The sequence below is a fragment of the Hirundo rustica genome, chromosome 15 (genome assembly GCF_015227805.2).
Source record: "Hirundo rustica isolate bHirRus1 chromosome 15, bHirRus1.pri.v3, whole genome shotgun sequence".
NCBI lineage: Eukaryota > Metazoa > Chordata > Aves > Passeriformes > Hirundinidae > Hirundo > Hirundo rustica.
The window spans coordinates 6,551,116-6,659,530 of NC_053464.1; the positions used below are offsets into that span (position 1 = coordinate 6,551,116).

The 108,415-nt window shown below is 38.5% G+C and overlaps 3 protein-coding genes across 7 annotated transcripts; 2 read left to right on the plus strand and 1 right to left on the minus strand.

The window, feature by feature from the left end:
• Positions 1-19,602: 19,602 nt before the first annotated feature.
• On the plus strand, positions 19,603-29,112 carry PLA2G10 (phospholipase A2 group X). Its single transcript, XM_040079153.2, has 4 exons — positions 19,603-19,674; positions 24,661-24,826; positions 26,254-26,360; positions 28,813-29,112. The coding sequence occupies exons 1-4, from the start codon at positions 19,626-19,628 to the stop codon at positions 28,956-28,958; spliced, it is 468 nt and encodes a 155-aa protein (XP_039935087.1). The 5' UTR covers positions 19,603-19,625; the 3' UTR covers positions 28,959-29,112.
• A 913-nt stretch (positions 29,113-30,025) lies between these two features.
• On the minus strand, positions 30,026-39,387 carry BFAR (bifunctional apoptosis regulator). 2 transcript variants are annotated; one of them, XM_040079152.2, is made up of 8 exons: positions 38,954-39,387; positions 35,303-35,669; positions 34,288-34,486; positions 33,766-33,935; positions 33,030-33,174; positions 32,603-32,773; positions 32,077-32,279; positions 30,026-31,205 (listed from the first exon to the last, which is right to left on the minus strand). In XM_040079152.2, exons 2-8 carry the CDS (start codon positions 35,602-35,604, stop codon positions 31,013-31,015), a joined length of 1,383 nt encoding a protein of 460 aa, XP_039935086.1. In that variant the 5' UTR covers positions 35,605-35,669; positions 38,954-39,387; the 3' UTR covers positions 30,026-31,012. The 2 variants fall into 2 exon arrangements, with proteins under 2 accessions (XP_039935086.1, XP_039935085.1); XM_040079151.2 differs by lacking the exon at positions 38,954-39,387 and adding an exon at positions 36,743-36,988.
• Positions 39,388-39,508: 121 nt separating this feature from the next.
• Positions 39,509-87,528, plus strand: PARN (poly(A)-specific ribonuclease). 4 transcript variants are annotated; one of them, XM_040079391.2, is made up of 25 exons: positions 39,511-39,558; positions 39,851-39,928; positions 40,804-40,864; positions 41,237-41,304; positions 41,392-41,473; positions 42,102-42,162; positions 42,821-42,986; positions 43,193-43,258; positions 43,992-44,030; positions 45,800-45,842; positions 46,484-46,564; positions 48,351-48,407; positions 49,246-49,323; positions 50,384-50,427; positions 50,919-50,961; positions 52,632-52,707; positions 53,824-53,934; positions 54,021-54,090; positions 59,948-60,003; positions 63,562-63,648; positions 68,462-68,536; positions 78,813-79,002; positions 83,165-83,230; positions 84,871-85,064; positions 86,626-87,528. In XM_040079391.2, exons 4-25 carry the CDS (start codon positions 41,243-41,245, stop codon positions 86,676-86,678), a joined length of 1,800 nt encoding a protein of 599 aa, XP_039935325.1. In that variant the 5' UTR covers positions 39,511-39,558; positions 39,851-39,928; positions 40,804-40,864; positions 41,237-41,242; the 3' UTR covers positions 86,679-87,528. The 4 variants fall into 4 exon arrangements, with proteins under 4 accessions (XP_039935323.1, XP_039935325.1, XP_039935324.1 ...); XM_040079390.2 differs by having other exon boundaries at positions 39,512-39,558; positions 40,804-40,883; XM_040079388.1 differs by having other exon boundaries at positions 39,525-39,571; positions 40,804-40,883.
• The last annotated feature ends 20,887 nt before the right edge of the window (positions 87,529-108,415 follow it).

Consider the following 108,415-nt stretch of genomic DNA (forward strand, 5'->3'; position numbering starts at 1 on the left):
CGTCACCCCTGGCGGGGCGGGGGCGCTGTGCGCGCGCCCCGCTGCCCTGAGGGTGGTGAGGCGGCGGCGCCGCGCTCAGCCCAGTGGGACCCCGGACCAGGTGTGACCTGGGGTTTCTCATGTCGGAACGCACAAAATGAAAATGCCCTTGCCCGATAAAAACCTCTGAGAGAACACGAGGCTCGAGGGGCCCTGTCCTGTCGTTTCTTTAAGCCATGGCAGTCTGGCCAGCGGCAGGTGCGGGCGGGGACACCTCCCCTGGGCCAGGCAGGTGGCACATAAGGACCGGATTTGAGCTGTCTTCAGTGCTCTCTTAACTGAAAGGAGTTGGGTTTTCACCTCTCTGACTCTGGAAATAACTGTGTTCTGATAGTATCATGACAAACATGGTGAAGGATCTGGAGGGGAAGCCATTTGAGAAGTACCTGAGGTCACTTGGCTTGTTCAGCCTGGAGGAGACAAGTCAGACATCATTGTGGTCTTGCAGCTTCCTCATGACGGCCAGTGGAGGGACAGACGCTGGTCTCTGCTCTGGTGACCAGGGACGGGCCTCAAGGGAATGGCCGAGGTTGTGTCAGGGGAAGTTTTAGGTTGGATGTAAGGAAAACGTTCTTCCCTAGAGGGTGGTTGGGCGCTGAAGAGGTTCCCCAAAGGAAGTGATCACAGCACCAAGCCTGACAGAGCTCAAGGAATGTTTGGACAGGGCTCTCAGGCACATGGTGGGATTCTCAGGGCTGTCCTGTGTAGGACCAGGACTCAGTGATTTTTGTGGGTCCTTTATACTTAAGGATTTTCTGATTCTGTTTCATTTTTTTCAGCAGCATTAGTGGTGGCAATGTCAGTCGTGCAGTTGACCAGTCTTGTACAGGTGTCCCTACAAATACTGTGGTAACTGATGTGACCTGTGTAGTAGGACTGCATAAAGAAATCTTTAGAAATTCTAAGGAGTATAGTATGAAGATTAAACTACCACTAATTCAGATGGGAAGGAATGAAGCCAATTAATAGTTAATTGGGTGAAGTTATGCTGATGGAAAGTTCATTGACCTGGTGAGGCCTAAGACATTAATTATTAATATATTAATGTATTAAACATTGTTCCAGTCTAATTGCCCTGGAGAGACTGTGTCTAAATTGTTGAAGTTTTACCTTGAGGCTTTTCCCAGCTCCAAAGGGTGGATTACCTCCTGCTGATCTCAGCCCTGTTATTCTTGAGACTAAGTGTGACAATTCAATCACAGAAATTAAATAGTTAGTGCTTAAGTGTACAGTGTGACATTTAATGGATCCCAAAGAGTGGTGGTGAAATTGGGCCTTTGCTTACTGCAGAATCTAAAGGGACAGGAGAGAAACAGAAAAGAAGATCACGCATAGAACAACAGTTATATCCATGGATCATAAACCATGAAATAGACCATAAAATTATAAGAAGGCTTATCCAATTCCAAATTACAATTGTTTGAACACTAAGTAGCTTAAGCAAGTAAGCAGTATGATCATTCTCATCCAGAACAACAAACCACTGCTGAGGTAAAACCTTTTGGCTGGTAGCAACACAATGAAAATATTAATCTTAGCTGTAATTCTTTTGATTTATAGGTACTATATAAATCATGCTGCTGATTTTTTCCAAGCCTGCTGTTATTATTTACTTCATACTGTTCATTTGGAGAGAATGGCGTGTTGGGGAATCCTTTGGGAATTCTTCATATGTAATAACAGACTGCAAATGTGAGCTTGAAAATTGCATCAGGTAAAGTTAAATTACTAAAATGTCTGTATAAATACACTGCCTTTCAAATTGTTAGAAAACAAAATAAATTTTGTGTTACAATTAGGAAGTTATTGAACAAGTTCCTGACTTCCAAGTTACATTCCTATAAAATCTGGAATAAATTTATGAAACAAAGCAAGCAAAGGGACTTTTCTTGAGCTCTAAACAAACTTTTGGGGAGGAGACAAAACCAGTCTGACTTTTTATAATTCAAGTATTATAAAGTAAATTGTTTTGGAACCCGTATTTATTATGTGCTTACTGATCAAGAGGATTACATGGGTGTGAATGATAGTTCCAGATGAATGGAAGACAAGTAAGTTTTTCCAATGTATTCCTTTAACTGCAGCATCTGAAGTCCTTGTCATGCAACACTTTCTGACATGAGGATTGCAGTTCACTGGAATTTCTCATGTGAGTAAGTTATTTATGTGTGGAGATAATTCAAGGAATGTACTCCCTTCAAAGCACTTTTGATTTTGCTGTTTAATTTATTTATTTATTTATTTATTTATTTATTTTAATTTTTTTTTTTTAATTTGAATTGAGCTCTTGACCTTTCCCAGGCTTAGAATTACAAAATAACTATATGGATAATGACATTGCTCTCTTTCCTCAAATAGTGGTTATGGAATATATGGTTATTCCAGCTCTACCTGTGTCATGGGAAGGGAAAAAAAAAATCTCCTTGAATAATTAAACCAGCAAATTTCCATTTTTTTTCCTTTAACATCTGTAAAAAAGGTCAATTGTGATCAGACATGAATTTATGTTTTAACTACTACCCAAGGAAATATTCCACAACAAAGAATCTTTACAATCTATAAACTTTCACTCAGACAGAGCTTTATCCAAAACAAGAGTATGAAAAGGAGAACCCCTTTGGTGAACTCATACTTGGAGGGATTGACCTGATTTAACCAAACTGAAATATTTCAACCATATTAGAATTTTATGAGAAGAGAAACCTGCAGGATTAAACTGAACTAAATTAGAGTATGAACAATTCCCTTCCAAGGGTGCCTTAACCAAAATACTGCTGTTTAGTTAAAGTAACCACGTGTAAATTAAATATAGTCTAGTGTGATCCATTCTAAAAGTCAGTTTGCAGTTAGTAGCTGTTGTTCAATTTGCTGCCACCACTTGACACAGCTCTCTTGCTTAGGAAGCCCAGAAGTGAGTGAGTATTTCTCTGTCCAGAACAGGAAGATCCAGGGCACATTCCTGTAGCTGGCCAGCGTATGGAGGAGGACTCGCTAAAGGTACTGCCAATATTAGGCTTTGTTTCTGCTTTTTTGTTGGTTGTGATGGATTCTTAATATCTCTGTGACAAAAAAATTGATGATTGCATACAAGTTATGTTCTTTATGGTATTTGATTTGTTCTCTCATGTGCATATCATGCTTTTGAAAACCCTGACCCACTGTGTCACTGAAACAGCAGCAGCTTTTCCTTTTTAAATGCTAATGAAAGTATACATTTTAATTGCCATCAGTTACCAGTCAAATTATGAGTCTGAGCCATAAAAATAGGATGACTTTTACATTAGCAGAAACTACATCAGTCTGTATGTGTTTTTTTAATCGATGCAAGAAAAAATATCCTATATATCCATCCTAAGACAACACTTACCTGTGTATGAATGCAGAGGTTATGGTGAGTTTTTAAACTTTTTTGCTTATTCGTTCTTAAGCGTCTATATATTATAACTTGGTTACCCTCAGACTTGAGCTAAACAGTGCATCAGTATCTTCCAGCTACACAAACGGGATGTTGCAGAGCTGTGTTTGTGACCTGTCAGTCTATCAATCACTGAAGTTCAGTTGCTTTTTGCATACCAGAGACATGATTTCTGCTATCGCTGGGAGATTGACCCTGGTGGAGGGGGAGCAGAGTATTTGACAACAGCCACAGGGCAAGTTAAACTGTAACTTTTGTGGTATGAGCCCGAGGTTGCCGATGAACCTTTGGTTTCCTTGGGAAACTATTTTGCGTTTTTAAAATTAATTAAAGATTTCTCGCGTGGAAAAATTTTGTTGCAATTGGTGGAAGGCAGCGAAACACCTCAAAGTTTTTTACAACAGATAATATCTTGGATTGATTTCAATGTCTCAGTCGTAATCCGCGGCAGAAATGAAGCCCCGTAAAAAGCCGCTCCGTACAGTAGCCTTGCCGTGGATTCTCGCTCGGTCCAAGGGGAATTTCGCTGCCAGGCGCCGGCAGAGGGAGCGAGTCCTGCCCGGGGTGTCCGACCCGGCCCGCGACACAACGTGGGAGGAACAGCCGTTCCCCTGTGTGGGAAGGGGCAACGTTCAAAACGGTCCCTTGAATTAAAAAAAAAACAAACCAAAAAAAGTGGAGCCGTTTCAGTGCAGTGTTTGAGCACACAGAAAGTAGACAAGCAGACGTACTAAGTAGGGTTAAGCTGGAATGTGAATGCCAGCCACTAACAGGAGATTAGCTTCAGGCCTCAGGATAGCCTCAGAGGAGAGTCATGAGTAAAATATGTTGCATTATGACAAAGTCATGGATGACTGCTTTAATGAGGATGTGAGCAGAAAAAAACAAAAACCATTTTTCAAATGGGTGACTGGTTAGAGATCTTCTGTTAGCCAGAAATAAAACAAAAAGGGTGTGGGATACTGCCAGTCTCTGTGTTTAACCTTCTCTAAAGGGTGGTAACAGTTATAATGGGCAGGTAGGAGATGGATCCAGGCTTTTTTTTTTTCCCAGCTAGCTTTACTCCCTGAGGTATCAAAGTTACTCAAACCTCTCAGTATGTTTGGCAACAAATCAAACTGCACCATCTCACTTTGGCAGGGGGGAGGATGAGAGACAGAATCGTTTGGCTGTGGGTGGTGTTAAATCTTAAACCGTCTCCTGATGGTGACACACACACTTGGACAGGAAGAGTGGCAAAACTGAAGCCATTCCTGAAAATGTCTCTACAGCAAATACCAATCCCTCTCTTCCAGCACACTGTTCTAAAAATGCAGTAGTTAATATTTGAATCATTACAATCAACGTACCTAGCTAAGATAGCCTTCCTAAGCTTTAGTAGTCCAAAGTATGTAAAAAATTGCAAATAAAGCTTTTTGCTGGACTACGAAATTCAAGATTCGTTTGCAGAGTCACACACAAACGCACACAGAACTTTGAAAATGTGATTTAAAAATGAAATGGAAGATTCTGCATTAATTCAAACAAGGAATACTAAAGAGTAAATAAATTTGAGAGGATGATACAAATAAAAGTTCTGTTCTGCAGGCTCTTAGTAGATTAAATTCAGTTTTCCACCTTATTGAGCCTTGACACTCTATACTCTTAAGATCTGTACATCTTTTAAGGTGCTTTACTATTTGCCTAAGAGAATCATACATTTGCAAAATTTCTTACAATTGGAGAAATGTATCTGTGTGGACAAAAAGGCTGTGTTTCAATAGGAATCATATATACTTTGCTTCAATTCTTGATTTAACAATAACTTGTTTATCCTACCTCATTATAGGTAGTGAGCAGTCAGCAGTTCAGATAGTTCTGTGAGCAGTTCTCACTTCGTGTCCAGTGAGATAAGACCCTTTCTGAAAGTGCAGGTTAAGCACACAGTGCAGTTTTTAGCTGTCAACTCTTCTTTCAGATACACTTCTCATTTTGTTAATATTATGTTAGTCTTTCAGTTTCTCTAAAAAAAAAAATACTAGAACTTTTCCTACCCTTCAAAAAGAATCCTTTCCCCTCTTGTTATTTATTTTAGTTAGGAATGATTAAATGTAGTAATCTATGTCCTATGCTATTTGATTATTTTATTCTATTCCATTTTCTCAGAAGTGCTGTGTTAGTTGTATGTAATAAACAGGCTTTGGAGATTAAGGTGAGGAAAATTACACCTATTTTCTGACCTGTTTGCTAATATAATATTTACCTCACTGCTGTAACTAGCTAACCCATTATCATGAGCTTCAGCTGTTTACATCACATCTCAATTTTATCATTTGCTTTTCTGTAACTGTGCTGCACTGACTAATTTAGCAATACAAGGTGTGTCTGATTACTTCCTTTGGAAGACAGAGACTTCCACTGCTACCAAGAAACTCAGGAAGTGTTTAATTCGATGCATAATGCTCGCTGTAGTACTTTAGAGCTATGTTTTAGTTAACTTTAGTATCTTTTCACCTGACCTTGTCTATATTTGCTTTGCTTTCTAGAATTTAACTACAACAGGTCTTCAATGCTAGAGAATTCTGCTGTAACTGGAAAGATGGAATAGGGGTATAGTGAATTGATCTCTTTTGTATCACAGGTTATACATGAGGTTTAAATCTGCCCATAAAGAAGATGGGGGAGGGGGAAACAGGGGTTTGTTGTCTAATTCAGGTAAAGAATGGTGCTTTGCCTAGTAACACAGCAGAACTGAGGAATACCTCTCTCCACAGGGAGTTTCCTGCCAGAAGAAACCTTTCTTTGTTTTTCAGCTTTGCCAAGATCTAGAAGATCTCAATCTCTTGGTAATGTCAAAGGCGAATTAGTGTGCCTTTTAGGAGTGTATATTTAATACAAGCTGTCCAAGAGAGACCAGAGAGGAAGGTGTGTGCTGGTGCTGCTGGCTTTGCACATGCTCATGCCTCTGTGCAAGCATGCTCATCCAAGGAAAGCCCTTTCATAAAGCAAATATTGTGTAGCTGTTGAATGCTCAGCCTCAATGCACATTTCAGGTTAACTTTAGAATATTGAATGTCATGGTTGGAGCATACCTTCCTGTCTTATTCCCCCAAGGAGTCCCATGCTCTGAGACAGCTCTATCAAATGAACCAAAGCACAGTGCATGGGGGCCATCAGTTTGGCTCAGTTTGGAGCCCCAATGAAGTGCTAAATCACACACTTGGTGAGTTAGATTGCTCTGAGCAAGAATGATCTCTCTGAAGCAAGTTTTGCAGGAGACTGCTAAGGGTTGCATACAATCCTCTTGAAGCTGGCAATCAGATTATCCTTTTCGTAGGTGAGCTAAGTAGGTTAAACATCTTCAAAGCCTCTAAACTGTTTCTCTCATATCCTGAAAGCTATTAGCACATCAGCACTGAGTCTGCTTCCCTGCAATCTTAGGTCAAAGGGGCTAAATGTTACACCTCTCTGCCTTGCTTAACCATATCCACATGGCTAAAACAGAGATTCTCCAATGATCATATGGGCTCTTATGAATTCTCAACTTTCTCCATGTACTGTGGAGGCCCTCTTTAGAGAAAGCCACCATGATGCTCAGTTATAGACCAATACCCTAATTCCTGCAAACAGGATAAGCATTTATTCATCAGCTTAACTGTCATACTTATTCCAAGAGGTCAAGGAGTCATCCAAAACTCAGGTTTACAAGCACTAGTAAAAATGGCAAAGTATCTTCAAGCTGTCTGAGTATAAAAACATACTTAAGGAATTCTTCAGCTTCATCTCTGACACTTTGCAAACAATTGAAGTTTCTAGTCCCTAACAGTAATGTTTGCTTTTTGTTTTCTATCATTCCGCTTCATGTTGCAGAAAATACTGAAAAAAATTACTAATGTCTCCTGAAATGCAGTGAAACAAAACTAACAATTTTATATAAACACTGATTAATTCTGAATTTAAATAAAACTTTAAATAAGGAGTGGCCAGATTTAACTAGGGTCTTTCAAAGAAAATACCTCTGCAGAAACACAAGGAGAATGAAGTTAGCTGATGAATTCAATGTACTTACTTCTGGTTTTATGTTGCTGAGCATCAAACTGAGAAGAGCTTTTTTGTTTTCTTTACAATCATTACCAAAACACAGGATTCAAAATACATCTTCTTTAGAGGGAAGGGAAGAGAAGAATCTTCCCATTCTCCTAAAACACTTACACTTTTCCAGATAAAATTTCTTTGTTGAATTCACCCTTCATCCCTTCCTGGCAATCTTCATTTCAATTCTTGACTTTTCTTGGGCAAGTAAGTGTTTTAAAATACAAAAAGGGTAAAGAGTATTTTAATTGTTGTTTGTCAAACTAGAAGGATTAGTATTTTACGGAAATCATACAAGTAGAGCAAGAAAGCATGAGAGTTCTTTGAATGCATCCCTAAAGCCACCTGTGCTAGTGGAGTGTGTGACAGAGGGGGTTGGAACAAGATAATCTTTAAGGTTCCTTCCAACCTAAACCATTCCATGACCCTATGAATGCTGCCATAGATACCCTAGGAAGGTATTTCCTGTAAAGAATTGTGCATTGAACCCCTCTGTCCTGCATTCAAACCAATATGACCCTAAAATAATAAAATCTGGGGCTAAAATTAATTTGCCATATAAGCAACATAATGCTTGGAAATTAGTGATTCCTCAGAGAATTATTCTGAAGAAATTAATACATCTAAAAATAAGATTAGCACATTTTCTTCTTCATTGAAAGAGTTGGTATTCCCTAGTAAGCACACTGCTCAAGACTTTTGGGAAGCAAGTATGAACTACTGTTTTAGCACTGCCTAATTTCATAGTGCTGACATAACTGCAGCTGTCAAACTGGATTGGAAGCATCCCAGTATATACAGATTACTGCTACAAACAGGCAATATCAGAAGTGATAAGAGTTCCATGACAGTGGACTAACACACTAACTATCCTTGGCTTCACCGAGTTCTCATTCTGAAGTATGGAAGAGAATCCAGGAGAACAGGCAGTTTGCAGCAGCCATTACAAATAATGGTGCTGATGGAGCAGCGAGACCTTGCACACAGTCTTAGTCCACACAGCTATTTATTGCAAGGTGGGACATAGATACATGGAGTAATGTTTTTAGGAAACAATTGCAGTTGCAACAGAGTTGCACTGCTGTTAATATTGAAGTTGCTGCAACAGGCAGAGTCCTGCTGTTTCTCATACTTCACTCTAATCAACTTTTCACTTTCTACATGCTTTTGAAATCTGTTTTATAAATTCGTTTTTGTCTGTGTGTTTCTAACAACAAAGGCTTTCACAAAACTTGAAGTTTGAGTTTGTGTGCTCAGTTTGTAAGACTCAGACCTTGCATGGTTGAGGTTTTAACTTGAATGCTGCACTCTCAAATGTGGCACCCCACCCATTGGCGGCATACAAAAGGAGGTTTTTAATTGACAGGAGAGTTAACATTCTTCCAGACCTCAGTCTGGAGCATGTATAATTATACTAAAGCATTGTTAGAAACTATTTTAAAAGGAAATGTTGCCTGCCTTCTGAGGTTTTTCTACATCCATGTAGCCTGGGAATGTCAGCCTTTCTTTAAAACCACAACATTGTTCTTCTTGATCAATAAGCAGCACAGGCACACTTTAGCTCAGAGAATGACAAGCAGCTCTTCAGATTTGCAGCTTGCCACTGACTTTGTAGGGAGCTTCAGTTATCCTGAGTCTCACTACTTAAATTTGTAAAATGGGACTTATGCAGCTGTGATTATTTATTTACTTAAAAAATGTATTTTCTTCTGTAAACTACTGACTCTCGGGCATTAGATAATTTTATACATTTTTGTTACCTTTTAGGTATGTACTGTTTTAAATAAATCCTTCCCTAATTAGGTTGTCCTGTCTCTACCTCTGGTGCCTACTCCATTCAGCCTTTTTCCAGACACAGACACAGGCCCCTTACAAGATGCTCTTCTGATAACAGAACAGGAAGTTCTTTATCATCTTCTAATGTTGTGTGACTCCAAATTTAATTATATGCCTTAAACAGGTAGAAAATATTCCTTGCTCAAAGAGAAATTACTTGGGCTGGTACAAGAAATTTCAGGGCCTATGGCATACAAGTCAGATCAGATGATCTGAACTTTAGCTCCTTGAACAAATGACAAGTGACATAAGAAGCCAAAGATAAAAAGATGGTGGGCAGAGGCAAGAACAAAGTGATGAAAAATAAAATTCAAAGACCAAAAACTTGAAAGCAGCAGCACAGCAGTAAGCAGTGACAGTTGTTTCGAGGTCAGCCCTTCTCCAAGGGATTGTGCTGCTCGGTGTTCTCACATAGGTTTCTAAGTCCAGTATTTCAAGTAAAATTAGGACTGCTGCAGCTCCTCCTCTTCCTTCAACTTGCTATCATAATGATCATAAAAGGAACCACCTCATTCCAGTCCTTCCAGTTGTGCAGTAATCAGCCAACTATGCAGATTACAGAAAACTGAAGGGGGGGATGCAATATGTGTGCTATGGTAGAAAATGTTTCTCTACTTACATGAAAGAAGTGATCATTTAGTGCTTGTATTATTTAGATCGTAGGGTGCATTCCCTCCTCTAGGAACAGGAATGAAGTCATTACAGAGAATTAACTACTTTACATTGCTTTACACTTGAATTCTACTTTATTGCATGAACATGCAAAACATGTTTACACATATCTATAGACAAACTGTGTGCTGCTTCAACAAAAATAAGTAAATGAAAAAGCCCAGTTGATGGGAAGAAAATGGATGTTTGGCAGCATCTCTGCACAATTATCCATGAATGCCCATGCATTTGGAAGAGTGACGTGCAGTGTTGGCCATTGGGTTTTTTGATAAAACCATACCAGTATTTTTTTTGTGGCTGTCAAGAAGAACCAATCTAAACAAAAAAATGAATCTAGTATTTTACAGAATAAAAATTAGGGCTGCTTATGTAATTAAGTTGACCCTCCATTCTAAATAAGACTTCAACACAAGTAAAGATTATCTGTCCCAGGCAAATCCTTCCTAGGGATTACATGGTGCATAAACTAATAAGGGTTTATTGTTTCTTCTTTCTGAGAGGGGAGATAACTAGAGGAACATTAAAACATTAATGTGGCATTAAAGAATTGTAAACAGAATTAGGAAATTAGATGGTTGTGAGTCTCAAAACAGCATCAAATCACCATTAATTTTCCTATGTGCAGACACAGAAAATTGGGAATACTCCGTGTACGCAGAACTGTTTTGCTCTGTGAAGTAAAAATGTCAGGTATGCATAAGCTGTTTATTTTAAAAGATAATCTGAATATGTTCAGCATAAAATTTTGTAGACACCATATTACTCCTATTTTTTGGGGTATCCTAGTCACAAAAAGAAGCTAAACAAAAATTTTATAATTCAGCATAATTTAGGTGAAGATACTTTTGGTAAAGTAACTGAGACACAATTAAAATGTGCTGGTTTACACCCTAAAAAGGTAAAAATAAATTTAGTACCTACCATCTGAAAGACTTTGATGAAGACTGTTATATGGCTATTTGGGAAAATGTCTGTTTATTTAAAAAGATCATCAGTGAAAACTATAACCTAGACTTGAAACTAGAAAGCTACCAAAGAAGTAGTCAGAGAAATGAACTACTTTACTTTGTTCCCAGTCACTTTTTGATTGCTGGTTTGAGATCACCTTTGACTGGATGCCACATATATGTATTCTGACATAAGTACTCATAAGAATTTAAATCCATTTAGTAAGATTCACACCTCTAACAGCTGAAGATGAAATTATTCATTTTAAAGCTTTACTGGGACTGGTTCCTCACTCCCTTTTTTCTTTTCTGTCTTGCACATCCTGATGCCAATTAACAAGGCCTGGTACACACAGTACAGCAAATTCCCTTGTTCTATATAGTAAATGCAAAGAGAATGCTGGTTCCACCACTGATGGTCCAAATGGGGTAGTTCATGGCATTTGGTCTCTTCATTTTATGATGACATTTCATACGCAATTAAAACCTTTTCTCCTTTATACGTAGGAACAATAGTCTTCATACATGTTATTTTAAAGAACACAGCTCTACTTGTTTAGGATGGTATGAACTTTATTAGTCACAGCATCTGTAGGTAAGAGTTTTCCTAGATGGCTTGTGATGAAATTCTGTAAATATAGTATCACCATGAGGAAATCATTTTATATTAAACCAAGGAAGTAATTTAAGTATTTGGATCAGGTCAGGCTGGAGGGGACTGTAGGGGGCCATCCAGTCTAACTCACCTGCTCAAGCAGGGTCATCCTAAAGCACATGGCACAGGGTTGCATCCAGCTGGTTCTGGAATATCTCCAGTGGGGGAAACTCTACAACCACTCTGGGCAATCTGTTCCCTTGCTTGGCCACCCAATGATCATCCTCCTTGTATTAAAATAAAATCAAAAAGGATGACAAAGTCTGAAGACTGCCAGACCCATTGGTGTGCTAGTTTGCAATCTGCACTATGGAAATTATGCAACAGCTGTATTTATCTTTGAAGATTCATTGAACTCTGTAAGAGTTAAATATCATCTTCCCTGATGAGCACTGTCACATGTACAAGGTACTGGGACTTCAATTCAGCAGCTTCCTTCACACCCTACTGTTTCCTTAGCTCTTTGTGACAATGAGTCTTCAAGTCTTCTGCTCATAAGTGTCCTGGATGTGTCTTCTTTTGTCCATAACTGTTCAATTTAAAGGAAATATAAAGTCAATAGAACTATAAAATCTTTCTTAGTTTTAGAAAAATGTTTTCTTAAGACAGTAATTGATACTCCAAAAAGCATAAGCTTAACTCTTTATAATTACAGGTTATATAAATTGTTCTAATTTGTTTCTATTGTATAGTAGCCATGGCATTTGTTGCCTTCCAATGCAGTGAAAAATAGGTCTACATAGAAAATGTAATATTTGTCATGTTGGCCCAGATTTGAGAATGCATTTAAATTCTTACCTTCTACTGAGTCCCCACTTCTCACTGAAAATCAATCAGCTGCTGGTGCCTAAACAACATTTTATTGAACATCAGCCCTCCTGTTGTGCACTGGCACTCCGCATGCTCTCAGAAAAGATGCTCTTGCATCTTTTGGCTGATTTGAACTATCTGGTTTATCTCAGGCATAGTAAATCATGATGTTAGCGCTGAAGGTTCTCTGGTTCAATTACTCCTCATCCCAACCACTCTGCAAAAGCAAAGAATACAAGTAGGAGACCATCCCACAGAGACTTGGAGACAAGAGATTCAGAACCTGCTTGACAAGTGACACATACTCAGTTCTTCAGCACTATTTAGCACCTTTTTGATCTTACATGTCATAAGATGCAAGTTTTCCTATGCTCACTTTTTTCCTACCCTTAAATTCTCTGGCTAATCCCCGTGTTCCCTACCCCTCAGTACTTTTGGGGGTTTTTTGACCCTCAATAATAAATTCAGTAACTTCCCAGTTCCCAAAGCAGTCTGGATGGTGTTTAAAGACAGAGGGCTTTTGTGCAGTGTAATGTGGAACAATCAAGGGCCACATTCTACTCACCTTTCCTTTGATGGACACATTACTTAGGGATTTTATCCTGATGGGTTCAGTTGCCATAAAACTGCACAGCTGGGGGAGCACGAGAAAGACAGGTGCTGAAAGAAAGCTGCAAGACAAGCAGACCAGACCAATAGGGTGTTCACTGTTCCCTGCTTGGTGAAGAACAAAACAACTAAGAGGTGAACAAATAAACAGGTAACAAAAGAATCTTCATTTTATTTTCAAGCAATTTAAAACATTTAGAGATAATGAAAAGCCAGTAGACATGGTAAAAGTTACACAAAACTGTGAATTGCTTTTTCTTCTCTCTTAAATGAAATACAGTCTGCAGTCTCTATAAATCCGTGTTCTGTCTCCACCCTGGATACTGCATTCAATTCTGCATCCTCCCCCTAGTCTCAGTAAAAATAGAACTGGAGGAAAATTCAGAAATGGTCGACAAGGACTAAGGCATAGAAATGGGATTTCATAACACTGGGTTAAAATGGTAGGAAAGTATGAAAAGGGCACTGCTTCTCTTTGTGACAAAGCTGTCTAGAAAATAGAAGCAAACAAAATCTCAAGTCTCTTTGAATTTAGTACAGATGATTTCCCCTGTGCATTTGCATCTTTTACTTGGTGATATATGAAAAAAAATAATTTTCAATGAATTTGTTATTGCAGAACAGGCTTACTGCCTTCCCTGCCTACAGGCCATGGTTTTATAAAAACCTTTAGGCAAAAGGAAGTGATATTGGAGTCTTCTTCCCTGGCAGGGTGGAACTGCTAATTTGAAGGTATCTGCTATCACATCACAATATCAGAATCGTGTAGGTGGCAAGGGACTTCTGAGAGTTTTGTAGTCCAACTTTCTCCTCCCGGAGAAAGCAGGTTGCTTTTAGCCATGTTCAACTGAGTTATGTATATCTCAAAGGTTGGAGTTGCCATAGCCTTTCAGGGCAAATTGTTTCAGTATTTGATCCTTAAAAAAAAAAAATAAAATAATTGCTTCCTATATTGAATTGCTGTAGGCTGTGCTCATTGCTTTTTGAGCACCTCTGGGACAAATGTGGCTGCAGCTCTTCTACACCCATCCTTTACGAAATGCTTCACAGCACAGTGATCTCCACTCACCATCTTCTTTAAACCTGGGCAAATCCAGCTGTCATCTTCTTGTATGTCATTAACTGCAGCCGCCTGAGCAGTTTGGTAGCCCTGCTTTAGTGTGTCAATGGCTTTCTTAAAATGAGACACAGAGCTCCAGGTGTGGTGTCACAAGTGTCACATGGGGGAGAAGAATCAGTTCCCTCCAAACCTACCAGTTGTACTCAGCCCAGTTTGCAGCTGGGCACATGAGCTCTAAGAGCTCATGGTTGGCTCACATTCAGCTTGTCCATCACAACCCTCAGCTCCTTTTCTACAAAGCTGTTCTCTATCCAGTCAGTTCCCAGCCTGTCCCACTTGGGGGGTTATGCCAACCCAATTGCAGGGCTTTGCATTTGCCTTTGCTGAACTTCATGAGGTCCCCAAGAGCTCATTTTTCCAGTCTGACTAGGTCTGTGTGAGTAGCAGCCCTGCCTTCCAGTGTATCAGCCACTCCCCCCAATTTGGTATCACCCACAAATGTGCTGAGAGGTCACTCTATCCCATCATCCTGCTCATTACATCAGCCATTTCAAGAATCCATGTTGATATAACCTATATAAAGAAAGCAATTCAAATATCCTTCCAGATAATATGCTGGAGACTTGAAATTTTGTTTTAGAAACATGCACACATTGCATTGCCAAGTCTTTTTTTCTCAAGATATAAAAATAAGAAGTAGCCCCAGGTTCCAAGAGAAGCAGGCTTTGAGTCTTTTTCTGGATGCAAATGCCAAATGTAGAACTTGACTTAGTGCAAATCTACTGGAAGGCAGAGATGACTGTCAGAATCTAAGAGCTAAGCAAGCTGGAAGTTATTTATAAATGAGTCCTTCCCCTGTATCTCCAGTGTGTGCCTTTGCTCAAAGACAGGCAATATATTTCCATGCCATAAAAACAGAACTGCATCTGTAAATACGCGGTGCTCTGAGGACATTCTTGCAATCTTGTTACTTGCCTGGGTGGTTGTATGGACAGAATGGACTCTGTGCTAGAAGCTGTTGTACTACTGGAGCAGAGGGGAGAATGGGGATCAGGAAAAAAACAAAACTAGAAGGAAAACAGAAGAAAACTGTAGGAGTAATTCAGATCCTCTGAAGACATTATAGCAATTTCAAGAACATTTCTGTAATAACGTTTCCAGCACAAAACTGTCTGTCATGGGCATGGACAGAGTAACATTGCTGCCAATGGGCATGGAAAGGACAATGCTACAGACATGATCCCCAAAATTCTCTTTGAACATATTGTGCTACTCAGAGATTACTATTACCAGAGACATTACAAGTTATGCTATAGGCTGGTATAGTTTTAAAGTTGGATTTTGTTGTGTATGCTAGAACTGGATTTGGGATAATACACGTACATTGCAAAATACTATAAAATGGCTTAGCAGAATGTTTTCTATCTTCCACGTGGAACTTGTCTCTCCAAACTTGGCTTTATAACTCTTGTACACTTTGGGACAACAACTCCAACAACATGAGCTGAAGAAAACATTGGTAAACAGGAAGCATTTGTTGTGAAAAGGAACTAAGAGAAGATGGAAGGACATGAAAGTGAGGAAACCCTCCAAACCCAAACCTCCAGAAATGGGAACAAAGGCACTGAATGTTTCCAAACAAATACTCAGATAAGTAAGGCTGCTTGGTTTGCTTGTATTTTTGTGAAGACCACAATGATAAAGAAGCTATGTTCTACGTGGACATTCAGGAACATACACTTGTAAAGGATGTATTCCAGGCAGAACCTGTGTCCCAAGCCAATGTTTAAGAAGATGTGGGATAACTCAGAGACATTTACCAAGTATAGCAACAAGTAAACACAGTCATTTGACTTAACTGCAGGGAAGCAACTCTTCAGTTCTACTTATTCTAATACCCTCACAGTAAGGCACATGCTTCTTTCCTTTTTTTTTTTCTCCAGGCACTTTTTCTCCAGTGCCACAAAAGAACCCAATCTGGGACTTAACCTGGGATGCAAAGCATCAAATTGCTGTTTCCCAGTTCTGCTACAGCCATCATAAAACACCTTAAGCAAATCATCCTGCCTCCATACCCGTCTCTAACAATGGGAAAATCATTTCTCTCACCATTCTTTATTAGTTCATTAATTCAGTGAGGCAACAAGTATGTCCTGTTGCTTAAATGCCATGTGCTTAATGCTATGTGCATTTTTTAGGACTTTGCTTAGACACCTACAGACCCTACTACTTCTGTACTCATCAGCAGCAACATTACATTTGTTCACAGCAGCTAAATGCAGAGTATATATAAATATCACCATGATAGATGACATGCTTTTTCATTTCTCAGAAAAATAACTGTTCTTACTAAATAAAAAAAATAATGGAACTATTATTACTACAAAAATACAGTTTTTCAGCTATTAAGTCAGCAGTACATCTACTGCTATACTTCTCTTAAGATTACTACCGTCACCTGATCATAGGGTAGTGGATAACTTGCACTTGTATTACCTATATTTTAGAACATTCTAGCACTTTCTATAAACATTTTAACATTTTGAGTTATTCTACTCTGTCATTTTCCTGCATGTACATAATCCTGAACCCTGAGAAATGAGACTTTTAGAACTCATTTAATAAGTTTGTCAATAACAGTGTTATGCTGTGAGAATGTTCCTAAGTACAGCCATGTCTCAATTATATTAATCTGTTTCTCAGATTTAAAAACAATTAAAGCAATCATAAGGCACATGCAGCCTTGTTTGAGAAAGTATATTTGAAAAGCAAATGCTTCTCCCCACCCCTGCACAGCTCCAGTTGACAGACAGAAAGAATTCATCAGTGAGAGGGAAAATGCCATTTGTCAGATATGACTGAGGCCAGTTTCCAAGTACTTCAGTTAGAAGAAAAGAAACGCTACAAAAAGAAATATGACAGGTCTACACTGCAACATAAGCTTTTAATTAAGAAATCTAAAGGGAACCAAATCTAAGTTTAAAAAATATAACTCTATCATTGTAATCTATATGAACTTCCAGTCTGTTACTGGTATATTTTCTTAGCTATATCCCTGGCAATTAACTGGACAATCTAGCTTGGCCTCAATAAAAGTATTTCCTTCTATCAGATTTCCTCCCCTCTCACCAATTTCACTGGATGTTCTCCTTTGAACTTTTACTATGCTCATAGGAATCAGAACTCATGACTTGCATTCCTTACTTCATCACTATATACAATTTCTGTCCTTACACATCTTTGTGTACTTTCTGATAGAAGCAGCTCTAGTCTGAGCGTCTCAGTCTCATTTGATTTTTCAGTGGTTATAAGGTTACTTTCCTTTCTTCAGAGAAAAACGTATCAGCTGCACTAAGACATTGCATCAGTGCCCCGAAGAACAACGTGAAAGGTAATGCATCTTGCTCCCCTGGGTACTGTTTTCATTGTCATATGCAATGGTATGCTGGATGGGATAGTGTTCAACTGGAAGTTCCATTAAGCAGCTCTCGGACACCATTAAAGTGTTCTAATAGGTGTGACTTATTGACCGGAAGAGTCGGTAAACAAATGAAGTATAAGTGACAGTACGAGACCAGAGTAACAGTAATTAGCGATGTGACTCCATGAGTAATAGCAAAATTACCCTGACCCAGTTGATGGTAGTAGCAACAAAATCTTCAAAAAATTAAAAAAAAAAAAAAAAAAAAAAAAAAAAAAAAAAAAAATCCCCAATAGGTGGGTTTTCTACCAACACTTATAAGGGTTGTGAGCAAGCTTCCAGGTTCCCATACAACCCACTTCATTCGTGTTGCACTCCAGCCATGTTGGGACACACAGCAGCAGTTGTGCTCCCCATGTTGGCCAGAGCCAGGCACAGGGGTGGAAGGAGAAGGACGGGCTGGCAGCACAGGCCCAGCACACTGCACCCGCAGCTGCTTGCTACAGATGTGCCAGGCTGTGGGGCTTCACAGGAAACCTCCAGCAACCTTCTCCTCTCTGCAGAGCACCAGCACTGCGGTGGGAACCCTGCTTATTTCTGCTCTGTGGAGTTCACACCGGCACCCTCTGCCTTGCCAGGTGCCATGCACAGTCCTGGCTGAGCCGCCACACCTCTCCTGGTGTTCTGCACGTGGTTGCACAAAGGCCTAGCAGGTGTACAATGGCCTATCAATATCCTGCCTCCAATCCGTGTTCCAGGTTTATCCCACGCTACCCTCACCTCAGTGCCAACACAAACACTTCAGAGAGCCTGCATTAATGAGAGCATGACAAAAACAAATCTGATCTGTCTGTGCATGCTTTTTGTCTCCTGGAATCACATCACATACGGTTTTCTGCCTCTCCTGAATAAAGAGAAATGTTATACACAGAAATCAGAGCATTTTAGTGCAAAAATAGAATTTTTCCTCAGAATGTGCATGAAGAAACTATTTTATTTCTTTGATGAAAATACTATTCACGAAACCCCCCCACCAAACTACCAGCTGCTCTCCAGTAGTAAGATGACATGACCAAGAAAATGTTCTTGCTAAGTTCCATAAATAAAACCGGTTTTATTTCTCTTTCCATATCTTAGCAGGCTTAAATGGGATCCCATGGGGGTAATATCCTGGAATATATTAATGCCAAAAAGAAAAACCTATGAATACCACAAGACAAAATACATGCACACAAAATCAATACTCTCAATTTCAGGGTTCCTGATTGCTTAGAGAACTGACAGGAAATGCACTGGTTTCAGTGCAATAATAAAAGGTCTGAAGAAATACCTAGAAAGAATGAACAGAGACAAAATCATATAAAAGCAAGTGGTATTGTCTGTGTATTGAGAGAGGTAATGAAACTGATTGTAATAAGACACCCAGTTGTATGCTTTCCAAAATAATACAAGAGTTGGAAAGGAAATGGAAAAATATGAAAATGTAATACAATGTACAAAAAAATACTCACTTTGAGAGTCTATTTTGTTTGAGGTACAATTAAAAGTTTTTTATCAAGCTACAAATATCCGTAACTGGTTTAGGAGTTGGTTGTCCTTTAGTCATCCAAGGAAAGGAGCAATCAGTAGATGAAGTCTGGCTGATGCAGACTCCAGATAGAGCACGTCTTCAGCACTGGTTATAATTAACCACTAGACCAACTTACAACACAGTTCCTGCTTTCCTCTTCGGATCTAGATTAAATTACCTAGGAACTGCTGTAATTCAAAAAGAAAATGCAGCTACCAGAGCAGGAAGCTGTGGAGGAGCTGAGGCGGCCCCGTCACCCACCTGCGGGGTGTGACCCCCTGTGCCTGCTCCGCTGCCCGAGTGACAGCTCCCAGCTCTCGCCGGCTCTTCCAGCGGCAGCTCCTCCCTTCTGCCAGATGGACAGCACAGCTCGGACTTGGGCTCCGGCTGCGGGGGACCCGGCTCGGGGCAGAAAGCGGCCTTTTATAGCCGGCACGCCGGGCGCTGCGGCTCACACCTCCAGGCTCCGCTGCGAGCACAGCGCCGCTGCCGGGACCCGCACCCCCGCCCGCCGCTGCCCATGGCCCCGCTGCCCCCGCTGCTGCTGCTGCTGTTGCTGCCGGCGGCCGGTGAGTAGAGCAGCGCCCCGGGCACGGCCCTTCCCCGTCCAGCCGCTCCTCCGCGGGCTCTGCTGGACTCGCTCCCTTGCCCGGGTGGGTTTTGGCAGCGTCGGGGGCAGGTGGGAGAGGAGTGGGGAGAGGAGTGTTAGGAGGAACGCTCACGGGAAGTGCCTGTCTTCCCACGCCGGAGAGCAGTCCCCGTGACGGGTGGCCAGCGCTCGGGCACAGCTCGGGGGGACTCGCCACGGGAACCCCCGATGTGCCGCTGCCGGCGGCGGCTGGAGCTGCCCCGACATCCCGCCGTCAGACCGCACCTGCAGGCGGGAGCGGGGCTGGAGGGGCGCACGCTGCCTCTGTAAAGCTCATCGGTAATGTACAACTCTGCCAACGAAGTTCCGTGTTTCGAATCGGTTTGCAGCTTGCACGTGCTGTAATAATCTTTCTATAAAGCCAGTAGCTTTACCCCCGCTCTTCTCTGGGTATTGGAGTGAGCTGTCGCGGAGCACTTGAGTTACTAAGCAGTTCAGAAGCAGGAATTGCTAGAACTGACATTGCCTACAAAACCCTAACTGGGTTATTCTGCGAAATGAATCAGTCTTCATGAATGAGTTATGATGTGAGGATGTAATTAAAGGACCCCTGCCTCACACCTTCACACAGCCAATTACTCACTTTGCAAATATTTAATTATTTTTTTTGTCTCCTACATCCTATTTATTAATCAGTGTTAAAGACCTGTTGTAACAATTGACCGTCCATTTCCTCCTAGCTTTTCTGAGGTATTCATCAGTACAGTATCTGATTGTACTCATTTCTACAAAACTCTGTTATCGTCCCTCTTTTTCAGATAGGTAGGTGGGCTAACACGAAAAAGCATGCTCTAATTTTAGGTTTCCGTGGTGACATGGTAGAACCCAATTTTACCTACAACTGCGTAAAATTATGTGGAACTTCAGCTGCTCAAAGCCTGAGTGCTGGGGCAGCTTGGTACTCCAACCCCAGGATGTTCAGCAGGCTGGGAGCCTACTATTTGTAAACATTAATAGGCATTGTTTTAAAGTGATTCAATTAACTTCATACTGAACGTTTTTGACAGCTGTAAGGATAAAATCCTATCTTCCAGAATAGCAATCAGCTGTCTTAAGCAAAAGATTCTCTTGCGCATTTTTTTATACATTCCTACGCAGCTTACAAATTCACCACACCAAATCTTGCAAATAGCAGGATCCTAAAGAAAAGAGCCTCAATTCATTCCTAGAACAGATTCTGGGCACAGAATGGAGCAGGGTCTGGGGGAAGGCAGACGTCTCATTAAAGCCCATAAGGTAAGGTGCTTGCATAATGGGGCCAACCTAGGGCCCCACCAAGCTCCCTGCCCCAATTCTACTTCCTGACCTCAGATTGCCCCTGTGATTCCTTCTGCATTTTGATCATCCTCCAGACATCATCCTTTACATGGCACAAACCTCAGCAAGAACAATAAGGAAAGCAATGAAATCACTGCTTCTGCCAGCTTGGAGTGCTCATTACAGAGAGCCTGGCTGCGCTCCGATAGCTCTGAGTCAGGCACCTCAGTCACCCACTCCGTGGGCAGTGAGGAGCACGGGAAATGCAATTTACCTGTTTCCCAATTGGTCCAAAGTATCAAAACAGACAAATTTAACCTTTCAAAAAGTTTCCATGTGACCAGAGGTGGTGGAGATAGCATGTGAGTTGTCTGGGCAATAAAATGAGGTGGAAAAGGCCGTTCCTGATGGCTTATGAAACAAAAGGTAAAAATCTAAGCAAAAACTAAGATTTCTATAAGGCATACAGTTCTTTTTTGCAAGATCTTGGAAATGCATCAGAAAGTCTGCTTATTCCCAAGTTTCAAGTTCTGAACTACTGGAGCACTATGACTGCATAGAGATACCCCTATAGGAAATTTTACACATATTTAACATTAAAAAATGTTTCTGTACCCTCAGTCTTTGAAAGCATGGCTTGAAAATTCTTTTTAAACCCACAAAACAGCATATACTGTATTATATGCTAATAATGTAGTCAGGTATCATAATTATGCAAAGTTGTAATCTCAATAAAAATATGAGTACGTATCTGGAAAAATAATCATTATCTTTGCACTGAGCCCATTGAAAAGAGTAAAACATTATAGGAAATAGGACCTTTCACAAAAAAAAAGAAGTGTTTCTAGTTTTTTCCCCCTCTTTGCTATGGAAATTTAAGGGAGTGGATTTTTAAAATACCTTATAAAGCAATGAAACGAAAACAAATCCAATCTGGCTCACTCCCTTTTTCTCGATCTTCAAGGTTGTGTTTGACACAGCTGCACACAATCTGCATGACAAAACCCAAAAAACAGACTAGACATTGAGGGACAATACTGCTCTCTCAGGAATGCATAATCAAACCTCTCATTCACAAAGTCTTCATAAAAACAAACAAAACCACAGAGAACATTTCAAAAACTTAATCATAAAATATTTGGAAATACACAGAACATCAATCCACTCTCTGTGTTCCACAACATTTCTGATAAAACACTTTGGAGATTTTGTTATATTGCAAACACACCACTGCTATCATCATCATCAACAACATTGATACTGTGATTGCTTCCATAGTTCTGGGCATTCTCAGGGGGTATTTCATTGCTTTTATTAACTCAGCTCATAAAGCTGTTGTGACAGACTATCATGTTCACAGTATCTATGCCATGCTGCTTTACAGCTGCATGTCCTGATGGATGTAATGTATGTGAGGTGCTGTAAGACAAATATATTACAAAAGTTTATGTCCTTTTCTTTAACACACATGGCATATTACACTTGAGCTCCTTAGGTACTAGACAGTTCATCACTTCTACTTGTCATGGATTTAAATCAAGGGACTGGGAATTGTCCCAAGTTAGCAAACAATTCTCTGGTGAAACCAGGAATATGACTTGGAAATCCCTATTTTTTTTCTTTCTGACTTGTATCTTTCCTACACCATCCTTACCCAGTTGCCAGGAACTGAGACACAATGTAAAAAATCTTCACTTTTTTCAGTCCCCAAGGTCTTGCAGAGCATACCCAGCTTTGCTGTTAACCGTGGTTCCTCCAGACATTGCTGGCTGTTTACAAGAGTAATCATTACTAAACATGGAAGAGCATAACCAGTTGTCACTTGTAAAGCTGCAGCCTTATTGCAGGGTTTTCAGCTCAGAATTTACTGAACTGGTACTGGCAATGAAGATAATATTTTCAGTGCTATCATAAAACAAATCTGTTTATAACCAAATGGATGCTTCTGTTACCCAGAACCAAAATCTCACACTAAACATACAGGTAATGTTCTGGAACAGGAGCCATGCACAACAAATACTGTTCGCTGTCTTAGCAAGGAAGTTTAGTGTCAACTCAGCAGTTTTGAAATGAAACTGCTATTGACTACATAACAAGGAAGCTTTTCTTAACTCCTCAGGATATGATTGCTTTTAATCAATGGCTAAAGCTGCATGTGCGAGTTTAAACACTGTTGTTTCAACACTTCTGCCTCTAGATCACATGCCCAAAAAGCAGGAGGGACAAGATCTGGAAGTGGTCACCAGTCATGAAAGTACTAAATGCTGCCTCAGGATCCTTCCTAAAGGGTTTTTCTACCATTCTCACACACAAACCAATTGAATTTCTTACTGAGGTGATTTCATGAGGTGTTTAAATTCCATTCTTTCATGACATTACAAGTGCCAGAGGTCACCAGCATCCCACACATTTCAAGTTACTCAACTGTGCTGGGACCGGTATTTTTTCTGTCAGATTTTCCATTAACTGATTACAGTTAATCATATAATCTATTATGATATAATCTATTACAAAAGATTAGTCTATTATGCTATTATAATAGGTTATGTGATTATGCAGATTATATAAAAACTGCATAATCATATCGTTATTTTGTAGGAAAGTAACTATCAAAGACTTCAACAATGAAGTCTAACTATTTTTTTTCTGCTGTTCGTCTCCCTCACAGGTATTATCAGTTATTAAATCTTAATGTCTTTTGGAATCTGTAACCAGTACAGGAGTTTATGTTTATAAACTGTTCTCCTCATACCAAAATAAGTAATTAGTTTATTTAATAAGAAACTCTAATCAGAAGCCTACTAAAACTAATTTTTTTGTAGTCATTCAGCTTCGTAAAATTTGCTGTGAATAGCTTGGAGCCTGCACTTCAAGGAGAGGCTGCCCATTACCATCGGGGTCTTCAGTGTTTAGTTCAACCTCTCAGGATGACATGAACCCCTAAAAATGCCACCCAGAGTCTCAACAATTTTCTGCTGCTTGGGACCTCTTGCTTTAGTACTGGCATGAGATGGTTAAAATATAGTTCCTAAATTAAGTTTTGTTCTGGAGAAATAATAGTGAGAACCACTTTAACAGCAACAACCCCAAACAAAAGTAAACAGGAAAATAACCAAACCCCACCTTTCTAATTTCCCTGGAAAAGACTCCAAGCAGCCACCCATTTCCCTGCCTTACATCCACCACACCATCCCTACCAGTTATTTGACTGCTTTGTCTAAAAATGGGGAAAACCAAAACCCTATCATAAAGGACCTATTTGTTCCAGAGTAAAGCACTATGTTCTACAAAATAACATAAGCAAAATTGCACATTATGTTAAAGAGAAAACACTGCAACCCTGGGGCAGCTAATCTTAGCAACTGGGTGGGTCTGGCCCTCACCAGCTTGAAGACTGGAAATGATGGCTCTGCCATTGTACACTGCCTCCACGGGGGGAAACCACTGCAGCCATTCTGTGTTCAGTATTCTGCTCACTGTGGACTGGGGACAGAGGGTCTGGGTCAAGCAGCGTGGCCCCAAAGTGTCAAAAATAAACCTGGATTATTTTCTAGTACTGTCATTTATTATCAACGCTTTAAAAAAACCCACACAACCCCAACTATTTAATATTTGCACGCTGGATTCAATAATAGTTTTTCTTGCACAGTTTATAAAGGTGCTTTTGGGGAAGGCCGTTTGAGAAATCGAAGAGGAATTCTGGAATTAGCCGGAGCCATCAGATGCACCACAGGGCGCTCTCCTTTTGCCTACCTACGCTATGGATGCTACTGCGGCCTGGGAGGAAAAGGATGGCCCAAGGACAGAGTAGACTGGTGAGAGTAACTAGTTATCTGACTAATTAAGTGCTGAATGCAGATGACAAATAAAAGGACTAAAATATAAATTAGACCTATTTGGAAGAGGGAGCAGTTTAAACACACCTCAGATTGCTAAGAAACTCTGAAGCATTGAAACTGTGTTTCTGTAGATTTACATGATCTTGGCTTTAGTTCAAATTCTCATTGCACAGGATTCACAGTACAGCTGAGAGTCTTTGCTGTTCGACAAAGAGCTAAACAACTAAAGTCTTGTTGAAGAAGCTTTAAAGTTCAAACATTGAAGCCATCTAAAGGAAAAATTAAGAAACAAAGGCAATAAAAAATCTTTTGATTTTACTATCTTCCATATTACTAGTATTCAAAATAATACATAAGAATTACACAAAATTCAACCTGCTGAAAAATAATTCAAAAAACCAAACCTTCCTACTTAGGGCTAAATCTCAGCATACTGACTACCATCAAAGCAATTTATAATTGAATGTTAATTGACAAGAAGATGGTTGTCTGGGTTTTGTTCTGGTTTTGTTTTGTTATTGTTGTGTGGTTTGGTTTATTTTTTAAAATTTCTATGCATGAAATGGAGTTCCTGAGCCGTGTTGTTCAACTGTTATGTACCACAGGATCTTTACATGGCGATTTGTGGGGAATGACCAAGTAATTACTTAATAAGCACAGGAAAAACAGTAATTGCAAAGTGAGAGCTCACGGCATTAACTTTTCCTATTGCAGACACCAATTCCTCAGGCAACCTAAACACCATCTACCTACTGTAATCTGATGGTTTTAGTCTACCAGGAGTATGAATGAATGAATACTTTGTGGATACACCCAGTTCTTCCAGCAAGTCAAAAAGAAAGGGTGTAATTAGTTTGCAGCAAAAACTTACAAGCTGCCTAATTTCAGGTCCTTGTTACCTCCTCTACTTGCTTTTCTGGGCTTGCAATGACTCCACACCAGAGACACTACAGCAGAATATTTTAATGCCTTTCTTAAGCATTAAAATGTCATTAATTCTTACTGTTCAGTTTCACAATGTCATAGAAAGCCTATAAATTCGTTGTGCCAATTATGCCAAGAACAATTCTGAACCAATGATTTTGAGCAACTTTCCGAATTTTCTAATGATAATGAGCTAACAGTTAATTTTGTGGAAGGGGCTAGGAAAAAAACACACTCACATATAACTGAGAATGCTGTGAAGATTCAGTTAGCTCAATGTGTAGCAAACATTTTTCTCATCACTTATTGCATGAAAAAACAGTAATTTTTTCCAGGTGATCTATGAAACAATTACCCTGGTTTCGTTCCTGAGCAGGTAATGCTTGTACACTCACTGAGGTTGACTGCTTCATTATTTCACCTCTGATAAACCCCACCTAGACTGTGTGACCATAACTCCCCATTTCTGTTCCTCTCAGGTGCTGCTTTCACCACGACTGCTGCTATGGGAGGGCAGAACAAGCAGGCTGTCAGCCCAAGACTGAAAGCTACCACTGGGAATGCAAAGACAATTCTGCTGTGTGTGGTGAGTGAGCACTTGGCAGTTTTTTGGGGTTGGGTTGTTTTGTTATTTTCATTTGGTTGTTTCTTACTTCTAATAATTATCTCATTAGAAAGTTATTTTCTTAATTAACTGTAAAACTCAGTTTACCATTCTTCCTTTAGTGACTTTTTTGCCAGGATACACTGTGCCTCCAGAAAGCCCAGCTAAACCAATCAACTGAATGCAGTTTCTTCTTAATCCTCCCCTACTGCCTGACATAAGCAAAGCTGTGATCTAGAAGCATCTATTACCTTTTGAGAAAACACAAGCACAGCCATCCTCCTTGCACTCAGCACTTACATCTGCTGAGGAACCCACGTTATGCTACACTCTGCAAGTCTCCAGCTGGAGAGCAACCACAAACAGGAGACAAGAAAATTCTAACAGTTTAAAAAGGAACTTTTCCCTACTTAGCAGAAAATACTTCCCGCTATTTATAGGTTTATAATAGACATTGTTTGGGCATATTTGTCCCTGATCAGTTACTGATGGCTGCAATTTATGAATGAACTAATAATTACAGTTTACAGTTTCAGACAATGAGGTAACAAAATATTTGATGAGTATGTTTATTTCTGGAAGCTAAATTAACAAATATTAATTTGAAAATATTTACATAACACAAGTGTAGAAATTGCAACAGATTTCTGACCACATCCTGATAAATTTTGTTTGACTGTTCCAAAATATACTTGCCATGCTAAGGTAAGGGAAGGACAAAGAGATAACCAAGAAAGAAAAACTTCAAAAAATGGTTAAAGGGAAAAATCAGCTTTTCTTTCACATGATTTGTTCACAACCCCAAAGTTTTAGCAAATGCTTTCCAATATACTCAAAGACTCATTGAAGCTGTAGTTTCTCACAGGCCCCCAATATTTACAGGGTTTTTTTCTTCTTGTTGTCACATTTTTGTATTTTTTTAAAATTTATTTTTATTTTTTTATTTTGCTTGTTTTGTTTTTAAAATCAGATGCTCAGCCAGTTACTTTGCATATAATTTTATGCTTCTACCTAGAATGCAAGTGAGCTTTAGAATTGGTTATTATTTGCACTACAGAAATGCTAAACCCCTTACATAAACTTGCTTCAAACAAGTCTGAGTTTATGACTACCATGGTTTCAAAGGCAACAGTTGGCCATTCACAGAGAACAAAAAACCCTCTCATTTCATAACTCAATTTAGAATTTGCCTGACCTGAAAACAGAAGAAAGTTTGGACATTACTTCCTTTCCTCCTTCACATTCAACGTTTACTTTACCCAAGTGTCTACCTCATTCATAATCTCTCCTTACTCATTTCTTCTCCTGCCCCAGATGTACAAAGCACCTTCTCTCTCAATTAATTAATTAATGTCACATTACAGTCCAGCCTTATTTGGCTGTAAAGATTCTGCTCCTGACAATATTCAAAATACTGACCAAGACAGCAGGCATGGTGTCAGGAAGCCAAGTCCCTGGTGTAGCATGGGGAAGACAAAGTCTGGAGCAATGCCAGAACAGAAGAAGGGATAGTTCTAGTTCACATGTTTTGATTTTTTATCCTATCATGTTGTTCATGCTACTTGTGCTGTTGAGTAACTCTTAGGGCAGCTAGTTGCACCATAAACACACATACATAGAGAACACTTCCATTTCATGGCAGAATTTGAGTTCATTCACAAAACTGAACACTTGTTCTGCTCCTGGACAAATCTCAAGCAGAGATTTGGCTAAGCTTTTAAAACGGTAAACACTCAGACAAAATGTAATCAAGGCTTCTTCAGTTTACAGACAGTTACAGAGAGAATAAAAACCACACACTTCTGGGTTGGCACACTGAACCCAAAATACATTGCTGTAGAAGAAAATGTTCATGCCAAGAAGAAAAACTCATGCCAAGAAATCTGTTAAGTTACAACATTACAATTATAAAACAAACATGACAAGACATGGATTTTATCACACAAACACACCTTACCTAACTTCTTACTGAATGCCTCAATAAAAAAAGGTGGGCAGCTCAGGCTGGACATGGAACACCTTTGCATGCAATGTATATACCCCATGTATCATTTTTAATGCTACATCCTGTAGTAGATTATAGAGGCCATGTGAATGGATTATATTCCCAAAGTCAAGTTTCACTAGAGCAAGAGAAAAGGCAGGGAGGGTCCCATACCACTTTCCAAAGAGGGATCAGTTATCAGAGTTCCTTTATTAAAAACCTGGAAGAAGAGTACTTAAATCTTTATCTATCTGTTGTGTTTTCACCTGCCATGATCAGTGATTACTGACAGGTTCTCAGTCTCACCAAAGCTCAGTACAGTTCCTATTGCACTTAAAGTGTAAGGCATTTATATGGCAAATATGGAACGTGAGGGAGCAATTCTTGGTACTCCCTTTGGGATTTTTAAATTCTTCAGACTAATATCAAACTTACTGTGTTTTCTTCCAGATTCACTAGAAGATCAATGTCAAAAAATGGCATGTGAATGTGACCGAGAAGCTGCCAAATGTTTTTCTAAAGCTCCCTACCACAGAAAATACCTTTTGTGGCCAGACTTTCTGTGTGGTGAGATTCAGCCTTTGTGTAGGGATTAGATACATGACTCTTGTATATATTTAAAATCTAAAATGACTTTTTTTTGGCCACAATAATGACAACAAATGATTTTCCCCTTTCTTGATACTCCTTCATTCCACCTCAGCCTCTCTACCCCAAAACGGCCAAAGTAAACATTTTTCCTCTCATTTACCTTCTCCCATACACTTTTATTGACTAAATAGAAATCTGAATTTATCACCTTAAGGAGTAACTGACAATGTTAATTTTTGTTTATATGCAGATTCACAGATTTTTCAGATTGATAATAGCATTCACTGTGAACTTTTTATCCCCCCTCCACTGGCTGTAAGATACAAATCAAACTTCTCCACTAACAAATCTCAGCACTTTGAACTCACTGGAAAAAATGCATGAAGCTACAGTGTCAGCACAAAGCGCCCTCTCATCTACATTAAACACTTATCACAAAGACTACTTAAAGTGTTGAATTTCATTCACCTGGAGTAATCCTACCTGCATTGAAGAAGGCCTAATATAATAATTTTTTTCCTTGCACTTACTTTTTAAATAGAGTTTTCTAAACAGCTGCTTATTTGATATGGCTCAAACTCCTTACTCTATGTACACCCTGAATTTCCTATAAGCACAGGGAGGAATTCTACCCTTAGAACTTTAGAGCCAGATTTAAAAATGCAAATGCAAACCATCACCAAAAGAGAAACATGAAAAAATGTAGAAGTTGTTGGCACCAACTGCCTTTCCCACAAGTGTTTGATCCTGCACACCAAGAGTTTATGAAGCTCAGAAGTGTATACACCTCATCAGGATATAAAGCTGGTTTTACCTGGGGTCACTGCATAGATATTTTTAACCCTATGGGAAGAGAAACCAGTACCCTGAACTGCTGAATAATACACGTTTTTTCCAACTGCTGATTTTAACAGGAGTGTTTTATGTCTTTCACCCACCTCAACTTACTGAAAGATGCAGGGCTAAAGAACAGGTTTGCACAAGTCAAAGCCAATAATGTGTACTTCAATATACAAAAGGAAAAAAAAAATCAAAACCCAAACAAAATAACCCATCTCTATAGGAATAGTGAAGATTTCAAGAGAGATCTTTAATTATGAAAAATATTCATAGGCATATTTAGTCCACATTACTGACACAAATGAAATAAAGCAAACAAATGCTGAATGCAAGGGGACAAAGTTCTTGAAAAAAATCTTACCTTTTGATTCAGTCAAAGGAACGTACATTAACAAATACCAATCCTGCTTTTACACAAAATAACTTTCCAGTCAATATTTGCTCACAGACATAGATACACACATAATATTGCCATAAGTAATTACAGTGTCAGGTCACTTTTCCGAAATAATCCTTTTTAAGAGATAACCCTGAATTTAAGAATTAGCAACAGAACTCAAGAAGAGAGAAAAAAAGGAGCTATTGATGAAGTCTAACTGATCTGAATAAAAAACTGTCCATGGTAATTACCACATTTTCCAAGACACAAGAAAATTCAAGTCTTTGCCTTCAACTGCAGAAATTTTGGAAAAAGCTCTACTGTGAGGCTGTGTATAGGGCAGTCACAACGCTACATGTAAAGAAGACTGAAATAAATTAAGTTCTTTCAACATCAAGGCTATCCAGGAAGGGCATTCCTTTGGCAAACTGAAGGAGGAACACACTGCTGGTATGAAATGCTAAGTTTAAAAGGGAAAAGAAAGAAATCACTGTAGCAGTGTAGAAGATATTGATTTTAAGGCAGGCTTGAAAATACACAGAATGCTCAGGACAGAATACAGAAATTGATCTGATACAAACAGGGTGAGATGACTGCATGAGTTTTACATGGCTATGCAGGAATGTGCCTTTTTTTTTTTTTCCCAACAAAAAATTCCTTTTTCCTTCATCTTCCAATTTGGAATCAGCTGGTTTAAGACAAACTTACCTTAAAGCTTTTTCGAATGTTTAAATTAACGTAATCCACCATTTTCACTGCCACATACATAAAGAAGAAAAGTAAAGTTTATTCAAAATGTCCATTTTTAGAAGGTAAACAGCTCAAGAGTTCCAATGCCAATCACTGCACGTGTGTCTCCAAACGCCTGATCTCTGTAACCACAAGATCAATGTTTATAACTGGGTTAAAATACAAGGCCCAGTAAAACAAACAATTGCAAACAAACTGAGGAATAAAAGGCCAAAAAATGGCAACAAAAAGTCCCTGGGTTGAGACTTTCCAGAAATGGCTCCACATTCTGTGAGGAATAGTCCTGTGAAAAAGGAAAGGGAAAAACTTAGAGGAAATTTCTGGTTTGTTTTTACCCAGCTCTAAGAAAAGCTAATAGGTGCTACAGCTTTAAATCACTTAGCTCTTACTCGGGTACCTGTAAAAAAACACCATTTGGCACTGCAGGAAAAACTTTCCTAAGCCCAGTAGTAGGAGATTTGCAGAGGAAGCACTAAGTCAGTGCACTCAGAGCCCGAAGCGCAGCAGGTTCCAGTGCCACATCCCAGCTCTGCCTCCTGCTGTCCCGCGTTCCCCGCGCTGCTCTGGGCACCTTCTGCCCTCTGTCGGCTGGCAAAGGGAAAACCCAGTACTCACCTAAACCAACTGCCCCCATACAATTTCCAAAGATCACACCAACAATGAATGTTAATACGCTTGAACTAAGACTGAGGTAGTAACAGAAAACAGATTCTGATAAATTATCAGGACTACTATCAGTATAACTAAACTTATTTATGGTTCTGAGGACTCGTGCTGTAATAACTCCACTGTATCATGACTACATTCTGATGTATTTAGTTCTCAGCTGACAGCTAATACCAGGCACAGTAAGAGGCAGTTCTCAAGGCAAGGTTTAGTATCTCCCAGTGAACATGCTGGTTACTGTTTTCACATTTGCTACATCTGACAAGTAAAACCAACTCTAAGAAACCCTTGGAAGCATGCACAGAAATCAAGGTGTTCAAGAGCAAGCAGTAGCATATGTGGGAATGCAGATTCACATGTTGTTATTAACTTCAGAGTTTGGGTTAGACACTCATTCCAGTGAGCAACTGTGAAATTGTAAGGCTGTCACTTTCTCTTTATAAGGCTATGTACTTCCTACCCTCTTCCACAAGCTTAGTAAGACTTACTTCAATTCTCTTCTTGACCAGAGCCTCCAAAAGGAGAGTATTTCCAGAACAGAGAGCAACATGGCATTTACAATTATAAATCTTGATGTCCAATAGTGCACATCTAGCCAATCCCAAGCAAATTCAGCTATCAGCTGGTATGGCAAAAATAAATACTTTACAGTGAATTCTCTCCATTGCCTCCAAGAAGGATCTTTAAGGTCCTGTAAATTAGGATAAAAAAACTTAATCAATTTTCTATTAAACTGATGTAATACTGGCTTATTTCCACTAGTGTTTTGTTGAAAAGCTGGGGGTTTTATACACTGAAAGCAGTAATTTATCTGTATTATACTTACTAGTAGGTAATACCATAATGCAGTAATTTCTATTAGATTAGAACATCACTTTCTGTAGTCACATGAATGTCAGAAGAATCAGTTTCATGCATTTAAAGTCTTAAAAGCCTAAAATCAATCCTATTAAAGGTAATGGTTGCAAGCTTATAACTAAAGCAAGTAGCATATTTAATGTTTTGAATACTTACAAGCAGTTTTGTGACAGTATCTTCATACTTGTCTTCTTGCATAGGACAAATTGTGTGGATGAAAGGTAGGAAAGCTTCTGCGTAATCAAACAAATATAGGTATAACATACTGAGTCTTGGAGAACTCTTCAGTGCATACAGCAGAAAGAGTGATTTTCCTGGGTTTACAGCCTAAAAGGTATCAAATTATCAAGTTTCAGTCAGTGAAAAAATAAAATGAAACTGGGACATGCCAACTCTTAGATTTTCTGACAATCACTTTTCAAAAGGTTGTTTTTCAAATACAACAGTTCATTAAACTGAGCAGTTTTTACACAGCTAATTCCACTACTTTAACACTCCTCCTGGCTTTAAGAGAATCTTCTTTTAAAGGTATTACTTTAAAAATAATTAATATGCATGACATGACACTTTATATAAAGTTTACCTTATATTCCCAAAGATTCTGTGGTGGTTTAACACCTAAAGTTTTCACACATTCCAGTTCTGCCATAATAGCTCTCCTATGGTTACTGTTCTCTACACTGTAAGGCTCTTTGGTGAAATCCTCTTCTGTCAGTGTTAGGAGGAGTCTACAAAAGCAGAAGAATTAACAAGGTAAACAGTGCCTCTTCACCAAAAAAGATAACTAACAAATATACAACTGCACACTGAAACAATAAGCTACTGACAGGGTAGCACCTTTTGGGTAAAAGAATTACAGAATACTTTGGGTTGGAAGGGACTTTAAAAGATCATCATTACATTGCATATCAAGTGTTCTATGCCAACTGCATCTCAGAGCCTGGGTTTTAAATTTCCTTCTTTTCCAGTTTCCTCTTGCCTGCTTCCAGCATGGTTCTTGGGTGGAATAAATATGCATATAGCACATGCACATTGCCACAAGAAAGGAAAGGTGGAAGGAGTGGATAATACATCAGTAGAACTTTACTCTTGGTATCATTTCAGTCTGCATTATCAGCATTTTAAAAAGTTCTTAGAAAATTTCCAGGTACCTTGCTAAGTATGTACTACTAAAAGTTTTCAAAAGCAGTAGTTAAAACTTCTTCTGATACATCAACAGAATATTCCCACAATCTATGTAACACACTACAGTCATTTCACAGTAAGCCACCCCTAATGAATTTATCACATAATAGTTGTCCTTGACCCTTGGGTCTCACCTTCCATTTACTTTCTCCAGTAAAAATCTTTCTTTGTAATGTGAAGCCCATGGGCCCAGCTGCTCCAGCCAGAGTATCACTTCCTCAGGAGTCCACTTAGCAACAGGCTTGTGGACAAGAAGATCATCTTCAAATTCTCTGCTGCTCCAGTGATAGCCAAGTAGAACTACCTGCAGGTAGATTACAAAGATAAATAAACAAAGATCCTTTACTTGCAAAGCAAGTACATGAATGATATAAATAAACACACAATAAGAGGCTTGACACGTAGAGTCTTCCATTTCATGGAGACTAAAATATTCAGGTTATAAGAAAGTATTTTGAAGTTTTACCCACTAACTTCCATTTGCTGTACTCTGCAGTTGTAGCTCCTGACTGACAGCTCTGAAGGCCACTTTACATACTCTACTCAGCTGGAGTCTCTTCTGTGCTGACAATCTTTTTTCTGTGCATGTAATTTAAGAATATTTGATTGCATGCTTAAGGAAGCCAAATAGGGAAAACCAACCAGATAAAACTTACTGCTACACAAGTTAAAGCTGTCAGAACGCCTGAGAAAAACCCTCCTCGAGGATTAATCCTTCCTGTGTTCCGAACTGTAGGCATCTGGTCATTCCCATATTTTTGGAAAGTTGCTAAGCTGCGTGCTACATCACTGTTTTGTTGAATATCTTCTTTTCTTTGTTCAATGGCATCAGAAAATAGCTTTTCAATAACATCCCTAATAGGAAAAATATTTGTCATTATACTGTAACCATTGAGGCTTAATATTCAGAAAAGGGACTAATTTTTGGATTTTTGTTTTCCAGCCTTTACTGAAAACTATCATCTTTGAAAGCAAGAAAAAAATTAGTTATTAAAGCTTAGTAAACTTAATAATTATATCAATCACTGCCAAACAACATTTTCCTTAGCTTCTCAAGCTAAAATATCATGTATCTCCCAAGTTATTTCTTATATAAAATTAGAATTCTTTGTGCCACTGGCAAGCCTCAATTATTAAAAAGTGCTAAGCAAAAGACAACATAACAGCCTACCATCTATTTATTTAAATATTATTAACCCCATATAAAGTATTACTAACAAAACAACTTGTGTGTAATTCAAGACAGCAAATAGATGTTTTTAGCTTTGTTCTGCAATATGATTACATTTCTTCCAATAAGTAATTCCTATAACAGAAGCTACTACACAATTATCCAAGATCAATCTAACTTAGAATTATTAGAAAAAAAGCAGCTGTATTAGAAGATTGAGGCCTCTCCAATCTCCCAAAAAATTTAGAAGGGGAGGAAAGTCCTCTCCCCAAACAAATCTCCCCCCTCAAAACAAACCCAACTAACCCGCTCCTTAATTCCATGTGCTTGAACAGTTCATTACAAGTGCACAAGCTGAAAATCTTTGGGATTTAAATTTCTTTGTGAGAGTTCCGATTACCAATTACCTAAGAGTATCTGCAGCAAACTCAAGAAACCAGACAGCTAATTTCTGTGGTTTCATTTATGTAAAAAAGACATTCACAAAATAGTTCACTCACCTGAGGAGGATGTTGACTTTGGGGAATCCTTCCCATTTTTCTCTGCATTCAGGGCATTCATTTTTCTTGGACGATACCCACCACAAGGCCAAGCAATGCCTACAGAAGCTGTGCCCACAGTTCAGGGTGGTGGGATTGATCAGAATGTCGTAGCAGCAGTGGCACAGGAACTCACTGACTGATATCTGCCGGCCCAGGCCAGGAGTAGCACACGGTTCAACTTCTGCCCTCTCTGCTTCCCCTGCACACGGTTCAACTTCTGCCTTCTCTGTTTCCCCTCGTAAAGTCTCCTCTTCTTCCATTTTCCTTTATGCCTTACTTGAACAGAAAGCTCTCTTAGATCTTCAAACCAGATAAGGCATTACTTCTGCAAAGCAACGTGAAAACAGCTATTAGAGAAGTCTAGAATCATAAGCAATGTGATTTATCATTGCACCGCTTTTGTCACTCGGATGGTTTTAAATATTTTAAGTAACTCAGCCCTCCCCAAAATGAAACATGATCTACTTTATCAACAATATATTCATTGCCAACTACAATCAAAACCAGATGCTAGATGTAAACAACTGGGCTCAATCTCCCTATGCTTTCTTCTCCGGTGTTACAAAATAAATGAAAGTGAAACAAAATAGCTCACGATGATTCACATGACTTTTGACAGTAGCTTTAGTCAAGGTTTTAGTAAAAGAAACCAGTTAAAGAAATTATCATTAAAAAGTACCATCACAGGATACAAAAATAAAATACCAGTATAACATAATGATCTAATTTACTTGATCCCTCCTCCTTCTAAGCAAATGGACTAAAACATTACTAACAGAGGTCAATGCTAGACATTGCTGGGCGATGTAAAATAAAAACTTTGATCTACCAAGTCATATACCTCAGAATCATGAGGGATTGATCTGCACACCTTCTCAGCAAAACCCTGACCTCCACATTAACTTTACTTGCAGTTACTTTGTTAGTATTACAGAAAATTCACAGATGAATTTAAGGCAGTTCCAAGCTCGCAAAAAATATAAACCTATTTGTTTGATTTTCTTACTCCATTCTCTTAGATAGCAGTATATAGTTCCTTAAGAAAAGCACTGATCCAGATAATTCACTCATCACTCATGATACGTCAGAAGATACCAAGAACTAGACAATTTTCTCCTCGGGCACTACCAAACCACAATATGATTACACTCTCCACCATGTGGCTCCTGCTAACTACTAACTTACCAACTTGCCTTCTAGATCAAGCACGAAGAGGTAAGCACGCAAGCAGGTAGAGAACAGAAATTACGAAAATCCAAAGTACAGAAACCAATAGTGAAATTAGAATCCTCAGACTTCCTGCCTGTATTTCCCGGGCAAAGCACAATCTGTTGGCTTTCTAAAACAAACCGGAAACAGCACTTACAAGAGGAGAAAAAAAACCCCAGGATTTTTTACCTAGAAACATTCTTCTAGTTTTCCTTAAAGACAGACGCAACAGGATTTCTGTGGAAAATGCAGGAAAAATATTTCACCGCGCAGTCTGCGCCAAGCAAGAGCCAGCAGCAGAATGATTCCTGGCTCCTCTCCTGTCTCTCGCCAGCTCCAGCCTCCTGCCCTCCGCGCTGTCTTGTCAGGCGCAGCACGGCCGGGGTTCCCGGGCAGGGCCGGCCGCAGCCCGACACCCTGCAGCAGGCTCGGGCCCCGCGGCGCCCCGGCCGCAGCCCCGGGCCGAGGAGGGGCCGCGCCCGCCCCGCCGCTTCCGCCCCGCGGCTCCTCCCTCACCACAGCCGCTGGAGAGCACCGCAGCCCCTCGCCTTTTTATTTCAAGCGTTTAAAATCACCGGACATGAGCGCCGCTACACCCCCATTTCTGGGAATACACGCACTTCCATATTCATGAGAACTGAGGTACGCCTGCTTACTACGGAGCCAGGTGGCCTCCCTTCGCAGAAACTGAACAAGGTTGATTTTACAATAAGATTCGAGGTGTAATCTTAGAAGTAAATAAGACATTCAGGTTTGATTGCAATGCTAATGCATCCTGCACAGAGACTATTCTTACCACGTAAGAGTCTATATCTCCACACATTCACAATTACTTCTAAGTCTATCTCTCCACACATTCACAATTACTTCTATCAGTCTCTGCTCCCTTACTGAAATTCTTTTTTACTAGCCCCAAAAAAATTGATGCACTCTCTACAACACCCTGACAGGAGACCGTAGCCGGGTGGGGAAGGACCTCTTCAAGGAACAAGTGACAGGACACAGCTTTACTCTGCAGCAGGAGAGTAGGAAAGATTAGACATTGGAATGGGCTGCACAGGGAATCACCGTCCCTGGAGGCATTTAAGGACTGGACATAGCATCGAGTGCCACGGTCTGAGTGAGAGAGTGTTTGACCACAGGTGGGACTCAATCATCCCAGAGGTTTTTCCCAATCTAATTGATTCTGTGAATTTTTAAAGTGCCTCTGAGATGTATTTTTTCAACTATTTAACACAGTGACATTTTCTTTTAAGATTTTGTTCCGGTTTGATACAAAACTACAAGTCCAGTTCAAATGACATTTCAGTTAATTATTCCAGCCCATTTCAAGAAAGAAAATAGATTCTCATTGTTTTCCCTCTCATATTATCCAATGTTTTCCAGAGAACCAATCAGCAGATCTTTAAACTACACTAGCATGAAAGAATTCAACCTCTTCTAGATCTGAGGAAGTGCATCTAGATCTACCTTGGCATGCAAGGTAGAAATGCGGCCCAGAATACTTGTTCTAGAATAGTTTTTTTACTACTTTTTTGTGCCTTTTCACTTAGCTTCACATTCAATGTTCAGTAAAGTAAAAGAGCACACAAGTGTTTGATAGTCTGAGCAGCAGACTTGAATGATGTGAAAACTTTCTTTCTGTTTCAGTTTATAAAACTTTTGACATATAAAAAGCTATGGAATCTCAAACTAACTGCTTGTATTGCCCTCTCCCACTTTTCAGGTGTTCCTTCTGCTTATGTAATAATACATACATGGTGACGTAAAAAATGTCTAATCTGTAAGACATAGCAGTTCAATTCCTTTTTAAGTACTTTATTATAGTACCTTACTGTTTGACTTGCAGTTTATTTTGTGGGTGAGGGAAGCAAAGAGTTCCTAGATTTGTCAGCTACTTGGGAGGAAAATGTCAGGCTTCTAAAACAGCCATCAACAACTTTAAAGTGCCATGAGCACTTTAACCAGGACCTGCAGAAATGCATCTTTAAAAACTGAGGAGTAACATGAAAATTTTATGCTTCAGCCCACTTACTGTAAAATAAAAACATCTCCGTCATTTTAACAAACATCTTACTGGGAGCCCATTTAATCATACTAGATGATTTGCTGGGAATGTCTGTTGAATAAATTGCTTATACTAAAAAGGCAAAGCTTAATAGTGAAGAATCTTTAAAAGCTCTCACCACTAAATCCTGCATAATTATTTATCTTTTTCTGTAGGCAGAAAGGTAACCCTTCAATTTATAGAGAATTTTTCATTTGCTTTCATTCTGCTGGAATTCTGGAAAAGATGCTTTATGAGCCCTGTGAACTCCAGCCCTGCAGCACAAACTCTGAACTCTTGTGCCGCCCGTGCCCACAACTCCTGCCCTGTGCCCCTGTGCCCCTGTGCAGCACCTTCTCTCTGGGGCAGGCCTGTCTTCCACGGCGCTGCTGCGGGCCCATCCTGCTGGGCGCTGCTCTTCTACAGCGAGGTATCAAAGTCCGCTTGTAACAGGGAGACGCTCCTTCTGTAATACGCCAAGACCTTCGGTTCCCCTGGAATTATCATCATTAAGGCATCGTCGCTAGCAGTTCTCCACCATCCTGGTGTCTCCTAGGCAGAGTCCCATCCCTTCTTCCTCGCTGGTGCTAGTAGCGCTTTTCTGGCTTTCAGGGCGAGGCCCACACCCATGGCATTTCACCATACCCCACAGAACTGAGGCTGGCGTTGGACTTCCTTCCCCCCGGCAGCCCTGCTGCAGCCAGCGCGGTCCTGCGGCCCCCGAGAGCACACGGCAGGCTGCCGAAGGCACCGTTCAGAGCCGGCGGCGCCGAGCCCGCGGGCGGACGGGGCGGCGCGGCCCTGAGGGCTCCGCCCCGGTAGGAAATGGCGGCGGCCCGGGCTCCCGTGCGCGCTCCCGGGCGGCGCGCGGGGCGGCCCCGGAAGCGCTCGGCGGCGGCGGCGGGCGGTGCTGGGCGGCGCCGGGCCGAGCTCCGGCGGGCGGGGGCGCGGGATGGAGGTGATCAGGAGCAGTGAGTGACCACTCGGCCCCGCGTCCTGAGCTCTGCGCCGCTGGCGCTAAGCTGTCCCGGCGTCCCTAGCCGGGGCTGGCGGCCGCTCCGGCCTCAGCCTCTCCTTCATGGCGAAGGGGTCCCTATTGCCCCGCTCACCCATGAGGCGCAGCCCTGAGCGGGGAGGCGCGGCCCCGAGGCTGAGGGGGCGGCGGGCAGGCCCCGGCCCGCCCGAGGGGCGCCGGGCTGCTGGAGGATGTCGTTCGTAGTCTCAAGTGTGTTTTCACCCTTTACCCGCAGATTTTAAGGATAACCTAAATAAAGTATATGAAGCCATTGAAGAGTCGGACTTCCTGGCCATCGATGGAGAGTTTTCAGGTACAGTTACACCTGTTTTGTGACTGTGAACTGCTGACAGTGTCTGAGGGGGGTGGTTTGACCTCGGTGCCCGAGTTTGCTCCTGTGATGTGTTTCAGAGTTGGCTTGAAAAAACTAAAGCTGAGGCTACCACAAAGCGATTAAACCACTTGTTACATGTGTGATAGCAAGACTTTAGTTTAAGATATGTGTCATTCATGCTCATGCTGCTTGTGCTCCCGCAGTAATCTTTCAACATGACAACTGATAGTTGTTGCAGCTCTGGATAAAACAAGCAGCAGGTGTTATATGTGCTATGAAAGCAATGGATTGGGATAAGTGAGGGATATCCCGCAAGTGTGGACAGGGAGAAGCAGTACTAAGAACATATCTGTTTGTGAATTTCAGAGGGTATGTGCAGCAGAGAGATGCTCTGGTAGGTACTTGGATTTTGGGATGCAGTGTTCAGTTCACACATGGGACATAAATGTGAGCAAGACTAGGTTTTGTATGTGTGGTGTTTGTGTAAGTACAGTTGTTGCATATTGCTTAGGTGATTAAATTATTCAATGGCAACATTTCCCATTTGTAGTTTGGCTTTGATCCTGCATTGTGCTGTGAAGCCCACGTACATTAGGGTACTGGTAGGTCTTGGCCTGTTACTGACATGTTGAATAGGAGCCACAATGACAGAGCTTTTGCAAAAGAGCCTTGCTTCTAGAACACCACCGTTAAAATGAGTGGCTTATTGCAGTAATATTTTTCTCAAATGAAATTGTTGTAACATGTGCTTCAAGTGAAAGCATTTTTCTTCTTAAGTTGCCAGTTGTTGCATTTCTTTGCTGTGGTTAATTTTGAAAAGCTTACTTAAAGCAAAATATGTTCTGCTTTTTCAGGAATCAGTGATGGGCCTTCAGTTAGTGCATTAACAAATGGCTTTGACACTCCAGAGGAAAGGTATCAGAAACTTAAAAAGGTAAAGTGTTTACATGGGCTAAAATGAAAACAAGCTACTTTGATGCAGCATCTTGTGTGTGTGACCAACAGGAGGAAAGAGAGATGGAGCTTCCCTCAGTTCTTGTCTCTTTGTGGAATGAAAGTGCATACTAAAGTAATCTTGGGCCAATAGTAAGTTGATTAAATGGGGATGAAAACTAGCGGAAAAACTCTGGTGTATTTACTTTAAAATTACCAGCAAAACAAACTTTGGTTAAGAAGATTCACTTTACATGATTTTGAAATGGAGAGAAATTGTATGTGGATGCACGCTGGTAATCTTTAAATATGTATGTGTTTTATTCTCATGCAAAGTTTTCCTTTTCTTTCCAGCATTCCATGGATTTTTTGCTCTTTCAGTTTGGCCTTTGCACTTTTAAATATGATGACACAGAAGAAAGGTATGTTATTCTCTTATTTCTTGTTTTCTTAATTGAAGAGTTGAATACTGATAAGCAGTATTGACATGTTACTCTTTTTTTCTGCAGGTATATAATGAAGTCGTTTAACTTCTATATTTTTCCAAAACCCTTTAACAGAAATTCACCAGATGTCAAGTTTGTCTGTCAGGTTAGTAGAAATACAATTTAATTTTATTTGGTTAAGGTGTACCTGAAAGAAAGTTCAGCTTAAAGTTAGAAAAATGTAAGTTTCTGGGTTGGGGTTTTCTTTCTTCTAAAATAAATAAGCATCAGTTAGCAATCCCAAAAACGAGCGGTAAGGGAATATCCTTGACTTCAGTTTTTAAATCTTGTTACATATTACCTTGTGTGGTTTCTGGAATTTGAGATAACATTCCGAACTTGGCAAGATGATTCTATTCCCCCCCCCCCTCTCACTGAACTTCCAGTTTCCTTACTTTTTAAATCCTTTCTCTTGCTTTCACTGCTTACCAGGCTATTGCCAACATTTTCCTAATCTCAGATTTGTTCTCCTGACCCACATTTTGCTTTCTTTAGTTTCCTCTCTCCACATAGTTTGTTCTTTCATCTTTATCCCTTACCATGTTCATTGTTCTTGTACCTTATGGAAGTTGAAAATCAGTTGAAAATCTCTCCACTTCTTTTTAGGGTCACAAACTTGGTTGTTCTTGGCTTTGGACTTTGTATATTTTTTTTAAAAGTGTGAAAATAACTTAACTGATCTTTTATGCCACAGCCACTTTTGCCAATTGTAAAGCCTTTTTCTCTTGTTGCAGAGTTCAAGTATAGATTTTTTAGCAAACCAAGGATTTGATTTTAATAAAGTTTTTCGCAATGGTGAGTTGTTTTGGGTTTTTTTTCAACTGCTTTCAATGTCTGCAAAATGTATGATGACACCTTTCATTGTTTTCTGCAAAAAGAAAAAAGCTTGCCATCCATGGTACTGTCTTAACATGTAATGAGGTTCTTGAATAATTCTCATTCAGTCTACTGTTGTGGATGGTAATGTGCTGATTGTAACTCCCTTTCAAAGAATTCACTGCATAGTTCAGCAGAACAGAGTTCCCACTAATATGAGAGCTTGGTTGGTCTTTTTTTGTATGGAGACAAACATGAATAGAGAGAGAGAAACAAGGTGTGGAGCTGTGTAATACATCAGTAGCAAGGTGCAGGGAAGGGATCCCAGTGCCCTGTGATTTGGGCTGCTGCAGTCTGTTATTTGTGATGCCCAGAGCAAGGAGAGGAGTGCTCAGTGCTTTGTGGCCGTGCTGTGCAGCTCTGCAGTGCTGGGGCTCGTGCAGAGCAGGCTCTGTAGTGCAGCGGTGCCAGCTGAGCTGGCACTGCTGGGAGGCTGGACAGACACACATCTACAGCAGGTCACTGAAAGGGAGCTGTTTGCTTTCAGCCTGCAGGGTGGGAACAGAGGCAAAGGCTTGAATCCCTGTGCACCCCTCATTTGTCTCTAATTATGATGAGCTTTTACTTTTTTTGTTAGGAATTCCGTATTTAAATCAGGAAGAAGAGAGACAGCTAAGGGAACAGTATGATGAAAGACGTTCTCAAGCCAACGGTGCAGGATCTCTGTCATACACTTCTCCTAATTCCACGAAGTGCCCTGTAACAATTCCTGAGGATCAGAAAAAATTTGTTGAGAAAGTAGTGTAAGTACCACTGTTTAATATCCTCTGATGTTGTTAAAACGTGACCAGTGGGGATATTTTCATGTGTTGAAGCCATTTCTATTAATTCACTGTTTGTAAAATGCTGCTCTTTTTGTTAGGAAGCATTTTCTTGTCTTTTGGAGAGAGCTGTAAATTTCCAAAAAGTAAAATAGTATCTATAGAAGCAAATAATCTGTTTCTTCCAGGGAACAGATAGAAGACCTATTAAAGAATGAAGAAAATGAAAGTTTGGAACTGGAGCCATGTACAGGGTCAGTTTCTGAGATTGCATCTCTTCTAAAATTTTTTTTTATTTTGGTCATACAGAATTGGGGGGAGAGTGACAGGGAAGAATATGTTTACTTGGGTTAAATGTAGAAAAATCTACATTTGACTGATTTTTGAATGTGAGAAAATGTGGTGATGTATATGGGTGTTGTAATTTATTTTGAGCTATAACTTCTGCATGTAGTGGCAAAATACATGAGAAATGTCTTGTCTGTGTGAGCTGCCTTTTGTTACTGCTGAAGTGATCCCTAAGCCTTGGAGATGCATTTTATAAAGAAACTTTTCAAATCTGTTGAGCTATTGGTTGTTCACAGTTGGCAATGTGTCACTGTTTTTAGTAGCTCTCCTTCCCAAAAATCTGTTTAGCTTCAGAAACTAGATATTTGGAGAGCATGATTATTAAAAAAAAAAATAAATTAGAAATAGTAGCATGGTGAAGCTGGGGATAAAGTACCATCACTGTATCTATATTGTGATCATGACTATAGAATAGTCTCTCATGAGAAGAGTAAAACATGGTGTAAATGCCTTTACAGTTTGGCAGCTGAACATCAGAATTCAGTAAATCTCTCCCTAGCCTATAGTTCTGCCAGCAGTGACTCTTGCTTTTAAAATCTTTCTACAAAGGGACACTTGGAGTCATCTTAAACTGGAAATCATTACTAGGAGACACTCTGTAGAAGGATTATTAATAATATGCTTGTCTTTTGGTTTTAGATTTCAAAGGAAATTAATTTATCAGACCTTGAGCTGGAAGTAAGTTACTGGTAATACTGCCTTACTGTATATTTTTAATATTTTTGATAAGAAATCTGGGTAAGATCTGATCTACTTAACCTTGGGGTGTGTGATTTAGACTTTTTTTTTCCCTTTAAAAGAAGACTTTTGTAATGTTCTGAAGATGAATTACATTAAACTCATTTGTGATGATTAATTTAGATAGTAAAACTTAGTATTTGTTTTATCATTCCTGTGTAAAATCTCTGAATAGAACAGCACAGCCTAGAATTATGTAAGAAATGCAGCCTGCTAGGTTTTTAGTGAACAGGAAGTGCATGTGCTTATACAGGTTGTGGGCTTTATATGAAAAAATAGTAGTTCTATAGTAGGTATATGGTTATAGTTTTCTGTTGGATGCCAGGCATAAGCATTTCTGATAACTTAGTATGTTGCCTATTAGGAGAAACTCTAAGGCTGTAGAGTAAGATTTTCACCGTTCTGACTGCAGTAGTAAGATGTGGAAAATATGCAAGTCTTTTTTTGTACGTTTAGTTAATTCAGTGTTGCAGCACTGAATCTGGCACTCTCACACTGGAAGCAGATAAAATAAAGCTACTCTATAGAAAATGGAATCTGAAGCAGTGAGCTCGAGAACTAATCTGAAAAAAAGCAGATGTGTTTTCAACAATTTTTCAGTGTAATTTTTTAACATATCTGTAGAATATCTATAGCTTCCTGTAGTTTTATGTTTGTCTGACACTTATCCTTGCATCCTCTCTGAGTGGATGGAAGAACATGTTCTTCAGTTGTGTTTTTTTAACATTCAGCAGTGTTGTTTTACATAATACTGCTGTGTACACTGTGTGTGTGTACTGGAGAGAGGAAGCCAAGCTGTGAAGGTAGCTGGGAGCTAATTAAAGCAGAATAGTGAAGTTATTGACTGCCCTCGTTTCCTGACCTCTTCACAGGTCATTTTCTCCATTGAAGTATTCTCTTGTGCATCAGTGTTTTGGTGCATCCAAGGGTTGTGGCATGAGGCAGCTCGTGAGTGAGATGGAGGCTCAAAACTGTCTGAGGAGTCAGGGTGGGAAGGGCACAGCAGTGTTCGGAGTGTGCTATCCAGTGCTAATTTCAGGAGTAGCCAGAGGACAAGGAAACTTGCTGGTTCTGTAGTGGTTGCACAGTTGTGGTTAGTTTATTATAATGAGATGATGAGAGAATTGCTACTGGTTAAGTAGGAAAAGGCAATATTCTCTTACTTTTGCTATCAGTTGGATGCTCTATGTGTTGTGTATTGTGTTGTTTTGGAAATTAAATGTGATTGTGGTGGTTTGATGCAACCTTGTATTAAAATCTACTGCTAGCAGAAAGTTCAGGGTTGTTAAATCTTCAAGTAAGTGATGTATTAAAGAGATGCTGTCTTGGGGCTGCAAGTAAATGAGAGCATTCTCACCAGCATTTATGTTTTGGATTTCTTGAAAGCAAAGATTCTGCATTGTGATGAAATATCTAGACGATTTTTGCTTAATATCACCAAAATAAGAAGTTACAGGTTCCACAACAATAGCATGGGAAATTGTGTAAGTGCTGGATACTGTTAGATAATGTAAGGAGGCCAGTTAAACTAACCTACTGCTTCAAATTTTCCATTGCTAAAATTAAAAAGAAACTTGTAATAGTCCTTTTACACCTAAGACTTACAGAAATAATGAAACATGAACTTTCTGAATTACTGTTGTGGTTTCAATATGCTAAATGCCATGTGAATAGCTATTAATACTTACTTTTCATTTGTTTTGCTGTAGGTATCCAAAAGGTATCCATGTGGAAACTCTGGAGTCAGATAAGGTACCTGGGCCTGTTACTGCCTCTAACATTTGATCTGTTGATAGCAAATTGTACTTCTCAATTTCACCATCTCTCCTGATTTTTAGATCACACTTGAGCTTTGTTATGCAAATGCAAAGCATTTTAAATGGAATATAGTGAACTAATTTCTAAGCATTATATTTGACCAACATATGGAGTGTGGGCATGTATTTGTGTGGCTTAATACTACTTTTTAAACAGATACTAAAAGGTGTTTTAAAATAAAGTGGATCTGATGTTCTGTGTTAGTGAAAAGCAGGTTGTGATCTTAGAGGGAAAACAGCAGCATCAAATGCTGTGTCCTCACTTCCCATCACAGATCTCTTCTTCAAAAGGTATTTGAAACAGTTTACAAGGAAATGCTGATAACCGTTTTTGAGAAGTAAAATGTGGGTTTAGGAAAAATTAGTTTTGGTGGATGAATCAAATACATCTTTCTAAAGTAGGCTTCTGGGAGTTGGTGATAATGTGGTGCCTACAATAGAAACAGTTGTGTTGCCAAGTAACCGCTGCTGAGGTATGACAGTTTTCTTTACAATGTAAATCTACAGAAACTTGCAGCAACCTTCAATTTGAGCTCCTCAGAGTCATTCCTCAAACTATACCTTTTTTTGTTTTAGAAGGAGAGATATATTGTTATTAGTAAGGTAGATGAAGAGGAACGAAAAAGAAGAGAGCAGCAGAAACAAGCAAAAGAACAGGTAAAAAAATTCAATTCCGTGTGTTTATGTGAGAGAGGAAGGGTGAGAATCTCTGACTTCACTCAGCAATGCAGAAATGCAGGATAGGGTTTGGTGTCATTTCCCTTTGGTTGGCTGTGGCTGGCTGAATTTGATTTTCTAAATTCTACCAGGTAACTTCGGCTTTGCACCAGAGCAAAAACAGTTGCAAGACACTCTAAATTTTTTTTAAAAATCAGAATTTGTGGAATACTGAGTAAGTATTCTGGAGTAATAAAATAACCACCTCCTTTTGCGAATCTCCGCTCTCACAGAAGAGTGGCCTAGTAAGAGAAAGCATCAGTTTCTTGCAGAAATTCTTGAGCAAGTTGTTACATAGTTTGGATTCGGTCTCCCCTTCTCTTACAAAGCTTGCTTGCTCTTCGTTGTCTGAGTTGGTGTCTTGTACACTGAATGTGTCATTTCTCGATAGAAACACCCTGTACACGGCTGCTGTGGTGACAAGCTGACCAGGAGGTCACACCTGATGTATTCAGGCACTCTCTCTGGGGGTGATTGAGTGATTCAAATTTCAAGAGGTTGTAAGACTTGAATTGTGGGAATTCCTGGTCAGACTCTGTGATTTGTGCTTTCATATATCAAAATAAAGTCAGTTTGGGTGGAGCAAATGATACTTGTATGTAGGAAGCCTTTTGGGAGGGAAAGAGATATTAACTAATGTCTCTAAAGAGACATTAACTAATGTGACATCTCTTCTTCCTGAAGGCAAGCCAGGAACAATTTACTTCTACAGTAGATTTTTCTGAAGCATTTTTAGTGGGGATATTGCTTGGACTAGTGGCATTCAGAGCTGAACTAAAGCTACCAGTGAGTGTTTTTATTGAATTTCAGTTCTGGTTGAATAAAGACAGATAACACAAGGCAGAAATTACTTCCCTAGACCTGAAAAAGAAAAATCTGTTGCAGAACAGATCTGCTGTAGTCAGATCCCCCCAAACCAATCAGGAGTCAGTTTATATAACTACGGTATTGTATAATGTGTCACACATGTTAATGTTTCTTCTTGGGTTTGTTTATGTAATTAATGAAGAATGTTTCTTCCCCAGTCTGTGTTAGCCTGAAAGTATGGTCTGATTTAATAGGGGTAACAATCAGGATTCAACCTGTTGCATATATAACAATTTATGTAAAAAGTACAGCTGAAGATATGTAGGTTAATTTGAATACCTTCTGAGCTGTTTGCAGTGTCACAGCTGCTGAGCACTATTGGAGATCGTGTGCTGGCAGTGAACTGACTGCAGCTGTTACTGCTCTGCTTGGGCTGAAGTTACCCTGCTTTGTAGCAGCCTGTATTTTGCTGTGCTTTGTTTTGTGGCTGAAACACCAGTGATACCATCCCTGTGTTTTGTCTACTGCTGAACAGCACTTGCAGTGTCAAGGCTTTCTCTCCCAGCCTCCCCCAAAAGCAAGGAGGCTGGAGGGGATGGGCTCTCATTTTCCTTATCCACAAATCTGAATTTTGGGTGAGGGGATTGAGCAAAGGGCAGAGTGGCTGTTTGGCTTCTGGCCAGGGGCAACCCAGGACAGCAGCTTGTGACTTGTCCTACTTGACACTGAACTAGAGCTACATACAAAATGGGAATTCTGTGAGCAGCATCCTGCTTTGACATCTTGTGTCTTCCAAATACTGACATTTCCTTTGTGTTCTGTTCTGTTCGAGGCAAACTGGGGGCATCTGGCAGTTTGAGGTACAGTTTTGGCAATATTGCTCTTTATGTTTCACTAACGTCAGAATCTTTGCTTACAGGAAGAATTGAATGATGCTGTAGGGTTTTCCAGAGTTGTTCATGCCATTGCTAATTCTGTAAGTTAATGTGATTTTTTTAACCTGCCTTTGTTCTTAAGAAAAAATAAATGATTCAAAGAAGATTTTTTTGCTGTTACATTTTGGAAGAGAAGTTGAAATGCAAGTTAAAGAGACATTTTGAGTTTATGTTGCTTCATGTTTTACAGTGGTTGAGTGTAGTAGGTTAAGTAAGCTCAAACTAAAGAATGACATGAAGAATCTTATTATCTGTAGGTGTCAAGAATAGCAATTTCTTAGGGCTCTTATGTAAATAAGCTTTGGTGGCTTTTTTTTCTCTATTCTGAAAAGGTTGTGGTTTTCTTTTTCCTTTTTTTTCCGGGCAGTTAAAGGCTATCAAAGAAGGGCTGTTGTCATGTCAAATGAATCAAAGTTAACGTTTAAAAAATGCTTGAGCTTTTTCAAGGATCTTGCTTGTACAACATATGGCATGAAAGGTTCTGCACTGTGAAGAGCCAGACCATGCCCTTAATAACTGTTGTACGTTATTACCATGAGGAATATATTGTGTGTTGTTGTGTAAGTAAATTAAAATGAGAAATGCCTTGACTTCAATCTTAAATACATTACATTTGGAAACCAAGTTGTAAGTAGCTGTTCTAGTGCATCTTGTGAAGCTGCTGTGGAAGCCTGTGATAAATTGGTGGGAGCAGAGGAAGGAGTGGCTGCTTTGAGAGAATGGAGGAGTGAGTGGGGCAGGCAGAGAGCAAATGGGGAGGTTTGGTGGGTATTTGTTCCCACGCGCCCTTGGTTGGCATCTGGGGTAGGGCTTTTCACAGATTCCCTTTGCCAGGGCCAGGACTGGAAGTGTAACAGACATTTAATGTTATTTTCACAGGGCAAGCTTGTTATTGGGCACAACATGCTGCTGGATGTTATGCACACCATACATCAGTTCTACTGTCCCCTGCCTGATGTAAGTAATCTTTTGAATGTTCAGATGATGAAATAAATGCCTTAATGTATTTGTCTTTTAGTCTTATCTCCACACTTTCTTCTGAATGGAAGAATTCATCAGTCTATAAAGAATTATAGGAAAATATTTTAAAAAAATCCATTCTGGATTGTCATGAATATTTATGTAGAAAGTTTAGTTGGATTCTTCTCCTTTGCATTTTTAAAATGTTCAAATGAGACAGTAGAATTGTGGGTTTTGCTTATATCAAGTATATTTAACGGACTGATGTGCTGTAAGAAACTGGTGTGGAGCTTCAGCACAATTACCTGGTGTTTTCCCCTTTGTAGTTTGCAAAATGGGAATGTGTGGTGTTAAATAATATAATACACTTAATAAAATGCTAAGCTTCTTGCAGCAGGATGATGTTCACTGGGGTGAAGAGGTGTAATGTGAGAATTGGAAGGAGCACACTTGGACTGCAGCAGGGCAGTCTAACAGTTCATGACTGGACAATGCAGTTAAACTAAGCAGTTTATTAGCCCCAAGAACATTGTCTGGGGAAGGGAAAGGTGTCATTGGAAGGATGGCTCACATGGCATGGTTACTTGCAGTCTTAAAGGGCTTGTGGGTGTTTGGGGAAAGACTTGATCATAAGATGAGAAAAAGAAGTTTGGGCCTGGTTTGGATGGTGTTGGAAGATCAGTAGTTCCTGTGTTTTTGACCCGTGGCACATCTGTAGGCACTCACTACATACCTAGAGTGACTACTTATATTCCATTGAAATACTAAATTCTGGGAGCACTTAAGAACTGTTAACTAGGCTGAAATCAGAAGTAACCTAGGGTATAAAATAGGATAAGGCATTGGCAGTGACAGAACATTTTATTGCTCATGATAGGCAAATCAGAAATACATAGTGTGTAGTTGTGTGTAATTGCAGGTGGTATCTATGGTAGTGCTGACAAATACATCCCTTACAGTAAGAATTCAGTTACTGTAGCTCACTTTTAGAGGCTGTTTGGATAATTGTAGCACTTCACTGACTTGGATTTTATCTCCTGGTTTATTGTTAAATTAGGACCTGAGTGAGTTCAAGGAAGTAACCTCATGTGTCTTTCCCCGGTAAGTTCTTAGTTCGAACTTTCAACCATTTCCGTATAGTTTTAGCAAGCTGGTATTTTTTGTCCTAGCCCTGTACCCTAGAAATGTCACTGGGAAAGAAATTGGGATCAAGTTAGAGAAATACAGTTTCTAAAGTAGTTTTGAGCAGCTTTTTTTCAGAAAAGCAGTATTGCTGGTTCACTTCTTGGCAAAAAATGCGCCCTTGCTACTCCCCCTGGGTTTGGCATGATGTTTGGTGCTTTGAATCTACACTTGATTTGGAACAAGATTTATTTGCTACTAGTTGTTAGCATCTCTTGCTCTTCCTTGGTTGCTGTCTTTTTTTCATGCTGAACAAAGCCAAGGAATGTTTTGGCAGTTCCAAATCCAACAGTAATTTTCAGTAGGGTGTGTCTGCTGTTTCCCAGCTAATACACTAAAACATTTTTTGAGGATTTGGCAAGATGGGCATTCTTCTGTTTCAACCTATTGAGCTCTTATTTTGTTTCTAGGTTACTGGATACTAAACTGATGGCAAGTACACAGCCTTTTAAGGTAAATTAATACTGTGGAATGATTTGAAGATACAAAATTACATTAATACAGGTGTATTAAAACAAATTATACTTCTTTGTATAGAAAGATGTCTAATAATATTTTCTGTGATGCTCCTTTTATTGTAGAAGAATGATTTTTTTCTTTACCCCTTATCCCAACTTAAAGAATTTATAGAATGCAGATTTTTACTTTTCTATTAGTGGCTTTTGTGTTTGAAGTTTTATAGTAACTTGGCAGCTTTGGATTCCAAAATACGTAGTTTTTGCTTGGTAAAACGTGATTAGTAGATTATTTTCTTCCTAAGTTGCGTGTCCCCTCAGGAGATTAAAAAAGTGCTGTTGATGAACAAATAGGATCTGGAAGCTGCTTGTATATTCAAAGCCTTAGAGTACTGTGAATGCTGACTTAGATTTGTCTGGAAAAATGCTTTATCATCATTAGGTTCTCTTGTAGTCTTTGCTCAGTGGGTAGTCAGCTGGAAGAAAAAAAAAATGCAGGTTTCTCTGAAAATCTCTTACTGCATGAGTTTTATTCCTCTAAAGAAGTATTGAGATAAGTGTTCATAAGCTCTTGTTTTCCCATGAGCCTTTGAATTAATTAAAAAACCTTCTGAGGAAGCAGCACCTCTCTTTGTGCATAGCTCTGTGACTCCAGAGCACCGCATAAAGAAATGCTATTAAATCTACTTGTGGGTATTGTCAGGGTTGTGTTGCACACTGCTGTGGTAAGAATAGAGGCTTTGGCTTTCTAAAACACAAGTTTTATGTCGGTACAGCTATGTTGATACTTGTAATTCTACAGCAGATGCTTGGGGTTTTAGGCTGTTATGAAATCCTGCTTTGGGATGCCAGATTAATGCATCATTTGAGCTTGTTCATTGTACTCAGTTCTTGATAACTTTTCAGTCTGCAGACTTGATGAGTGTAAACAGCTAAGCTTGACTGAGAACCAAAGGAAATCTGGTCCTCATAGGTCTCAGACAACTTTAAGAAAGATTGTGTGAGATGTTTTGCTTTCTCTGGCTGTTGATTCTGCATGCTACCATTGTACTGATTGACCACATATATTTGATTAAGAACTTCAGTGAGGAATTAATCTCTAATACATCTTTGTGGCTTTTTATTTGATGCATCATCAGTAGATGCACTGATTCTACTCAACTAAGTTGAAGTGTAGGAGCAACTTTCTGGTTGTCAGGCTTCTTTCACTGCCTCTGTATTATTTTAAATCAGAAGTATTTACACTTGTAAAACTATTCAGGAATGTCCAATCAGCAAGCACATTTCAGGACTCACCTTGAATGCCTTCAACCATTATGATCAATATTTAGAATATTTGCCCTGCTGTTTGTGCTGCCTTTTCCCTTGCCACACGTATCGTGCATGAAACCAGACTCAAACAGAAATATTACTTTGGCATAATCCCTCAGTAATTCTGAGCAGCATTAATAGATGCTTATGACTCATTGTGACTTGCTGCCTTGCAAATGAGGCAAGGTAACTGGAATTTGTCTTGACACTCCTCTGGTGCATTAGTTTAAAATAGGGCTGTGTGTAAATCCTTAGAGGACACAAGGTGGCAGCAGTAAATACTCATTTGATCCTATTTGATTTGTTTCCAGGGAAAATGTGCTTGGTATTGGCAACTAAAGATGGCTTTTCTTGCAGGAGCTCATTAATAATACATCACTTGCAGAACTGGAAAAGCGTTTAAAAGAGGTTCCATTCAGCCCTCCTAAAGTTGGTAAGGATATATCAAAATATTGTTATTTCTGTAATGTTTTCCTCTTCCAGAGGAAACAAAATGGTTTGGCTATTTTTGTTCTTGATCTGAAATATAAATTCCCCTGCTAATACTTAGTGTTTTGATGAAGGGAGGGCACTGTACCTACAGTGCAATTATACTTTAAAGTATACGTGGTACTTAATAGGAATCCAGACAGTAAAAGAATGGATGTGTTCAGTGAACAGCAGTTTCATCATCTTCTACTGATGGAATTTTTTCTTTTAGGTTGACTTTTGGGGATTAATTTGAAGTTTGTATACAACTTTTCATTTGGTGGTTGTCCTTCAGATCAAAGCCAGAGCACTCGAAGAGGCACTTGGACAAACAAAACCAAGAAAACTTACACAGTAGTGACCAGTCGTGTGTGTTCTAGAAATTACTAAAGTTCTTTTAGTAGGAAAAAGGGTTTTTTGCTTTGAGGTGAAAACAAAGATATTTAATCAAAGGGCAAGCTTAGCTCAAAGTTCTGGAAGTTTTCTTAAGCTGCTGATTCAGAAAAGGGAGGGCAATACTGTATAGTGGAGTGTGTTGAAAGGGAAAGTTTAAACGCTTGATCAAAATCAAGATGAGTAGTACTTCCTTATATTGCTGAATGTGCAGAGCATAAACACCAAGTGCATTTGTCAATAAAGTCATCTTTAAATCATTTAGTTTAGTCTTCATTTAAATATCTTGAAAAATCTGACCATGGGTCAATCAGATGGTTGGCAAACAGGTTAATAGTAAAGTTTTCAATTAGACTGACTGTCTTCTTAAATGCAAGTCAGAAAAAAAGATACTCTTTGTGGGGAATTCCACTGTCATTGTCTTAAAATTGATACTCCATTTTGGCTGAGTAAGTCTGGGGATTAAGGGCTTTTTAATAGGAAAGACTTTCCATCTTATGAACCTATTCTTATTTTAAAATGCCAAGCAAAACTTCTTTTTTAAGAACTTCAGAAAATTCAAGAATTCTGAAAGTTGCGTAAACGTCTCCAGATGATGTTGTGTTGTGACAAAATAAACCTGTGGGTAAGCATACAGAACTACCTTTATCTTTTCTAATAATGTGTTTATAAATGTCTTTTCCCTCAGAAAGTGCAGAAGGATTTCCAAGTTATGATACAGCATCTGAACAACTGCATGAAGCAGGATATGATGCCTACATTACTGGACTGTGCTTCATTTCCATGGCTAATTTCCTAGGTACCTGTGAAGTCTTTTTCCAAACCTTCTCCCTGGTGCTGTCTGTAGCTGCTTATTACATACTGAATTTATTCTTCGTTCATCAGGTTCATTCCTCAGTCCTCCGAAAAACCATGTGTCTGCTAGATCAAAACTCATTGAACCTTTTTTTAACAAGTAAGTAGTTGTATTAAAAAACCTGCTAGAACATGGAAGTACAACAGCAGCTTTAGCAGATCTACCTCTAGTCTTGGAATCAATAGCTAACTGCATTTTTCTTTAAACTAAAGGTTTTTTTGCTTTCTGAATCATGCTGTGATGCTGGAGAGGCTATGAAGTAAATACCTTTTCTTTACTTTCTGCTGACCTGTGAAAGGACACTTAGAAGAGTCCCTGGACTGCTTTAATGGCCTTGCCCATGCCACACAGAGGATATATTTACAATTTAGAAAATAATTTCTGGAGCAAGCTTTGTGGGTAGGGGAACTGAAGAAAAACCAGTGAGGTGGTCTTTATGTTGTAGGACCCTCAGTAACTGGTGATAGTTAAAACTGAGTGTGCTCAGCAGTCTGGAAAAATTAAAATGTCCCTATGGTAATGTCAGTCCAGATAACACAAAGCATTGGTATTAACATTGTCGGGTAACCCATTTTTAAGATGGCATAAGAAGTATACATGTGTGATTTATGGGATGATGCTATGAGCAGTATTTTGCTTTTGAACTGGATCTTCATGCAAACTCTTCGAACAAACTGAAGTAAGACTTGGGGAATCTAGAAATTTTTATGCACCTTTACATAATTAATCTGTAGATTTTACCTTGGGAAACTTCTAAAGATGCTGCAATCCATCACATAAAAGGGTTGAAATTAAAAGATTTTAGTGCTTTGTTTAAATTCGGGAGAAATTCCATCCTTTTAAATCCATAATACAGGAGTTGACAAAATTAATTACTTTAACTTCAGATGACCCACACAAATGAGGGAATGATTGTGATCAGTGGCTTTCACCTTGCATTGTTCTGAAAATCATATTCTAGTGACAGCAGTTACCTGATTCTCTTGACACTGAGGCTTGTGAGGCTGTAACTCTATATCTTCATATATTTTAGCAGATGTTACATATATTCCCTAGATGAAACATGGACCCACAGTGACTGCTTGATTTGAATGTGAAGGTGAAGATAGAATTGATCAGCACAATTTCATTTTAAGATGGGATTTGTCCTTAGCTTGTTTTCACACGCACATGCCAAGTAGTAGGTGCCAACTGAGCAGGTTAATTTTTCAAACATTAACCAGAATTCTTTCTAGAAATGCATATTTGCAACAAGTACAAACAGCAACTTCTAGAGCTGTCACAATAGTACATTAAATTTAAGTTTTTTAAATTAATTGTATACTCAAAACGTGGCATTCCTCTAGGAGTGACGTTTCGAAGTTGCGAGAGTGAGAGGAAGCCTGCTATGTCTGCTCTGGCTTCAGAGTTAACACTGCCTGACTGTAATGAAAGGAGGAATTAATGAACTGTAGGGAGAACGGCTGCCTTTTTTTTTTTTTTTTTTTTTTTTTTTTTTTTAAGCAATAACTGAAAATTACTGTTTGCAAGAAAAGAATGTTTATCCATTCTGTCATTATTCAGAACTTGTAACTTCTTGTTTCAGAAAAGCTATATATTATTTTTAAATCATGGAAACTTGGAGGACTTGCCATGTCTTTGACATGATTTTAGAAGCTTTGCCATATTCTAACTACCATATGCCACATCACCTAAGTCAGAGCCTAGAGATGAGACTGTCTCACCTTTTCCTTACAGTGAGCAGACCAAGGCTTGTATTTTTCAAGCTAATTTACTTTCTTCTATAGCGCAAACTAACAAACCAGAATAAGACAACTTTTTTTTTTTTTTTTTTTTAAATAAAGAAGATTTAGCAACATGTCAGAAGTCAGAGGTGTGAGGTGTTTAAATGACCAAGTCTTTTGCTTCCTTCATTCAGTATTTGCAGATCTCTGTCTGCAGCAGGTGGTGTTTTTAGCACCTGTAGTAGCATCCAGGGCTCTGCAGTTCAGAGTTCCCTAAAGGTCCCTTAGTGAGTGTGTTGCTTCTGGGGCTTTTTTGGCAGGTATGCTCTGGGCTGCCAGCCAGCCTCCTGCTACACCTACTTGTCTTTAGTTTGTGGTTTAGAATCTTTCCCTAGCTGAGCATCCTCTCTTCCTGCTGGGGAGAAAAAAACTGTGTTCCTCCTTCCTCCAGAAGTTCTTCCTGATCCCGTGGGCAGCAGTCAGAACAAGGAAACCTTTTCCTTTGTGCTGTAGTCATGTTCTTCAAGCAAAACACAAACTGCAACATGCAAACAGTAAGCTAAACAAATGAAAGTTATACCTTGTGTCACAAGTTTTTCCTGAAAGATGCTGAGCAGAGGAGTTCAGTGTAAGGCAGCTGTTTAGAAGCAAAGTTCTCAGTTTGAACTATTACCTAGATAGTCTTGGAAATGTTCTTTAAAACACACCGTGATTCTTTGGGTTGCTTATAAAGTCTTAATTTCAAGACCTCTGTATGTTAGATGTTAATATTTAAATAGAGTTTAGTGATTAAACTTTCATGTCATTGCTTTCATGTCATTGCTAGGATTTTGGAAATGTTTCCTGTTTGAATGGGCTTGTCACTAATGTGATTTAAATAAGTAAATTTTATATTAAAAAATAAAGCTTTGATTTTTTTTGAACTCAGCTTTCAAATGAAGGTAATACTTTTTTCAAGAGTAATTTTGATGTCTTTCATTATGTCAGCAAAATTGTGGAACTTCTTGGCTGGCTGTTCAGGAGGGATGGCCAGGATATAGGTTAATGTCCATGTAGATTAATGATGAGCATAGGTAAAATCTTTAGTTTCAGGGCTTTTGTGTGAGTGGAACTGATTAAAAACAGACTTTCCCTTAGGGTTGTTTGGCTCTTTCAGGCATAGTGCAGTAAGTTATATGATAAACAACTCAATAGGCCAGGAATTCCAGAGATGCATTTCTGTAATCTTTATGCTTTATTGTATATACAACATCTTTGAAAAATCCTGTTTGTCTGCTGTGAGTAATCCCCGATGAACATTTATGAGTTGAGATGATGGGACTCTTTATTGCAGTATCTAAACTCTTGTGTGTATAATTTGGATACTGTTATTGTCTCATATACTTTGGAGTTGGTTTGAAATTGTTTTTACTGGTTTAAGACAACAGCTCTTCCATATCTTCCTGCCCCTACCCACAAGTCTCTCACAAACTTTTAATGACAATGTTCTTTTGAATCTCCTTGGGTTGTTTGAATGCTGTTTATTCTTTTGATGTAGCTGGAGGCAGAGGATGGAAGAGGTTTAGAGAAATGAGAACATCATGTTTTATTGAGCTGAATAGCATCGTGGTCTGTAGAAGTAGATTTTAGCTTAGAAATGCTTTTTTAATACAGTTGATATCAGAAACCAAAATCCATGCAAATCACTTGGGTTTGGGCTATATTTGTAGAAAGTTTCTCATAGGGAGCTACGTTCTCTGGCATGTATTGGAAATCCCTCAGCTTTTCTATATTAATTTACTTTTCTTTGCAAAATTACTGCAAAAGGAGATTGGTGTGCTTTGTGCAGTTTGACCAATAACTTCCCGCTCGCAGTGTAGGAGTAAACCGTTGCTGTTCTTGTGCTTGCAGCCACGTGTGGCTGAAGTAGTCACTGACCTGGACTGGTAAACTCAGCTGGGTTAAAAAAATGCCTTTTCTTTTTTCAGCTGGGTCAGTTTCTCTGCACAGTTCACCACACAGCTGTGAAAGCTTTCATCCTAGCTCAGTGCAGAGGAACAATGTTGATGCCTTGCGACTATTTATGCTATGCTGTGACTGGCACAATGGTAGCCTTCCTCTCATTTTATTTGACTTGCCATAGAAACAATTATCTTCCAAATAGCTGTCTCAAAATACCTCATAGTTCTTATTGAGAAGTGGAGCTCTGTCCTCTGACTGTGTGATCTGGCTGTAGTCCCTAAATAGTGTAGGAATTGTTTCTAGCTTGGTCTGCTTAGCTTTTAAAGAAATGTAGCTGTGACACTGATTTTCACAACATTAACTCAAAACTTCACAAATCAAGCTAATTTAATATAGAGTTCATGCTGTCATACAGAAAAGCCATATTAATTTAAATGTCCTGCGGATAGATGAGGAATTTTAGAACCATAGTTATGGATACTTAATTATGGATTATGTTGGAACTTGGTGTTCATAATCCATGCAAGTGGTGTAAGTTAGTGCTGCAAGATGCAGTTACTTCTGTAACCCACCTGAAGTGCACTTAAAACTAAAATCAGTGTTTAGGCTTCAGGGAGTATGTGTGTGTATGTGCTGTTTAGTGACATAACTGTTTGGCCAAACAAATAAGTGTAGGATTTGTCTCAGGGAATAAAAACCTGATCCTAATTAATTTCAGGTATATGTATTTTTTTTGGCATAAGTCTGTTATTGTGGTTGGCCACTGTATTGCTTTCCTCAATACGATAAAACCCGGGGGAGGGAAGCTTAACTAGTGTACTAGTGTTTCTTCCCAGAAGTATTTGTCGTGTTTTTAGTAGGCTTCATCTTATTTTTATGAAAACCTAAAAAACTTACTATTTGAGTGCTTTAAAAAGTAGTAGGTAAGTAGTAGGTTCCAGGAGGCGGCAAAAGTTTGTTCAAATACCTCAGCTTAAAACACACCTGGCTTTTTTTTTTTTTTTTTTAAATCACCACTTTTGCTGTCCTGCATGGATGGTGGACATCCTCTATCCAGCAAAGACTAAACTGCTTTTACTGACCAGCAGAAAAACTGTATTTAGCCTGTTTAGGCTGTTCTTATCCCCTGCACTGGGATCTGAAGAGGGAGGGCTGTATCTCTTGCTAACAGTGACACTGACATTTCAGATGAAGATGTGAGCACGAATCATAGGTAATAAATCAAACTGAGCCTTTGGGCAGTCTGCAGAGCAGCTTACTGGGAGAGCAAAAACCCCAGTTCTTTTCTGCCCAGCTGGGTGCCTGTTACGGTACTATGATCCTGCCTAATGTCTTCCACCAGAGATGGAATGTAGTCACATCCCTTCTCTTGCTCCTTGGAGGATGTGTCCCGTGCTCCTTCTTTCTTTTCCCCTTCCTTTAATTGCATACAAGATACCCTTGTGGTGGGACCCGGGTGCCTCCTTGTTTTCTGGGTGGAGCCACTCCTGTTTAGACAGTTTAGACAGACAGCTGTGTTGAGCCAAGCCCACAGGAGTGTGGCGCTTAAGGCTAATCATAAGGAACTCTGGCTTCCTTGTAGAATGTCTTCATAACTCAGTGCTGTGCTGGAATGGGTGAAGTTTCTGAAGTTAACTGATGCTATGCACAGCAAATGTTTTGTAACATCAGTGTGGTATCCGTACCTCTGACAGGTTTTTGAGCTGTTCATCTTACTTTGGAAGGAAATAGTTTTCAGAGCTGAGTAACAGCTTTTATTGAAAGCCTTTCTTGAATATTTTGAGAAACTCTTCAGTTACATGTTAACTGGAATGCATCTTTTCCTCTTTATCTCCAAAGAAGTCATGATGGCTTTTGCAGTTTTAGGGTTTTAAGATCCATTTTGTCTAAAGCATTTTGAAGTGCTCAGGTAATAGGGAGATTTATACGTATTTAGAATGATGGAAGTGTTTGCACTGCCCCCTGTGCAAGGGGCTCTTACTGCACAGAGCTGCCACTTGTTAAATGCCCCTTCTCCACTTGTCTTTATTGTTTCCAGCAGTAACAGTTTGAGCCTTTTTGGCCCTTGCTTTCTTGAATCAGTAAAATTCCTGGTGTGATGCCAAGTAACTTTTAAATCTAGGTGTTAGATAAGAGATGAGGCTTAGAGGGTCTGTTTGTTTTAACATACCTTAAGATAAGTTTGGGATGGTTAATTCTACTTCTTCAGAAGAAACATCTAAAAAAGGTATAAAAAGCAAAAAGTCTTCAGGCAGAAATTTGCTCATGGTTCTTTTCAATTTTGCTTCTAGGCTATTTCTTATGAGAGTGATGGACATACCATATCTCAATTTGGAAGGACCAGACTGTAAGTAGCTGCTTTCATTGTAATCTTAGCATCATTCTGACAAACTTCCTGGAGGAGGAAGTGTAAAGATTAATTATGTATATCTAAAACAAGGATATCAGCATATCTATCAGCTGTGTTTATGTTATTAGCTGCTTATGAAATGATTTAAATGTGTCTGCTCCCTTGTCTTCCTTTAACAAAATAGTAAACCCACGAATTCTTCAACTTTGACCAGGGAATTTGCATTATAAAGGGGACTGACGAGAAAGAAATTAAGTTAATGTTACTAAATCAGAGTGTTTGAAATGAACAGCTTTATTGGTTTTTTGGGTTACTCTACTTGTGTACCGTATCACAGAAAAAGTGGGATCTTAACACTGTCCCCTCACCCCAGCAGTAAATACAGAATGCAAACTAGTGAATAGCAAATGGTTCTGAAAATCTTGCGGTCACTTTGTTTCTCAACTGACGTGCAGAGGTACCTCTCCTTAACTTCAGCCTGAACATCAGGATTGTTTTTCTACATGGGATTGTGATAATGGCAAAATATTACTTAGAACATTTTTACCTTTCTGGTTGTTTCAGTTTGCACACCTGGAGCTGTAATTAGTTGATAATATATTTAAATGAAAATAGATTCCGCTAATGTAAATGTCCCTACTGTTATGGGATGTTTCATTATGAGGGGGAAAATTTTGGATGAGGATTCCCACTGATGCCGTGACTTAGGAAAATGTGAAGCCCTGGAGGTCAGTCTGGTTCTTGAATAGATACAAGCTTAATTTTATGTTGAGGAGTCAGATACACAATGTTTTGAAAATTACACCTATTTGGAAGCAGTACTGATGTGGACACATTTTCCACTCCTTGCATCGGAAAGCTCAGACTGGAGTGTGACTCTGTTAGATGCCAGTGTAATGGTAACAGAATGCAGTTCTAGAGAGATGGAAGTAACTGTTGGAGAGGAAAATACATGCTGTAAGGGCATATATTTAATTTTAAATTCAGTTAGGTGGTCAGATCACTGAGCTCTTGCTCTGCTGGAATGGTAATCTAATTACGTTGTGTCTTCCTTCCCCAACTGTTTGATACTGAGTGGAAGAATGGGTAAATACTTTGGGTCATTGAGAGGGTGCCAAAGCTACTAATTTGTAAAGATGCTACTTCCACTTGCTGGCCGGCTTACAGGATTGTTTTGATACTTTGCCAAGAAGGGTTGCCAAGAAAGAGTCTGCCTCTGAAAGTCTGACTCTTTTTATCTGAAAGCCACTCCTGTAGAACAGACTGATGCAGATGTTCCAGGAGAACCTGAGCCAAGGAGGCTTTCTAAGCCTCAAAACAGAAAGCATTGCAGGGGTGGCATGTTGGGCTGGCTGTTTTAGTCACTTCTGCTGCTGTTCTGAGATAGAAACACCGCTGTAGGTTGAGGAAGCTGTCTAGTGGTTGTCTGGGGGACTGTTTTGCAGAGAAGCAAAGCCACCCAAAGAGTACAGCCAGGTTTCTGTGAGAGGTGCATGTGGAGTCTGTATTTTTAAAAAAGAGATGAGGCACAGCTGACTGGGTGACTGTTGCAAGTTGTATGTTTCTGTTTGTCAATAGCAAGTTTGTGCATTTTTTCTGAAATAATAGATTTCAGTAAATGTGCTAAGTTAAATAGTATTGAATATGTATATTCAATATATATTCAGATTTAATATTGAATATTGTATATGAATGTGACTTTCATCATCTTCTGTTACTGTATGTTAGAAGCTCATTTAAAAGAATGGCATTGCTGCACAAAATGACTGCAAAGCAAAAAAATAATTAATTTGTCACCTGAGTAGGGAGAAGTTAGAGATTTTAACAGCAGATTCACTGTGAATTTGAGAGTAAACAGATACAGGATGGTTAGGAATAGTTTCTTTTCTCTAATATAAAAAGGCTGTAATATCTGAAACTGAAGTTGTTCATGCTATGGTTTTCTATTACTGGATTACAGATAATTAAACTTTGAGTTGCTCTCTGTTCAGTAAGCTGTACAGCAGTGAATTGATCTTCTGTTGCTTGTGGAGTTTTGGTGTTTGACTTGTATAGTGCAAAAAAATTGAATTTTAGTCCTTAAAAAATGTTGTGTCCTTTCTATTTAAGTAGCAGATTTAGGGGACAGGATTTCACCTGAGCTCATGATGGGATTGCTTTCCTTAGCTACTTGTGTCTCTGCCCAGCCTGACTGAGCTCATGTACACCTGTACATGTAATGTGCTAATGTGTACCTGTAATTTATTACTAGGGGGTTTCTGGTCAACTCAGGCTAACCCAACCCACTTGTTTAGGTGAAAGAGATTAAAACACTTAGCAATAACAAGTGGCTGGTGGTCTGATTTTGGACACCTGCTCTATGAATGAGATACACCTTGGGAAGCTCTCCAGTTTTAATGCTGAAAGCTGGGGAGATCAGAGGCTAGAAAAGTTTGTATTACGAAAGAATTCAGGAGGGTAAGTCACTAATCATTCACTAAAATGAAAAACAGTCCCTATGTCTCTATACCAAAAGAAGAGAGAATATTTTCCTGAGAGTGTTACCAGGTGGTCAGATTAAAATCTGATCACATCAAGCTGTGTGTAGTTAACCCTTGAGTTATCCTGAACAAACTGCAGCACTACACTGGAGCACTCGATTTAATGGTTCAGCCTCTGTCATCAAACGTAAAATGACACGTAAAATATAGCAATGTGTCATACATAACAAAATAAATCCCTACAGATACCTGTGGAAAGGCATAATTAATGATATTTCAAATAGTTTTGTAGGAAAACGTGAAATATTTCAGTATCTTTGCCCCTGAAAATACAGTGCTCCACTTGTTTCTTTTTTAAATATGATAGGAATTCACAGGTTATAAAAGGTCATATCTCTAGTAAGGAACTTCAGGTAGGAAAAGTGTGTAAAAGTTAGATGTATAGTAATAATTTCTGCTGTATTCTTACCTCTTCCACCAGTTTGATTTGGATTCTCTCTCAAATTCACAAACTTTAAAATTAATTTCAATATACACTAAGACTTCTGTACTTCTTTAGATGTTGGCCTTGATGAGCTGTCTTTTTTCTTGGTGTAATTTTTAGTAATAATAAAACATCAATGTATATATTCTTGCTTGTATCTAATAGATGAAAACTGAATTGAACATTGTTTCACGGGAAGTTTTTTATTATCAGAAAAATGGCAAATACTCAACCATTGCTAAGAACTTTTTAAAGGTGGAGCATGGAGGGGCTTTTGATTTTTTTTTTTTTTTTTTCCTTCTGTCCTTGAACTTAATTTGGTGCAAGGGGAAGGACTACATTTGTGGGCATTTCCCGCTGCAGGAAATGCTGTTTCAACTTCTTAAACAGATGAGCTAGTAGGATTTAGTATATCTTTCATGCCTAAGTGCAGGCACATTCTCACTGTACCTGATGTAATTTCATAATCTTGGTCTGTTTTCTTATGGAAAAAGGAAAGAAGCTACATGACCACATGAGGTGACTGTTCTAGGTTATTCTAAAGATACTAGCAGTGACTCTTATTTTAACAAAAGTATTTTTATTTTATAGTGCAGCCCAAACGAGATCATGTTCTTCATGTTACTTTTCCCAAAGAGTGGAAGACTAGTGATCTGTACCAGCTTTTCAGTGCCTTTGGTGAGTGATATAGTCTGTCTTCCTTTTTTGTTGTTAATACTAACAAACTTATGCTTTGTTTTGTTATTTTTAGTCTGTGGGTGTAACTTATTCCTAGTGTAGATAATGATGAATCTCTTTTTATGATTTTTGAATGGTGTCCTCTGGACTTTGTAATGTTGTGTTGAAAATTACCATTCTTATTAAGTGCTCTTTAGAAATCTTTATTTGGTGCTGGTTGAATACTATGGACCTTTTATCCTTTTATTTACAGCCTCTCCTGAAAGAAGGTAAGAGTTTATATAGGTGGATAAAGGGAATGGGGATTGGTGTGAGGCAGATCAAGGCTTTAGGAACAAGGTTCATCCTGCAGTCAGTGTGAAGCCAAACTCTGTGAAACTCTCTCTGTGACTCTAGGCGAGCAAGCAAGCTTGAAAAGAACCAATTTGATTTCCAGATTGTGAACACCTTCCGAGTGAGAAGAAACAGCAAAAAGGGTAGTTGTTGTGTTGTTGCTCTACTAAGTAGCAGTATAAAATGTAGGTACTTGGTCAGCTGAACTAATTGATGGTGGTGTCCCACTCCTTCTCTCTTGTAGCTTGGTACTCTGTCTGTGCAGGGTGTTATCGAACTCCCTGAGTTCCTTGTGAGCATTCGGTCTTCACTGCAGCAGGCTCAGTGTAGTGGAGAGGATGCGATGGCCCCGCCCGGGCAGTGCAGAGCTGGCAGGGTTCTGGCGGAGCTCTGTCCGGGCTGAGGGACGAGGAGCCCGGCTCTGTCAGGGCTGAGGGCTGAGGAACACGGCTCTGTCCGGGCTGAGGGATAGAGGAGCACGGCTCTGTCCGGGCTGAGGGATGGAGGAGCCCGGCTCTGGCCGGGGCTGAGGGCTGAGGAGCACGGCTCTGTCCGGGCTGAGGGATGGAGGAGCACGGCTCGGAGCACGGCTCTGGCCGGGGCTGAGGGCTGAGGAGCACGGCTCTGGCCGGGGCTGAGGGCTGAGGAGCACGGCTCTGGCCGGGGCTGAGGGCTGAGGAACACGGCTCTGTCCGGGCTGAGGGATGGAGGAGCACGGCTCGGAGCACGGCTCTGGCCGGGGCTGAGGGCTGAGGAGCACGGCTCTGGCCGGGGCTGAGGGCTGAGGAGCACGGCTCTGGCCGGGGCTGAGGGCTGAGGAACACGGCTCTGTCCGGGCTGAGGGATGGAGGAGCACGGCTCGGAGCACGGCTCTGGCCGGGGCTGAGGGCTGAGGAGCACGGCTCTGTCAGGGCTGAGGGATGGAGGAGCCCGGCTCTGGCCGGGGCTGAGGGCTGAGGAGCACGGCTCTGGCCGGGCTGAGGGATGGAGGAGCACGGCTCGGAGCACGGCTCTGGCCGGGGCTGAGGGCTGAGGAGCCCGGCTCTGTCCCCGCGGATTTGAGCCCTCAGCTCCGCCGCTTCCCTCTGTGGGGCGCGGGCACCGCCGCCAGGGGGCGCGCCCACACACCGCTGGCTGCTCGCTGTGGGAATTGCCGGTTCCCTCACTCCAGATTTTAGAGCTGAGTATTTTCATATTTCGATGTACAAACTCCAGGTTCGATTGTTAATCTATTTTTTTTTTTAAGTCTTTTTGCCGTGGTATCTCAAAACAAACTGCAGATTAATCCTTCCAAAATTCTGGCGTACAGAAGTACCCGTGTTTTTCAAGGTCTAGGTGGATAGGGGCAGAGTGGTGCAGCGTGAGGTTGAGTGATTTGCCAAAAGCTTAAAAAAAACCCAAAAAAATCAAAAAACCCCACAACAACCTAATTTATTACATCAATTAAAGCAAAGTGTCTTGAAATCAAGCAGAATTAGTCACATTTTACAGAAAAAATATTTTAGAATTAATTGAAGCAGTTATAATCTTCCATGAAGTTTCTAACGAAGTATGGTGAAACAGCTGAAAGGGCTGCAGTGTCACACTTGGAACTGGTTTACATTTGCTACTCTAGAAGGGGTGTTCATGATTCTGAAATCCTTCAGGACTGCCTGCATACCAAGTGGACACCTGTTCATGCAAGATGTTTTTATAGTCTCAGGGGTGAATGTAGTTTCGCTATACAAGTACTTGCAGCACTATGCAGTCTCTTAGAACACTTTAGATTCTTAAATTTGCATTGTTTATTTGGTCGTGCTGATGTGAAATATGAAGTCATTAAAGTAGGATTTGCTAGAATACAGCTTTAGTTTTAGCCTTAAGTTCTATTTAAATTAATGTCTTTGCGCTTTTGATTAAACCTCATACTATCAAAGTATTATAAAAACTACTGCTTAATTACCAGTAAAAGTAATGTAGGAAATGTATAAGAACAGAGTATAAAAAGGAAAATGTTTCAATGATGTAATCCATCAATTTCATTTTATTCTATGGATTTAATCTTGTTTGCATGTTTGAGCTGATATATGGAGAATTTTCAAACTTCTTTGCAGAAGAAATACACGTTACTTGCACCTTCATGTTGTAGTCCATCAGTGACATTCTTCAAAGTATTGAAGACTTGATGTATTCTAGAAGTGCAGAGAGAGACATTTCCTGGCTTATTTCTCTGCAGTTGGTGTTCCATGACATTGCTGTCCATGGCTTATCTGCACTGGCCTTGCAGTGAGCTGGCACGGGGCTCTGGTGATTGCTAAACATTGTACTGCAGCTGCATTTGCTTTCCAGATCTTTATTTGCATTTCACCAGACTTTTGAAATGCACAGTATTTACTGAGTGCTTAGCAGTATTGCTGAATGATTTAATTTATTAATCTAATCTCCTAAATTCTTACTTCTTAATGCTGATGAAATGTGGCATAGTCTTTAAGAGAGCATCTCTTAAGCATGGAGAGTTGCATAAGAGCATTTGTTGTGCTTTGCTTCAGATTGGAACTCAGTGTCTGCTATTTAATGTTTGACTTTCCTTAAATTCTGTATTTAAAATGTGTAAGTCTGAGTATAAAAGCAACATATGTTGGCAAGTACTGAAACCCTTTATTACCTAAAAATGCAAAGTCAGAAGTTTATATAGAGTGCAGCAGCCTTTCTGCAACAATAAATAAGGATCTCGTACTGAAATGATGTGCCACTAATAGGTTGGATTTTTATAAATTTATTTTTATTTGGCACTTAGTGAAAATATGGACATTGAAGTCCACTTGAATAGCAGCTGAATTCCTTTAGAAGTTTTTCTTTGGTTCTTTTTTTTTTTGGGGGGGGGGGGTTTGTTGGTTTTTGTTTGTTTGTTTGGTGGGGTTTTTTTTGTTTGTTTGATTGGTTTTTTTGTTGTTGTGGGTTTTTTGTTTGTGGGGTTTTTTTGTTTTTGTTTTTTTGGGTTTTTTTGTCTATTACTGATCCTCTTTCTTATTTTATACTGAGGGAACAATTGTAAAGTATTCAGGAGAATTTTTCTTTCTGATCTATGTTTCAGTCTGCCCATTTCTGTCCTTTAAAGGAAACTCAATGTTGGGGTCCTACCAAATGCACTAGAGTTCCGAGCTGCAATCATGAGTGAGCTCTGGCTTTTCTTGTGTTGTGAAATGTTAGGGTGCTGCCAAAAGAATGTTCTCCCTACACCAAAGAGCCTTACCCACAGGCAGCAAAGTTCTGTGTTCTTCAAAGACAGAATTATTAGAAGTTGAATTTATATGCCCTAAAAATGTTTAAAGAAATTCTAACTTTGTGGTGTAGGCTCATCCTAATAGCAGCCTTAGCCCTTCAGTACAGGGAGATGCGAGAAACCATACTGAATTAATTATGGTTTTGGCAATGATCAAAATGATTATAACTTAAACTCCTAAATAGCTGGCTACTTCAATATATAACATGTGAACAAAATCTATCTAGGCTTTTATTTTTTTATAATTAGAAAATCTGTTTATAATCTGGCTGGATTTCAGAAGAGACTTCTATAACCTTGTAACCCGTAGACTAAATTAGATTTCAATAGATTAAACAACTGAGAATAAATGTGTTTTAAGCCGTTTTGCATCACTGTTTTTAACCTTGTAATGTCCGAAGGTTAAATGGTGGTGTAACATTATCTATAACTTGATTTTCTTGTCTATGTGAAAAAAATGGCACCAATTTTCAGTATCTGAATTGTACTAACAGTAAAGCACTTAGATAAGGACAGGAGATATAAATGGATTTCAGACTATAATAAGACCTTGTGTCTGGAATGGGAATCCTTTCCTCTGCTTTTGCTTGATTATGAGCTCTTTTAGTGCTAATGTGACATTTTAAGCCATTCACATAGAAAATGCACAAACTGCTGGATGAATAGAGGGGCTTACTTCCAGTCACTGTTCCATTGTAGCAGTTTTCAAATGAGGTCCATGATTTTGTGCATTTGTCCTCATATTGACTCAAATTAAGTTTTTATTTCACATCCAGGAAATGATGTATGGTGGGATTCAGACAAACCAGAGTTTGGAAACTTAGTGTCCCAAAGTGGACACTAAGTGGAGTTTTCTATTGATGTGATCAATCTTCTACCTAGCCCTTTTGACTGGAATTTATCATCACTCAGAACTGTTACTTATTTGAGTAAAGGGCTGAAATTCCCAGGAAATAACTTCCATTCAACTCATATAGTTACCATGAAGGGAGGATGTGAGGCTCTGAGGGTGTACAGGATGCACATGCAGCCCTGACTTCCTGAACAGTTCCAGGCCCTTGTGCAACTGGGTACGAAATACATACCTTTATAATGGACAAAAGCCTTCTCAGGTGCAGTTACTCTTAGTTGGCTTTTTGTGTCATGGCATATCAGATAAAAATCTGTGACTGAGTCTAAAATAAAAAGAGTCATAATATTTTCTTCTGCTTTTTCTAGGTAACATTCAGGTTTCGTGGATTGATGATACATCAGCATTTGTATCATTGAGCCAGCCAGAGCAAGTACAAATAGGTATGTGTTGCTGGATTTACTTCATCCTTAAGACTTTAACTGGTTCCTGCAAAATGCTCTGAGCCAGCAGGGTCTGTGATTCCAATGGCAAAAGCACTGACTAGCTCAGAGGAACTGGACTTCCATAGCAGCAGCACATGTGTGGCAGTAGAGACAGGCCCAGACTGGACTTGGTTGGGAGTTTTGTGTTTCATTCCATGATCCTTCAAGTACCTAAACCTGTAGGTAGAGTAGTGCTGGTTTCTTCACTTGGTACAGTATTTATTGAGGCTATTTATTGTTTGTTACTTTGCACGGAGTAAAACTATCAAAGACTTTTGTGGTCTTTGCTTTCAAATACCATTTGAACTGATACATTTGGTGTGGTTTATGTTTGCAAGGAACAAATGCAGAGAAGTCTTTTGGTGCATTGCAGAACACCTGCAAAATAATAGTGTCAGAAAAGCCTGGACTGATAATGTGTCTATTGCATTGCATGAACATGTGCAGTCTCTCCTGACTTACGTTTTTAAAGTTTTATTTGAACAATTGAAAATATTGCTGTTAGTTATGTAGGAAAGCAATCTTTTTGGTGTGTGGGGGTTTTAGGTTGGGTTTGTCTGTGGTTTGGGGATTTTATGTAGTTTTAGAGGTGGATTTATTTGTGTTTGGGGTTTTTGAAAGATTTTTGGTTGAATGTAGTTGAATCCGCAAGCTCTTAGTGGTCTCTGTAGTTCTTTTTGGGTATATATTTGAGGACTCACCCATACCCTTACTTCAGGGAACAATGGCTGGAAATAAACCATTACAGATGATCATTTGGGATTTGTTCTGGTAGTGTTATCCCCCTTTACTGAAATGCTTGCATCGAATGCTGTGGAACCAGTGAGAGCAGCAGTATATATAGTATTTCTGATTAACTGGCTAAAATCTCATTGCACTTAAGAGCTATCCAGGCAGAATTCCCACAGTTAAGTTCTAAAAAGAAATAAAACCGATTAGAAAACCCCACTGAGTTCACCATCATCTATCCTTACTAAGCTCAAATAAAGCAGCTTTCAGGGTCTGGATGTACAGTCAGTACATTTCTCTAATTCGTTATTTACATCCTGAGAGTGTTTGTCATACTTCCTCACACATTCATAGCTCCACAGAGTATTTGGAGGGCTCACCAGCAGCCTCCTTACAGCAATTGCTCCTTAGCAGCAAGAGCCATTGTTTCTTCATCTATATATGGATATAAGAATGAAATAACTTCTAATGAGAAGTTCCAGTAAAGAATTACGTCAAATAAGCCTTCCTAGATGCTGCTACAGTAAATTTCCCACTGCTGTCACCTCAGTTCCTTACCCATTGTCTAAATTCTTGGCATATACATTATCACCACTACTTTTTGTTGTTGTCGTTCAGTTTGGGTTTGGTGGTTTTTTTGTTTTTTTAATAACAACTACATATTTTGAAAAGAGCTGAATGTCTGCAGAATATTGAAACTGAATCTTTCTGGCACTGCTCTGTGTCTTTTTTTGTGCTTTGACAAACAGGGCGGCTTGTTCTGTGGCCTACATGCTGGGTAACATGTTATTTGTCTGAAAGCTCAGGTGTCATAGATTTTTGTGAAATCAGGTTAGTAGAAATTCATATACTGAAAGCAGTGAGCCAACTAAGCTGATAAACTAAAGCAACCTCAATTACCAAAAATTGTGTGATTTTTAAACTGTAAAATTGCTTAGAAACCTTGGTGTGTTGTTAGTTTGTGGGGGTTGATGTTGTTGTGTTTTGTTGGTGGGGTTTTTTTTGTTTGTTTGTTTGTTTTTCGTTTTGTTTTGTTTTTTCCCCCTGTAATAAATACATTGTAATATCAGTTCAGTTATTCTATTCCCTGATAGTAAATTCTTCAATGAATTGGTTTGGTAATAAAAGTCACTGTTTGTACTTGTGATTTAATGAAATATGCTTAAGTGAAGAACCTAGGAAAACCTGATAATGTGGCCTGGTTTTTAACCTGTTTCTATAAATGTCTGCATCTTCTGGACTTTATAAAAAGCCTTGGAGAACTGTGAAACAATATGAATACAAGGATGTTGCTACGGTTGTACTTCAATGCTTGCCTCGTAGAGAGGTTTCTGACTTTGAGCTGGTATTAATACATTATAGTTAAGAAAGCATAAGTGCAACAAGAACATCTGTGGGACATAAATGGATCAAGGACATGAAAAGTGTATGGAAGTTTCCCCTAAAGTGTTCAGATTTCAATTACAGAGGAGTCTAAGTACTGTAAAAACATCCTGATCTGCTTTGTATTTTTTTAATAAGGAAATTGTGTATGTGAAAAAGCGATGAAAATGGGACTGGTTTTGTAATTATCTGCATGGAATGTTAACTGATTTGGATCTATCAGATTTTGAAACCCCATTCATATCTGGGAGGTGTCTTTATTTTTCTGTTGCAGCAGTGGTTCGAATACTGAACATTTGGCTGAACTAAGATGAAGTTAAGAGACTTGAATAGCAGATCATTTAAAGACTGATCTGCCATCCTCCCTCGATGTACATGCTCGACATCACCAGCTGATGAATCTGCCTGGTTGCTTAACAATTTAGCTCCAATGCCTTTTAGTTTTGTTCAGCTTCATAGGTGTTACCAGATAACTTGAAATATGATTTGTCTGTATGACTAGTTTTGTGTAATTGTATCTAAGGGTAGTATTGAAGTTGTTAATTATCATGCTTAATTATTAATTATCATGCTTAATCTTTACAAATGACAGACCTCTCAAAATGTGGCACTTTGCATAAGCTGTTGCTGCTATGCTGCGCTGTTTTTGTTGTTACTAGCTTTCCTGGCTTCAGCATTTGAAATGGGCTAAAAACTTGTTCATCAGCATCCTGGGAATATGTTGGATTTCTCATGGATTCAAAAATCCATTTTGAACATGTAGGGAATAAAATATATGTCTTCATTCCCCAGTGCTCTTTAAAACAATGTGCCTGAGTTATATAATATCATAGATGGTAACCATTAAAACCTAGGCCAAAACTGATTGATAAAACATTGGCCCATAAGATTTGCTGTTTATAAAGTATACATTTGATTAGCTGAATTTAGTTAATTAGCAGCTCTTCAAGTTTCACGTGGTAATCAGTAGTGTTTATGTTGCTAGAGAGAATGTGCATTCCAGTGTTCTAATTGTTTAAGTGTTATTCTGAAGGACCTTTGAATCTTTGCCTGATATAAAAAGGCTTGTTTCCTCTTCCACTTTATTTCCTCTGAAAAACTAAGTAGGGAAAAGGGCAGTATTTTTATAGGCAATTTTGGAGCTGCTCCTAACTTTCCAACTGAATATGGCATGCTTTAAAACACACAAACCAGAAACCTTGGGAAACAAGAGTCAAATGCCTTTAACTTCTCGTTTTGCTGCTTATGGTAATATCCAGGAATCTTCACTTTATGATTATTCATGTGGCTTGCACATTTGCAGCACTCTGATTTATTATGAGTAGGAAAGGTTAGTTCTTGTATAAAATCATGTTGCCCTCTATAGCTTGAAGCAGAAGCTGCAGCAGGACAGATGCTAGGGAACAGTTCACAGTCACCCTGCCATGCCTGTCTGTGCAAGCTGGACCTGAGCCCTGCCAGGGCAGGGTTCTTGGCTTCCAGTGGGCTCTGTGTCACTCCTGCTGCTGAGCTGCCACAATGTCATCTTAAAGCCAATTACAGCTTTATGAAAGTGGTGGTTTAGGTGGCTCTGATTTGTCTTAACTTTTTGCATTATGCTGTGCTGTAAACTGATTTCCAGGTTACAAGCACCTGAAAACTATAATGGACAAAAAACATAGTCTATGTTCTGTTGGGATTTGCTGTTCAAAGTACATAATTAATAAGAATTGGTTAAATGGTTGATATTCTTTCAGTTGGACATCTGGGAGACAAAACTTCTGTTGCCTAGTTGCACTGCAACAGGCATCAGCATTTCTGTCAAACATGAAGCACATATTTGTTAAGTGTGTGGCAGGGATAAACACTGTGCACAGTTAGAGCTGATTAACACAAGAAACTTCAGAACTAACTTTTGGCATACAACTTCTGGCTCTTAAGATTTTTGTCTGGCTAGATAAGTTTGCCTTTGGATGCTGTTCAGCTTTGTGTATTTATAAAGCTGGCTTTTCATTTGGAGAGGTTAGTATGGAATAAGTGTTGTTTCAATGATCCTATGACTTACAAGGGCCTAGACTTCATCCAGATAGACTGGAAATAGGGGCGAAAATGGGAGAGACTTCAGCTTGTCTTAACTGTCAAGTAAACCCAGTATTTTGTTTCGATAATAAATTGGTGTAACCTGAAGTATTTGTGTTCCAACCACTTCAGCTCCTCAAAGTTCTGCGCAGTTAACTTTGTGAGTCCTCAGTTAATGCTTTGGATCAGTGTTAAGCTCTTGTTTTTCATGGTTTCCTTGAATGTTGTCATGTAACTTTGACTGTTCAGGTTGCAGGTCTAAAAAGAACCTTGATACTTAAAGGGGAGGTTCCTGTAGGTGTCTTTGCCCTTTTGGAGTCATTATAGCCCATCTAAAATGTACTCTTAAAAAACACTGCTACTTGGAATAGGTTAATTTTTAAAACATGGGAAAGTGTTATAAATATGTTTTAAGTTTTAAAGTACTTGAAAATAAAATTGGGCTTCTGAGATATTTTACGTTATTATATGTTAATGAAGATAATGGACAAATTTATCAGTGTTACCTCAAAAATGCACCTCATTTATTTTCCCTTAGCAAACAACTTGCACTTAATTCCTTTTACCTAAGGCTTAGGTGCGGTTTAGTAACATCTATGTTCTGACTGTGAGTAACTTCTGCAATGTTTTAAGACCACTGGTTCAACTTTAGGGGATTTTTTACCTGAGAATCTTCCTGAGAATGTGTTTCTTGCTGTTTTAAAATGCAATAAATATTCTTAACTTGAAATTTTAAATGCATGTAGAAGGCAACTGTTTGTCATAAATGGCAAGCACTGAAATAATGTTAAGTTATTCCATGTGTTGGTGCCCTGATACATGAGCTCATACAGAATTTAGTGAATTTAGTGTGTGCAAGATATCTTCTTCCTCTCAGCTTTGAGAATCCCAATGCTTTTAGACAGCAGGGGAGCAATGGACTAAAGCAGGTGCAGCAGCTGAAATTGTGACGGCCTTTCAATGATTTGTGTTCAAGTCATTAATCTTTCTCAACTTGTGAATTTCTCAGACGGGGCTGGACTTTATGGTTTATTAGTGTTCTGTAGGTTTACTAGAGAGCCTACTACTTAGCATGAGTGCTTACCACCAAATATTTAAGAAGTATCCTGAGATTATCAATCCCTCCTCACTGAATTTGGGGAAGGGACACATCGTAGATTCTGTATTACCCACAGTCTGAAAAATTACATTTCACATGATTGTGTTGTCAGCAATAAGTTAATGTGAAATTTATGCCAGATACATTCTGAAAGGAGGTTATAGCCAGGCGAGTGTTGGCGTCTTCTCCCAGGACGAGGGGAAATGGCCTCCAGATGCACCAGGAGAGGTTCAGGTTGGGTGTTAGGGGAAATTTCACTGAAAGGGTTGTCAAGCGTTGGAACAGGCTGCCCACGGAAGCAATGGAGTTACTCTCCCTGGAGGTATTTAAGAGAGAGGGACCAGGTGGTTTGGAGCAGGGGCTGAGGAGCAGAGCACGTGTGCTCCCATTTGGTACCAAGGTGAAATCAGCTGTGGGGCCAGACTGTGTCCATTTCTGTCTGAAAGTCCTGCAGGTCTGAGCTCTCTGTGCTTTGAGCAATAATAGACATGGAGACCTTCTGACTAGAATGGAAATGTTCTGAACATGTTATGCTTTTAATGTGTAGGTTCACAGATCTGGACCCTTTACTAGCAGTCCTGGGAGTTAAAATTCTCCGGTGTTTATTTAAAATCTGTAGTAAATGCAGGGATTGAGATGTGGTGAATTTCAGCTTGTGTTGCTCAGGAATCACAAGAGCAGCAGGAAAATGAATTACTGGTTTTATAGTGGAACCTGTGGTATAAATCATATTAGATAGCTGTTTTATAACTTCCAGCATTACTGATGTGGAATTAAGAGAACAGATGATAGACTTGCCTTCAAGGTGCCTGCAGCCATATTTTTTTCTCATCAGCTAATAAATAAACAAAACAAACAAAAATCCACCCCAAACCCAAAATGCCATTTGTACCCCATAAGTTTGAATAGGGGTTTTTCTTAATGTTGGAAGTCTTGTGACTACCTTTTCATTTGATTTGGGTTTTTTGAAATGAGATGAAACAAAAGCTGTGAAATGTATTAATTAGTGAGGTAATTACCTCAGGTAATTAAACTTTGCAGGGTGCAAAGTTTAAGTAGCTTGAATTCTTTTGGTAATTAAATAACTTCATCTGTAAGGGAGTTAAAGTCCTTTATAACAATCTACATACATGTGCATAGCACGAAATGTCTCACTGGGCTTACACTATCATCTCTTGTTCTTTGTTGAGGAAAATATTTTAAGTTTTGCATAAAGATCCTTCCTCTTTTCTTTGGCATGCTTTGTACTTAGCACTTTATCTTCCTTCTGTAAAACCATTTTCTTTCAGATCACCTGTCCGTTTTCCCTGTTCTCCAGCATGGAGGTTCAAATCCTCATTTTGCTTTGCTCTCTAACTTGCCATCCTCCTTTACAAGGTGAAGAGCTGCTTTCTCCCTGCATTGATACTGCTCCTTGCTCTGCATTCAGATACCAAGAGAGAGGACAACCTTTGCACAATGCTCTTTTATTTAGAATCTGTATAGGCACCCTCTATCTTCAGCTGATACAGGAGAGGAAAACAAAGGGCTGGGCAGCACAGTGTACAGATGGGTGTTAGCAGTTTGGGTACAGCCTGCAGATAGTTGCTGTTATCAAATATACTTAAGAGAGTCTGGTCCTGCTAGTTAGTCATGTGTGTTAACATTTTGGTGCCTTGCAGTAGAAATTGTCCAGATATGCTTGAAAGACTGAAAACTCTATATAGACTAACAAAAGGGTCCATTAATGTTGCATTGACAATTTCACTAATATTTAACAAAATATAATTGAATCCTGCTTACTACGCCTTGATAATGTCTGTGGTTACATCATCATGTACTGCTTCTTTAGGATATATGGCTTCTCTGAGAATATGTTTGTACATTTGCTGTGGAGGAACTCAGCCCTGAATGTTCTGTAGGGGACAATTTAATTCCATTTAGGTTAATTTAAAAGATTCCCTCTAATTTGGGATGTTGAGTCTTCTGCTTTCTGTTGATAAAATAGGCACACAGCGCTGCTGCTCCCACTCCTGAGTTTTACTTTGAAATACTGGATTATGCATGTGCACTTTTGTCATCCTGGCAAACTTCTGCATTGTCCCATGTAGCATGAATAGCCCTAGTAGTCAATAAATAAGGCTGTGGAACCATCCGGTGAGTATTGAGAGTAAGAAAATACTGACTTAGCTACCCATTAATTGCACACTGTTGCTCTGGCTGAGGCAGTGATCCCGTGTTTTAAGTAGAACATGATCAGATATGATTAAAGCAGCACTGATACAGAGGTCACTTAAAGGCTTCACAGGTGAACTTTTACTTCAGTATTTCATAAGCTTAAGTGTTTAGTATTGCAGCCTTACTCTGTATAGCTCTGTGGTTTTTGTATTTATATATTGTGGCTTTTCTTTTACCTACATAGTTCACTAACATATTTGTCTGTTTATTAAGAGGCTTAATATTGTCAGTGGCCATCTGTCAGGATGTTGCTCTGCATAAAAGCAAAGACTTGGCAAGAGGATATCTTTGTACACATTCCTCTGAACCGCTCAATGACAGTCAGCCTGTTCGATGTCCTCCCTAATAACGAGGGAAGGTGGTGTCCTCTAGAAATGCTTTTCCTAAAATAATTTGCAGTTACTATTATTCTGCTATGAGACAGAAACTTAAGGGCTGTAATTAATGTGAAAGGCAGCCATGTGGTGTTGGTTACTAGGTCAGGCTTTTCACAGAAGGATTTGTCTCATCTCTTACAATTTAAAGAAATAAGTAAATAGCCCCCCTGAGTTCTCTTCAGGTTTTTTAGAATTCACAGGGCATTCTGGCAGTGCATTTCTTCTGTTGGGAGTGCAGAACGACCTAACTGTATTTGCTTTGTTCGGCAGTATGGGCAGCATTCATCAAAAAAGCATCAGAGGAAATGTATTAAACTCGTACAGGGAGCTGCTCTTCAAGACCATGCAAGATTGATTTATCTGTGTGGCTCCTTAGACTTCTCCATATGCCTTCATTTCAGTTTTTCAATGATGAAGCAATTTATTCAGCATGTAACATTTTATATTAAATATATATGCTATATATGTATATACATATATTTATGTGTGTATGTGCCATATGAATGGATTGCTGTAAAATGCCTTATTTCAAGAAAGCAGAGTTGTCTTTGTACAAAAATACTGACTCTTGCACAGATTTATTTTAGAATTATCTTTAGGCTCAAGTGATTTGTTTTTCTTCCTTAAAAAAGGGCTGAGTTTGTTAGGGAATTAAATGGCAGGCTCATAACTTTGGTTCATAGCTTGTAGCAAAACAAATAATTTTATTGTGTTTTAACAAATGAGCATGTATCAGATGATCCATGGTAACTTTGTGCTTGATTTTAGCAAGTAAAAACAGGCTTGAGTTTAACTAAACAAATTTTACCCCGAGGAATGTTGGCCGGCATGCAGTAGACTCCAGTGAGCCTTATTAATTCATTCATGATGCCTGTCCCATAACTTCATGGGCAGTAAATATTGTCCTAATTCTTACAAACAGACCCTGTAACTTCGCAGTTCAAAGCAAATATAAGAGGGGTGAAAGGAGGTATGTCTGACACTTGTTGGTTAGTGCAAGAGTCTCATGGGGCTGTTAATCATAACTACTGCTGTCTATACTTGGGACTAAAATTAGTCAACACTCTTGCCTGGTTTTATGTGCGTTGCAACAGCAGCATCTATATATCGTGGCAGCCACTATAGGTATCTCATTTCAGTGTTACACAGCAAATACACACAATGGACAATCCATCCTGAAAGAGGAGAAAAAACCACATCCACCCATCTTCCTCACCTTTTCTGAAATTTGATGTTGGAGCTTGCCATCTCTAGTGCTTGCACCAGAGGTAGCACAGTGAAACAGCTCAGCTAGAATCCAGAAGTGGGATATGCATCTGAAATTGCTCTAAAAAATTCTACAAAATAAAATCAGAATTTTGTCTCACCTACAATTATGGTATTTTAAAATGTGCAAATGTGCAGAAAAACGATCTTAGGTTTGGGGGGAGGTGGTGTTGGTTTTTTTTTTTTTTTTTTTTTTAGTTTTTTTTTTTTTTTTTTTTAGTTTTGTTTGCATTTGAAGTGGTTTACTGGTTGGTTTACAATGCTTTCTTTCAGGGAGCAAGGCTGAAAGCAGCAGAAGACACCAGTTGACAGTCAGTTTAATTTGCTGATTCATCTGTTACAGGGATGGCGTCAGGCCAGAGCTTGGCTCACAGACTAAAGGCTGAGAGCTGTGAAGATGCTGGGACTTGAAGGAATGTTGTTAAATTGTTACTGAGTGGAGGCAGTGAAAGTTTTTTTTTCTTTAAACTGCTTCTAATTTTGCACTGACAGAAATCTTTCTACCTTGAACTTGAAGTCTTATTTGGTTAAAGGGAGATCAGACATTAGAAAGATACGAGGATGGAACAGCTGGCTATTAGTTAAGTGCTTCTTCCATGGATATCTTGTGCAACCAAAAATGCAGCTCAAATAAGCTTATGTTTCACAGCAATCAAACAGAGTTTTGGCACAGGCTTTGCAAATGTCGTCTTTTCCTGGCAGACTTGCAAAATAAACCTGCTGGGTTAAGTAATGAGACTAAAAGGGAAAAAATCCAGGAAATCTTTTCTTGCCAACAAGCAATCTGGAAGAGGGTTACGACTGAAGAATTGATCGTTTCTAATTTAAAAGAAATGTCTTAAGTAGAGATTTAACTCTTTTTGCACAAAGCCTGACTTTGAGAACAGCTTTGAGCATCTACTTCAGACATTGTGACTTCTAGAGAATATGGCATTTTGGATTTGTTTTGGATTTGTTTTTTAATTGCTAACAATGGAACTAAAAATTATTTTATGAACAGAACAAATAGCTTGCAGCCTTCTGCTTTTCAAAATAAGCTATTTCAGTAGAGGGCACGCTGTCATTTTAAGTGTTTTGTATATAATATCATTCTCCTTCTCCATAGCTGTAAACACCAGCCGGTATGCTGAAAGTTATAGGATCCAGACATATGCAGAATATGTGGAGAAAAAACATGAAGAAAAACAGGCCAAGAGAAAATGTACAGAAGATAGTTGGAAGGAGATGGAGAGGAAGAGGTTAAAAACCCAGTGCACACCTTACGTTTCCCAGAGTCGGTACTACTGTGTTAACAGGTGAGACTGCACTGCCAGCTCGTGTTCTTACTGCATTTCTATCCAAAATCTAGCTATTTTCAGGTAGTTCTCAGCTAATACGGGACGTTTTTCTGTATGTATTTCTTTGCATATAAATCAGTAGTGGTACATCAGCTGTTACAAGATGATAGGTAAAGGAACAGAGGGAATTTCACCACGAAAGTGATCAGACAGATTTTTAAATGCTGGGATCTTGGACAGGTCACATCACAGCTTCTGAGCTGATGTAGCAGCACCATTTCTTATAACCAAAATTGATAAATCATTTTCTTTATTCATACAGCACTTGTGAATGGCTTGTGTCATGTGGGCACTTAGTTGTCATCATATATCCTTGTAAAGACCATGTTGGTTTTGGGCTGACTTTCCATGGTGATAATAGTGGTGTATGTATTTCTTGTTCCATATTTACCCACTGATATTAATGACAAGTTTTGGGTATGATGGTAACAGGCAGCATCTTTCTCAGTCATCTGTGTAGCTGAGCATGTGGAGAATATTTTAGTGTTAATATAATTGTATAAATAACCTATCAAGTTATTGCTGTTCTTCCCCCTCCCTTCTCCTGCACTATCCTCCCAATTCTATCAATTCTATGCGAAAATGAGTTTGAGTGGAGTGTATAAGTTACATTTCTCTAAGCATATGTTTTGGTTTGGTTTTGGGGGGTTTTCTCTCCTTTTCCTCCCTGCCCCGTGGTTACACAAACGAAATTTGGTAGTCATAAAACCAGTACTGATGTATTTCTGCTTTATCTTTCTTGGAAATGCTCCATTAAGTTCCAGTTCTCATTATACCTTCCTGTTTGTTAATCTGTCATGTAACAAATTCGCTAAACTTGTTCTGTTCTTCTCATGACCTTACGATTTTGCAGGTGTGTATTTTGGCAAGCTGACAGATGTTCATGCCTTTTGTCATGGTTGGAATTCTAAATGTGTTATAGACATGTTTGATTCAAAAACACATATGGAGGAAGCTGTTGATACAATCTGTATCAAATGAAGTTAGTTTAATTGAACTGTTGTACTCAGGAATCCTGGGGAGTCCATGCTGTGAGGAGATGAGGAGCTTTAAGGATTGTCACGGCACCAGCATGCACGTGGCTAAGCTCTATGACTAAGGTGGTAGACTATTAAATAGACTGGGAATACTTACTGCACCTTGAGTTTGCTGCAAAGAAATGCAAAGTGCTAGTTTTGTTCCTGCCAGAGAAGGTGTCTCCTCTCGATGGATGCTGGAGTTTGGGTAGGTCACAGGTTCCAGGCAGATGGTAACGGTGCGGCTCGTGAAGAACAGGAAATGCAGAAAGCTGACTTGCTGTTATCTTACAAGGAAGTTTAACATCCGGCACAAATGTGTAATTTGGAAAATTGCTGAACAAAATTTACAGTAAATTCTTTCCCTAAAAGTTTGACATACCCCAATGAATTGTTTCTCTAACTCTCCTTGAAAATTTTGAATATATTTTTTCATCTAGTGCTGTAAAATTCTATGAGAAGTAGCTTTTTGTTTTCAGATGATCAACATTTTGATAGCCTTGGATAGCAGCCTTTATTCTGTTGACAGATCTCTAGTAATTGATGTTACATAATTTTTTGTTCTCTTATTATTCCATTAATAAAGTGATTTGGTTCTGTCCCAAATTCCCTCTCATTCAGGTCTTTTGACATGTGTGTGGGGGTGTGTTTTTTGTTTTGTTTTGGTTTTTTAATTTATTTTTATTTGTTACTAGTTATATTTAATTCTTTTGTTAATGTATATTTTTAAATGCTTCCTCTGAAGTGTAATCTGATTAGATAGAACATGGAACTGCAAACCATGGTCTCAAAATGAACTCTTTTTTTTTTTCCCAGACAAAGGTATATAAAAATACTTGCATCTAAAGGTATATGAAGTATTTATCTTTTTATCTATTATATACAATAATTTCAATATTGATATAAACAATCAGGACAAATATGTATGTGTGCGTGTATATTTGCCCAGATTAGTTGAAGTCCTGTCTTGCTGAGCTCTCAGCACTGTGATGTATCCAGCAGCTGATCCCTTATAATAGCTTCATGTTACTACATCCTTTATTTATTTATTATTTAATAAGCTTGCTGCAGCTCCTGCCAAGGAGCACAGCTGCAGGATAGCTGTTTGTCTCCATGATGACAATGTGTCCTGGCTACTTTTTCATTCAGTAAGGAAGCTGTTGAGTATTTCTTGTAAGGAACTTTTGTCTTAAATTGATGGATTAATAAATAATGTAACAGAGGTTCTTTAATTCTTGTCTTGTTGATAAAACTATAGTTCTGTATTGTAGAGGATACGGGACTATCTGTAGCATTAAATAAAGTTTAATAGTATTAATAGAAGTCACAAGATAAAATTATTTATAGTTACTATAATATCCCTTGGGTACAACTTAATACTACTGTTAAATATAAAAATTTGTTTCAATTGAAATATGCCTAATTATTAATGTAAGATGGGGAAGTAGAGGAAAAACTGCTGCATTTGACAAAACTTCAAGTAGTACATAAGATCCTCTTGTCCAAATCTGTTGCTATTCAGAACACACTTAGGAAACAGATGGAACTGGCTATGTTGTGCTTAGCAAATTACTGCCTGCCAGCTCTGCCATGACTGTTAAATGCATGGCTTTAAGAGCTTTTCCTTAGCAAAATAGTGTTAGACCATAGCAGGAAAAGTCAAATAGGGTGTGCTCTATGGAAAATTAGGTACCTTGCTCTATTTGGACTTACTTCTTCTTCTGATCATCATCTGGAAATAGTAAAATAGAATAAGGGCAATGGCAAAAGACTCATATGAAGTACAAGAAAGGGCTGCATCACTTTGCCTTACAGATACTCTGAGTGCTGAGTCTTATGTCAAGTCAGGGTGCTGTTAGTAGCACCACTTCCTTCAATATCTTCATTCTGCCAAAGATTATCTAATTTTTGAAATGTGCAAGCGTTTCTACTGATGATTCTTTTGGTTTATTACAGAAATGGTTGTTTATAGTGGTTTATTGCCCACGATAGATTTGGCAAAAGCCAAGGTATTAAGAGCATAGATAACAAATGTTGCAAGTAAATTATTATAGTGTTCCTGCATTGTAATGTTATTTCAGGTGATTCCACCTGCTCTTCAGCTGAAATCACTGGTTTTTATGATGGATCAGTATCTACTCCCACCCTTTAATATTGTTTCAAGTGTCAAGAGAACTTATGTTTTTGTGTAAATGAAATTCATTTGAAGTTGTAGGCCCTCATAATATCCAGGCCAGTTCCAAATCTCTTGCTGTGGTGAAGTGTTTCTTTTAAATCTCAGACATGCTTTTCTAAAATGGAAAATGTTAAATGCTTTATCATCATAGTTGTTTTCCTGCCTTTTTCTCTCTACTTGGCGATTCTTTCAACTTAATTACCGTAGTACCAGTTGGATTGCTGTTATTTAGTGCCTCTTGAAATATATTCTATAGAAAATATGTAGAGTTATTGCCTGGATAGCTGTTGTATAGGTGTGTTTTGAAACCTAAGTGTTACGTGGTTAGAAGAGGATGGTGAAAATCTGTGTCTCTAAATGGTCATAAGGATCATTAAAGAAGTCTGTCTGCACTGGAGAACAACTGAAAGCTATTGCTGTCTTTGAATCTTCAACTTCGTTCACTTGTTTCTCAGCTGAATGAGGAAGTCAAGGCAGATTTGTGGACACATCCAAAAAATCTGTTATAATTAGAAAACTGAACTTTGAGTAGCGCTTTAACCCGTATATGCAACCATACTCATTTACTACTAAGTGCATAAATAATGTTGCTGTAATCTTTAATCTTGTTTAAGGTTAAAGGAGAACAAGATGTAAAAAATTTAACCCTTTCCCCTCTAGAAGCCATGCAATCAATGAATGAATGTAAAATAAAATAAAACAAAAAAATTGGGAGAAAGGAAGACAATGATTCTTCATTATAAAATATGTTTATTTTGTGTTTTGTCCTGCCACTTTTTGGTGGTGGAGGGTTTTTTTTATTCCCCTTAAGGTATCTGCAGGAGGACCTTAAGGCCCAAAATTAATTTTTATGTTGTTCTTTGGTACTCAGCTAAATGTGCATTGAAGCTCAAGAACTTGTTTCTCTTTACTTGCAATAACTTCACAGGAGCCTTAAGTTGGAAAAAATTAAATTCAGCCATAAGACCATTCAAGAAGAGATCTTCTTCCTACAGTGAGTGCAAGTTCCCTTCTGAGTGCTGAAACAATCCTGGGATCATAATTTATGGCTCCTGAGTTTTTTCTTCCTGATTTTTTTTTTTTCAGAATGGCTTTCCCCAAAGCAGAATTCTTACAAGCTTTTCTAAACTATATTTTAAAAAAATAGTAGTTTTTCATTTCCTAAGTGCTCCTTCTTCCCTAGACATTTTTTTTCTTTCCAACCCTAGTTTTTGCCTGTTTTGCAATACTGAACTGTGTACATAGGATTAACAGTTCTATCCAGCTTTTTTATTGGTGGTAGTTGTGGTATGACTCAAAATGATGATTTGTAAGAAATCATGCAAGAAGGCCTTCTGTGTGTGAATGTTTGGAGGAAAAACCAGCTATTCATTAAAGTAAATGCTGTTTGTGCTCCTAAAGTGGAAGTAAGAGCAGGAGATGTAATCATATGTTTCATCTTTGTTTATTGCCTTTGGACATCCCAGACAGACTGTCTTAAGTTGCAAAATGTTCCACTGAAAAAATTCCATTTCAAAGCCAAAACTATACTGCAAAATTTAACAGTTCTTCCCTTAGCTGAAACCTTATTAAAGCATTGTAATTCACTGCTATTGATTAAAAAGAAAAAAAAAAAAACAAACCTCATGAAGCCTTCTTTTATAACTTACTTTTAATATTTATTTAACTCACAGAATAGAACATGGCTTTAGATGTAAACAGCCATGTGGTGTAGTTCTAATTAAAAAATAAAAGTTTATAAATCTAAAACTACGCTTTTCAAAATTGGTAGTTTTAAAAGCTTTATATTAGACATTTAAGTAGCTGGTGTTTACATATCAAGAAGTTCATAATGGGAACTGGTTTTTAATTAGCCCTTTTGCTACTGCATTCTCTTTTATATTCATTCTAATTTGATTTAATATTGTAATTTGTCTTTTAAGGAAATTTAACAACAGCATTTCAGTGGAACAAAAGCCTATGCAAGGTTATTTCAGGGTGTGCTGAATGGAATGGAGCTCTGAGTTCATCTTTACACCATGTTAGTCAGACTTCATTCAAATGCTACTAGTGAAATGAGTGTGGAATTTTTTGTGCTTTTTATTTTACTGGCTCCATGAATAGTAGGACTCTGCACTTGAAAGCCAGATTTAAAATTTATATATGGTGCTTAATGGTTTTCTCTACCTTTATATAGAAATGTTTTTAAAACTACCTGTAGTTCCAGGAGAGAGGATGAAGTTAGCATGTAGATTCCTTCCATTTCAAGTTGTGGTTTTGCGGCTTCAGTTGGGCATGATTTGGTGTCTGTTGCCAGGGCTTTAGAGAGCTTGCATAACTATGAGAATAAAATGTAAAACCGTGCAGGGATAGAGAACTGATTTAATTACATTTCAGATGAATGATCTCATCAGAATAGCAGCTAAGTCTGAGACATCGATAGTACAAAGAATGAATACTTGGGATTGGATTAGATAGCAATTTTATGGAATTTTACAGTTAATCCAGATCTTTCAGATAATGCAATTTCATGATACACCATTTGTGACAGTTTATTTTTCTACCTTCATAAGTGTTTAATAAATGTACAACAGCATGTACCTATGTAATAGTTACTCTTGACTTTTTCATAATCATCTTTCTTCTATGATCCAGTTTTACAGGTGCCAGTACAGTGGGAAAGAGAAGCATGAGTCCTATTGAGGAAGAAACTGGTTCTGATGATATGGAAGAGGGAGAAGGCCAAGATCCAGAAAATGATCAGACAGACCCCTGTGCAGAGTCCCTTCCAGATGGTAAGAAGAGAGCCAAAAAGTTGAAAAAGATCAAGACAGAACAAGTTCCAGCGGGTAAGTGCAATGGTTATGCACATGGTTTTCTGTTCTGTTTGAAAATGTTCTAGGCCTGAACAGAACTGAAATTCTTTCCTTGAAAATCTTCACTTCTAGCAGTGACTTACTCGGTTACATTCCAAGTTCTTCTTGAAACTGAAGACTGCACCATATAAAAATTGTAAAAAAAACTCAACAAACAAACCCAAAACAACATCAAAAAGCAAAGAATTCACCCCAAACCAAAAAACTCACAAGCAACCAAAACTTAATCTGACACCTACCAAAGGAATCTGAATGTAGTTGATTTATTACTTTTGCTTACTTTCTTCCTTAAAATAAAGCTTTTTGAATATTTTTTTAGGTATTCTTAATTTTTTTTCATGTGACTTTGTAGTTAGGGTTACTCAATGTGTTTTGCATATCGTGAACAAAATTGAAGGCACTCTGTTTTGATATATGTATTATTACGTTCAGTGTTCTGTGTGGTGTTTGTAACCTTAACCTTTATTGTGCTTTATTTGGCTGAAGACTTTTCAGCTAGGGTTGGTGTGAAGGTGGGTGTTTTCAGATTTTAATACCTATATATTTTTTAGCCAAAATACTTAGAACTGAACAAGTGACTAAATGCAGGCAGGTTACAATCAGATGATGATGTTTCACTTTGTAATTTTTGCTATTTTGTGAGTTATTACCGCTTGTACAAAAAAAGTAATTATCTTAGATCACGTGAATTTAAACACCAAAAGATTTTATTTTTATTACTCTATTTCTTGTTGATTCTATTTCAATGTTTGTTAGTAATTTATTGCAGAAATTGGACTATAATAACAATTAAATTGTATCTTAATTTGGCCCAGATGACCATACCACATTAGTCATCAGGAGCACTGCCTGCATTGAAGTATATTCAAATATTCATAATTAAAGCTTCATTTCAGTAACCGCATTAGCAGCTTTTATCCAGAAAATGGTATTGTATACCAGGCATCCTTCCTCCTGACTTGGTAGAGTAAAATCTTTCTTAGTTGATTCAAAAGCTGTACTTGGAAATTGTTCTCTTCTTTTTATTCGGTAGGGCAGTTGGGGCCTGTAAGCATATGCAAAATGACGAGAGTCTATGGTAATTCTGAGTACAAAATTCAGGCTCTGTATTTGGCATTTTGGGAATATGTGTTATTGGTATTAATGATTCATCTTTATTCTCCAGTTAATTTGGGATGGAAATACTCTTCCCTGTCTTAACAGCCTAAATAAAAATAACGACAAGCACACTTGGGAAAATAGTATTTAACTTTATCATCCCAGTAATTGCAAACCAAAATTACCTAATTACTAGGGTTAAAAATACAGTATTTACCATTTATGTAAGAAGCCTGAAATTAACCTTTTTTTTTCCCCCTTTTTATTTCTTTATAAGTACCTATTCATAAACAGTCTCTTGGTTTCTCTTTGTAAATACTGATTTGCCAGTAATGTATCTAGAGCCTCCCTCTATAGGAAAATATGTCTTAATATCCTCTGAAAGAACAACAAAAAAATCTTGATTTAATTTTTACTCCATGATTCTGTCTTCTAGGAAGCCTCACAACTAGTTCCACTGGAATTTTTGAGGTCCCTGAAACATGGTAGGAAACAACTGCCTTAACAAGTGGAATTGATTGAAAGCAGTTGAGAGAATGCACCTCTTGGAAGCCATACTTTATTTAAATAAAGTGGTGTTAACAAAGCAGTATGTGTCCTGAAAATCAGTTTAATTATTTTAAACTGTTTCTTGAACAATCACTGTCAATTTTACTCATGTGTATATCACCTAGTACATGACTTGTCGTTGATCCTGTGAAATTCTTGCTGTTGTAACTGATGTTAGGTTTAAGAAGCAAGACTCAGTGTCCTTTGGTCACTTCCTTTGGCATGCTGGCTGTGAACTGTACAAGAACTGGCACTCTGTGATTTTGTGCTAGGCTGTTTCCTCTGCTTGGGGAGTTACCACAGCTCTCCTAATATTTAGCTATTTTTTCAGACAGCATCAGTATGCTGTCAGCATTCTGAAAACAGGTAGAACTGTAGTTTCACATATTGCTTTCTACCTGTTACTTTAACCAGGAGCATTTTTTGAATTTCTGTTCTCTACCCCCACCCCCAGTACAGCTGGTATTCCTCTAAATACCAGCCTTATCCATACCTTACCCTTTCAAAAAACTGTAACTTAAAAGTCTTTCAAACATTAATTTCCTGGTGGGAGGTAGTTTCTTCTTTGTTTTCACATCTGTTGTTTCCACTTTTAAATCCTGATTTTGTAAAAAAATGTTTTTTGGTACCTGTGATAAACCTGCTAACTGCACTAGCCCTTTATTTGTTTAAAAAAGGATCTGCATTGGTAGATTTCAGAAAATGTTTGATATTTAAATTTTTGTATCGTGGAAATAAAACCAAAATATGTATTTCCATAACATGAAAATTAAAGACATTTTCTTAGGAACTGGTTTGTTTTTATTTATTAGCATCTGAAATGGTTTGAGTGAAAATTTTTTTCCTTCTCCGTAATATAACAATTTTTTTGTCTTCCTGTGAGTAGCAGACCCTTTTGTTCCATGGACTATTTTCAAGATATTTGTGAAATGTGACCAAGAAAAGCAAGCCTATTGTCATAAGATTTAAATTGCTATGTGTTTCCCTTGGAGGGGTGAAAACAAAAGAATTCCACAAATCAGCAAGTTCAGAACCATTCCCACTCTTCCGTGGAAGACTGGAATGTTAAGGCTTCATAATATACTTACATTAGAGTGGGAATCAGTGTCATTTAAACATGGAGTAACCTGTTTGAAGGTATGTCAAAATTCATGGGTTTTTAAATGATTGTGAACTTGCATTGCAAAGGGAAAAATAATTTCAAGATGTTAAATGTGAAATGTTGCATTTCTAACCTCTAGAATACTCCCAGAAGTACTACAATTAAATTGTTTAATAGCAGTTCTGTCATCACATTCTCACACTAAAACATGGGAAAGAAGACTTGCTATTAGTGATGCAAGGGAAAATTAGTAACTGAACTCTTATGCTCTCAAGGATCCAGAGAGTTTTCTTCCCCAAGACTCCTGACTTAGGACTAAATACTTGTATCACCTTCATCTTGAATATCCAAATTAATTGTAAATTTAGTTCTCAGAATATGTGCAACACCTATTAAGTGTTGCATGGAGTATTCATCTCTCATTGAGGTAGTTCAGGTAACTCACACGCTATTCTATCCAAATGTTGGAGTGAGTTATTAACTGTATAGCCTAAAGAACTGGCATAGCATGATTTGGGACAGAACTTGAGTCATGGTGACAAAAGGGTACAGAAGCATTTAAAGAGATTGTCAGAAGTATGGTTAATGGGCAAGGAATTAGCTGCTCAAGAGACACAGGGGCCATGCTGTCACAGAGAATGCACCTGGAGTCTGTACCCTGAGGCCATTAGGATCTTCTTTACTCTGGAACAGCAATGCTTACGTACCTGCAGGGAAAATACAAGTCTTAATTACATTACAATAAAATGCCTTAAAACTTGTTTCTTTGCAGCAGACTACATCCATACTTCTCTACACTGCCAAGGTTATCAGCTATACGATTTCTATGCACCTCCTCTCAGCTGCCATTTTGAGAAGCTGGGTATTATTGATCTCTATCAGTAATTAATACTACTTAAGAAAACAGGATTCTTACATGCCCCAGTCTTTATGCGTGTTTGATTTTACCATTTGACATCTGGGTAAGCTACTAAGCTGTGCTGGATGGGGCTGTAATATTTCTGACACTACATTTGGGTGGATGAGTGTCAGAGGTCAGGGCTGCACCAGACCTCGCTGTTGTGTGGAGTTTGGTCCGCTTCACTGCGCCTTAAATGAAATCATTAATTCTAGGAGGGAAAGAATGTGGCTTAAATTAGATCCACATTTATTTCATAATGTATGTTTAAAATATGTGCATAGAATTTGTTTTGGGAAAGCAAAGCTGTCATCACTAGTTGTGATGGCTCTGGGGCTTCCTGGTCCCTGGGGGTTTGTGCTGTTACTGACTCCAGAGGTCAGTGAATCACAGAATATCCTGAGGATCGCCGAGTCCAGCTCCTGGCCCTGCACCGGCCAGCCCCGAGCCTCCCGCGTGTGCCGGGGAGCGTTGTCCCGGCGCCTCTCGCCCTCGGGTGCTCCGCTCCCCTCACGCTCCCCTCAGGGCCGGGCGGGCGCTGGCGGCGCGGCCGCCGCCTCTCCCCTCCCCGCCGGCCGTGTGGAGCTGGGGGCTGCAGCCGCCCTGAGGGGTTGTGCTTATGTTTCCCGACTGTCTGAAGGAGCCGACATGACCCCGGTAGTGCTGTGTGGAACATCTTCCTCAGCAGCCGCGCAGCGGCTTTGCCGTGGCGCTGGGTCCCCCGCGTTCCTGCCTGGGGCAGGGCCAGGAGCGGCCGGTCCTCACCGCCGGCTCTGAGGGGACGGAGCTGGGGGGACGCGGAGGTGGGTGTTGGAAACAACAAGCAACAATGTCTAGAAGTGGGGGAAGTAGGCGTTGGAGGAATAGAGGAATTGCCTTGAGGAAATGAGGGAATTTTGTGAGAAGTGTTTAAACAAACAAACAAACAAACAAAAAAGGGGGGGGGGGGGCGGGGTGGGGCTCTTGGAAGTGTAGGCCTGAACGTGGGAGTATGTGATGAAACGGTGGGGAGAAACGTGAGGGAGGTCTGGCTCAGCAGCAAAGCGAGGTAGGTGAGCTGAAACCCTGCCACTGCAGAGGAATGAGAATGGGCTTATTTGGCTGGAACTTAGACTTGACAGTGATAATTTATCTGTGGTGATGGAGTACTTCATTGCTCACCTCAGAAAGCGCACTAAAACTGTATTTGAAATACGAATTTTCAAATTCATATCAAGTATTTATGGGTGAGAAGTGTTAATGAGTCAAAATGCCCAGGATTGCAGCACAGGATATAGGCAATTGCTGGTAGATGAGAAATAGAGATAATTGTATAGTGTAGACTAAGGGAAGAGTGTGAGTGTTCCTAAAACATGGATTTGAATGGGGACAGGTAAGAGACTGAATGACTTATATGAAATTAAGATTGCTGTGAGGGCAATGGCCTGTTCTTGGTCTCAGATTTGAGCTTATGGTTTGGAGCAAAAAGTTAAAAGCTTCAGTTGATTTAGATGGAGACCTAAATTTTATTATGGTAAAAGTAAGACATAGAAAGCTAAAACTTCTGGTGATTGTGGGAAAATGTAAATGTAATTCTTTCTTTCTTTAAACTTTTGAGTTCTGTCATGGTGCCCAGAAAATGTCTGGTACCTTGGATATGTTCACTGTCTTTAAGCCATAGTAAATGTAATGCAGACAAAAATGTCCTCTGCAATTTGGCATTGGAGCATAAAGAAGACTTCTGACAATCAAAAGTTCTTGGCTTCCAATGTGTTTAGACTACTGCCAGCTGAGCAGATGTGTACATTGAAGAAGATTCCTCAAGTTACTCCATAGTACATTTAGTAAATGAATAAACATTTGCTTGTTTGTATTGTACTGTTACAGCTTTAAAGTTAACACTAAACTAACACTCCATGTGTGCTTTACAGATGTACTGCCACACATTCATTGGATGAGGAGCAGTAGATGGTGGGTTAGGCTGAGTTTTATAGGGTCAGTGTATTCGCATTTAGGATGTTCTTTTTGCTTTAATAGGGATGCAGGAGGCTCGTTTAAAGAATATTTTTTTTCTCACCACAGTAATTATTGGCAGCCATGTGTTTCCATGAGTGCCATAGCAGATCACAAGTCAGTCCCAGCTCAAGGCAAACTCGTATGGAACACATCTATTCAGAAATGCAGTAGAGAAAACCTTCAGCCAAACTGGGAAAACTTAGATTTCCCTGTGCTTATATTAATTTCTTAAAAGAGCTGATAATTGTCTTTGTACATGAGCAGTCTGCAAGTTTTGCAAACAATGTTGCAGTTTTTTACCAGAGTGACCCTGTGTGATGGGGTTGGTAGTGGTGTGAATGAACATGAAAGTCTGGAGGTTGTGGCTGTGCTGAGCCACTCAAACCCTAATCTATGACCCGTTCTCAACCCATCAAATGACAGAAAATACAATTGCATTAAAGATAATTGCTTCAAAAAACCTTGTGAAGTTACCGATTCCTTTTATAAGCCTCAAAAGTTTTGCGCTGTTACTGAGGTAAGAATGGCTATTTTATTTGATTCTAAATATGTATTATAACTTTGAATATTTCTTTCAAATGGGATTTTAAACTTTTAGATGTTTAGAATATTTAAAGATGACTGAACATGTTTAGTTCATGTATATACTTAGGAGTGGGGTGTTTTGTTTTTTTTTTCATTCCTTGTTTTTTTTTTTAATTAGATGTTAGGTGACTTAATTGTAGGATGCTTCTTACTTCAAAAATAAATCTGCTCCAAGCATATACATATGTCTACCATTTAGGATTTTTGCATTAGGGAAAGTTGCTTGCCTGATCTGCAATAAATAACGGATACATGTTTGCTAACAATACCACAGTAATTTAAAAGTGACCCTCCATTCTGTTTAGAAAAGGTCTGTGCTTCAGCCTTTCCTTTCAATTCTCTCATATGCTCAATTTAATTTCAGTTATCTGATTTTTGATGTGCTGTTGAGAAGCTGCCAGTTACCATTAGAAACTTGCTAAAATTTTGTAGAACTGCTGCAAGTGCAAATAATGGTTCAGTTGTTTGCTTCTGTGCTGAGTATGTTGTCTTCAATGAATAATGCAGTGTTGCAAAGAGATGATTTGCCAGAGAATTTCCCCTCAGTATTAGTGGACTCCCTCACCCATAGACTAATAATCCTTTCTGCTGGGTTTTGCCATACTCCCCTGGGGTTTTACAGTAATTGTTACTAAAACAGATTAAAAGATGGTGGTACTAAATGATGAGTCTGTGAAGGAGTTAATGGGAACTGGCAAATTTTAGGAGGTAAATGAGGTGTTGCTTGAAAGGTTTAATATTCCATTCTCATAGAACACATCACTGTATTTTTAGTATTTCGTTCAAGTTTCTTAATTGAAGTAAATTCTTCTGTCTTATAGAGGGTGAAGCTCTAAGATGTTCTCAAGTGTTTATAACAACTTAATAATTTCTAGTGGATATTTGCAATTATGCGCAGAGGAATTTTTGAGACTCACACCTTTGGTTTTAACCAGGTCCAAGAACAGGAATTTAACATCTCATTGTTCATTTAATTCATGTCTAACATGAAATTTGGGGTGAGAATGTGTCTAAAGTAAAATGGAGGTTCAGTGGCAAAATAACTTGTTTAATACCATTTAGCCTTTTTATGCCTTCTTTTTGCTTTTTGAAGAAAGAGCTAGAGGAATTACACTAAGTGTAAACTAAATATGGAAATATTTTAGACTGATGGTTTTAGCAAATGCCTCTTTTCCTTACAACTGCTCTGAAAGATATTTTGAAACACTTATGATGACAGTTGGAATAAGTCAATTCTGTATGAGTACTAGCTCATACTAAAATCTAAATAAATGTAGTTTATCCTGAAAAAAATTATACCAGCAGCTGCATGATCTCTACAAAACTGTTGGATTTCTAGGAAGACTAAACAATAGAATGATGCTCAATTTAATGTATTTCCATACTAGTAGCACTCAAATGTTAGCAGGTGGAACTCGTTTTTTTGCCTTGGAAGTAATTTATAAAAGACATGCATCTGAAATTGCTACTCCAACATATAAAATAGGTCTAATAAACAACAGTAAAAAGTAGCTGAGGAAAGTGCACTATTTTTCATGGCCAAAAAAAAGGTTTCAGTGTTCTGAGAGGATTCCCAGCATAGTCTGGCAATTTTCAAAGACTTGCTGAATATACAAACTCATATTTGAAGGGACCTTGTCTGGGGTTTTTTGTGTATATTTGTGTATGCCTAATTTTTGGGGTCTATTTTCTGTAGGCCTAATCTTTGGCTATATGTGTTATGAGCAAGAGCTAGAAGCTTTTGTGCGTGTGTCCCAGGATCTTAAAAAGCACACGGGCTTTCTTATTCTGGCTTGCCAAAACAGGCACTCAGGCCCATGTATTTTGGTGAAACAGATTTTCTGTTGGTAGATGCTTTCCAATCTAGTGTAGATGCTTTCTCAGTTCATATAAGGAATATGGAAAGTTCTCTGTTTTGCTTCTACAAGAGTTCAGACAAGACAAGAATTGTGATAAATTCTGAATTCCAGTTTCTTGAATAAAGGTGCTTCCCTGCCTTCCATCTCAAGCTTATTTCACAGTTTAAGTTAATGCACTACAAATTTAAAGGTGGCTATCACGTTCTCATCTACTTCTATATACGAAATGCTCACTTACGTTAAATAAAACAAACACTTTCTTATTTCTTGGATGCATTTCTGAAAAGCAAACATAAACCCAGCATTTAGAAATGCAGTAAAAAAATATGAACAATGTTGAATGTTTGCATTACATAGAGTTTTGCTTGTGTGTATTTTACCTTTCTATTTGGGAATAAATTATTTGGATAAAAATTCTGCTGTGAATTGAACATGGAGTACAGTTTCAAATGCAGTCACACAGTTTAAGGTAGATTTGTGAACTGTAATCAGTATTTATTGCTCCATTACTCATTTTGGCAAAAAGGTTTCACGTTGTTTCTCTCTGCAAGAGCTGAAGTTATCACTGTGTTTGAAATTGCAGTCTCTTTACCTCTCACAGGCTGTTGTATGACTCAGGCAGCCTGTGTAATCTCTGTGTTCATGGGAAGAGCACTGCATTTCCACATGCGGAGTATTTATGTGAAGGGGAAGATAAAATGAATAATCTGGCACGATGACTGTTTAACGTAGTGCAAGCATTGTGTTCGGCCATGCTGCCACCAGTGCAAAGGGATTCCTGCGAGCAGGAAGGCTGGGGGCACAACAAACAGCTCATCTAACAGCCCGACAACTGTACGTTGGCAAACATGATCAAAGCTACAGAAAACTGTGAGAGTTTTGCTTGGAGGCTGAAGAGTGAGCCCAAACCCAAAAAGTACTACAATTGCTGAAAGAAAATGAACAGAGCTTATCAGTAAAGATGAGAGATTAATTAGTTGGTGAACTCTTGCCTATGTATTCACATTTAATGTTTCTTAAACAGAATTGGAACATCTTGTGCAGGTAAGATTTCATGCAGGGATGCCGTTTGACAAATGTGACACGAGTGAAAAAAGGTAAAATGGATTGTATTGTCCAAATTCCTTTACTTGATTCTTTTTACATCCTTAAGAAAAACCCTGGCACCTAATTTAAACATTTAATTTTAGTTTGTAAAGGTGAGAAATATTTTCTTATCAAGCATTCCTAGTAGGTTTACTATCTGTATGTTTCTTTGAGACAGATGGAAGATGCTTGTTTATACTTTAAGTTTTTCAGTTTTCTGCCTAATTTTTCAGTTTATAGATAATTACTGAGACTGTGAGCAGATTTTGCTGAGAAGGACATCACTAAACGAAGACATGTTTGTCTGAGCAGTCTTTGAAGAGAATATTCAATTTCTATTCCATCCTCGTTTTGGGAGGTCTTGGTTGTATTGCAAGGCACATTCTAAAAATAAGATACAAAAATGTGTTGTCTAGCTCTAGATGGGAGTATGTGAGGAGTGCAGATGTGGATATGATATGCACAGGAAGAATAAGGCCAAGCATTGGCATCTCAGTACTGTGGGAAACAGAACAGAGTAAGTGATCTTTCTGGCCTATAAATCTGACTGGAGTTTTATTTGCTAACAGTCCAAGTGTAGAAACTTCTGGGAAGAAACAGCAGGAAGCTGACACTTGTCTAGTGTTCTGAGTAACAGAAGTGCCAGCTAACTGATGTTCAGGAAACTTGGGGCTTTGTCCTTTTTTCTTAATGCTGAAATGTATTTGCATCTCACATAGGTTTAGAGTTCAGTCTGGCAAAAAGGTCAGATGAATTTTAAGTTTCCTCTAAGGAGAAGTGAATTGTTTGTCAAGTTTAATGTAGGCTAACTTAGAAAAACAGAAAGTAAAAATGTTTACTGTAGTGAGATGTAAATATGAGTACTTGTAGTAGATCAGAAAAATTTGCAGGACGTGTGACTTTTTTATATTTTCCACTACTGCTCTTGCTTTGTGTATTCTGAACCTACCAGACATCAGTGTTTACTCCATAGATTAGGAGAGCCCCACTGAGATCTATCCACATTAAAACTAAAAAAACCCTGCATCACACAGAATTTTCAGAGCTTTTAGTGTAAGTAGGACAGAGTTATTGTAGATAACAGAGAGTGCCAGCCTGTTCCAGACTTTTCTGTGGAATAGAAATCAGTACGAACGATTCTGGGAGAAAATTCGAACTGTACCAGTGATTCTTCTGGTTGGGTGGATCCATTTTAGCATGCTCTGGCTTGGTTTTAGGTAACTGAAATTAGTACTGGAAACTGGAATGGAAAAAATGGGTAATATAAATAAGTTAAAGCATCCATAATCATAGATACACAGTATCTGCTTAATAATAAAACCAAGGCAGGAACTCGACTCCTTTATAAAATTCAGAATATCCAAACAGAAGAGTAACTGGACAACTGATATAGTTGAGTTGAAAATCAAGAGTGCCTTGTATTTCATTAGAACAAGGTAATGGCTTAGTGATTAAATAATATTATGCCACATTCAAAAGCAGTCTCCCACTCGCCCCTCATTTCCTGAAGTTTGAGCCCTGTTTAAATCTCTGTAGAACTGCTTGGCACTTAGTCATACTCAGATATGCCAGTTCATGTGCTTCTGGGATCCAGCTCACTCTCACGTGGCTGCAACTGTCTTGCACCTTTCATGCTCTGGAAGAATGTTGGTTGTTTTTTTTTCCTTTTAGCCCTGAGTTGAGTAGGAGCTACATATGCAAGGCTTGGGGTTTGAGCAGCTGCATGAATTCCCTTGTACAACACCCAATTCTTATGCCATACGTGCTACTGAATATTATATTCTACAGAATCCTGAACGTGGAAGCTAAAAACCCTCTAGAAATAATTTCTCTGAAACTAAAGCAATTCTTCATAGAGTGATTTGTCTCTATCCACCCTGGGATGTTTATCAGAAGTCTAACACTGAAATTCATGGTTGGTGGGAATCTGCAAACATTTTGATCTTTGTTTTATATGTACTTACTTGAGATTATATAACAAATATGAATAATGACTTTTTTCTTCTCTTTTAGTTTATTTGTATTTCCACTGCTCTGTTGAGGATTAGACAGCAGCATACAACTTAACCAGAACATTTCACAAATGTATTTTCAAACTTAGTGTAGAATAAGATCCAATTTAAGGGAGTTCTTTCTTGCTTTCACAGTGCTCTTTATTCTTGCAACATTATCTTATTCTCAAAAGACAGAAATCCTTTAATTTTTGGAACTATATGTAAGTAGCTATGGCTGGGAGACTCAACACTGAGTCTACCTGCAGAGGTTTAAAGTGTTTTGTAAATGTGAATTTAATATTGTATTCAGCTAAAGTTTTTAGTTGAGGATGGTTCTTCAGGGAACCTGTGAATATTTACAGCATTGTAAGGGGAAACAGTACAATGTTTCCTGTCTTCTAGCTCTACATAGAGTAATTGCTCTGGCAACTGGCACTTCTTTCAGTTTACTATAAAATTGTATCACAATGATTTTCATATTTTTCAACAAAATCAAACTAGAAAAATTAATATTTCAATAGATCCCAGGGCTAGAACAGCTCCGACACTTAATCTGATGGTTATTGTAGAGTTGTTTTAATGCTACAAACTTACTTATGTTTCATCGGTGTAATATAAGTGTGTTCTATTGTCTGGTTTTGTTCTGTTATTCTTCCCTTTAATAGCCACCTAAAAGGAACAGCCACTGAATTGCTAAAAATGAGGATGAATGACACATTGTAAGGAAAGAGGCTCTATGCCAAATTCCACACATTTACACTGCCAACGTTTATCCACAATGTTGGCAAAGTGGAGAAACACTTCTGAGCTGCTCTGTTATTTATGAGACAGATAATTTTTTTCCATGGTAGGATGGTGCTGGATAATCTGATTTTTGTCACCGTCAGTTTAGCCAGCAGTTTTTAGGGTGCCCTTAGACAGCACATTTTAACCTTCTGTGTCTCTGGTTTCTCTGTCTGTAAAATGGAAGTGATAGTTACCTATCTGATGTTACTCTGAGATTCAATTCAGTTAAGCTCCATACATATATTTTATTTTCATGTGAGGCATTATTGCATATTAAAAGAATCATTGCTTAAATGAATTTAGTATTTATTTACTCAGGATTATGTGATTTTTTTTCCATGATAGCAGTACATGGTGAATTAACTTGTTTTATATCTATTATAAAGTGTTTGACAAAATCAGGTATGACAGTTTTCTTCAATTTCATTTGCCCAATATGACCATACACACTTAAAGATATTCTGCCTCATTTGTTCTTTCTGAAATCTTTCCAGGATCTGTCTGCAGAAAATATGTGAAATACCATGTTTTCATGTCTGAGTCCTTTCCCCTTCCCTCTGCCTCTGCAGTGTTTTTACTAAACTGTGTTATTTAACGAAACTGTGTTATTCTGTAGTCTAATTCGATGCATAGGGACAGTGTTGTTTTATGGAGTCTTAGTCTATGCGGTGATCTCGCTCCCTGCCCCCCACGCCTTGTCCTGGAAAGACCTGCAATGCAGCTTTCCCTGGTATTGTAAACTCCCAGCTCAGAGCGTGGACTTGGAAATGTGTGTTCATTGGGTGAGGACGTTCGTTTGAACAATGTGTGCTAAGGGTTTGTGAATTTGGATGTTAATTACTGTGTAAGAGATTTCTTAGAGAGGTTCGTTTGAGCACTTGCCTTAGGCAAAAAAAAGACAGATTCTTACTTTTTGAGATGTCTTCACAACAGTAGGCACTGAAAGCATGCCCGAGGTCTCACAGATAAATATTCACTGTAAGCCTAACCTGGGCAGTTACACTGCTACACAGAAACTGGTTTTTTATGCAATTTGAATGCTACGCAGGAATAATGCAGAACTGGGAGGAGGCAGGGGAAATGAAGTAAAAGAACCATTAGAATAGCTGTTCTATGAAATCATAGTCCAGGTTTTCTTGGACAATATTTGTGTATTTGTGTAAAAATGGAGGTCTGTGGGACAACATAGCCTTTTCATCTTGATATTTGTGGGAAAAGGCACAAAGTTTTTTAAATTCCTCGAATAAATACATAAAAATACTTTCCAGTGACATTTAGTATCTGCTAGAGTTTTCTTCAAACATCTTCTTGGTGTAGTTTAAGCATCATGTAAGGACAAAGAGAAGGGTTTATCCTGTTGCCTGTGGTCAGTTGTGTGAGACATATTAATTTCAGTTCATATCCAGTGCATTCCCTCTTCCCTACAGACAGACTAGGACTCTAAGGTTCAGGCTACTTATTTGTAATGCTCTTGATTGCATTACAAATGGGAGTTAGTTGAAATTTGGATTTTTGTTTGTTTCAATAATCTAATTACTTTTGCTTTTGAATTTGCGTGGAAGACAGAGCATAGGAAAGAAAAAACAATGCTTCAATTCATTTTTTGTTTCAACTTCCACATATAATCTCTTTGTATCCTTATAGTTTTATTTCTTGAATGAAAATTTTAACATTTCTCATTCAAGTTTGTTTTTTTGTTGTTGTTGTGGGTTTTTTGTGGTTTGTTTGTTTATTTGTTTGTTTGTTTTAAGGTTGCAACAAAGTCCTTCTTTTGTATTATTCCAATACAGTCCAATACAGTGTTTTCTCTTGTGCTGTGTTTGGTCTTATTTGGATATCTAAGCAAAAAGCAAATGTTGCTTTTTTTAAAGGTCATGTACATTCTGCCAACTACACACATTGCTGGTTAGCCAGATATCTCCAGGAGAGGACTTACGAAGGTAGCTTGAAAATGTCTGGGATTTAAAAACCACACAGAGTAAAAACTCATAAAATACATTATTTATGCAGAGAGAGTTCTTTGGGTATAGAGAAAAAGTCGCAGGGGCTCACAAAGAAAGGTAGCAAACTATAAAAAGTATTTTTAATTTGCCTAGGATATAACTCTTCATGTAATATATGCAGTGTCTGCAACTGCAGTATCCAACCCTGTAATAGAAGCACCTCAAGCTTGAACTTGAACTTAATTTGGTGCAAAATAATTTAGCCAAGTTGAACCATACATAAGTCACTTAGACATCTTTTTAATTTACAGTGTAAATTTTAAAAATGTTTTGCTGTGATATCAATGTTGAATGTGTGCAGTAAGAGAGAGACTTTTGTACAAATCAACTTTAGCATTTATAGCTTCCTGACCTTCAACTGACTTTTTTTCCAAGTTGCATTCTTAGATTGCTCCAACAGAAAATCACCTTTATAAACAGAAAGAATATAATTAACACTTCTGATTAAAAGCTTGTGGAGTCCTAATGCATGCAATGCTCTCAATTTAAAAGGTGAACAGTTGTTAGTTTTCACATTATTTCCCTTGCCCTGAAGTAGTAGTGTGTGCACATGCGTGTAGCTTTAGTATCACAGGAACTTCTAAAGAAATCTTTCTTGTCCTAGTGCTGGGCTGTTGGACCCTCATGTGAAAATGGGACACAAGGCGCTGCTGGAAAACGAGTCTGCATGAGGAGTGACTTGAGCAACTTATGAAGCCTTGGAGGTAAAGAAAGGGGGAATAGAAAAAAGTGTGATCAAGACTAATAGAATTGCAGTGTCGAAACACCACGTAACAGGCTTACTTCAGTTTGAGGTTCTTTCTCCTTAAATATACAAAGAATAGATTTGTTAATATAAAGTAAAACTACAAATACCTTTCTTTTTTATTTTTTTAAGAAGTAACCTTTAAATAGTTTCTTTAGTGTAGATCACACGAATGTGAGATAAGGACTTTTTCCAAGATGAGGGAATATGAAGATGCTACAAACTGTATTGTAGGAATTATCTTCTCTAAAGGAATAGCTGTATCTTAGATGAGCAATTATCATTACACTAAAAGAATTCAGACTAGCCTTCAAACCATGCTAACATTGAATTATATGGATTTTATGAGTGATCGATTATATGTAACAGAGCTGGACTTTGTGATTGATAATTCACTTCTGTTATATGACAAGTCCCTTATGATAACGGTAGACATCAAAATGTGACTGTGGTTAAAACATCTGAGTGATTTTAAATAGCAAGCTTTCCCTTTGGTGGAAGATAGCAGAGAGGAAAAGTTATTTAAACCACCTATTTAAAATAATTTTGAATCAGATAGCAAATTTTCTTTGCAGTTTGGTGCTTAGGAGTTCAAGAAGCATTTGGACAACGCTCTCAGGCACATGGTGGGATTGTAGGGGTATCCTATGCCAGGCCAGGACTTGGACTCAATGATCCTTGTGGGTTCCTTCCAACTCAGGATATTCTATGATTCCATGAAAATACATAATAAGTGGGCATTAATAAAATACATCTTTATTTGCAGAAGAGCCATGTGATGTAACAAAGTACTTTTTATTGCAGGATATTGCAGGATATATTGCAGATAAAATTAGGACTTTATGGCCAGGGTTTCCAAAGATTCTTGGTTTGACCTTCCTGAAAACTTTTGCTTCTTTCCCAGAAGCAAACTGTAATTTCTTTGACCTCAATTTAAAAATTCTGTAGAGCAGAATTCAAAGTCCTTAGGGACTTTGTATAGAGTAAGTACATACTGTGTGTTATTAAATGCATTTTAATTAGGAGACAAATTTTATAAACAAGACACTTGAACCAAAACTATCCAGGGCTGAGAATTTTACTTTTGCACAGGCCTATGCAAACCAATAGATGTTTGAAATGACTGAGTTAACAAATAGCAGTATTTAATGAGATTTTGGTAACCAAATCAACTTCAGACAAGTTAGAGTTCAAGCCTTGTGCGAACAGGTGCAATTGAAGTGGCTTGAATGGATTTGATTATTGATGTTTCTTGGGAGGCTGAAAGAGGCCGACACAAAGCGTTTCGAAGGGCTGCACATAAGGGCTAGTGTGTTTCCCCACAGAATTTTAAGATGTAAGTTTTAGCTCCTGGGGAAATTTTCTATTTAAAATATTATAAATTTGCCATTGTTGCACTTGCCAATGTTGTCACATTTGCAGCATGAAATCTCCTAACTTAGTGAGCATTAGCTTGAGATATTTTGCACATATACAATTAGAAATTATTAAATAGGGTTCGGTTAAACAATCCTCCCCTGAAAAGCTCAAGTGGAATTTTATTTCAATAAACAAAGGCATTAGGAAGCCATCTGTTTAAAAAAGATCTAGGACTTGGAATCTAATATTTGTGTCTGCATTACCTGGTATTGCATTGTTGACTCTTGTATTCCTAATTATGTGAAACCCACACGCATTATATAAAAATACAGGGATTTATAGAGTAACTCTAATAAGTGTTTGTGATTATTTGTGTGCTGCTATAAATTGTCGGAACATCAATTAGTTACTCTCCTAACTCGCATTTCCCTAAAGAATTGTAATGTTCAGCGTCTCCATTGCTTTCCTAACCCATAATTATTTTTCATAAGTTAAGTGGAGAAATAATGTCATACACATGGCAAACTGTTAAAAACCTCATGTTTTGTTACCTTTTACTTAGCAGTTTCCCATTTGGTACTTTACTTTGGATGGTATATAAAGCCAATAAGCAGGTGGAAATTGGGTCATAGGAATCTTTCTGGTGCCAAAAACCAACTTAATGGAAATTGTTAAACATAGCTGTATTTTGTAAAGGAGCTTTACTGTTCTCATCTGAATTTGGCATAACGTTCTATAATATGTATATTTGAAACAATTGTAAATTAATGCTGAATCCGCTTGGCTCTCATCAGTCCCTGTCAACAGCAAACACATTTTGTACAGATATATGTTCACTGGAAATAGGAAGTTTTTTATTTGAAATGTTACAGCTTTACTTTTACATTTTATATTATTTAAATTTCAATATTCTTAATTTATACAAGAGCTGAAGCTGTAAAAATTTCTACTGAAAGCTGTTTATTATCTTAATGCTTACTTTAAAAAATATTAAATAAAACCAGGTTTTTGAGTAGGACTGACAGTTGAATGGGTGATATTTAATGCTGTAGGGAAATCTTATATTTCCTGCTCTTTTCATACCTGACCGATTGTCCTTAAAGACTTTGTTTGAAAGTCAGCACACAGCAACTGCTGTTGTACTGTTGCTGTGTGCTTTTGGTCTTCAAAAGTGGTAATTCGGTGCACGGCCTCAGATGTTGACTTTGACATCCTGAAGTGAAGGGCTGTTTTCTACATGAGTATGGAGTTCCAAAAGATATCTGAACTCCATGTTTCACTCAGCTTTGCTTTTCCATGTTCTCCCTTGAGATTCAATATTCCAATTCAAATGCTTTGTCTAGTTGATACCCATAAAGAGAAAATAAATTAGAATGCATTCTGTACTATTTAGAGTACTAGTTACAGACATCAGCAATTTGAATTCTATAATTATTTATTTGTAATTAAATGGATACATTTTACATAATCCTTTTTTTCTTTCAAAGATTTCTTTCATATAAAGATTTTGTAGCCCATATTCTATCTTATGCTGAAATAAGTGTGTTCTTTTATATAGCAGAAATAATAACTCAGGTTTTTACCTGCAAGAAAAAAAATTGAAATGCCATAGGGGAAATATTTCTAGAGAAGTATTGTCCTCAGCAAGATTTTTTGTGATTTGCCATGCAGTTGAAAGATTGGTTTGCTTTTGAAATTTTGGACAGATGAACAATTTTTTTGAGGACATGCAAGTTTATTAAACTTGAAATGCCTTTCAAAAGAAAAGACAGCATATCATAATCTCTGTATCAAAATTTGTGGTGATGCAAATTTATAATATATGTTAGTGCTTCCTCATTAGCTTTGATGTCTAATTTTGTAAAATATTAAATTTTCTATGAGCTAAGTGACAAATTTTGCCATACTTTAATTTTTTTCTGAGTAATAAACCCAAAACAAGTTACAGTGTTCTGGAGTGACTTACACCAAACTCTGTCAGATTTATTGATATGTTTCAGTGTTTGTTTGTCACAGTTTGTCAGAGTTAGGAGTGAGTTAAATCTGTATCGGGAATTTTAACATGTGAGTCACAGTGAGATTTTCTGTAACAAATGTTTTGACTGGGTGTCCCAGGTGGAAAAAATCTGGCCACTTAGATCTCACTGAAGAACAGTTCTTTAGTTCTCTCTTGACCTCAGCTCTTTATTAATGTTTTACTGTTTCCTGTATGAAGAGAAAAAACCCAACCAACTTTCACACGGCTTCTTTTATGGTCATGATTCACCACTATGGCAATCGAGCAAACCTTGGAAGAACATTGTGTGGGCCTTTGCCAGTGCTTTGAAGTGCAGGCAGCCAGAGCTGTTTGGACATGGTTTGACTTGAATGTTGTGCTAATGTGTGATTTCCAAAGTTCTTGCTTGTGGTTCTCCACCCAGAAAAAAAGAAGACAATCACAATGCACCCTCATACTTTTTTCCTATGAACAAATAAGAAATACATAATAATGAAGAGGCATTGAAAACACTAAAAATGCAAATTGCTGTCTTACAAATAAATTATTCTTATGAGTAAAGAAGCCAAGGACAAAATTAATTACCTATAATGTCAAGAAAACAATTACGAATGGTTTGAAATTCCAGTTTAGTAGCTTTGGTATAATTTTACAATATAGGGAAGAATATAGATTTCAGTGGGAATAAGTACTTGTCTCAGGTAGGAAATCCTCCTCTGACATTTGGCTAAAACCATAGGAAGAATAGACAAGTAACAGCTTAGATTTTGTAAAAGTTATTTAATGAAGAGCATCTCTGTAGTGAAGAGCCATTTGTAGGTATGACTGCATTGAAGGTTTCCTAAAATAATCACAATTATGTTAACTTTTATTGAAAGTGAAAATTTGACAACTGACCTGCAAATTTCAACTGGTGCAATAGTGGGAGGAAACAGGCTTGTCCCAGGTTTCATAATGCCCAGTCGGCTGGAAATGGACAGGTTTGCTTTGCTTCCATTCTTTCTCTTGAAGCTCATATACCTTTCAGTTTTGTTTGATCTAAGTGGAAAGCAGATTTCTCTCTGGTTCAGTTTCCAACCAGATTATTTGTCTTCTATTCCTTGGTAAATGTAAGACTTCGCTGGCTGCTTGCATGTGTGCCCCTGCCCCAAGGATGAGCACTGTCAGCTGTGTTGCTACATTCTCTGAAAGATTAAGCACAGCTTTTCCTTTTGCCCCCTTTTTATGCACTCAGGGTTTATAGTTCACCTCTTAAAAAGATGTGATAGTTGAAGGAGACAAGCACAGGTGTAAAAATTTCATAAAATCAGTGATTCCTTGTGTTAGCTGGCATCTATCATGCAGCTGAGAAAACACTGGATATACTGTGTGTACTTCTCTTTCTCAGACCTAATGTTGTTTTGGGCATAGCCTGTGCACTCTGTGCCATCCACTTCTCTACATAACTTTGCTGAATTATGTTGCATACATGTCTGTGTCACAGTTCTGAAGCCAGTTTCCTTCTCATTTGGCTGGTCCTCAGTTAGCCAAGCACACCTCACTGTTCCTTCACCATGCACAAGTTTTCTTTCTTTCTGTGATTCACAGCATTTCTCAAATGCTTTGGCTTTTAAAGTGGTTGTAGCTGTTGATCTTCCTTTCAGTTTTGGGGAAAATCTATAGCTTAAGACCCTGGCTTGCAGGATGAGTTTGGGTGAATTTGTTGCCATCTGGCTCAGATACCCCATCGTCCTTTTATGTTCCCTCTTAGCTGGGAGCTGCAAGGGTGGGACATTTTCCACAGCCCCATGTCTGAGACATGGATGACTCAGCCCTGACAGCATATGGCTGATTTCACATCCTCTGAGGTATTTAATGATACAGCAGTTTCATAACCACAACCACAATTCCTACTTTGCACACAGATAGATTTCCCACATCAGCACAGATGCTTTTTCAAAGGTAGTTTCTTAACAGATCTGGGTATTTTACCTACAAGCTCTACTGGTAGCATTCTCTATTTCATGCAATACTTATTCACTTCACTGATTCTTATGAGCAGAGTAAGAGGTGTTAGAGTGGAATAAAATATGAAAAGTGAGAATTATCACACCACATAACCTCTAAGTAGACAGGTGATTTACAAAGCCAGCAGCTGCTTTACATAAATCTTAAGACATAACCAATACTTCTCTGAGCAAAAGAATCTCAGACTGATTATGAATCAGAAACATGAGAAAAACTAACAGAAGGCTAGAAGCTTGGAGGCCTAAATTTGGCTTCAAAAGTTGTGGCTTCAAAAGCCACATCTTTTTGTTCCCTGCTGATGTTTCAAATAGCATTATCTGTTATTTTTGACTTGCACACAGTAAATGTCCAGAGAGGAATGGTCATCATGATCCTGGCTTTGTGTTCCTACCTTGCTGTTATACCACAGAGAAGAGAACTGGCAGAAAATAATTCCCTTTTTTGTGAGATAACGTCTTGCTTGCTTCACTCCTTGAGCTTACTTCAAAAGATTAGCAGGGTCCTTCTGACCAGCATTGTGTCAGGAGATGCTGGTTTGAGGGGAGGGAACAAGAATGTGTGACCAGAGACAAGGGAACCCCCTAATGTTAGTGCCTAAGGAATTGCACTGCATTAGCTCCATCATACTCACTTCTCTGTCACGTTGAGCATTTTCACATTAAATTGCTTTACTTAGATTTTCCCAGACTATTAGATATATGAACTTATTACCTAAAACTCATTGTGTTAAAAACTCTTTAGAAATTGAAAGAGCACTGAGAAGAAAGAACTATTAAGAGGCAATTGTAAGTGTTCTAATTTTATATCAGGGAACATTATATCTGCTTATATCTTGAAACATTAAATATATTTCTTGCATATGAAGAATGTAATTGAAAGAGATTTTAAGCTTCAGATTCTGTAGAATTAATGTTTTGGCACTCAGTCCAAATGTCAACAAATTCTAAATGAGTATTCCTAGAAGTTATGCAGCTGTACCCAATGTGATAGTCTGGGATGTAGTTTGAGTAACTATGAATACCATAGCAATCCTTAAAACAAACAAATACACAAAATCCAAAGAAACAACTTAGAAAATCAACATGGTAAACTTAATTTTTTTTTTTTTTTAAAGTTAGATAGGGACGTGTGTTCTCTACTGTCCTTGTTGAAAAACAAAGGTCTGGCAACTCTATTCTTTGAAATACTGGAACGACCCAAAGGCTTGGAATTGAGATTTGATGTTGGCAAGAAAGTGACCTGCCTGTTAAGCATGTGCTTTTTGTTATTTCTGTGAAAAATCTACATATTTAACCAAGTTTTAACCCTTTTGGGCATAACTCCTAATATGATCTCTGCTTTCTGGATTTAAGCAGTGAAATCTTTGATAATTTTATTCCAGATTATTTCCATAACCTCTCTCCACGTGAAGCGTGTGCATACGAGCTTCACTGAGCTCTTGGATTTGCTCTGTCCCCTCACAGGTCTCAGTGGGACTGGACTGCAGACATTTTGGCATAATGAATTGAGAAATCTTTAACTGCTGTAGGAGGTAATTCAGCTGAACTGAATTACCCAACCCAATAGCCCAGCTGGCTCAGGCAGACAGTTCCATTTAGCGGGGCTTGAGGATGATAAAAAGTTAGTAAAAGGGATGGCATCTTAAGACTTATTACAACTTCTTTGAAGTGTTTGACCACAGCTGGAGAACCCAGGTAGGTGAATTTCTTGGTTCCAGTGTTCAATTAATCTGTCAGTTTTGCAGCTCACTGCCCCATTCCAGGGCTGCAGAGCCAAAGGAATGTTGGCTTTATGGTCATTGCAGGTCATGGGTCTGTGTGTTAAAATTTAACAAATAGCAGCTTCATTTGACTTGCTCAGCACTGAACTGTAAATTTCCCCCAAAATTTTTATCCTGAGGAATTAGCATAAAAGGTCATGAACCTAAATTTTGGATATGGCTAGCATGAAAAAAGTAGTGTGTGAAAGGTTGGCCTTTTCTGATATTACCAGCAGTTAATGGTTACAGTGTGTTTGCAGTTACTCAACCTTTTCACCTGCCGCTAAGAGAGTTAAGAGGCATGGCAGTTAAATCTGATCATAATGCTTTAAAGGATGTGTTCTGTTCAAGGAATTCTGCAAAACTACTGAATTGCAAAGTTATTAACTTGGTTTGTCTTTGTGAGTTAGAGATTTTTCTTTACATAATCAACTTTATGTGTAAACCACCTTGTATGATTTACTGGTAGGTGTATAACTGAATTATTTTACAGATTTAGCATTAATTCTGCTCTCTGTAATTTCTGTCACTCCCCATAGTAGTTATTAAATAAGTATGAAGAGTAATTTTTAATTATTTTAATTTTACAGAAATTGTAATTCAGGATTTCTCTAAGAATCCAGATTCTTGAAAAAACCATTTTTTAAAAAGAAATAATTCACTGTGAACATCAGTTTAATATTGACCTTTCTCAAGCCTTTATCATCTTCAATGAAGATTTTTTTGGTGACTAATTTTTTGATTAGTCTGTTTAAATATTGGGTTCCTGACTGCACTGTGACTAAGCAGTCTAGATACTTACATCTTAAACTGAGAACAGATAGAATTCATCACTCATACAAAACTGTGCAGTGAAACCTTGAGCAACAAAATTCCAATCATCTCATAAGCACACAGAAGTGCACATGTAAAGCTACACATGGAACTCGCAAAGGGGGATCAAGAAGTCACCTCTCACTTTGTGCTGTCTCCAGTGTCTGTCAAAAATTAATGCAAATGGTTGTTAGCAATACTGAGCACAAAATCTTCATTTAACTTACAGTTTGCACACAAATGAATATGTATGTCAAGTGCCACACTTGAGAGAGAATAAGGCCACAAAAATCACTTCCTTTCAACTCCAGGTACTTGTTATTTTAGGCTTCCATTTTTATTGACAAAAACATATTATTTAGAATTAAATAATCTACATATAAACAATTCTTTTATGTTGATTATCTTTTTTTTCCAGAGTCAGTTAAATCTTTGCAAAGCTTGCACAAGGATTCTGGAATACTCCTCAATATTAGGCTTGTCTGCCAAGAACGCTCTCCTGTTGTGCTAAAAAGCTTCTCAGTTTCTGTCAGTCTTGGGAAAGTCCTATTTTTCAAATAACTCATAATATTTTGGATAACTGACTTTCTGATAACTCAGTGCCATAATTAAACTCCAGTGAGTTTGCTGCGTCCTTGGCATCTTGTGTATTAGATCCACCCTTTTTTTTAAAGCATCTTTTCATTAACA

What these genes read in the sequence shown, in the direction of transcription:
- PLA2G10 (XM_040079153.2), top strand. Translation starts at nt 19,626, where the DNA reads ATGGCCCCGCTGCCCCCGCTGCTGCTGCTGCTGTTGCTGCCGGCGGCC. An exon ending in GCTGTTGCTGCCGGCGGCCG is followed by an intron (nt 19,675 to 24,660) that starts GTGAGTAGAGCA and finishes TTTCTTGCACAG; the next exon opens with TTTATAAAGGTGCTTTTGGG. An exon ending in CCCAAGGACAGAGTAGACTG is followed by an intron (nt 24,827 to 26,253) that starts GTGAGAGTAACT and finishes TGTTCCTCTCAG; the next exon opens with GTGCTGCTTTCACCACGACT.
- PARN (XM_040079388.1), top strand. An exon ending in TTCATGCCATTGCTAATTCT is followed by an intron (nt 48,408 to 49,245) that starts GTAAGTTAATGT and finishes TTATTTTCACAG; the next exon opens with GGCAAGCTTGTTATTGGGCA. An exon ending in ATTCAGCCCTCCTAAAGTTG is followed by an intron (nt 52,708 to 53,823) that starts GTAAGGATATAT and finishes CTTTTCCCTCAG; the next exon opens with AAAGTGCAGAAGGATTTCCA.
- BFAR (XM_040079152.2), bottom strand. Translation starts at nt 35,604, where the DNA reads ATGGAAGAAGAGGAGACTTTACGAGGGGAAACAGAGAAGGCAGAAGTT. An exon ending in CAGCTTTAACTTGTGTAGCA is followed by an intron (nt 33,936 to 34,287) that starts GTAAGTTTTATC and finishes ATCTACCTGCAG; the next exon opens with GTAGTTCTACTTGGCTATCA. An exon ending in TGGTCAAGAAGAGAATTGAA is followed by an intron (nt 31,206 to 32,076) that starts GTAAGTCTTACT and finishes CCTTTTTCACAG; the next exon opens with GACTATTCCTCACAGAATGT.